This window comes from Ictidomys tridecemlineatus, chromosome 8 (assembly GCF_052094955.1).
Source record: "Ictidomys tridecemlineatus isolate mIctTri1 chromosome 8, mIctTri1.hap1, whole genome shotgun sequence".
Classification (NCBI taxonomy): domain Eukaryota; kingdom Metazoa; phylum Chordata; class Mammalia; order Rodentia; family Sciuridae; genus Ictidomys; species Ictidomys tridecemlineatus.
The window spans coordinates 15,555,721-15,699,899 of NC_135484.1; the positions used below are offsets into that span (position 1 = coordinate 15,555,721).

Below are 144,179 nucleotides of genomic sequence, written 5' to 3' on the forward strand. Positions count from 1 at the left end.
AGGCTATCTCCACCCCCCGCCAAATACAATATCACGAGGGAGAAGTGAAACAAACACATTTCAGTATTAAAAAGGACAACGCGTAACACAGAGATAATAGAGACTTTTAAAAATCCACCTTCCTTCCTTCCTTGTCCCTCCTGTGGTCCTTCCCCCCCCTCCCCCTCTCCCTCTCCCTCCCTCTCTCTCCCGGTTCTCCAAGAGAGCTAGAGCATTCTGAGGTAGCGACCTGAAGGTCAGGTGCTCCAGCTCTGCTTCTAGAAACATCAAATCATAGCCTGGCAGACCACGGGAGCAGCCAGCTTCACTGAAAACCCCTGTTCCCCACTGTGGCCGAGCAGAATCAGATGAATGATGGGCACAGCCCCAGGAGGAGGTAAAAGGAGAAGAAGCAGGGGCTTTGGGTGGTCATTGCTTTTAATAATCAAGTATCCGTGTAGGGTCTTCCTGCTCACAGAAGACTGGCAACAGAGGTGTGGCAAGGTGCTCTATGTGTATAAATGCTGTACGTGTGGTCCCCAACCTGTGATGGTTCTACCTGGGATTTTTCAATTTTTCAGCCTCACAATGGTGTGAAAGTGATAGGTATTTAGTAGAAATCAGACTTTGAATTTTGGATTTGGATCTTTCCCTGGGCAGCAGCAGCTGCAGCCATAGCCCCATCACCAGGGGAAACAAGCAAGACTCCACGAAGACTGTGCTGTCGGCAATTTGAGGGATATTTATGTTTGGTTTTCACATCCCGTCACGTCTTTAAAAGTTACAAGAGGTATTCAACACTTTTATCAGAAGATGGGCTTTGTGTTCGATGATTTTGTCCACCAAAGGCTAATGGACGCGTTCTGAACATTTTTAAGGTGAATTGGCCAATGATGGTGTTGGGTAGCGTGTATTGAATGCATTTTTGACTTATGACACTTCAGTTTACTATGGGCTTACAGGGACGTACCCCATCCCAAGCCAAGGAGCCTCTGGGTACATGCACGATCCTCCTGCTGGCATCCCATTTTATAGATAAAGGAAGCAAGGTGCGCACGCCAGGCTGCACTGGGAGCCACGCAGTGGTAGGGTGGTGGGTTGATGGGTTGGCTGGCACCAGGTATTTGCAACTGCTGGAGCATCCAAGCTAAATGAACACGCGTCTTACGCCTGCAGATGTTTACACTGTGCCAAAGCTTTTCTTGTTAATTGCTCCTATGAGACTTTCTACCCCGTGGGAGCATTGCCGCACATGTTTCTGAGTTTACAGATAAGAAGATCAGAGTCCAGACAGGTGAAACCACTTGCCTAGACACCAGGCTGGGTGCTGACAGACCCAAGTATTCTTTCCTCTCCATCAGCCTCCCATGGTCCACAGAAAAATCACAACAGAGACCATCTACACAAACCCCTGTTCCCTTGCGAGGCCTTGTTGTGAGCAAGACCTTTCCCTACAATATTTACATTGCATGAAGCACTCTGTGGGTGAAGGAAATACCCAGATCAATGTACCGGACTCACAGGTATGCAGCACGTGACCTTGGACCTGCCTCAATACATCCACATAACACAAGACGGAGCCGTACAACGTAATCGCCCGTGCTTCTCTATTGCAGGTAACTGCTCTACACGGTTCGACAGAGTTAGCTTTGCAGACAGACTGCCCGCCTTGAAGCTGAAGCTTTCTCATCCCCTGACCTCAGAACAGAACTGGTCTTCCAGTTCTGGGAGCTCCACACCCATGGACTCAACTAACTACGGAGCAGTAGAATTCATTTTGATAAAATTATACAAGCATGGAATATATCTTATTCTAATTGGGACCCGTCTTTGTGAGTGGTCACGATGGTGGGATTCACCTGGATGTTTTCATATGTATACACACAAAAATTATGTTAGATTTATTCTTCTGTCAATATTTTTTAAATTGTGTCTGTATTGAATTGCTGAGAGCCATAGCCAAGTAAGAATGACGCATGGCATTTTTGGTTGAAAGGTGACCCTGCTCAGGGATTAGGGTGGCTCCAGGTTTAGGGTGGATCCTGCTGGGAATAGGGCGTATCCTGCTGCCTCAGGCACCCGATCCTTGACTTCCCATGGAGTTCTCTGGGGTTCTGAGAGAATTGGTACGCAGAGCCCGGTGGAGAGAGTGTATTTTTCCCAGAACATGCGTGTAGAGGGCCGGTGAGAGTTCGGGAATAAAGAGTTGCTGTTTGAATCTACAAGGCTTTTGTGGTGGCTCGGTTATTTTGTGCCCAGCCAGACTGCGGCACTGAATATGTATAAATTTTTTCCTTGTCATATTCCCTAAACAATACTGAATAGCAAGCATTTTCAAAGCATTTAAATTGTATCAAGTATTGTAAGTACCTAGAAATGATTAAAATACAATATATGGTACACACTGGAATATTACTTAGCCTTAAACAAGACTGAAATTATGGTATTTGCCAGAAAAGGGATGGAGCTGAAAAATATAATGCTAAGTGAAATGAGCCAATCCCAAAGAACCAAAGGCAGAATGTTCTCTCTGATATGCAGATGCTAATTCACAATAAGGGTGGGGGGCTAAGGAAGAACAGAGATACTTTGAATTAGACAGAGGGAAGTGGAAGGATGGAAGAGGGTATAGGGGTAGGAAGAATAGTAGAATGAATTGAACATTATTACCCTATGTGCACATATGATTGCATGACTGGTGGAATTGTACACCATGCACAGCCAGAAGAATGAGAAGTTGTACTCTATTTATGTATGATGTGTCAAAATGCATTCTACTGTCATGTATAACTAATTAGAACAAATAAAACAAATACAATATATGGGGGGATGTATGTAGGTTATATGCAAATATTATGCCATTTTATACAAGAAACTTGAGCATATCTTCAGTTTGTTCTCCTTGGAGGCAGGTCCCAGAATGAATGCCCTGTGGATGCAGACGGATGAGTATATTTAATCTCTCCAAGCATCAGTGTCCTTATCTATATTAAGGGGAATATCTTTGGCCTCCTGGGGCAGGTGTAACTCTGAGGGTCTGTGGACAATGCAGCCAACTACACAGCAGCTGGCACAGGGCGCACTCAATAGGAGGGAGCCTGTCGTCTCTGCTTGTGTTTGCTGATGATTGACAGCTGCTTTAAGTGGTTGGGCTTGGAAAGCAATTCCTCACGAATTCTGTGGGTAGTCATCGTCGCTGGACAGGCAGAAAAGGCAGAGGCTGGAGGACAGTGCCAGGGGTTTTCCAAAATTAAAATAAAAAAGGCTCATTCTGGGCTATTCTGGACACAGCTGCTTTGTATCATTATGAAGAGAAAAGAACTTGTCCCCTTTGTCAGTGGGTCACCTAAGGAAGCCAAGCCCACCCAGCCCCCAGCTTCTTCAACATACCTGTATGGATCTACGTACCTGCTGCCCTTCTGAGGCCTGCCCAGTCCTTCCTGCTGGAGTTGGCTCGTGCTTTGTTCTGCCCTTTCACCGTCTGCACAGCTGCCTCTGTGAATCAGCAGGGCTGAGGGTGGGCCAGTCCTCTGGCTGCCCCTTCCCTCAGGTCCCACTGGAAACACGTCAAATGTACTACAGTCACAGCGGCCCAGACACACAGCCAGCCCTTGATGACCACCCTCAGCCTGGACGCACATGTAGTTCAGAGGCCCCAGCACAGAGCACATGGGTCAGGGGCATGGCTCCATAGCTTGGCAATCTTTGGCAAAGCTGCCCTATTTTTCAACTTTTGTTAACATTCAATCTGCTCCTGTAAGTTCTTTTTTTCTCTTCATCATTCCCCATGTTGATAGCACATAATGTTCTATTGCTGGGCATGGGTTGTTCCCATTTTTCTCTAATATAATAACAAGCCTTTTACATGTATATGTGCACAAGGATTAGGTACATTTTTAGAGGTAGAACTACTGGATCAAGGGGTATTTGCTTGTTATATTTTAATACTTAATTCCAAATTGCCTTCCAAAAATATGGTTCCAGTTTGCATACCTACTGCCCTGTCACTGGGCAGCTTGGCTGCTATTTGGAAATTCAGGCCGCTGCTGCTCGCACCGTCAGGCTCTAGAAGAGGAAGCAGAATGCATTTGGTCAGCAGCCTCACAACATCCAAACAACAGCCACAGTGGTTCTCTGCCCCCACCTTTAACTAGCCCTTCACAGCCCGCATGCCCAGACCCTTCCCCTCAATAAGGAATTTCATAAAGAACCATTGACTTACAACCCCCCAGGAGTATGTGCAGGTTTGGTTGAAGGAGAACAAACATTGACTATGGGACCTTCCACTCTAACATGGAAGGCCAGTGACATGCAAGGGACTCTCTGCGGCTGCTCAAACCTCCTCTGAGCAGGTGCTTGCCAACTCCACAAATCCAACGTGGATTTGCTGCTTATGTGTCCTTTTCTTTCCAAACCCATGGCGCTGTAGCTTGGCCTCAGGACCATAATTTAAAATGGGGTGGGGAGGATGGCGTGGTTTTAAAAACCTGAAGTGTGATACAGAGGCCAAGCTCATCCACTTCCTTGAGGAAGGCTTTTCTAAAGCCTTGAGTGGAAAAACAAGGAGACTTCCAAACTCGGGCGATGCGACATGCAGCTGAACAATTAGTCATAAAACATTCTTTCCAAACCAAAACAGACATTGGTGCTTACTTTCCCAGTGACCAATGAATAACCCCCAAGAACGTCCCTAAACTGACAACACAGAAAGAATTACATTCTCAGTATAAAGTGAGATTCAGAGGAAGGTGATGGGATTTGGGGGAGTTATGATCTTAAAGCCCCTTCATTTATGCTTGGTTTTCCCTGGATAATCATTGAGAGAACAGTATTTGAAATTTGTTGTTGGCAACAAAATGGGAATTTCAGCTATTACAGAGTTTCTGCCTTCAGGGTCTGAGGTTCATCAATGGTATGGCTCTGTAAGGTTCATTATGCGATTGAGTCATTCTTAATCTCAGGTGGTGGACAGCTGAGCAAATCCTTTGCCAGGGCAGTTTATTTCTAACATTGAACGTGTGACCTACTTTCTCTGTACAATGGCACTCAGAAGTACCTTTAGGGTTTCCTCCACATAAAAATCATGAATTAAGGAGTGGTGCTTTGGATTAAATGAGACTCATGATAAAATATAAGCAAAAAGAGCAATGAAGGGCTCGCCTCCTCCTAGCAGGTATAAAATATTTTGCAGAATTTTAATTCCCAGCTCAAATATAATGCAATAGCTTTGTTTCTTTGCAGTTATAAAACAACAAAAGAATGAACACAAGAGAAGTGTTTTGTCAAGGGACACAGCATCGTTCTTACCCTTTCAGTTCTCATTTTTTTCCAGGGACAAGATGACAAAGTGCAACTTCCTTGCATCCCTTGTTGTGTAATGAACACCAGTGCTCACTCATTTGCCTTAACTGGTCTGATAACCTAAACACAATGAGGATAATGGAAGGATCTGGGAGTGGGTTAGGGTGCTGGCTGTGGAGGCAGGCTGGAGGTGAATCTACACCAGGGGCCTGTGAGCACAGAGAACCCCAAGGCAGAAGGCATCATGGGAAGCAGAAAGGCAGGAGACACCTGGAACCCTCCTGAGCGGCCAGTGTGTGCTCCTGAGCCTGGGAGGGACCCAGGTGTTTTAGTCAGCTTTTTTGCTGCTGTGATTAAAAGACTGAATAAGAACAATTTTAGGGGAGGAAAAGTTAAATTGAGGGCACACGGATTCAGAGATCTCAGTTCATAGACAGCCAGCTCCATTCCTTGGGATTCGGGGTGAGGCAGAACATCATGGCGGAAGAGTGTGGAGAAAGAAGCAGTTCCCACGATGATTGGCAAGCAGAGAGAGAGACTCCTCTGGCCAGATACAAATATACACCCCAAAGGCACACTGCCAATGACCTACCTCCTCCAGCCACACCTACCCACCATTAGTCACCACTCAGTTAATCTCATCAGGGGTTAATTCACAACTGGGGGAGGGCTTCCATAACCCAATCATTTCTCCTCTAAACCTTGTTGCATTGTGTCACATGTGAGCTTTTTGGGGGATACTTCACCTCCAAACCACAACACCAGGCAAAGCTTCCCTGTGAAACAGGTGGTACTTCTTCCTTAGCCAGCATTAGGGGGAGATGTTGCCATCCTGGGAAGGAACTCAGCAGAGTGACCATCTGGGGAGGAGGCCTGCAGGAGAGTCCAGGAAATCCAACCAGGGTGGGGGCTGAGGTCGGGACAGGAGGTGTAGCTTGACACCAGCTATGCCCGGCACACCCAAGTGGGTGTGGCTGTGGTTCTTCACCTGTTCTAGGTATGGACATCCTGAGGATCCATTGTCAGCATGGGCCCTCTCCTCCTACTACATCCATGTCACTCTGACACTCTGTCACTCTTTCTGGCTCTCTGTCTTTGGCTCACGGTCTCAGTTGCTCTGTGTGGCTCTGCCTCCATCTGTCTCCCCCTCCCCCTCTGTAAATTCCATCTGACTACAGTGTTACCCACATGGTAGTAGAGGTTGTGAGGACCCCACAGGCCCACAGGAACTGTGGCTTTAGGAACTCCTAACATGAAGACACAGGGGGAGGGAGGCCCAGCTCTAAGAGGAACACAAATGTTTAAACAGAAATTAAGATTAAGGAAAAAGAAATTGTGCTAGGTTTTTTTTTTTTTTTTTTGATCCATTTGAGAGGTTTTCTTTGAATTCTTGCCCATTACCAATTAAGTGAAGAACCGATTTGCTAAGGTTTTGGTGCTGTATGTGGAGCAACAGTACAGGCTGACTCTACATATTATTACCATTTTGAGATTGCAGGACAAAGGGCAAGGTACTGCCCTAAGTGCTATAAAAAAAAACACTTTAAAAAGGACAAATAATCTGTCATTTCTCCATAAGTTTCCAACAGAGAGGTTTAAGTCAGTGATATTCCTTCAAAATATCAAATCAGCACCAAAGGAAAAATTTCCTGCTATTAACAATGGAAAACAAAATACAAATCACTTACCTTCAAGCCACTTGTGATCCAGAGGGTGGGTTGGGTTACACTTTATAGACCACTTAGTGACCTCACAGAACCAATCTGGTAGAACCAGATCTTTCCTGAGCTCAGTTTCTATTTTTGGTTTCAGTAATCACTGGGTGGACCATGACACTGCAAAACTGCTCCTAGAGTGGAGTTTGGGAACTTCAAAAGAGCAAGTGATGACATACTCTTCATATAGTTCAGACACATACATATTTATTAACTATGTATGTATTAACTACATATGACTAACTGTACGTATTAATGGGATTCAGTGTGGTATTTGCATCCATGTAAAAGAGTGTGTCATCAAATCTAACCACCATCCATGCCCTTCCCAATTCCTAGTAGAATCCGATTCTGCTTTTAGGTCAATATGTTTTAACATATGAGAGAGAAACATGTGGTGTGTGTTTTTCTGTGTCTAGCCTACTTCATTAACATAATGCCTTCCAGTTCCATATACTTTGCTACAAATTATAAGATTTCATTTTTCTTTATGGTTAAATAATATAATACTCCATTGTGTATGCATATCACATTTTCTTTAACTCTTCATCTGTTGATGAGCATCTAGGCTGATTCCATTTCTTAGCTATGGTGAACAGTGATACAATAAACATGGGTTTTTATGTGTTTCTTCATGTGGATTGCACTTCCTTTAGGTAGATTCCAAGAAATGGGATAGTTGGATCTTAGGATAGATCTATTTTTTGTTTTTTATTTTAAAGAGGAAGATTTGAGGCAAGAGCTCCTCTTGGCTTGTCTTCTCTACCTCACTGTAAAAGGTCCTTTTACTAGATTTCTCAGTCATTGTCTCTTGTCTATTGGTGTCTCTTTCCCTGGTAGTGTTTATTTTGTGTTGCTGACAAGGAGGGAGAAAGAAGGTGCCTTTGTGAAAGTAAATTTTGACCCCAGGCCAACTAGTTCTAGGCATGAAATCACTTTAAAGGAAAACATATGATGCTATGTAGTTGAAAATGACTAATCAAGCTAAGCAAGGTATCTACTAATTACAAGAATAATACACGTCATATTGAAAGAGACCTAGAAGACGGACCATTGTTAAGACTTGTTTAGGGTCTGAGATTTTACTGTACTATTAGCTCACAAGTTGGTGTGCCACAGTTCATAGATGCTGGCAAAAGACCCAAAACCCCTGGATCCAAAGGAAGGACAGTTTATTACTCTCAGAAAAAGCAGTAGTCAGAGTAACAGCACTTTTGAGTATCAATTTGTATGATTGTTTGTGTGTGTGTGTGTGTGTGTGTGTGGTACCAGGTATTAAACCCAGGTGTTTTTTATACACCCAACCATTTTTATTTTGAGACAGGGTCATTAAGTTGCCAAGGCTGTCCTTGAACTTGCAATCCTCTTGATTCAGTCTCCCAAGTAGCTGGAATTACAGAATGAATGGCCATTCTGAGCTTGGAGTCAATTTTTAATGTTAATTTCTTTGAAGTCCCAATTTCCATAAAGTGTTGCAAAGAAGTACAGATGACACCTGCACATGTAGTGAGCTTTTTCCTAGCAGATGATACTCTGAATTTAGGGAACCCAAATCTTTTATAATGGGAAATAAGATACCTACCCATTACTTTGATCTGGAGGGAAGCATTATTGCTAACTTCCAAGGCTATCTGCTGCACATACAAATATTCTTGAAAAGATGGTCTGATATAAAGCAGTCTGTGCTCAAAAAACATGCACAAGTATGGGGGGCCCATATAAAATTGTCTTCTAATAACTGCAATATGAAATTAAGAACTTTCATTTGAAGATGATCAAGCAATTCCCTTGAAATACAATCCCCCCACACATTCTTGCTAGGACCACTTACTTTTAAGAGTCCACCAGAGCAAGATGAGCCCAAAGAAGGCCACCCAATTAGTTTCATTTAACACCCACCAAGGAGCTCAAACATGAAGGGAACACATAGCAAAGACAAATGTGGCCTTACATGGTTGACCCAGTAGAATTAACAGAAAAGCAAGTGTCTAGGACCTAATTTGCAGATGTTCTAATATCAGTGCCCTTTTGAGAGGTCTGTCTGGTGTCGTGTAGTAGGGAATACAATACACACATATAGTAGGGAATACAATACGTTCTTGAAGAACCTTTGTCAGTCATCCCCAGGCAACTTACACCAGTCAACAAGTGAGGACTATTCAGTGTTCATGAAAGACCGAAACAGAATGCTTTAAAAAAAAAACAAAAAAACAAAACAAAAAAAACAACTCTTGTAGCATTATTTCTGAGTGGGGGCTGGAGGGAATTCCATGAAGCCTGGACAGCTCTTTCTCACTTGTAGGAGGCTGGGAGAAGGCATTCAGTTTTTTTCAAAGACAAGATACACACCATAAATTATTCTCCAAATCCCAAAGGAAACGAAGCTAGTTCTTAGTAATACCTCTCTAGGATCATCTGGGTTAAAATGAATTCAAGAGAAAACGGTGGGGAAAAATACAGGTATATCTGTCTGTATCCAATTTTAAAATGGCTTCCAGAGAGTTCCAGATGTGAGGTTTATTTTTTAGATGGACCACAGACAAAGACAGCACTTCCCACTGTGTCCTGTTAGGACATGCAGTACAATTAAAGGGTCCCGAGCCCAGTACCCTAGGACAGGAATCAAAGGAGGAAGGTGACAGGGAGGTAGGGCAGCCCTCCCAATGTGGCTGGATCCCAGGAAGCAGAGGGAATCCCCAGGTTCTTGAGGACTCAGACGTGAAAAGGGGGCTGTGACCCATGGCTGTGTGGCGGGTCCTTCTCTTGTTAAACAGCAGACGTGTTGAAAAGGGCTCATATTCCCAACTGCTGTGCCTTGTTAGAAAGACCCAGATATAGCCACAAGCTCATCTATTGTTGCTGAGCTGATTCTGCACAGCATGCAATACTTTATGGGGACTTTGGGTGACAAATAATAACCCAATATCAGTATGTTCCAGGAATTAAAAAGCACTTTACCCAGAGCTTCTCTGGCCCCAAAGTTGCCTTCTCAGGAAACAGATGGATGGATACTCCATTCTCAGCTACTGAGAACAAGTCCAGGGCCTTCACATCAGGGAAAAGGCCAAACCTGGACACAGGCCAGCAGCCCAGGGAAGGGGAGGGGCAGGGAGCCCCCTGTTCTCAGGAGTGAGGAAGAGCACTGCAGGTGTCCGGGGTCCTCCTTCATCCACAAAACCTTCACCCGCATCCACCAGCTCAGGGCCTGGCTTAATTTAGAGGCAATTCCTGGGTTTCACTCCTGTCAGTCAGAGAGTAGCTAGAGACAGAAAAGTCCAGTGGTTATGGGGCTTTGGAGTCAAATAGGCTTGGGTTTGAATCTCAGCTCTGGAACTGTGTGACCTCAGGCAAGCCAATAAACCTCTCTGAGTTTATTTTCTCATATGTAAATGAGAAGCCAATCTACCTCAGAAGACTAAGGTCAGGATTAAATGAGATAAGTCATGTAAGCACTTAGTGTTATGCTTTTATTATGATTGTTATAAATGGAAGCCACTCCATAAAGCTTAAACAGATTTCTCAATGTTCAAGTGAGCACTGATATAGAATTAGATACTTTTAGCCCATTTCCCCCAGTATGAGGAAGAACCAGTGTTTGACGTCATCACTGCCACCTTCTGTAGTAGTACAAATACGGAAGGCTGAGCTCAAACCAACACATCACATGACATAAGCATGCCTCTATGGTCCTAGAGATTCTGATTTCATTGGTCATTTTTTTTTCCTAAAGCTTTCCAGGTGATTCAGATGGAAATTCAGATCTAAGAACTATCACCCTAGCTAGGAAGGAAACTTCTTGAAGAACCTTTGTCACATTCATTCAATCAGCAAACATGCATTGGTCTCTTTGATGGTCCAAGCACAGGACCAGATGCTGGGTTAAGTACCAGTCCCAACCTCCAGGATGTCGGAGGCTGACAGAAGAGTCCTCAGGCGGGCAGGCAGAGTGGCACTGAGGTGCATGCTACGGGGGTGAGGCTGGAGCTGCGAGGAAGGGAATCCAGCTCTGTGAACACTGCTGCTGGGGAGGGTATTCTGGGCCAAGGCAACAGATCTTACAGAGCCTCAGAGGAGGAAAGACATGGAATATTCCAGAAATCACCAGGAATTCAGTGGGACTGGATATGGGCTAAGAAGTGGGAGAGGCAGGAGCCAGCGCCTCTGAAGGCAGACACCGGAGGTGAGGTTTGAGCGGGGAGCAGGATGATCATTCTGGCCGCTGGTGGAGAACAGCAGAGAGAGAGAGGGAAGGAAGGACGTGGAGAAGCCAGTGTAGAGGGCCGCCTGAGAGGTACTGGCAGAGGACAGACAGGTGAGTGGGGTGTGTGGGGAGGGTGGGGAGTGAGGGCAGGGGGTAGCTTGTAGCTGGGCCACTCTGGGTAGCAGTGAAGCTGGTGGCCTGAGCAAGTGAAGGGAGGAAGGTGGGGTGCATGGGGGCACCAGGGTCCATTCTTGCTTCACTGGAAGACCATAATCTGGGCTGTCAAGCTTGTAGAAACCCTGCAATTTTTTTATACCACCCATGGCATTATGACGATATTTGGAATATGTTTTTTCAATTTGAAATCTTCTTGAGGATTTTTCTGAGATGACAAAGGGAAGTTTTCATAAAATGAACAGGGTCTGGCCTAGGTGAGTGCTGGAGCAGAAGCCTGCCAGGCTAAGAGTGTGTCTGGGTCCTTTGTTTCCACCTCTGATCTGAAGAGGCCCCAGGAATAAGCTAGGATTACCTGCCTGCAAATACGACGGCTCGAAACTTAAAGCTAGACATATAGACAGTAGGTGCCCTCATCTGCAGAGAACCCGGCAAAGTGAATCACCATGTTAATAAATTCTGCAAGGCACGTGAGGTTTGTAAGCAGCTCCATTTATTTGAGTAAATAGCTTGTAAATAAATCATTGGTAAACATTACAAAATTAAATACATTTTCAAAAGCTTGCCAGTATACGTAGAATTCACAAACATTGATCTTTTTAAAAAATAAAATATGTTCAGAGCACCCTTGATATAAAATGCCTGGTCCCTGTCCTCAGACAGGGCTACCTGGAGACACCTTACAGTAGGTGGGGTTTCATGGGGAGGCCGCAGGGGCCTCCTGGAGGGAAGAGTTTCTACTGTCACCTTTTACCCCACCCACATCCCCTATGAATTATAATTCTACTCCAAGGAGCTGGTAAGCAACTGAAGGGGCGGGGCAGGTGCTCGGGTCTAGCTCCAGGCTTGAGATCCAGGTCATTCTTAGGGCCAGGAGTCTTCAAAGTCCTCGTCATGAGCCACTGAGTAAAGCCAAAAATGCAACTGTCTTGAGAGAAGGTGAGGCCCTGCTGTCTCCACACTCCCTCAGCACTTTCTTAACCCACCTCTGGTCTGATGTTACAAGGCACAGAGGGACCCAGAGTTCATTTCTAGGGACTTGGACAGCTCAATCTGCTAACTTCCTTTTGACCTGCTTTCCAGAAGAGGGAATGACACACAGTATTTGGTGGAAAGCAGAGAACTCATTGCTACACAGTGCTTCCTTTTTCCATTGCAAAACACCACTCTGACAGCGTGGGCATTTCTCTAGAAATCAGGTTAGTTCTTCAAATTAAGGGTTCATAAAACTTTAAACAACCACAAATGAGGCAATAAGCATATGACCTGGCAAAGCGTCCTGACCAATGAAATCATATAAAGTCCACAAATTAAGCCCTTGACCAACTCCACGTTTTCGTAGTGTAGCACATTAGAATAATGGATACACTAGATTCTTCCACTTTGGTGCAGAAAGTGAAGGTTGAAGGTCAACAGCACTCACATGAAGAATGCCCAGTGGCCTCTTGGAAATACATGTGCTGTGACCTCCCGTGAAAGGATGACCACAAGTTTGTCCCATCCATGTGAAATAAAACTCACATCTACATTTTAACTTAGTCGTGTGTAGATATATACAAGTACAGGAAAGTTGACATCTGAGTCACATGTACAACTTAAGAAAAAAACATTACCAAACTGGTTATAAGAAAGCCACCTTCCCTGCATAGTAAAGTACTAAACATCTGAGTCCTTGAAGAAACACTGCCTGTCCTGGCTCACCCTTGGAAGTTCCCCTGCTTTGAGGATCCTCAGTAGGGCTGCAGCCAAGAGTCATGATATCTTTGCTATTAAAATATTACACTAATGAAAACCTTTAAAACAACAAGAACAAAAATGAACACTCTTGAATAAATGTCTAATAGATTCCCTCCCCACACACCAAAAAAAAAAGTTGTTCATAAGGACAAATATTGTTTAATAAAAGTCTTCATGAAGTCCAGATCCCAGGACACTTTGTCTCTGAGACAGTTCTACCCTGTTCCAGAATTATATGCTCTTCTTCTGTGGAGGGCTGAGTTTCCTCATGCCTCTTATCCGGGAGAGCAGCTCTGTGATAAATTCCTAAAAGAGATCAAAGAAGTTCGCATGAGAGGTCGCACTATTAAAAAGTGTGTTTTAAAATCTGCTTAATGTAATTGATGTTAATCGCAGTTCATTTAGTTGATCAATTTGGTGTGAACTCTGTGTAGAACACAGCTATATTTTTAAACAAAGGAAGAGCACTTTAACTTCATGGAAGCATTCTTTCTCCCTCTCTGCTCTCTTCCAGGAGGAAGGCAGGCTGTGTCCACTCACTGATGCTACCTGGGGCCTCGGTAGCATGCGTGGTTTTGGTGTTCACCTCGACTTCACTGGGTGCGTATGCATCACCTGGGGTCTTGTAGCTTTTGATTGAATAGGTGCAGGTTGGTGAATCTGCATTTCTGACAAGCTCTCGAGTGATGCTGGCACTGCTGGGCCTAGGAACACCCTGAGAGCCACTGGTCTAGATCATAGGAAGAGTCCACTTTTTTGAATGCAAATCATAGGCAAACAAAAAAAAAATCACATTTTAGGGCTGGGGTTGTGGCTTAGCAGTAAAGCGTTTGTCTAGTGTGTGAGAGGCCCTGGATTCCATCCTCAGCACCACCTAGACATAAATAAATAAAATATAGGTATTGTGTCCAAATACAACTAAAAAATATTAGGAGGAGGAGACAACAACCATCCAGTAACTACACATACCTGAGATTAAAATTTACGGAACTCGTTATATGCAAAGCCTATTTTCTATTCTCTGATTTTTTTCTATTTTATTCTAATTTTATTTACAAAGGAATGCTAGATGAGCCACTAAGATGATTCCATAACCTACAAAGGGATCAGAGCCCAAAGAATGAAAAACCATCTAGAATGGTCCCACTTTGATATCAGGAGTCTGTTACTGTTGCCTCATGTTTTAAATAAGCTATTAAATAAGTCACAATGATTACCTCCTCTTCCTATTTTATATTTGTCAAAGACAGAGCTGACAGCCGGTGTCCGACTTTCTGATCAGCAAGTAACAGGTAGTGAACTGAGCTCACAGGGGCCACCACTGAGAAACCCTGTAGTCCCTCCAGGCGCTCCAGACCAGCTCTCAGCAATCTCCCTGCTCCAGTGCAGCCCGGTCCTGAGCCCCGAGACCAAATGAGCCCTGCACTGCTCTCCAGCTCCAAGCCCCCATAAATTTAAGTAGTTAACATTTGTCTGACACAGTTTGTTTTTAATAGTCTTTTTGCCATTATGAAAGTAATATGTGCTTTTTCTAAAAAATTTGGAAAATACAAATCAGCAATGATGTACTCCTTAGAATTAACCACTAGGAACAGGTTTTCCTCATGGATATTGTTTTTACTTAATTAAGATCATACTGTGTAACCACATCCTTTCTTCCCACTTAGTGTTATGTCAGAAGCTTTTCCCCACAACATTAAACAGGCTCTCTCAAGGTTAATGTTAGTGGCTATACAGTCTTTATTGTAGGGACGTGGTTCAGTCTGCTTAATTCTCCATCCCTGGAGCTCTGGATGGTTCCTGGCTTTTCATGAACAATGGTACAACTCACTTATGTGTGAGTCTTTGTCTGCAGGTGGACTTTCCCTTTGGAGAACTATCCTTTAATCCCCACCATCTCCAACCTTGAACAGACCAAAAAAAAAAAAAAAAAATATATATATATATATATATATATATATATATATATATATATATATATATGGTTATTTCAAATTTCTGAACACTGCCTATCTAATTTAAAGGATTTTCTTGGGTGAAATAATGTTATATTTCCCCATTTTATTTTTTATGATATGGAGTTACACTGGTGATGTATTCATATATGAACATAGGAAAGTTATGTCAGATTCATTCTACTGTCTTTCCTATTCCCATTCCTCTTCTTTCCCTTCATTCCCATTTGTCTAATCCAATGAACTCCTATTCTTCCTCTCCCTACCCTTCCTTGCTATGGGCCTGCATCCACGTATCGGAGAGAACATTTGGCCTTTGGTGTTGGGGGACTGTCTTACTTCACTTAGCATAATAGTCTCCAGTTCTATCCATTTACCAGCAAGTGCCACAATTTCATTTTTCCTTATGGCTGAGTAATATTCCATTGTGTAAATACACCACATTTTCTTTATCCATTCATCTCTTAAAGGGCACCTATGTTGATCCCATAGCTTGACTATTGTGATATTTTCCCATTTTTTTAATATTTATTTTTTAGGTTTTTTTTAAGTGGATACAATATCTTTATTTTTTATTTTTATTTTTATGTGGTGTTGAGGATTGAACCCAGTGCCCCACACATACCAGGCAAGCGTGCTACCACTTGAGCCACATCCCCAGCCCTATTTTTAATTTTCATTTTGAAAAGTTAAAGTCTTTCCTATTATTTCCTTTACTATGTGATTTAACCAACTGATATACAATATCCTGAGTATATAATTTCAATTTTTTTGCTTTTAAAATGTGTTCTGCAAATGACTACTGCAAAGAGTTTCAGTAGTTAACTATAATTTCCTTTCTTTCTTTGTTTTTTGGGTTTTTTTTTGAGTTTTTTTTAAAGCCAAGGTCAGAATCACAAACCCTGTTATTTGTTTTATTAGCAACTCTGGTAATTTTTTACACTATTTTAATAACATGCTTTTCATAAAGTAAACACTAAAATCACATAAGGAATAATGTATTCAAACTATAGACATTCTCTTCAAGACAAAAGTGATTTGGTAATTTAAATCAAATTCAAATTTTCTTAAAAATTTGTCATGATATGCATAAATCTCAGAGGTTAAAAAATTTAAATAAATGATAAGATCTGTCTTACGTTTATGATGTACTAATATTAATGGAAAAGTCTCATTTAAATTTTATATCAATTAATTATATGTCTATATCTTAATATACTGCATTGTGCATGATGTGCATATTTATACTGTTCATTAAATTTGCACTTCTTGGTATTCAGCTGAATGAGTTAAAAAATACAAGACCAATACTTAGTCTCCATATAGAAACGTGACAACACCCCCAGCAGACAAGGTTACAGATGGTTACAGATGATGCTGTTGGTTACAGATGATGCTCAAGGAAGATTCAAGGATCTGTAATCAAAAATGGTTCATATTACTTGGTTCATATCCCTCAAAAGCTCTCTCCATCACTGAAAAGCTGCAGGTGGCTTAGAGCACACTGATGGAAATCATGGGCAGGCTTGGTCCATGTTGGAGGTGGAACCAATGTGCCTTGCTGCTGGATGGAATACAGTGCAGTGGGGAAAGAGGACAGGAAAGACAGAAATGAAGGTGATTGTTCTTCAGCATTGGGATGGAAAGAGGGTGCAGTTTGCTGAAATTGGAGAGACAAAAGCAACAGGTTTACAGATTTGTGCTGAGATGACAAGAAGACAGGTAAATAGGACTCAGAGTCTCAGCCCATGGCCAAAACATAAATATGGACATCACCAGCATCCAAGTCAGTGGCTTTCAAGTTAAAAACAAACAAACAAACATACTACTTGTGATGCTTAGAGATTTCAAGACTGAAACAAGGGTTTCATGAAAAATTATAACTTTTCTTATTTTATTTTGGAAAAAAATACAGGTCAAGACCAGCTAATGAGTTGCCACCTAGAGATTGTAAACACACATTGATCAATTAAAATTCATTTTATTAGTCACACTAGCCACATACCAAGCATGTCATAGCCACAATAGCCACATTGGACAAGGCAGATATAGAATATTTCCATTATCACAGAAAATTCTATTGGCCAGCCCAGATGATGATGATGGTTTAAATAGCAGGGCTATGAGCAGCCTTGGAGATAAGTGTGAATGGAAAGGAAAAGAAGGCTGAAGATCAAGGCTCCAACTCCACCACCAGTTGTCACTCGTCACAGGGCCACAAGAAACAGCAGGCAAAAACAAAAAGAGTACTGTTAAGGCACAGGGAGAAGAAAATGTTTCTGGAAGGAAGAGGTGATCAACAGAGTCAAGTGCTGATAGAGGTCGGGTAAACCAAGGGCAGAGACAAAGTCACGGGCTTGGGCCAGAAAGGGGCCACTGTGTCCTGGAGACAGAGGTTTTACTAGAAAGGATGGAAAGGAGCTCCCACCACTAAATGTCTTAGTGACTTTTTCTTATAGACAGCTTTATTAAGGTATAAATGACATGCCATAAAGTCGAACACATTAAAGTGTAAAACCATCACAAGCAAGCTACCTGCATGATCAACCTAATGGAAAACCCCACTCTCTAGAAGTTTCTTCATATCCCTCTGCAGTCTTCCCTCTTTCCATCTCCAGGGCAACTCTGACTTGCTTTCTGTTACCATGCATTAGTTTTGGCAGCACAAAATGGTTTAAGACACCAAGCTACAAAAATTCAAATCGGGAACACACTATGGTGACTACATTAAGAAAACACAGCCCACCTCGCCCCAGCCCTCGGGGGGAGTTTGACAAGGAAGGCAGATGAGAAGTGTGGTGTGTGACCCTCAGCGAGACCCTGGTGCTCAGGTCGGGGTGTGAACGTTGCGTTGCGAGTAGTATTTTTATTTCTTCCCTGGAAGCCATGAGCGGACCCGGCCAAGCAAGTGATTCTCCCTGAGTGTCTGCCAGTTTCCCGGGCTGCAGGCACGGAGGCCACCATTGCTAGGAAGCCACTCCACCTCCTCATCCTGCCTGGTGGAGGGCCACAGTCCCTCCCGCATCTTCCCCATTGCGTTCCTGCCTTGGTCCTGCCCTTCTACAGCCTGAACAAGAGCCGACTACCAAATCAGCCACTTCAGAGCCACTTCAAGTGACAGTGTCACTTCCTCTCTCCAGGGGTTACAAATGAGTGTATTTGCTCTTCATATCATGAAGTGTTAGAAATGGACTTGAAAACATTCCTTTAGAAGCATTTCCCCAGCACCTACCCCCCATACATACACACACACACACACACACACACACACACACACACACACACCCACCACACAAGCTCATTCTAACTAGAAGTTAGGAAAAGGTATATTAGAGAAATAGAGCAATAAGATAGCATCAAATTGTCAAAATCTTTAATGTTTGAGAATACCAAGTTAAAAGGATGTTCTAAAATTCTGTGGGTGAGCCAGTGTAAATATTAAGAGCAACACCATTTCCTGGTATATTCCTTGGAGAAACTTGTACATGAGGCAACAGGTAAGTAATAATTATTTTATTGCGCCATCCTTTATAATAATATGAAACTGAGCATAGCCCAAGGGAGCATCAACAGAAGAATGGGAAACTATATGATAGTATATTAAAACAAAGAAATGCTATGCAGTAATGAAAAGTAAATGAACTCTACGACAGCCCCCTATGTTAACACAGATAAGCTTCCAACATCTAAAGCTGGGCAAAAATAAGCAAGCTGAAAAAGGACACTTATAAAATGTTATCTTCACTGTGACAAAAGCACACAAAATAATCCACATGCATATTTGTTTCTCCACTTGGTTGCAAGAGTCTTACTCACTTTGTTTTCCTAGCACACCACTTAATATGTAAGAGGTGCTCAGCAAAGGTTTGCCAAGTGAAGAATTATATAAACGGACAAATTAATTCACACCGCTGTGGCATGGTCGGAAAGAAAGGGGGAGGGGGAGCACTAGAATCTTTAATGTCCACTCAGTGATTGGGGGGGACATATAAATTAGGCCTCCACAAATATGAAGGCTGTGATTCTGTGTGTGTGTGTTTGTGTGTGTGTGTGTGTGTGTGTACATGGTACTGGGGACCAACTCAGGGCCTGCACACTGAGTTAGATTCTTAGTCTTTTTATTTTGAGATGTGTTCTCACAAAGTTGCACAGACTGGCCTCAAACTTGAGATCCTCCTGCCTCAACCCTCAGAGTCTCTGGGATTACAGGTGTGCGATGATGCCACACTGACTAAAGGTACTTCTTTTTTGGGGGGAGTAATAGGGATTGAACTTGGGGCCACTGGACCACTCAGCCGCATTCCCAGACCTATTTTGTATTTTATTTAGAGACAGGGTCTTGCTGAGTTGCTTAGCACCTTGCTTTTGCTGAGGCTGGCTTTGAACTCGAGATCCTCCTGCCTTGGCCTCACCAGTTGCTGGGATTACAGGCGTGACCACTGTGCCCAGCTAAAAAGTACTTCTCTTTAAGTACTGGTAAACCAACACAGCCAGGGAGTTAGGGAAAAGCTGAGAGAAGAGTGGAGCCTAGGTGTTCTTCACAATCTCTCTCTCTCTCTCTCTCTCTCTCTCTCTCTCTCTCTCTCTCTCTCTCTCACACACACACACACACACACACACACACACACACAAACACACACCCACACATTCACCCACACACACCACACCCACCCCCCCCCACACACACGTGTATCAAAGAAGCAATAGAAAGAAGAATAACATTTCCACGGAGTTTGAAAACGGACTCTCTGCAGCCTGATCTGTGAATCTTCTAAGAAAGAAGTCCAGACAGGCTCTGAGGGATCTGGCAGCAGCTGGGAGAACAGAAGGTCCTTTCTCGCTCTGAAGCCTCTGCTGTGAGGCTCTGTCACAGGGGCACGGCAGTGGCACACTCTACTCTGAACTCTCTTCCTTCAGATCCCTCCTGGTCTCTGTGGCTTTCAACATCCACGGCCCCCTCCCTGTCACGAGCCTGCTCCAGCCTGTGCCAGAGGAGGCAGATGGACACAGGATTTGTAATTATCACCAGAGCCAGGCCTCTGGGAGCCCTCCTGGTCATTCAAAGTAATCGGTTACACTCCCTGGTAAGAATCGGCTGCTCTAAAGAAGACAGACCATTGGAAAAGAGGAAATGAAGGAAACCACAATGTCACAAACCGCATTTGTGAAATTCTTTCAAACATTTTGAGCCATTTAAAAAGAAACAAGATAAACAGATATTATGCAATGTCCCTTTAAGTACAAGTATTTGCCAACAATATAACTTTTAAAAGAAATGCTCAGAATCTCTGACCAGGGAATGGTGTCACCAACCACAATAACTGTGCCAGGCAATAAGGGGAGTCAAGAAGAACTCCAGATGCTCAACCCACTTTTCCAGAAAATACCACTTACTCTTTACTTAGGGTTTGGTTACTCCTTAGAGAAACGTGTATATGAGGCAACAGGTCAATGATAATTATTTTCTTGCACCATCCTTCATAATTATATAGTGAGCATAGCCCAAGGGAGTATCAACGGGGGGGGGGAGAGAGAGAGAGAGAGAGAGAGAGAGAGAGAGAGAGAGAGAGAGAGAGAGAGAGGAGGAGCAGGGGAAGATTCCAAAGGAGGGGACCACATGGGTCTCAGGACCCACCTGTGTACCATCTCCTCTTTCTCCCCAGACCAGTCACTACCTTAAACTTGCATATTCCCAGAAGCCTCTGCCCTGCCCGCAGTCTCACTCCAACTTAGTGCAAATCTAGTCAACTTGAGTACAAATTCTAAGTAGCTGCCTTACACTTCTTCCAAAAAGTCTGACATTCAATAGCCGAGGTGGGAGTGTGCTGTTATGGTTTGGATATGAAATGCTCCCCAGAGGTTCATGTGTTGAAGGTGTGGTCCCCAGAGCAGCAACACTCAGAGGTGGGGCCTTTGGAAAGTGAATGGATCATAGAGGTTCTGGTCTCAACAGTGGATTAACCCACTGATGGTTCATAATTGAACAGGGAGGAGGTGGAAACTGTAGGACTTGGGGCCTAGTTAGAGGAAGCAGGTCACTCTAGTATACCCTGGAAGGGGATGTCTGGTCTCCAGCCCCTTCAACACTCTCTCCCTCCTATCCACCAAGAGGTGAGCAGCTCTGCTCCATCACATTCTCTCCGTGTGATATTCTGCCTCATCTTGTGCCCAGAAGCAACAGAGCCGGGTGATCCTGGATTCTTTTGAAACTATGAGCTAAAATAAGTCATTAATTCCTCTAATTTGATTTTATCAGGTATTTTGTCTAAAATTCTGACATACTTGGAAAGGTACGAATGGGATGGAAGCAGAGAAGAATTTCTAATCCACCAAAGTTTAGATGAGTGAAGAAAATTCCAGAAGGGTAGGATGTACCTCTTCAAAAAGATGAAGGTAACACCTGAAAACCATTCCAAATGGCAAAAGCTGTCACCCAAAGAACCAGAGAGGCACTGAAAAATCATGCTGTAAATTTTAGTCACCTTGGCCACTCAGGTCGCCCACGGGCCACAAAGTGAATCAGAACAGACGAACCCTGCTTTGGGCAGGTAAGGACTGTGCCATAGCAAGCTCCACCCGTGTCACTCACCCCTGAGACATTCAGTTTCCCCTCTTCTTGGGGGAGGAGAGGACGCCTCGTCTTTAGAGAGGCTCATTTGCTGACAGGGGACACCAGAACTGATTCTATTTTCTATTATCTGAAAAGAGGCTTATGATCCTGTTAGGATCATAATGTTACGGCCTCTGCCAACACCACTTCCTGAAGGCCTCGGCTACATGCTGGCTTTTCCTTCCCTCCTTTAACTTAACGCCACTGATACTATATTATCCATTTATTTTCCCGACTATCTGCCTGTAAAGATGAATTTGTTCTGCTGTGAGAGCAGTCCCATTACTCTATCTTAGACATGCAGTCCACCACTCTTATTTTTTACCTAAAATTCCAACCTTTAGTGGTGTGCCAGGGGTGGGGGGAGTCACCTGCAATCACCATTTTCAACCTGATGCTCTTAATTCTTTCCTTCCTTACTAACAGGTTTCTCAGAGTCTTTACATTTGCAATTCAGGCAACACAAAATAAAATTCCCCTAAGTAATCTTACCATAGAGAATAATTCATGGAGTAAATTCAGCAAAATTATAATCTCTCACTGAGTTATTACGAAGGAAACTAAGTCATTTCATCCAGATTCCCATTATCCATGAAAGAGAATATTACTTCCCATCACATCCAAGGAGGTTATCTGTGAAGCAACAAAGCATTTATTTGTGGTCCAACTTTGGAAGCACAGATTCCTGCAGAAACCAGAATGCACCCCATTAAGGAGGGATTCAGAGGGTGCTCTGAAAGAACGAGAGGAAGTTAAGTGGGTCACTCAGATGTTTATCACACAGGATTGGGGGATCGATTGACTTCCAGCTCATTGGCTGCATTTTTTCTAGGAAAGAGATTGTTTTATACAATCCTCAGGATGCTCCTTCTCAGCAAATAACTTTTCCTGTGGCATGTCAGTAAGTCCACAGAGGTCACCACAGCACAGGATAGAGTCTGGGTCACAAGATGGTGTCCCTGTTGTAAACGTTTTCTCACAACTTCAAATACCTGAATCTTGTCTAAAGAAAGGAAATGCATTTTCAAAGACTTTTGGATTTGGTTTGATCCTGTCTTTGTCAAAAATATAGAAAACTGAATATTATGTGTTAAATAATCTTTAATTCATGTTTTTTTTTCTGTCCAGATAAGTCTAAATATAGGGAGGGAGGGTAGATCTGTTTTTAATATAGGTATGACCTCTCTGAATTTAGTGTCAAAGAAAAGATCCTAAAATCATAATTGATCATTAGAAAATGTCATCCAGGTCCAGCTCCATATAAAATCTGTGCTTTGTCCACCACGTCTTTTAAAAATCGACATCATTAATTATTGGGGGCAGGGCCACCAAAAGCAAGACACATGTGGCTTTTCCCATAACAGTATGTTATCTTTCCTTATGTCACTGTTATTATCACCATCACCATAAGCAGGGTCATCCTGTGTCTAAAAAGCACGTGGTAAAGACCTTAGCCTTGTCAAAAGATAATCTGGTCTCTGCCCTCAGCTCCTGAGAAGTGAGCTTCAAACCCTTAGAACTTCTGCACTCTCCCCACCCCCCAAAAAGTTTGTTTCCCTGGGGGGATTGAGTCACACCAGATTGTCTAACAAGGTGACTGAGACTGGGTGCTTTGGGTCATGTTGTATTAGCTACAGCTGCGAAAAGCCTTGTGGGCAGTCAACCATGTTAATGTGACCAAACTCCAGACACCAGGGCTCAGAGCTTCCTGGTGGTTACTCTGCATGTACATAACTGCTGAGAAAATTAACTCTGTCATTCCATGGAGAGGAGACACCTGGGAGCCCCATTTGGGGGAATTTCCCTGACTTAAGCCTATGAGTCTCTTCCCTTGGCTGATTCTAATTTGTAACTTTTGACTGTAATCAACTGGGAATGTGATATTAACTAATCTCAATGAGTTCTGTGCGCTCCTCTAGTGAATTATCAAATCTGAGGTTGATCTTGGGAACCCTTAAACTTGCAATTGGTGTCAGAAGTGAGGATAGTCTTGTGAACTATTCCCTAACTTTGCAAAAAGTGTTGAATGAAGATCAGGAAATAAGTGAAGAGTGTTTTTCATGACTGCACGCCTAGGGTGAGCTTACTTAACAATTCCAGGTTGGCTTCCCTGATGAAGACAATCCTATTAGGTTTTATAAATATTCCTGAGTGAAGCTTGCGTTCTTCTCATGTGAACTCAGAGAAAGGCAATGGGAAGTAGACAGAGTAGAGGATTCAGACTGAAATGTGGATCCAAATCCCAGCTCCAGCATGCACTAGGCTTTTGATCTGAGCAGAAGAGACATGGGAAATGAAGAGTCCAAAAGAAAGTGTGTGAGCAACTGGCAGACCAGGCAAGCACTCAATTCTTTCTCTGTTCAGAAACATTGTTCTGAAGGTCACAACTGCCCCTTTAAAAAATATTCATATATTCATATGTTTACTGTGACACTTTTCACCAGTTTTTTTTTTAACCAGGGATATGCCAAAAATTATCTGAGGATTTTGGGAAGGGTGCCACCTTTTAAAAGGTGACATCTTTTTCACTCATTAATCTCTCACTCAAGCTCTTGTTCATCACCCCAGCCCCAAAGTGTAGTCTTTTTGGCAGAAGGCCAAGAAGGGGCCAGATGGAAAGGGTCTGCCTTGAGGGAGGGGTACCCCTGCCTATGGACACTCAGACCCATTAAACTGAGTAACGAGGCTGCTCCTCCAGCAACAGCAGGTCCCGACAACCACGTTCAGGCAAGCAATTGGGTTCCTGACTTAGAGAACCATTGAACGAGCTGAAAACCTGGCATTTGGGTCCTTTTATGCCTATCTTAATAGTCTTTGAATGTTTAAATTCTCATTGAAGGTACCTGTGGCTTTCTAAGCCGTGGTTTTAAATATGGATGTAGACAGTCACTTCCACGTCCTGGTCCTTAGATCAGAGACCCACAGATATTCCATGAACATTTGCTGAGCAAATGAATGAAGGGAATGTAGTGAACTTTCTGGTTTATGTGCTGGAAATAACACATTTAGATATTCTCACTCTCATTAGCTCAGTGAAGGACTACTTCCATATATACAAAAAATGAACAATAATTTTAAGAGACAGATTAGGATGCTAAATGAATAGCCAACTGATGTGAACAGGATGAGTTGACCATGGCAAAGTCCATCAGGGTAAAAGGCGGGTTTGCCTTCCTACTACCAACACAGGCAGAACAGAGTAGGCCTGTCTTTCAGAAAACACTGGTCAATTTCTATTTATAAACCAGGATCACCCATACCATAGCACGGCCATGACATTTCCATGACCTACCAGATCACTGGAACTTGAAATGCCTCTTGCCACCTACTCCCAGACTGAGTCATCCTAGTGAACTCTGGGTGCATAGTTCAAAAAATGAAATAAATGCACAGAAAGAAAAACCTTCAACTATAAACAGAGACTTTTTTTTTAAAAGTCCATTAATTGGCCTGACAACTCCACCAACAGATGATAAGACAGATGCCCTCCAGCCAAGAGCAAGCGTGCTTTCTGTTTGTCATCTTAGTACAAAGGAAGTACTCCTGTATGATCCCAAGAGTTGGAAAGTATGCAAGTAAAGAGTAAGAAACAGGCAAAGAAGTTTCTCCCTGGCTTGGCAGTAGATGCCCACCCCTGACCCCTAATTTGTACAATTAGGCTATCACTACATATTATTCAAATCCATGTAATATCCTCAATACAAAACTTCTTTTCTTCCACATCATATAGAAACATCCAAAATTGCATTTACTTAAGGGGAAAGTAATAAAACAAGTGTCCTTATTAATCAATCACTAACACCTTACTATGGTGACCACAATTATATTGCTGGGTTTTAATGTATCCAACTCAGAAAAAAATATTATACGTTAAGAGTCCACAGTTTGAACATGAATCAAATGGAAAAATAGATGACCTTCCTCTATTAGCCTGTGACCTCCACAGGAGAAAACCACAGACCCAAACTATATGACAGAAGGTGATGAATCAAACCAATATCACATCTAAGAAATTAGCAGATTCCTTAAAGTACAATCACCAAATTTAATAATTCAAGGATACCTTTTGGTGAATTGGGGCATTTTGTATCTTGAACATGTGGTAGAGACACATTACTTTAAACAGAATCAGGTTCAACTAACATGTTAAGGGCATACATGTTAGTTATGTTAGATACTTTCATATGTACCCTTACCAACTGTGTGACCTTGGGCAATTCTTCCATGCCCAACATTATTTAACTGATAGAAATTCTGTCCTTCTCATAGCTTTGACTTGAAGATTAAGTAAGACTTCCTCTTTCCCTTCAGGCACACAAGAAGCTTAGATACCACCACTCCATCCTACCAAGCTGAACAAACTCAAAAATCAACAATGTTTTTTAGATTCATAAGAGCAGTGAAGTCAGAAGGCACATAATGCTGTAGAGAGGCTGATAGGTGGATACAGAGAATCCCAGCTCACTGGAGCAGAAACCACAGGCAGCAACTTCTGTGGGAACCAGAGCCACGGTGGGAAACGTCAACTACAATTGAGAAATTGCTAGAATCAGAGTGGACAAATCTGAGGGATTAAAACTCCAAGGAGACTCAGTTATGAGGGATCCCCATATTTTGTGAGTTTACCTCTAAGATCTTTACATTGAACATCAGAGAAAAATTCCTTTGTGCTTCTGGCAGGAGAAGAAAAAAAAGAACAATATGAAATAAACCGGAGAATTTTATTCTTAACAAATACTGTACTTGGGAAAAACCAACCTGAACCTACCCTGCTGGATTTTATCAGAGCCTGACTTAGAGAAAGGGAAATACCAACTCCTGCTGGTTCTAGCCATCTGTCCCAACTAAAGGGAGTAGGGTGTATGGTGTAGGGAGAGATGAGAAGCACTTGTGAAGTTCACAGTCCAGGGACGCAGGTTCAATGAAGATTAGGTCTTAAGCACAGGACTACAGAATGTTTCCTTCCCCAAACCTTAACTCCACATTACTAAAGGACTATTTTCAGCAGTTCATTTTACCCGATTCATCCTGTCCAGATAGCAAGAAAAATTACAAAAGTAAAAGGCAAAAATCATTGTTCACAGAGAAAGAGCGATCATTACAACCAGACTCAGATATAGTGGGGATGTTGGAATTATCAACTTGGGAATCTAAAACAACTATGATTAGTGCTAAGGAATCCAATGAATAAAGGAGGCAGCTTGCAAAAACAGACAGCAATGCAAGCAGAGAAATGGGTGTTCTAAAACCAAAATGCAATTGCAAAGATCAAAAACAATGTAATAGAAATGAAAAATGCCCTTGATAGACTCAATAGTATTGTTTGGATGAAGCTGGAGAACAAGTCTAAGTTCGAGACTATCTCAATAGAAATGGGTGGAGAGATATACCATGTTTGTGGACAGGAAGACTCAATATTATCAAAATGTGAGCACTTCTCAGTTTGACCTATAGATTAATGCAATCTCAGTCAAAATAAACTAATTCCAAAGTGTATATGGAGAGGTAAAAGGTTCAGAATAACCAATACAATATTGGAAGAGAAGAATAAATTCAGAGAACTGACACTAGTTAACTTCAAGACTTGCTATAAAGCTACAGTAATCAAAACAGTGTGGAACTGATGAAAGAAAAAACAAATTGATCTATGGAACATAATAGGCCATAATAAAATCAATTGATTTTTTTTATGAAGGATCAAAAATATATACAAGAAAGCCACCCTCAACAAATAGTGCTGAGACAAGCAAATATCCACATGCATCATACATAGATCTAATTGTAAAAAGTAAGTCTATAAAACTCTTCAAAGATGTCACTGGAAAAAAATACAGATGGTCTACTCTTTGGCAATTGGTTTTAGATACATCAAAGACAAGATTGACAAGAAATGATAAGCTGGATTTAATCAAAATAAAATTTTTCTGCTCTATGAAATACATTGTCAAGAGAATAAAAAGAGAAGCTACAGACTGGGAGAAAATATTTGCACGAGATAAATGAGATAAAGAGCTGTTAGGCAAATATACAAAGGAAGTGTTTGGTGTGTGGTGCTGGAGATTGAATTCAGGGCCTTATACATGTTGGACTAGAGCCACACCACTGAGCCACACCCCCAGATTTTAATAATTCAATAATAAAAAATAACCTGGTTAAAAAAAGAACCAGAGACATTAACAGACACCCCACCTAAAAAGACATACAGTTGAAAAACATGTAAATAGATGCTCCAAATTATACATCAGGGAAATGCAATTTAAAGCAATGATATTTCATTCAATGATATTTTATTCTTATTTCAAGTTACATTCCTAACTTGAAAATGATAGGAAAATGGTACAATAATATCATAAGAGTCCGATGGTTTCTTACAAAACTAAACATACTCGTCCTATACAACACAGCAACCGAAATTCCTTGAGATTTACACAAAGGACATTAAAACACTGCTACAAAAACCTACATAAGAATGCTCATAGCAACTTTATTTATAATTGCCAATACTTGGAAGCAACCAAGATGTGCTTCAGTAGATGAATAAATAAACTATGATACATTCAGACAATGAAATATTTTTCAGCACTAAAAAAGAAAAATGTGCTAACAAGCAATGAAAAGACACGGAGCAAATTTAAATGCATATTATAAGGAAAATACACCAGTTTGGAAAGGCTATATGCTATATGATTCGAATATGGCACTTTGAAAAATGTAAAACTATGGAGAGAGTAAAAAGATCTGTAGTTATCCGAGGTGAGAGGAAAGGAAGGATGAACAGGCAGAGCACAGAATTTTTAGGGTAATGAGAATTGCTCTGATGGATACTGCAATGGTGGACATGTGTGTCATTATATGTTTGTTAAAACCCATTAAGAAAGCAAAACACCAAGAGTGAGCCCTGATGTGAACTATGCATTTTGGGTGATCATGATATGTCAGTGTGGGTTCATCAATAGTAACAAATGCACCACTCTGGTGGGAGATCTTGACAGTGGGGGTATGGAAGGGGTTGTACGGGTTGTGTATAGGAAATTTCTACCTTCTGGTCAAGTTCACCATGTACCTACAACTGCTCTAAAATGAAATCTACTAAAACATCTTTAAAGTTATGGATGATTGAGTAAATGTTTGAAACTTTCATGAAAAAAAAAAGATTAAATGAGTTAACATAAGATTAGATCAGTGCCTGGCATATTAAATGCTTAATAATTATAGTTCTTACTAAATAGTTCTTACTAAATAGCATATAGTTCTTACTAAATCCAACTGGTTTTAGATACATCAAAGACAAGATTGATGAAATCTCTGTTATGACTACCTCCATTTTACACATGAGGAAACTAGCTCAGAGAAGCTAAAAAAAAAAAATTGCTTATAGTCAGCTAGTACTGGCACTACTGTGAATCTCTTGACTCCAAGTTTGGTGTTTTTTCTACCACCTACCCTACTTCCACAATGAGACTATAAATAAATATATCTGAGTCAGCAAAGACATCTTGCTTACATTCCTAACTTGAAAGTGGTATACTAATTGTATGTAAAATAATTTTGATCAAATATCACACCTCCAGAGACAGCAGTTTTTAAGGATATCATCAATTGTTAAGAGTTTAGTTCAGATAGGACAAGGTCCTTTAAAGTCCTAAATCTCTCATTGAGTTAAGTAGTTTAAGAAGACTGCAGACAGACAAAGCACAAGATCAGGGGTCAGAAACTCGGGGTGGAGTCCTGGTTTGCTTGCTCACTGCTCTGGCATCCTGGATAAGTTACTCAAACCCTCTTCAGGTTAAGTGATCATTGTGAGTCCAAAATAAGATAAAGGAAGTTAGTGCAAAGTGAACTACAGAACTCTGGAAAAATAGAAGGTATTACTCTTATCTCACAGTCCAGATGTCAGAAAAACCTATTTCTTATGAACATTGCCTCAAAGCAAAACTGCCCCCTGACTTTCTGAAATGATCCTTTCATAAATAAACAAAATTAAATGAAATTTCTCAGCATTTCACAGCATTTCCATTCCTAGAAACCATGAGCTAAAAAAAGAACACAGAGATATTCACTTGGAAGCTCCAGCTTATTTTCATCCTTTCTTCTTTCAAAACTCTGAAGAATATTCAAATATTATATCCTTTCATCCTTAAGCCTCCACATCAAAACTAGCTGAGAAGATTTTTGTTCCAGCGGCAAACCCACCATCTTCCTTTAATTGCATGACTGTTAACCACTGTAAATATGTTGTTCCCTAGACACTGCAAAAACTGGGAGGTGGGGTGGGGAGGGAGAACAGGGCTCATTGAGAAACAGTGAGAAAACGGGGTGTCCACTGATGGCCAACTGTGGAGCCAATCAGAAGAGAAATCTGCAACTCCAAACCTTCTCACCTAAATAGACAAAAGGAACTTCTCCACCTGGGTGAGTACTGAAGTAAAAAGGATAAGCAAATGAGTAAACGCCATTTCTACATCCAGTCCAGGTGCCCTGAGCAGCAACCTCCCCACCCCCACATCACGTGGTTACTCTGCATAATCCATCACTGTCTTGTCTACAGCCCTACCTGTCTCGTCTAACTCACCACAAGAGTTTAAAACCACTCTCCAAATAACCAATTGTTGTAACTCATATTAACTCCCCAAATAACTGTAAGTAAAGTTCTATTCCAGATTGTATAGATGCTCCAGGAGAAAAGTGTGGAGGTAGGAAGATGGTAATGAAGTGTTTAAGCACAGAGAAAATATATTACATGTTTGACAAAAACACTGGAGCAATAAAATAGCAATAGGTACTAGACAAAATAAAAGACAAGGCGGTTATCAACTCCAAGAAAAACAAAGAGCTATATAAGAGAGGAGTCATGGTCATATGTTATTGTGGGCTCAGTAATGAAAAAATGTTTTTAAAATCGTAATATTATTACTCTCAACTACTAATTTAACAACATATTGTTATATAATTTTATTGTGGGATGGATGGAAAGAAATTGTGTGAAGAGTAAAAGTGCTATCATCTTTCCCCTTAAGTCAATAAACAAAGAAGAAACAGTAAATGCATGTTTAGGATAAAAGAGCAAATAACAGGGAAGCAAAGGTGTTATTATATTTATATGTGATATATATATATATATATATATATATATATATATATATATAAAACACATTTATACACATACACATAAATGTGTGTATAAATATATATGTGTATGTGTTATATATCCATTTTTTCAGAGTTCTGTAGTTCACTTTGCACTAATATTCTTTATAGGGATATAACATCCATTACAGGGATGGATGTGTGTATATGTGTATATATATATATATATATATATCTCCTATAAAGATGGAGCCAAGAAATGGAGAAATACTATTTTTTTCTTTATAAGCCTTATAATATTTTTTTGGTTTTCAAAAGTATGAATACGTATTACATTGACTAAAAGTATATATCTTAATAACTAAAATTTAAAATCTCTGTGACTACAAGATGTAATCAAAAGTGAAGGTTGTAGGAATACAACTCAAATAGGTAATTAGCCTCAAACCAAATAATCATAAACATCTTTATTGTTGAAATCTTACACACTCATAAAAATGTTTTCTTCTCTCTTTATAATATACCACTTCAAAAATCACAAGACTTACCACCAATTGCTTTGATGTTACAACAGATTCTAAAACATCTGATGAATCTTCCAATGCCTCTGATTTATCACAGGAATTAACCTAAAGTACTTCTTTTACTAATATTTTCAGATTAATCTCTACCATGTTCTTGCTTTTAGTAATCAGTCTACATTAAATACCTTAATTTATTCCAACTAATGACAATTGTTTTTTATACTAATATTTACATAGACTATAAATACCTAAACAAAGCATAACATTTTTCTCTCAGTAAAGGTAATTCTTTTGAAAAAACAGAATTAGCTTTAAGCTTTTAAAAAATATGTCTATAAACTGAAAGGATATATTCTCCAGTAATAAATCTAAAATTTTACAATGATTATATACCATTTCACAATTTTCTTTGAAGTCTGGCTTTTATCTAAAGCAAGCAACACACCCCATTCCATTAGCTTTAAGTCTTCCTGAACTAGACATTTTAAGCTTAGAAATAATGAAGTTGTACTGTGAAACATACGCATTCATAGATAATAACAGCCGATTAGCATTCATCTACTGTGATTTAGCATTAAAAACAGACAAATTGTTTTAATAAAAACCAATTCAAATATCACATTTAGGAAAAGTGATTTGTTTACCTCTGTTGGTTTGTAGCAGTCTACAAGAGCTTCCTAAAATTAAACACATGGAAAATCAGTTTTATTATTTTAAAATTCAATGCCACTTTTAAAATGCAATTAAAATCATTTTGTCTCTATACTATTATTTTCACAATGATAAATCAAGACCTCATATTGGTTATCCACAATCAAACTTTATTTCAACACCAGCTGGTCATTTGAACATATTAAAATATGCAAGGATGCACATACATGCATGCACACCTTTACTTTAGGAAGTTTTGAAATAGAAAAAGACAGGGTTTTAATGCTCTTATAGCATTGAAAACAAACCCAACCATTGACTAGACTATGAGCACCACTGAGGAGAAGGACTTACTTTAAAAAATCAGGGGGAAATGAAAGTGACCACCAGGTTCTAGTCTGCAGAGAGATGCATACTGACTCTGAAGCTCAACCCAGGATGGCCCTTAACAGGAAGTGAATGCCCCACTGCATTGTTCTTGCATTAACTGAACCAGAGGGATCCTCTAACCCACCTACCTGGTGCGTGTCCACCTTTCCTTTGGGCTGTATACTTTGTTAATATTAAACTGTATAAACTTGAAGTTGAGATCACCTGTGCAAGAGGATGGTGATCACAGTGGACCTGGAGAGGGAGCTTGGTCATAACTCAGCCACAGGTCAGCTTAGGACCCAATCTCCTCAGGTTCCATGTCTCAGCTGGGAATCAAGGTAGGGGAATGACAGCTGAGAAAGCCCCTTTCAAGTTCTTGGTTTTAAAACAACCTTTTAATGTCACTCTACTTCCTACAGAACTGGTATCTACCTTATCTTTTTTTTTAACTTTTATAACTAGAATGCTGTTGTCTTCCAACTAAATCTACCCACAAGAAATAATCATTACAACTGAGGCTGTCCACCACTTGAGGGACACTAGTAATTACTAATACATTAAACATATCAATGCATTAAAATGTGCCCTTTGATTTGCTTTATGACCATTCATCATTGGTGATAACCATTAACAGAAATTATCTGTGGACATTAAGAACAATGGCAGGTTAAAGGTTAATTAGTTTTAGAAACTTCCAAATGCAATTTTTAAATGATAGATTTGGCCTCCCGTGGGAAAGACTGCACCTATTTTATTGCTTTCCACTAGGGAAACAGACGTTGGCACCTTGATTAATTTGCTAGATTGCTGTCAGGTGAGATCTGTTAAAAGGTATCTTACTAAATAGAATTACGCCATAAGCAAACTAATCCAGAAATTAATGTCAAGCATGATACAATCCACCTCTGGGCTTGGACAGTCCCAGTTCCACTCAGTTCATCTCCCTCTTATATGCTCGTGGGTACCACTATCCTCCCTGGAAAATTATCTTTGGAGGTGAAACCAACCCTCTTCCAATAAAATGAAGCTGGAGAAAGTCACACCCAAAAGGTGATAGAGAGCAGACCACAGTCAAGAGCTGATTTATTATCAGAGATGCAGCTTATGAGGGTGAAGACCCAGCAGTGAAGACCCTGCGCTTCCCTCTCTGCAAAACGCCCCCACCCAAGCCCTGGTACCAATGCCCCCACGGGGCAGATTCAGCTCTGGCAAAGCCTTGGAGACCAAATGGATTCAAACCTCCGTGGCTAGAAGGTCTATATCTTGAGAGCTGCTCACCTGTAGTTTCAATGCTCTCTCTTCCTCACTGTCTGCATCAAGAAGGTCGTCGATGTCGATTTCCACATCTGGCATTTCTTCTTCCTGTGGGCAAAAACGAAGGCATTTTATTTATGGGAAAATGTATATTGTGCCAAATCAATTTAATTGAGTTAAATAAATGACTAGGTTATCTATGGAAAGGGGATGAGGGGTAAGAAGGGGAAGGAGATACATCAGGGAAGAGGAGGGGAATGGGAGAGGATAAGAAAGGGGAAGAGGGGATGGGGGAGGAGGGGAAAGAGAAAAGGGGGAAAGGAGGGAAGGGAGAAAACACAGAGGGACGGAGGAAGGGAGGGAGTCAAGAGCTTTAAGAGTCACAAAATAAAAAAGTGCTATTCAGAAATGACAATTTTCTACTTGCCAACACATCACACCTGTGTGTACAGTGGCTGGGCAGGCAGACCACAGACAGGGTGGGAAGAGTCGCAGTTCCCCACCCAGCATCTACCCCTCTCTGCCTATTCAGTCTTTATGTACCGACTCACATGTCCCTTCAGAGCTCGGGGTCTGGGAAAACCCCGAGACCCCGTGATGCCACCACAGGTTCTGGAGCATTAGCAATGCCCCAGCCATTTCTGATTTGAAGAGGATGAGTGATCCAACTGAGACCCAGGGAGACTCTGGGAAAGATGCTCTTCCTTCAAGAGCACACCCCCCAACACACACACACACACACACACACACACACACACTCTCTCTCTCTCTCTCTCTCTCTCTCTCTCTCTCTCTCTCTTGCTCTGAACTGTGCATGGGTTGAGGAAGCACATAGCCCTGGAAACCACGAAGAGAGGCTGGTTCAGGATGAGGCGGAATCCATGCTGGAAAAAGAAGGGAGAAACAACCCAAAAAAGCAGGTTCTGGATAAAATTACTAAGACATCAGGTCAAACCATGTCTGAGTAGGTGAACAAACCCTGCATGTGGCTTTAGCCAGTATGGGTTGAGCAACCAAAGACATCCAGTCCAGAAAAAAGGGCTTTAGAAAGGTGAAAGACTTGCTAACTTGGAATCTGAACTTATTTTTTCTCTTTATAATTTGTTCTAATTAGTTACACATGACAGTAAACTTCATTTTGACACATCATACATAAATGGAGTATAACTTCTCATTCTCTGGTTGTACACGATGTACGATCACACTGGTTGTGAAGTCAGACATGCACGTGGTATAATCATGATCGATTCATTCTACTGTCCTTCTGTTAATGGTTTGGATGTGGGGTGTCCCCTCAAAAGTTCACATGTGGAACAATCCAAGAAAGTTTGGAGGAGAATGATTGGATCATGGCCTTAACCTAATCAGAGAATTGAACCCTGATGGGATTTACAGAGTGCTAACTGGAGGCAGGTGGGGTGTGGCTGGAGGAAGTGGTTCATTGGGGGTATAGCTATGGGTTATGCATTTTGTATCTGGAGAATGGAGTGTGGGTCTCGGTCTCGGACTCTGTCTCTCTCTCTGTCTCTCTGACTCTCTCTCTCTCCCTCCCCCCCCCCATCTCCATAGGAGCTGCTTTCATTCGCCACACTCTTCCACCATGTTGTTCAGCCTCTCTTCAAGCCCTGAGGAATGGATCCAGCCTTCTCTGAAACCTTGAGCCCTCAAACTTTTGCTCCTCTACAGTTATGCTGGTCGGGTCATTTAGTCGCAGTGGTGAAAAAGCTAACTAAAACAATTCCCTACCTCCATACTCCCTCCCCTCCCTTCACTCCCCTCCGCTATTCCAAAATACCTCTATTAGAATCTGAACTTCTAACACAAGTAGACCTGGGCTCCTTGTCATCTCTTCTGTTACCTAAACCACCTCTATACCTCCCAGATCTTAAAATGTCAAAATAAAATAGCATGTAAGAGAGACCTGTAATTTTGCATTTCATCTTCTATGTGCAGTCACCTGCAGCCCAATTCCTCCCAGCCACCGGGATGGCGGAGCACTATCCTCAGGAGCTGGAGAGAAAGCTGCACACTAGGACACCTGGGAGGCCCCCCACCTGGCTTAGCTACTCTGTGTAAGCTATCTCATCTTGACTTCTGGGGCAAGGCTGACTTTCTGAACACTTCTTTTCTAGAAAAATGAACTTAGTACTCGACCTGTTGTATGCTTGGTTCCAGTTCAAAAACAAGGACCCAAGTACACTGGAGAAACAGGAATACGACCCCCTACCTCTAGTAACACTAGATTCCAAGGGCAGACCCTTAATGGGCAGGAAAATTCCAGAAACAATCCTTCATTTGAGCCACTAGTGACTTATCCCTGGTCCCATGGAGAATTTCTGTTTAGAGATTTTGTTCAGATATTAAGAATTAACCCACTTGGACACAGTATTGATTATGGATGTGAACATTTTAGATCTCACCTGCAAGGCTTTACCTGGTGGAAGGAAAGTTTTGTGTTTTCATATCTGCACTTAATGATAATTTACCTATTAGCAGAAACTGGTGATCTAGCAGTAGGAAGCTTCAATGTTTTGACAAAAGTCAGCCTGCAAGGTGACCTTTCTTTTGTTAGGACATGGATTCTGGGAGTCTGGCAGCTGGGTCAAACCAGTTGTGACTCTGGGGCACATTATTCTGTATATAAATGATAATTAATGAATATAAATGATATATTAAATGCCAACTACCTTTGATGCATGGATTAAATTAGTTAATTGATATCAAGCCATCAGAATAGTACCTGACACATAGATAAGACAACCAGAGCACTGGTGATTAATTTCTAAGGTATTATAAGACATGCAATCCATGAAAACTGAACCTTAAGTAGAGGGGCAATTCTAGCATCCTTAGTCTTATTAGGGTTAAAAAAAATCTCAAAAAACAAAAACAAGAGATGAAAAAAATATATCTTGGAAAATTCTAACGACCTCAGAACTGGGAACAACTGCTTCTTGCTAGAAAGTAGCTATAAGAATAAATTTAAAACACAATCACCCGGTTTCCCAGGATGTCAAGGTGAGGGGTATGATTCTGACTTTGAGAATCGCTGAGGGTACCTTCCTTGTCCTGGGAACTTCATCTGTAGGAGCCAATGAACACAGGCATCCCTGGCCTCTGAATGGATGCTGCTGGGCTGCTGTGACTTTTCCGTCCTTCCCTGGATCCAGCCATCTCACACTCGCATCCAGCCAGTCAACCTCTCAGACTAATACAAAGCAGCTGTTTCCAATGAGATGTCATGTTTAACCTCTCCTCAGGGAGAGGAAAGTGGGTACCAGTGTGCCTCCATCAGGGAAGAGGATGCTGGAAGGATCTCAGAACACCGGAAACCCACCCAGGACACCCGGTATTACTTTGCTCTACAGGTGCCAGCCTCCTTGGTCACCACCACTGGCCCTCCACCATGTTGCTGTTCTCTTGTCCAGGTGTTCTTGGGTCCAGCCATCTAATTTTGTGTATATTTGGAATCATGTTTGAAAGGAACACTGGTAGGAGAAGAGGAGGAACTTTTAGGAGGACCTCAAATAGAGAGCAGTCCATACAGCTTGAAAGTACAGCTTGATCAAAGCAGCAGAGCTTTCAAAGGTTGGCCAGAATTTCCAGGGAAAGGACCACTGGGGACACAAACACCAACAAAGAAACTCACTAGATCACAGAAGAACTGACAACCCAGAAACAGGAACACAGATCGCTGGTGGCAGGCCCCAGCACAGATGAATCACCCTCAGAACAGCCCAGTCCAGTGGAGGGCAAAGGCCATCATGAATCAGACCCTGAAGAAGAGCTGAGCCAATGCTGCATTTGTGTTTTGGAAAGTGCAGCTCAAGATGAATTCAGTTACGTCCATGATGCCAGGTAGCTTTAGTTACTACCATACAAGGCCAGAACGGCCCAGCCGGTCTCAGCCAACTCCATTCAAGAAAAGCCAAACAAAATAGATGAATCGGCAAGTCCCAATCTGTGTGACAGTCTACAGAGCCTCCTCCTACCTTTTCCTGCTCTTCCCCTCAACCAGTCCCTTGGTTCCGTATTTATATTCTGTAGACACAAAGCATACATTATGTCATGGCTTAATGAAATCAAGCAAAGGAAGCTGGATGTAAAACCTGTTGAAGGGACTGCAGCCAAGAGGAGCTTGGTGTCTACTGTTCTTAAAGGGAGTGAAGGAATAGTACGTTTCCAATGCTCTCCTCAGCACAGCCACACGGTTCCTGCAAACTTTACTGACACACTTTTGATGACACTTGGTCAAATGGCTTTCACTGTGAGTCAGCCAGATGTCCCTTCATTAGGACTGCACAGGGCTCTCTGTTAGGTACTGTGTTTGACCTATCTCCCCCACCCTGGAGATCTGGGCTGTCCCTATGGCAACCGCATGTGGTACTTAAACTTAAATCCATAACAATGATGACTTCCATTCTCACTCACACCAGCCACATGCACCAAACAGCTACTGCACTAAAAAGCACAGACTTAGAACACTTTTTGTCATCATAGAAGGTTCCATGGGACAGCGCTGGCCTGCAGTCCACTAGCTCTCTGGCCTAGAATTAGGAAGCAAAGCCCCTTTTCCCTCTCTAAAGGGCCTGACAGAAGTCGAGGAACCTGGTATCTCAAGGTCACTCCTACCACCCAAGGGCGTGTGGCTGGTAAACCCTGGGCAAGCTGAAGCAAGCAGAGTGCTCATGGAGTAATCATGCTCATTAGGCATCGACACTTTCCACCCATCTGTGAGTCTCTCCTTTCCCAATCAGATTCTTCAGGCCTGGGAGGAGAAGGAGCTCAGCGTGCTTGCCAGGAGCACAGAGCAGGGTGTTCCCGCTGCTGGAGAGTCTGCATTCAGGGAGAGTCTCCTCAGCCCTGTGTTCCAAGTATTAATGCTGGAGCAGTAGGACGGAAAGACCCCAGTGACAGGCCAAACCCTTACAAGGGAGTGAAGACACCCACAGCCACCCACCTCAGTGTACCAGGGTTTGGTTGCATGTGGATATTTGCCTCACATTAAAGATGTCTCCCCAAACAGTGGCTGTGGTGACAAGAAGCGAAAGTCAGGGGCCCTCCTGGCGACACTGATGAATCCCCATTGAGAAGCAGCGGCAGAGGGGCGGCCTGCGCAAGCTGGAGTGTGGGCTGTGGGCACCAGCGCCTGGGAGCACACTGGCTGGCGTGGGCTGGAAGCCTGGTAAGCCAGAGCTGAGGTGAACCAGCGGGGGCCCCACCCTGACTGGTGAGTGGTGAGGGAAGTGAGGGCAGATCCTGACAGAGATTGAAGGGAAGTTCAGACTGGGCTAACCAAAACCACTGGCACTTTCTGAGTCCTAGTGAGCATAGATTTGAACCCACAGCATGCTGGTACTTTTCCAGAACCTGATTAGCAAAATATGAACCATAGCATTGACCCAAGAGCAATATAAATCCCTAAACTTACACATTCAAGTGGCAACCCCTATAAGGTCCCTTATGTGAGAACTCTCTCTTCTTCTCACTCGAATAAATTCTACTCTTTTACACTCACTCTTCCTGGTCTGTGAATTTCATTGTCCAAATTCAGGAGATAAGAACCTGGAAAGAAGAAATGGGCAGTCTGAGCTGCTGGGGTCCGCGGTGACCCTGGAGGACACAGCCTGCCATTGAGAGCTGTGAGGACGCTCAGAGCTGGGGCCGGCAGGCTGTGATCAGCTGCTAACACTAGAACGGGTTTTCCCTGCGGCAAAAGCCCGTAACTTACGCAGACCCCATTTGGCAGCAGAGGTGGAGAGGCAAGTTTCACCTCAACTCCATCCTCACTGCAACACGAGGCCTGTGATCATCTCCCTCATCCATCTGGTCCTGCCTCCCTGGAGAACCCGCTCTGCCCCAGGCATCGGGTGTGAGACACCGTGAGGCCCTGGGCCTGGGGTTCAGGCAGTAGAAGCACAAACTCCAATAAATAAAATAACAAACAATGGCACCAGAAGCCACTGAGCTTTAGTGATTCAGGGAGAGACTAGACTTCCACCTGGGGCAGGCAGGGAGGTTTCAGGGGAGAAGCGGGGAGGTGGGTCAGCTTGTGGAATGACAGACTTAGAGGGGGAGGGAGCATATACACAAGAGGCAAATGGTGCTCAGGCAGCCAAAATACAAGGTTTATTCTGAGTATTGAGTATAGAAAGGTCCACAAGCCAATATTAACGTATGGAGTCCAGACAGATGACACGAATGGGCCACCTGGGGGTGATATAAGGAGTGGTGGAGAGTGTGGCACGCTGGAGGAACATGGCCCAAGGAAAGGCAGTGGGGAACACTTCACTCCCACCTTCTGTTGCCTTTTGGGGATGTGTGCTCAGTACTGCCAGATTTTCCAAGCTCTCAGGGAAGGCCCGAAATAGATATTTTTAGTATAAAAAAAAAATCTCCATTTTTAAAAACTGGCTAACAATTCCTTAAAAGATTGTGTAGGACAAACAAAATGCATCAGCTTACAGGCTGCCAGTTTCCCCTCATCCTGTAGGGATTGTAGTCACTGAGCTCCGGAAGGAAAGGACAGAGCAAAGAGCTGGCCTTGACACAGGCCCAAGGTGAGAGGCAGAGGGGGCCGAGATGCAGCCACCAGGCCACAGCACGAGCCATGAAAAGAATGAGCAGAAGATTTTAAAACAGCAATAAACAGGGAGGGAAAAACAGGTGCAAAGTGGGGATAACCTGGATGTTGGATGAAGAGAAGGAAAAAGTAAAGAGAAGATGCAGGTTCTGAGCCTGAGAGGTGTTGGAGAAAATGGCAATGACAAGGACACGGGACCTGGTGGACATTCACAAGCCAACCAACAGTTCAGAAGTCAGCCACTTCCAGCCCCACCCCAACTCCTAGGCAGAAGCAGGGTGCCCACGCTGCCCTGCACAGGGACACACTGCAGCGCTGAGTGCCAGGTGCACAGCCTGGGCAGGCAGAGCAGATCAGGCCCCGGAGCTGAGGCAGAGTCCCCAACACAGCTGGCCTGCAGTGGAGACGCACATCTGCACACACACCACCATACATGACTCCTGCCATACCTTGCACATGCTCACACACACACACACACACACACACACTTCCAACTAACCAGAAGATCAACACTGAGCCCTGGCAGGTGTCATGTGAGCTTTTACAAAATGAAACACTCAGCCCGGTCTCGCGGTGAGCGGTGGGCAGGACTACTCAGGCTAAAACTCAGCTTGAAAATGGGTCATGTCTTTCAAGCCCCATCAACACAGCTTAACAGCAGTTCTCAACAGTGGTCTCAAACTAGGGATGGTAGAGCACCGTGGGATTCCACCGCTGTGCAAGGTGGCAGCTGGCAAAGGGGCAGCAGGAGGAGGTGACGATGGGGAGTGGCATGCACCGGCTCCTATGGCCTGTCCAAATATTCTCCAAGAATAGCCAAAGCCTCTGCTGGCTCACCTTTCTCTACGCCTTCCAGGAGAAAGCAGGCAGAGGAAGCCTGAAATAAGAACTGAACCCTTATATGAGCTCACTATGATAATATTGACACTTGGTGTTTCATTTTAATGACAATTCCAAAAAATTCCTGTACACAAACATATTCTCAGAATCCTACGACCAACTCCGGCTGGGCCCACTATGTGTCTACACATTCACATGAAGCAGAATTATGTCAGTTGTCATGAGCTAATGAGAAAAAGGCCACAGGGCAGATTTAATATATAAATTGAATATATATAAGTGACTCATTCACACCATCGAAGCCAGAAGTTGTCCTTCAAAAGACACTGAGCTGCAAGCAATCTGTACTTAATCCCTGTTACAAAAGGAATAAAGTCAGCTATCACAGTAAATTAATGGTGTGCATTTCAGTCTCATGGATTGTATTTTGCATTTAATTTGCAATCCTGATGTGATTTTATAGTTGGAAGAACCATAAACATAGGTTTATACCTGGCTTTAAGTGATACATATTCAAATAATATTATAGAATTAAACATAGAAACCAGCCCTGGAATCTGCAATAAATCATCTCCACTTAAAAAGAGGCCGAACCTACTTATGGCACATCATGGCAGAATATCAGAACATCAGGGGTGGAGGCAAGATCATGGAAGCTCTCAGGAGAAAAGCGGGTCACACACAGAAGGATAGAATTCAGGACAGAATTGAGCCCCAAGGCTTCCCAGCAGCAACATTAAGTGCTCAAAGCCAGGAACAATGTCTTAGTCTGTCTTCTGTTGCTATGACAAATTGTATGAGGCTGAATGGTTTGTAAAGAAAAGAGGTGTATTTAGCTCACAGTTCTGAAGGTATAAGAGCATGGCACCAGCAGGCCCTGGTAAGGATCCTATTGAGGGCTCATTGTGATGGCATCCCATGGTGAGATGTGTGTGAGAGGTCTCATTGCAAGATAGAAAGCAAGAGGCCAGGGAGGGATCAGGCTCCCTCTTTTGTAGCAAGTTGTTCTCTCAGGAACAGATCCACTCCTGTGAGACCCAACCCACTTTGCAAGCCTGATATTAATCTGTTCATGAGGGTGGAACCCCAGTGACATAATTATTTTCCACCCCTTAAAGGTTCTACCACCTCAACAGGGACACGCTGGGGACCCAGCTGCCAGCTCATAAACCTTGAGGGATAAGCCACACCCAATCCATAGCAAGCAATGATTCCAGAATCCTAAAGAGAAATGGTTTCCAGCCCTGATGTCTACTTCCTCCTGAACTGTCAATCAAAAGAATGAAAATGGCCAAATTTTGTGTTGTGTACACGTGTGCATAAATCATAATGAATCCCACTATTATGTAGAACTAAATGCACCAATTTACAAAGGTAAGTAGAAAAACCATAGACATTTTGGCACACTGGGTCTTCTGTCTTCATATTTTATCTCCAATTTTGGGAAGAAGCACTCCAGCAAAACAAAGAAACCAAGGCACTCACCTGGACTGTGGCTCATGAGGAACAGAGGGTGCTTAATGAAATCAAGACTGAGGCTTGGAGAGCCAGCAGCTAAACAGGAGGGGTGTGGAGGAGCCTGATGTGGGCACAGAGGCCAGCGCCTGGCGGGCACACATCTGCACAGGCAGCCCAGCCACCTGGAGCCCAGGGCAGGAAGACCAAACAGAACTAACCTGGGTGAACAAGTGTACACTGTCTCAGTTTGAAGCCACGTGACCAGTACTTCCCTAATACATGCTTGTTTTAAAATTAAATAACCCACAATGGCTGAAACTTGCTCTGAGCCAAAGAGCAAAATCCCCCAACTCCTCCTTTGAAAATATCAGAACAACTCAACTGAACTTGACTCTGTAGTAAAGCAAAAGGATGTTTTCAATAATATTCCAGGAATTGCAGTTCTTGCTACTCAGGAGACAGGTCTTGGTCCACCTTCTTCCCCTGCACCCCACAGCTCGGGGTCACTGCCAGAGCATTTGAGGCATACACCAGTGACCACTGCAGCAGAAAGGAGAAGCAGCATGGGCACATGCCATCCATCACCTGGTGCAGAACGCCTCCCTTCCCTCCTGCCCGAGACACAGTAGGACACAGTGAGCAAGAGCAGGCTTATTGTTCAAACACACTGGAACGTGTTCTAAGTTTCTGAGGGTTCACAGGCTTTATTTAGCACTTCCAGTATTATTAACCAATGCCCTGTGACACACCCGCATGTCACCTGTGGTCTCAAATGGCTCATGAGGCCACTTCGTTGTGGGGTAGAGGGACCCCAGAGAGTCCACCTGAACAAAGCACAGCATGAGTGCCAACTGACCAAACCTCACTCTTCCCTTCTCTGCCCAGGTGGCCCTGCCTTCCAGCAGAGGTGAGGCCCCTCCAGTCAGGGCCAGGTAGGGTGTGCCCCGAGCATAGGGTATGGAGAGAGCCAGGCCCAGGTGTCTGCCATCTCCAACCTGTGTGAGCTGGGGTGAGCTCTCCTGTTCATCTAAAGCTCAGGGCTGGATGAGGAGCTGGCATGACCCTGCCCAGTCACACAGTGCAAATGTAACACTTGCCAATATGACCCTAGCAGGTACCAAGTTGAATGGGCACCTCTGATTAGCTGATTCTTCTTATAAAACAATAAATAAAGGGGATTTGGGTTGTGGCTCAGTGGCAGAGCATTTGTCTCACACATGTAAGACAATGGTTTCCATCCTCACTGCCACATTAAAATAAATAAACAAAATAAAGATATTGTGTCCATGTATAATTAAATTTTTTTAAATAAAATAAAGGAAGATAATGAATGTCAACACAAGTGTCTCTACCAGAGAATCTTTCACTGCTGATGTCTGAAAATTGCAAGTGAAGACCTAAGACATTTCCAACTTATTCAAAACCACAGGATTAAAAGGAAAAAAATGAGCGAGAGAAGAAAATGTAAGCAAAAATCCCCAGGTGCAGAGCTTTCTGGAAACAATAACACTTGTCTTTGCCTAGGAACACTAAATGTGCACAGCTGGTCGTCATTAACAATGCCAAAGTAACAAGGACATCAGGAAGTTGTTCCATATAAGGTCTTTGAGAATAAGTTTTAGCTAAGACAGTTTGGCAAGGACAATGAGAGCATCCAGTGGCTCTGGACACAGGGGACAGAAGGCCACCATCCTCATGCCCACTGTGCCTGCCCTCAGGACCCCAGCTCTCCACGGCAGCACTTACATGGGAATACCCAAGGGACACAGGCAGCTCAGGGACACAGATATCAAGACACACATCCTGAAAAGACAGCACCCTCCCCCTCACTCAGGAGGCGTTGGGCAGCTCATGAAAATGGACAAAGACAAGCCACCAGTAGCTTAAACTGGTGTCAGGCCACAGTCAATGGAAAAGAACATGGGAGAAATAAAGACATGTTCCAAACCAAGGGCTGGTGTCACCCAAGGAGAGAATGAGGCAGCGACAACCTTTCCTGTCCCTGGGAAGGCACATCTCCTGCACTGGAAGCTCTGTCCTGCTTCCCAGTGATTTAGGGACGGGCCTGAACTGAAAGAAGATGACCCCTAACCACTTCTTAGTGAAAGTACATAAGGGCAGGCCAGGATTCTCTTAGGCTAGGAACCCTCAAATGACCCCACTGTCACACTAAGACAATGGAAAGAAACCTGTTACAGCCCACTCCTTAGAGAAGATGGCTTCTTATTCTACCAAACCTAGGCCACAAGGGTGCCAGGGCCAATATATGCTCTGATCCTGGTGGTCCTGGCACCAAGCATGATCCCCTCTTTCTCCTCCCTCCCATGTGGTATGAGGGAGCTAAAGAAAAGCACTTTCCAGCAATTCCTCATGCTCATGCAGAACAGCCCAAGGCTGTGGAACACAGAGAACTAAGCCATCCAACGGCGCTTCTGCAGTGTTGGGTTTCCTAACACCAAACACTAAATCCAGTGATTGGCAGGTGCGTAGAGGAGTTAAGACCGAGAAGATTATGGGGGAAAGCCATTTGGAGGAGACTGAAAGGAAACTGAACCCCATCCAGAGGCTCCAGGTGGCAAGGAGACACCCTGCACTTTCCAGTTTTAAATGACTATTGTCAAAATGAACTTTCAAGCTGCAAAAAGCCACAGAGGAACCTTAAATGCAAATCTGGAACGGCTCCTCTGTCTGGTGGCAACTACAAGACCTTCTGGAAAGGGCAAGGCTGTGGAAGTCATCAAAAGACCATCACGGTGGTTGCCAGGGGCTGGTGGGGCAGAGGAGCATGGGATGTATGCTGGGAGATCTTGTAGGGAGACGCTAGTCATCATACACCTGTGAAAACCAGAGGGTAACACACACACAAAACTCAGAGAATGTGTAAGACCAATGGTGGACCCGAGGGAAACCTTACACCTCAACTGATAATATGGGTCAAGATTGGCTCCTCCACGCAACAAGTGCCCCTAATGCAAGGTGTTCAGAAAAGGGGACACTGGAGGGGCGTGGAGTGGGAATGAGTAGATGAGAATTCTCTGTACTTCCTGCTCTATGTTTCTAAACTTAAAACATCTAAAAAATCAAGTTTGTTAATTGGAAAAAAAAACAAACATGACTTCAGGGACGGTGACAGCACATGGGAACAGGGGATGCCAATTCCGCTGGGCAGCTTGTTATAATATCTGGATGTGTCAAAGGTCTCAGGCGATTCGGACAGTGACATTCAGCCAAGAAGCTGACCTAGCCCTCCTCACCATGTTCAGCTGTCCCTTCAAACCAGAGCAAGTTGTGGGAGGTGCCGTGGGGCACTGCATTAGTGAGGAAGGAGTCGCTGAGCCACCCAGAGTCTGCTCTTCCAAAAGGGGGACCCCACTCCATGCTGAGAGGAGTCAGGGTCACAGCCAGCAAGACAAGAGCCTGGCCAAACCTCAGAACAGAGGGGGTTTTGAAGGAGGCAGACAAGGCCAAGTCAGGAGAGCACGGAGCAGGGAGGCGGGCTCCATCTGAGAAGAGCTGCCAGGGTCAGGCTCTGCTCTTCTGTGCCCGTGTGGCAGTCGGGCCTAGGGAGGGACAGAGGGAGGATCGCAGACTTCACGCTGGCAAGCCTTAGGCTGTTCTGCATGAGCATGAGGAACTGATGGAAAGTTCCTCTCTTTACCGCCCTCACACCACATGGCAGGGAGAGAAAAGGGACTCATGCTTGGTGCCAGGACCACCAGACTCAGAGTACGGGGCCCTGGCCCTTTAGTCCACTGCCTTGGGTGAAATTCCATTGTTAAAGTGAGAGGGTGGCACCTGGATGTGAAATGAGCAGATGGAGGGGCACGCTCATTGTAAATAACTGGCATGGCCATTTCAAGGTCACAAGCGTGCCCTACTCAGGCAGTGGTATGTGGAGGCCTAGGTGGGGGCTGTGTCATGGGATAGTAAGGAGTGGCACTGAATGGAAAGGAGCCTTCTGCCTTCTGCCATGTGAGCATGCATCACATCAGACGTGCGACTCTTCATAGCACCCCGACCCCTTCCACCATCTGACCAAGACCATCAGTTCCGAATCTCAGTGTCCCCAAGCCTGTGCTTTTTACCACCTCCCCTATCCCCAGGCTGAAGACAAACCACCCCGTGCCTAAGCTACTGCAGGGACCTCCTGACGAGCTCCTGTGCGTCCACTCCCATTCCTCCTCCAACCCCATTTTCACTCTGTAACCAAAGTAGCACCTTCAAGAACACAAATCTGTCATTCTGCTGAGAACATTTGGATGGCCTCCCAGTGCTCCTAAGACCAAAATTCTAACCCTCCTGTGCAAGGCCTAGGGTGTTGGGTTTCTGGGCTCCATTCCATTCAGTGCCACTCCTTCCTATCCCATGACACAGCCCCCACCTAGGCCTCCACATACCATGCGGCAGGCAGGGGAAAGAGGGGCTCATGCTTGGCACAAGGGTGGAATGCTGTTCTCGTTATCCACCTCAGCTATCACGTCCTACGGCAAAACGTCCCTGGTCATCCTGGTGACAAGGTCAGCCTCCCACCCCTTGAAGCTTGCTCTGTAGCACTGTGTCCCTCATTGCACTTACTGCGTGGATACAATTTGACATTGTCCTGTCCCCTCTCTGTACTGTTAGCCCACAGAGCAGCGCTCTGCACGGTGCCAGGCACACAGCCAGCCCTTGGTAGCCATTTTTTGAATGAAAGGACAAGCAGCTCCCTGAGGTGGACATTGCCATCATCTCTACTCATAGACAGGAGGTCTGAAAGTGTTGTCCTCTGGGGCTGGCAGCTTGGTTTCACACCTAGACAACCTGACCCCAAAACGGATAGCCCCGGCGGCTCGTGCCATGCCCATTCAGGGCGCAGCGCAGCGCAGCTGAGGAAAAGCATCCTCCTCTCTGACTTCAGGGACCTTCGAAGCAGCAAGAGGAAACAGCAGAGCCTTTCCAGCAGGGCAGCCTGCAGCCCGAGAGGCCTCCCGGCCACGCTGCGGCTCCAGCCCCCGTGTGTGGGAAGTGGGGAGACACCCTCAGACACCTAGAACCCGGGCCTCCATGGAGACCTGGAGGATGACAACCCTTTTGAGACCTTCAAGGTTCCACAGCCCCTTGTAAGACCTGGGAGAAGCGCGAGTGAGGAAGAGCTGATCCTCTCTGCAACATGAGAACCCGCGGCTGAAGGCCCAGGCTTAGCCTGTTACGAATACAGCAGAGGTGGCGGCTCTGGATGTTGTTGTGCTCTGGGCCTGTCACCGGGGAGGCCACATCTGCACCTGAGAGGAGTGTCCAAAGGGAAGGGCAGCCAGAGGCTGGGCTGAGAGACGAGTCAGAGGGTGACCCCACTACCTCGGCTCAGAGAGGAAAGGGAGCACTCCCTGAGTGCCACCGGGGCCTGGGGAGGCTGACTTAGTGAGAAGAGTGACCCTCAACCTGCAGACTTGGTGACAGCCTTCAGTGAAGATTATCGGGAAGGAAGAGGCAACGGCCCCATAGAGGCAAGTAACGAAGGCCCTGGCCCCACAGGGGTAGCCATGACAACTGCCAGCCTCTGGGGGACAGAGAGTTAATTTAAGATCTCAGGATCTTAAATTAGATACTTAATGTCAAATACCTTAGAAACTTAATTGGTTTTTAATTGTTTATCTGTAGTAATATTTATTTACATGCTTGTTTCTTTGTTTGTTTTGGTTCTCCTATAAAAGTACTCAACAGGTATTTACCATGCGGCTGAAAGTTTGAAATTGACCTCAAGATAATTGTACAGTGTACCTGGCGGACTAAATAAATCAGCCCAAAAGAAATCAAAGTGTGGAAAATCTCAAGTCAAAGATAAAAGAGGTGAAAATGAGCCACTTGAAAAATATCTTCCCGGAGCACATCTGTCTTTGTCCATTTGTGCCGTTATAATGCAATACCACAGACTAATTGATAAAGAGCTTGTTCTCACGATTCTGGAGGCTGAGAAGTCCAAGGCACTAAGGTGCTAGCAGGTTCAGCATCTGGTGAGGGCACCATCACACTGCCAAGGTGGCCCCCTGTGACGGTGCCCACCCCAGGGGAGGAGTGATGCACGCTCACATGGCAGAAGGCAGAAGGGAAAGCAGGCCCAACACTGCACACTGCACGAAGCCCCTTTTATAAGAGCCTTGATCCCTTTCATGATGGAGGAGCCCCCGTGGCCCAAGCTCCTCTTAAAAATCCATCTCTTAATCATATTTCATTGGCCATGCAGTCTCAACACCTGAATTTTAGAGAAATACATGGGAACCATACCAACACCTCAGCAGAGAGTCTATAGTGCTCTTTTTCAAGTCATTGCTCATGGAAAACCTGCCTCAGAATCCCCCTGTGAATGTTTAGAAATGCAGATTCCTGGGAACCCATCTCAAAGTCAATGAAACCTAAGATCTGAGGCAACCAGGAGAGGCCACTATCAAGATCCACCGGCATTAGCATTTGAGAATGAGATGCTTTTAGTTCCTTTTAAATAAGAGAAACCATTCCATTGCAGATGATAACAAGGGAAAAAAAAGAGGGAAAGCCACCACTCCTGAATGGTCACTGATCTCCATGCCCCTTTTAGAGGAAATACTCATTTGCGCTACGCCAGTCTGCTCACTTCAGGCTGGGCACCGCGTAGGTGCTGGGGATTCAAAGATCAGCAAGATGCAAGACCCATGCCTACAGTTTGTGCAGGGTGGGGGCAAAAACACACTGCAAGCAAAGAGAGAGGCAGATGGCGGCTGCCTGAGGAAACCCTGCCCCTTGGCCAGGAAGCGAAGCTCAGTAGTGTGAGGGTCAGCAGGGCTGCCTGGTCTCCATGAGGGACATGCCACTCTGCCACTGCTAGTCTTGGCTTCTCCCGAGACCCTCTGTGAACAGATGGCATTGCTGAGGCCCCCTTGGTGTTTCTCAGCCCCCGTTGGCACCTCCATTTGGAAAATGAGTCAAGAAAAGCATCTTCCACAATTTTTGCAACCACGTAGGCCTTCACCCCAGCGCGAGGCAGGCTGGGTGAAGTGCTGGCAAGAGGCTGTTCCAGCCGGGGGCCCACCGCTCACACCCACACCCAGCAGGGTGCTCTCCTCTCCTCTCCATGGGCAGGGATCACCTGACAACCACGCAGCCAGGGCAGGGGCATACAGGGTCAGGCCTCCTGGTCCTCCTCCTCCCTGACTGTGGCAGGTGGGGGACAGCTGTCACACCAGACTGCCTCCACACTGGAAACACAAGCATCTTCTTTCACCCTGCTTCAGCCACCTGCATGCCCACCACCAGGCATCCTCTGACGGTATGGAAATCAGCAATTCTCCAGCCTCGAACTCAGCCCATCAGCTTGTAGGCCTGATTCACGGACCCCAGGCAGGCAGTGAACATTCAGTTCAAATCACGTAAGACAGGGCCCCCTGGAGACAGCAGTTTGGGGCCATCTTCTGGGAGTGACTGTTGGAGGTTTAACTTCTAGACACCCAACAGAAGCTGGAAAGTCAGGCTGCTCCTGTGCGCTGGGCCTGTGGCAGGTAGTCTAGACTCATCAGGCTGAGGCTGAGCCTCTCACACAGGGCTCCTCACCAGCTCTTTCCTCCCCCACAGACTACTTTACCTTCCACCTCTCCAAGACAGAGGAAGACAAGGGCAGCTGACAATCCTGTGACCCTTCCACAGCCCTCCAGGCATCCCCTGAGGTTGCATATCAGGTAGCTGAAGGGGTGAAGCAAGCGGCAGCAGGTCAAGCCTAAGTAGGTGAAGGGCAGAAGGTGAAGTCTATGGGGTAAGTGGGAGCATGAGGCCCTTCTTCAACACTGGGACACGCTCGTCTTTCTTCCACAGGTGCTGCAGGAACTGATGAGACACCTTTGCAGCTTCGACTACAGGCAACCAACCAACAATCACACTCCAATAATTTCAGAAACCACATTTTGTCCTTTGGACTCAGTCACAAAGTGAGTTTCGACTACAGAGGCAGCGAGTTTTCATCTCCCCCACATCTGCTCCTTTTGCTACCCAAACAGACACCCCAAGCAGACATGAGCAAAGGCAGATGGAAAGAGAGAAAGGGATGCCATGCTTTAATTTTAATAAACCAATGGACTCTGCGTTTATTTTACAAAGGAAAAAATGGTGGTAAAACTTAGGGGACAAAGTCTATGCTGATCTATGTTTTGATTCAGAGAAAGAGGGGGTTACATGGTGAAATCTTTCCCTGGAGCTTTGTTTATTTTTCTCCTGGGCAGGGAACACTTTGGATTGATGACAAGTTCAAAACAACCTTGCTGATTAAAAAAAAAAAAAGGCTTGAAATAAAAATTAGATCCAAAAATCTGATGCTCTGCTGCTCCCACTCCTGCCAAATACTGACACAAATGAAAGGAGAAAACAAATGTCCCACGTCTGGTGGGTGCTCCATAATGATCTGAGGAGTGACTGACTGATTTACTTTGAGTCCCATGGCTCTTCACACTAGCGAGCTTGCTCCATTGACTCAAAGCAAGCAGTGCTCAAGATTTATGGCCGCCCAGTTGCTCCCAATGACCATAAATCCTTGCTCGCTTCAAGGCTGTTCCAGGCGGCCCAGCTAGTAAATGAACGGGCGTAACCAGGGTCTACTGTCATGAGTCCTTCTAAGGAGAGTGTGCGTTTTTGCTTAGAAAGGGGAGGGGTCAATGAGGACCACAGTTCTCCCTGTCACAGGAAAGGAGTACCCTAGTTCTGTACTCTCTGAGACACGTTCGTCAGCCTATAGAGAGAGTGGCCAGGCTGAAGAGCCTTGGATCTTTGATCCTTAGGTCCTTCCTGAGGACTCCCAGAGGCCATTCACCATCGGGAGATGGGGTGAAGGCCATTCAGGATGATCACTGCCCATGACCATGACCATGACCTGACACTATGTCAACACCAGGAATTTCTGGTCCTATAGTCTCCACAGCTCTGTGGTCATTTGCATGTTCAAACGCATCTTAAATGGGTCTGGTGTTCCAATTTGGGGGGATGAGAAAGTTCTGGGGATAGATGATGGGGATGGTTGCACTAAAATGCGAATGTGCTGAGCACATATTTTAAACGATATGAATACTTAAAAATGGCTAACATGGTGGCTATGGTGTGCACACGTGTGATCCCTGTGACTCCCGAGCATTGCAAGATGGAGGCCAGCCTCTACAACTTAGCAAGATCCTATCTCAAAATAAAAAAATAAAAGAGGTAGTAGGATTGTAGCTCAGTGGCAAAGCAACCCTGGGTGCAATCCCCACTATACAAGCATACACACAAAAAGACTAAAACAGTACATTTTATGTTATGTGTATTTTAGAATAATAAAAATAAAAACAAAACTACAAGATATGTGAAAATTGTCTCAATCAGCAATAAGAACAATCTTCAAGGGCAGGGACTGTTTCATCTAATTTTGAAACTCTCACACCTAGCACAGTAGCCAGGCCCCTCTCTAGCATAATTTTTGTTCTGATTAAAAAGAAAATAAAGCTCTCTCTCTCTCAAGTAAGATGCTTAGGCCTGAAAATTCCATTGAACATCTTTTCTGGAATGTTCAAGTTAAGAAAGAGAGGTACCCATAGAATTACATGGGTACTTCACTTCTTCTAGAAATTGGCCCAGAATTGGAGACAAGCTGATCACACAGTTGATAAAAGGGGCGGGGAGAAGGGAATAACTAGTAACCAATCTAAATATGTAAGTAAAGAAAGTATAATAGGAAAGTGGAAATACATTGTTTTTCTCACTCCTGGCTTTTTAATGGACTCACCCAGACAGAGAGACTTCAGGATTAACTGTCATATTTATGAGCTGGCTCCATCTGACCTTTAAAATGTGTCAATAACTGTATCCAACATGTGTATATTAAAGAAGCAGACTTCCTCTGCACTCTCTGAGATGCTAGACAAATAGCAAACATCCACCACAAGGGCAATTCAAATAAACAAGACAGAAGCTTTAACTATGTAACAAATTTTAAGAGCCTCTTACTTTTACAGCAGGCCAAGGAGGCATTTTATCAGGTCCATGAAGGACAGAGTTGCTGGTGCCAAAGACAAGAGGAAGATAGCAGGAGGCCAAGGTGGTAGGGAAAATTGTAAAATATTTTAAATGAAACACTATTTCATCATTGTAAAGGGACATTTTAAAAACATCCTAGATGATAACTGTTTGGTTAGTAAACAATCAAAGAGTTATTCCTTTAATTAATGGAAAAGAACAACTTATAATTGACCCACAAATCATAGCAGAACTTAATTTGGTTCTCTCCACTAAATTACACACACCACTTGAAGCCCATCTTGCTTACAGTGTCATTTTGAATGCACTCTCCAGAGAGAAACAGGAGTTTGCTCTACGAAGAGAATTCTTGGCTCAATCTGTTTCCAAGTCCTCAAAATGGTTTTGAATTAGTTGAATAGTCATTTCTATGGGGGATGTAATAGAAAAGGGAGATGGGTTTTGAGATAAAAAAAAAAAAAAGCCCTCATTAGGCATTCGGTAATGTCTCCTGAAGAAACAGATGCGAGCCAGGGGCAGGAGGCTGCTCTGGAGCAGTGAAAGGAAATGGGGAAGGAGGTGTTGCCAGGAACAGCTGTTCAAAATCCAGAGGGAGGGCCTGGCAAGGACATCCCAGATGTTGTGAGCGCCGCTGCCCCAGATGCACATCTCTCTCATCCTCTCTCCCGAGCCCTCCTGACAGCACGTGAGTCCTTCTAACCTTTTCACCTCCTATCTCTTGACCTTGATTCTCTGCATTCTTCATCTTCCTATCCTCCCACCTGTACCTGAAAATCCTTTTGAAAATGTAGACTTTGTTAAGACAGCTTCTCCAATTCTAATAAAACAAGGGTATTTTTTTCTTTCTTTTTTGTTTTCTTACTTTTCCAAATAGCTCGGCATTTGGAGACCACTGACATAGCCAGCCTTCTGCCCGGAACAGTCATCTCTGAGACTTCCCCACGTTCTGAGACACTTTTCCTTTGTAAACACGGATGCTTGGGTCCACTCTCTGGAGATGAGGATAAAAGCCTGGAGTACCTCTTAAGACTCCTGGACCATTCCTATCAGCAGCAGCTTTGGGGACACTAGACCTGGTACCTCTGAACTGCTTCTTTCTGTGAATCACAGCCTCGCCCATATCTGCCAGGGGAAGGCTATAGAAATGGTTTTTGCTTTGTAACCAAACAAGAGCTTAAGATGAAAACTGAAAAAGAGAGGGAGAGAGAGGGAGAGAGAGAGGGAGGGAGGGAGAGAGGGGGAGAGAGAGGAAGAGGGAGAGAGAGAGAGAGAGAGAGAGAGAGAGAGAGAGAGAGAGAGAGAGAGCTGATCACTCAGAATATTCTAGAGTCAATCTCCCTTCAAGCAGCTGACGACCAGTATACAACTGTGCTCTGGTTGTTCATCCTCAAGTACAGTAAAGTCATCTGGCCAGGACTAGGAGATGAGGAATATCTGCTTGAACTGCCAGCAGCAGGTCAAGTCCACAAATCTGCAGCAGCCAAACCTCTACTATGGAATTTCTATGCTTTGTGAGGACCCCCAGAGGCCATCCAATAGCACCCTTCTAGGGAGATTCTGTACTTCAAGAAGACTTGGAAACAAACAAAACCAAGGTGTTCATTCCCCACGCTGAGTCTGAAGGCTCCAGTCTCCGGGTACCTGGTCATCTCTGCATGTGGTCTTCCCCAGCCCTCTACGCCTCAAAGCTCAACTCAGAGACCTCCCTGGTGCCTAAGTCCATTTCTTTCCTGAAGAGTCAACAGGGTAATGTTTCTTTCAGTGTCTCACCTTTCTGTGTCAATAATTATACACAATGTGGATGAGTACTCAAACAAGCAACTCCCCTCTATATCAGTGAGATGCTAAAAAGGTCAAACAAGCATCAACAAGTAGTTCAAATAAACGAAACAGGGTCTATGACCTGAAATAATGATTCTGAAGTAGGGATCATGCAGTCATCTTTGCTCTCCACTGTGAACTCTCAGAGCATTATACATGGCTGGTTTACTTTTGCGTCTCTCTCAATTCTGAGCACTGTTCTTTGTACACAGTGAATAAATAAGCATTTGGGGGTTACACTCATTCCTCAGACATTAACCGTGCGCCCATAATGTGCCATCAAGTGCTCTAGGGCTAGGAATAAAGACCAAAATAGACATGATCCTTGCCCACCTGATATTCAGATATGCAAACTCTCCTATGAGGATAAGTGCTACAGGGAAAAGGAAAGCAGGAAAGGGACACGGGCAGTGTAGAGGGGGGACAATTTCAAAATCAACTGATCCTAGAAGGGTCACTGGAAGTTGACCTATGAGAAAAGCCCTAGGGAGAGAGCTACATACAAATCTAGCAAGCTGCAAAGCCCTTAGAAGGAACATTTTTGCATGTTCCAGAAAAGAGGGGAACAATGTGGCGGGGGCAGGGGGTAGGGGTGGGCAGAGAGAGCAAAGGGGAAAGAGTAGAATATCAAAGAGGTAACAGGCAGGAGGGGTGGGGACTTGGATTGCACCGGCTGCACAGATCAGCATGAAGACAGTATGTAAGGGGACTGACATCAATAGGATGGCTGTGGTATCTGTGTCGAGATTAGAGTAAAGGGTAGGGAGGAGAGAGGAAGCAGAGGCAGCAGGTAGAAGGTACAAGATTATTCAAGCAAGAGAAGTTGCAAAGGGCCTGGGGTAGAGGAGGTCAGATTTGGTGTGTGTTTTCAAGGCAGAGTGAATGGGATTTGCCTACCATGGGATAGATAAGGGGAAAGAGAGGGTGGTCTGCCTTGCGCAACTGCTAGACAGAGTCACCATTCTTGCAATGGGCAGGAAAAGTGGCTAAGAGCTGCTAAGGGAGGGACAGGGATCAGGCTCAGGAGCTCGACCTTGAACATAAGCAGGTTGAGCTTCCTGCTGAAATGAAGACTTCAACGATACAGCAGATGCAACAGAATGAAGTTTGGTGGAGGGGTCCAGGCTAGAGAGATAAATGTGGGATTCACCTGTATACAGATGTCCCTGTAGGTCACATGACTAACTAAGAACTCCAGAAGACAATATGGAAAGATCAGATAAGAAGGCTCAGGCCTCCTGTGTGTGACATCGGGAAGCTGTGGGAGAACCAGCAAAAGGATTGGGAAGAGTCTGGAAGAGTCCGGTGCCTGGGAAACCAGATGAAACAGCACATTTCTTAGGAAGAAGCGTGATCAGCCACCAAACCCTGCAATGAGATGCAGACTGAGGATGAGGGGATATTAGGTTGAGCAACCTGGAAGTGACCAATTCCCTAACAAGAACAGCTTTGGTATCATGTTGAGGTAAAACCCAGAGCCGGTTCAAGACACAAAGGACCACAGAAAACTTTCTCAAGAAGTTTTGTTTTGAAGAAGAGGAAAGAGAGTGCTAACTAGGGAGAAGGATCAAGAAAATATTTTTCTTGATCCATCAGTCTTCATGAATTTAAAGTGAACCATGGCCAAATAGTAAAAATGGATGAGTATATGGACATATCTTTTGGAAGAGATGAACAAACCAAAACCTGCAGACAAAAGAAAATTTGGCTCAGTCTCTTTTCCCCTCCAAACAAGTAACAGCAGTGTTGGGGATGTTAGGCAATGGAACATGTTGAAATGGAATCTTGTTTTTAGTAGACCACACATGATCTTGTGCACTCCTGACACTCAATTAAATATCTGCTCCCAGAGGAACATTTTTTCAAAAGCAACGCCAAGCAGTAATGATAATTAAAGTAGGACTAATGATTTAAGAGCACAGAATTTAGAGTCGCAAGATCAGGACTAGCTGTGTGTCTAACTTCTCTGCATCTCAGCTTCCTCATCCAGAAAATGGGAATATCTAACAACAGTAACAACAGTACCTGCACACTGTGCTGATTCAAAGATTAAACAATATGTTCTTTGCTTGACACTATGCTTGTCTTATAACCAGTGTGACTTTTTCTTTCTTTTTTTTTTATTGGTTGTTCACAACATTACAAAGCTCTTGACATATCATATTTCATACATTAGATTGAAGTGGGTTATGAACTCCCAATTTTACCCCAAATACAGATTGCAGAACCACGTCGGTTACACATCCACAATTTTACAATTTTTAATTTTTTTGTTACTGGGGATTGAATCTCAGACGTGGTGGGGCTTAATCACTAAGCTACATCCCAGTCCTTCTAATTTTTTATTTTGTGACAGGGACTTGCTAAGTGCTGAGGGCCTCATAAACTGCTGAGGCTGGCCCCAAACTTGCAATCTCCCTGCCTTGGCCCCCTAGTCACTGGGATTATAGGTATGTCCCACCATGCCTAAATGCTCATTGGGTAGTTTCTGAGAGTTTCTGGCCTCTGTCCAGAACACTCCTTAACAATGATTTGTACCCTCTAAGGAGCAGTAAAGTCTTCAAGACTATCATGTTCATTGATTAACAATAAAAGGCAAATTCCTAAACCATAAGTCTGTGGCTTAGAGTCTACATGTTTATTTTCTTTGGAAACGTGTATGAGATGTAAACTATCACAAAACACTGTCCTGGGTCTTGTCACAAAGTGCAAAACTGAATAAGGCAGACCCTTGTTTTCAGAATAAAAAGAGCCAAGCACTATGTGATAACTTTTACAAATGAGTTTGATTACTTCTCACATCAACTCTAGTAGTGGCTACTATTGCTACACATGAAGAAGACTTACAGACATGATGTGATTTGCCCTGGGTCACCAGCTTGAAGGGGTGTGACCAAAACCATTATGTTCTTCCTGCAAATGGGAGTCAAGTCTCAGCTAAGAGTCTGGAAGGCTGTCCTGGACTTCACCTTCCTGTAGATTCCCGGGTATTCTGTGTTTGTAGAGGGTGGGGTGGGGGTTGTTACAACCCAGGTCAGATCTGTGCTATTCCATTCAAAAGAACAGAAGGAAGGAGCAGAAGATGCTGATTTCTTGCTAGAACTAGCCACGGTCGGTCAGGATTCCCAAGCATGGCAGTTGGCCTCAAGGTATCTACAGTTTGCAAACTTCATCCAGAGGCATGCTGAAGAACAAGGCATTTTGTGTCAGTCTGAGGAGAGGTTTGAAGAGTTCCAAATGGGGGTGGCCCTAAAATACAAGGTCAAAAAATGTTCCTGCTGAAAGAAAAGCTAAAATAATCACTACTGAAATGATGAGATTCACCATCACCAGAAATTCCTCCAATAGGAAAGATGGTTTGATTATGCATTGCACATGAGAGAAGAATATATTCCAACCATCCACCAGGAGATCAGAATGTTTCCAAACCCAGCCAAGGATGCCCAACTGTTTCCTCATCCAATCAAGAGACCAGAGTCACCTGAAATCCCTTAACAGTCACCATGAAGAATGGGACCAGCATGTAAATTAAGTCACCAAAGACCACTGAAATCTGCTCTACTGCAAGTGACTTCTCTCTCTGAAGTAGTACTGTGTCAACAGAAAGAAATAATAAAGAAATGCATGAAGTGGGGTGGGGTAGTACCAAAGGCTCAATGTGCATCACTGTCACCTGGCACTTCTGAAGAAAAGGGGTTGCACTTACCCTCAAGGATTGACCTCGGGGACATACAGGAAAAAAGAACTTTTAAGACATAAATGAGTGAACATGGGTTAATTAAAATGTCCCATAAGAAGGTAACCCCTTTGTTCTGTCCCCCACCAGACAACCTTCTGAGTTTCCATCTCAATTTCCAAGTGGACCTGCCCTCCAGGCCAGTGTGCCCTGAGCAAACAGCCACTGCCTGCAGAGCACCTGCATCCACCTGTCACTCCCTGTCCCTGTGGCCAATGTGACCACCTTTCACTCTCCTGCGAGGCCACCCAGCTCTGTCCTGACCTGCAGAACTGCCCATTTCAGGCTATTCTCCACAGGGCAGCAGGGTCTTTTTAGTATTCGAATCTGCCTGTGATCACTTAAGAACAAAATTTATGGTTTTAGAATGTGTAGCAAAAACGTGTCTGGCCATTTAATTAAGCTATTAGCAAAAGAAGAAAGATTCAAATACAAAGATTATCCCACCGAAAACCAACAAACCCAGAAGTAGATTAATCTGCTTAAATTAGGAACTCTCAAGGCCTTCAGCACATAAACACAAAGTTCAATTTTGAAAAAAAAATTGATAACAAACAATAGCAATCACCTAATGAAATAAGAAACCATCATAAGAAACAGATCTTTCTCATAAGTGATGAAAACTGATAGAACATATCATTTCACTCCTTTTTTTTAATTGTTGAACTTTCTGTGTGAGTGGAAAATATTGAAAAGAATCACCTTTAAATGTGTTATGGTTATTTAGCATAAAATACACCTTTAGGGTTAATATCAATACTGCAGAAAGGAATCAGCTGTGGGAATATAAATCATCCAAAAAGTAAAGCACAGAAAAAGTAAAAAACGAACAAATATGATTTACAATATTCAAACCAGACCACCTCACTCCCTGTGTTGATGGTTCATTTGGACTTCCTCCCGGGGCCCACAAGGTTTTCATGGTTGATGACCCCATCAACTTCCCCAGCTTCATCTCATGTAGTGAAGCTCAGCCAATGTCCATAAGATAATTAACTGAAAGGTTTTTCCTGTAAAGCACTCCCCCTTTGAGGCCTAGCTCTGGATCATGCAGAACATTTGCTGTTCGGGAGTAGAATTGTACCCTCCAAAATAGATGGGAAATGGCTCCTGAAGGCTTTAAAGACCTTCTCAAAAAAGCAAAGCCTTTGTTAAGCTTCCTGTAATATCTTCTCCCCTTGACTCCATAAAGTAACTAGTTAAGATGAGGGTGGAGTGGGCAAGAACAATCCCCTGGGGGAGTGCAACCAACAATGAGGGAGCCCTCTGCCTATCAGCAGAGTCCCCTTCTGGTCACAGCAGCCACTGGGGCTACACCCAAATATTCTGGTGGCCTCCTTCCTGGCACAGGGTAGGTCAGTGCTCTGAAGTTAGGCTCCAAGGGTTGTGTCCTTTGCTTTGGCCAATGAACTCCAAGGCAGAAGCAATGTGAGCACTGCCTGCTGGGAACCCTAGGAGCAGCTGGGTGCTTTGCATGACCATTGTGAAACTGGTCAGAATGAAAATGAGGTTACTTATGTCAAACCCTAGTAAAACAGAGTCAGGAGGCCTTGAGGGGAAGTTCCTCATGCACACTTTGCCCGATATCAGGAACTTGTGCAGGAGATCCCATCAAACATCCGCATACAGGAAGCCAGACCCTTGCACAAAGGTCACCTCTACAGGGATATCTGCTCAGGAATTGCCTATTGAACCCCGGACTGGTACCACCCTTGTTACTAATCCTTGTAGCCCAGCACAATTGTTTCAAAACAATTTATATAATCCTCCTCATTTTACCTTTGTAAACCCATCTTCCTTTCGCACCCCAGATCTGCCTATAACCAATCCATCACAGCGACATACCCTACATATGCAAATTCCCAGCTCGTTCCTGAATAAATTCAGTTTCCTTCACCTTGCTCTCTCTTTGAGTCTAGATGGAGCGCCACCAGCTTGGGTCGCTGAGTGGCAGTGGAGGCAGATCCCACACCAGCCAGCACGAGCTGCTCAGCATGAGTGAGAAAAGCAACTTGGTTGTTAAGCCACTAAAACTTGGGGTGGCTCTGGACTGTGACACAATCTAGCCTATGCTAACTGACACACTGAGTGGACTTGTCACTGACAGGATTAGCAATGATCACTGGGTTCTCACTGCAGACGAGGAAGCTGCAGAACCATTGTGCAGTTGTAGCCGTCACAATGCAAAGCCCTGAGTCCCACGCCCAGCAGCAGGGTTGGTCAGGCAACCCCAGAACCTCCCAATCAATAATTATTTATTGATGCACTGTTTGCCAGATGTTGGGCTAGAAGCCAGGGGCATCAGAGGACTATGCTGGACATTCTGTGGTTAGAGTGTGGAGGGTCCATAGCAAGATGAGCAAAGTTGGCCAGGGTAAATTAGAGGCAGCAGGGTCTCAGGAGGAGCTGCTGTGTGTGTGTGGAGACCCCACACATACGGTTGGAGCTGACAGCATTACCCCCTCATCCTCACAGCCATCCTGTAAGACAGGCAGCCTCAGTGAGATAAGGAAAGGGAAATCAAAAGAAGTTGAACACGTGCCCAAAGCAACCCAGCCAAGCTGAAAAGCACGGACTCAGGAACACTACAGCAGAAACTGGGTATGACTAAGGTTAATCTGGAATCAAGAAAGACCCTGCTGTGCTTTGGACAGGCCCAAGCTTGGCCCTCAGTAAGGTCTTGTAGGAAGTGATTGATCCTTTTAAGCAGTGGTGCTGGGTGCAGGTAATTAGGTCATGGGAACACGGCCCTCAGAAGGGGTTGACGGTTTTCCTGAGATCCCAGTTAGTTCCCACGGAGTGAGTTGTTATAAAAACTGAGTCAGTCCCCTGAATCTCTGGCTTCCTATCATTCCATGCGATCTCTTCTCTCTTCACCTCGTGTTCCTGCCACCGTGATATCATCCACTACCATATGGCCCTCACCAGAGGCTGAGCACATGCAGCCACCCAATCTTGGCCTTTCATCCTCTGAAACTAAGTTAAATAAACCTATTTCCCCTGTCACATACCCTGTCACAAATTATGACATAGGCAAGAGTCTACAACAGATGCTATTTTGGGCTAAGAAGAGATCCTGGCTGCAACCACCGGCACGAAGGGTATGGAAGGGGAATTCGTTGATCCCACCCTCAATGGATGTAGAAAGACTAGGCCCAATGGTCAAGAATATCTCAGCCAGGCTGTGTGGCTACCCAGGTGTGCCCAGTTTGCTCCAAGACATAAAACCAATCACTTGTTAACTCATTCACAGATTGGGGGAGGGGGGCACCTACTATGTGCAAGGTACTGTCTTACACCCTGGGATGCAACCGTAAACAAACTGATGGAGAGGCTGCTCCCAAGGGGCCTTTACCTGGTGCAGAAAAAAGACATAAACTGGGGGTGAGGGCCCAGAGGGGGCAAAACACAGGTCACTTATCCTCACCTCTGGCTCAAAGTACACTCTCCCCCAAACATGACTAATGGCAAAACCCATCATGTGGCCACAAAAAGATGGGGTAGGGAGAAGGCAAAGGGATTGGCAGCTCAGGGACATCAGGCTTGCCTGGAAGCAGGGCAGGAGACAGCCCTCTACTGCATTTAAGAACCACCTCAGGTGCTGGGTTGTGGCTCAGCGGTAAAAGCATTCACCCAGCATTTTCGAGGCCCTGGGTTTGATCCTCAGCACCACATAAGAGTGAATAAAATAAAGGTATTGTGTTCAACTACAACTAAAAAAATAAAAGGACCACCTCAGCCCAAAGACATGATCGGCCATTGCTGAATCCTCCATGTTCACATTATGTGCTACCCAGAATGCCTGCCCAGCAGGTACACGAGGACAAATGGCCATTCCCACCAATGAGTTACTAAGCTGTCCACATATTAACTTCGAGGTGACATCTGACCTGCTCCAGTTAGCTCACCAGGTGTTCATATCTAACTAATCCTTCTTCAAAAGCCAAAAGAGTCACTTAAATGTCTTCAAAAGGGACAACTCAAAGCTTGGGAAATGTACGAACTATCAAAAAGTAAGCATCACACCCTAGCAAGTCACTGCTGTTTTTCTTAGATGCTGAAAATAAATATGCTTATAAATGTGCCACCACAAGATTATGCATATATCACTGAAACTTTTCTGGGGCACTTACTTACTTTAAGAGATATCACAGTTTGGTGACTCAGATAGAACCCACATTCAGAGATAAGCAGTAGATTCATCATAACTCTCCATGAACCACGACATTTGAAAGACTTTTTCTCAACACTAAATTTCCCTGAATTTCTAAGAGAACATACATTTATTTTTTATTATACTTCTTTTCCATAGTGGTAGAGAGATTAAGATGTATTTATAAATTCAACTTTAACAACTCATTTTCTTTTAATCCAGTGCTAACTGTACTACAGAAAGTTCAAGTAAAGTTCAAGGCTAACATCAGCCAGAATTACTTGCTAATAGTCCAAGATAACTCATTAAAATAAAAAAAAAATCACTCCCTTTCAAGTGCAAAAAATCTAATGCACCATGGTAATCATGAAATGATAATCTGCAACCTTGTGGAACATTTGTGTTTTAAATGAGTACTTATGGATTTCTATCATTCGTGGTGCTTACTTAGTGACAGGCACCTTACATATATTATCTCACGGAGTCCTCAGAATGACACTCTAAAATGGGTTCATGCCTTTATTATCCTCATTTTATAGTTGAGCAAAAAGGATGCTATGAACTAAATGCCTGCATCCTCCAAAACTCATACTGAAGCCATAATGCCCAACATAACACGATGCTATCTGGAGGAAGGGTTTTGGGGAGGTAATTAGGTCATGAGGGTGGAGCCCATGTGAACGGGGTTAGTGCCTTATAAGAGAAGGAAAGAGACGATCTCACTCCATCATGTGAGGACACAATGAGAAGACAGCCATCTGCAAATGAGGAAGCAGGTCCTCACAAGGCACAAACCTACTGGCACCTTGGTATGGACTTTTGGGCTCCCAGAACCATAAGAAATAAATGAATACTACTTAAGCTATCCAGTCTGTAGTATCTTGTTATTCATTGCCTGGGCAGATAAAAACAGAGAGGTTGAATAATTTACTCCAAGATATCTGGACACAGCAGGTCCAGATGTACAGTATGCCCTTAGATATTATGCTATCCAAAATTGTTACGTTGCTGACCATAAGCTGAAGATCTACATGTACACACAACAATTTGATGAAGATGCCTGAATTTAGTCAAATGATAAGACTAGGTTTTAAGTTTCTTTAATATCTTTGACACCCAAGCTAGTTAACTATGTAGCCAATTTGACACCCAGCATTTCCAGAAAAAACTCATTCTTATTCCACCCCTGAATCCTATTTCCCACTTCAACTGGCAACTGCTATGGAAGAAGAAGGAGAAAATAAACATACTGCAAACCATTTACTGCAGAAAGCAATTCTATTTCAAGTCAAATTAGAGAAGCAATGAAAAGGAAAGTCTGTCACAGCCCCGAATCACAAATAAATCAAGCCACAGTTAATGAAAGATTTTAACAAAGATACACGAAAGGTTTGCTCTGTTTGTCAGAAAGATGGCTCACACAGACCCCAAATGAACCTAGCTCAGCTCTCCAGCAAGGGACAAGCAGCAAAGGGACAAACCATCGTACTGTGCTTGGAAACAAGGCTAGACTCACAAGTGACATGTTTCCTAATTAAGACATAAGATGCACACACGCACACACACACACACACACACACACACACACACACACACACACACGGAGCCATGTTTTGATTGTAGAAGTGGATCACCTGGGGGACAAGAAATACAGTAAAAGGCCAGGCACAGGAGCACATGCCTGTACTCCCAGCAGCTCGGGAGGCTGAGGCAGGAGCTCAAGTTCAAAGCCAGCCTCAGCAACTTAGTGAGGCCCTAAGCAACTCAGTGAGACCCTGTCTCTAAATAAAATACAAAAGGGGGCTGGGGATGTGGCTCAGTAGTTAAGCACACCCGGGGGTTCAATCCCCAGTACCAAAAAAAAAAGAAATATCGTAAAAGTGGAGATCTGGAACTAACAGTTAAATATGTTTTTCTACATTACTAAAATGTCTTCTCTAAAGCCAATCTGAATTCAAAAGTAGAAAGGAAGGGGGAAATACCCACCAGGGCCCCACTTCCTGAAAAGCGTTTATGACTAATTATAACGTCCAGTGTGGAGCCAGAGCAGGCAATCCCTTCAATTACACACCTTCACACACCTCAAGTGGTCAGCTACTGCCCTTCCAAAGAAAGAGCTGCCAAATTTCACTCCTCAAAAAATATATCAGCCAGCTATTAAATGTAAATGTGAACTTTAGTCCCTAAGGGAGGAACTAGTGTCTCTTGCTCTCCCCTAGCAAACCTCAACTTTGACATTCTGTCCCTATTTTGGATGCACCAGTCAAGTGAACAAGGACACTGATGCATTTTTCTAGTGATGCAGACTCACATCCAGGGTCCTTCCTAGAACCCCTGATCTAGTCCTTGTTGGGCATTAAAAGTACAGCACTCCAAACAGCTCAGCAGACTGCTTCCTTCATTTTGTAGGTGCAGCTGAGGCTCAGACAGGGAGGTTTAGGTATTTGCTCACTGTTACACAGCTAGAGGCCAAGACTTGTGCCAATGTGTGCTATTCTGTCTCAATTGCAATAATCACTGGCACTCAGTGACCACTTCTATCTACTAGATACTGTGCTAAAGTCCTCATGACGTGAATCATGTCAGCTAAGTCACAGCTTCCCTTTTATTACCACCCCCCAAACCACACACCAAGTTTATAGATGAGGGAACCAACGAACAAAGAGGCTGAGAGACTTCAGCAAGGTCACACTGTCATATTGTGTGACTTAAGTTGGGACTTAGGCCCTGGTCTTTCTTACATATTATGCTTGTGTATTATTCTTCAGTTTTGCCACAGCCACACTTTGATGAAAAAGTTGTTCCATCTTACACTGGCTATCACCAATGTTTTTTAATAGCCCTGGAAACCAATGGCAGAGATTTCGCACAAGACAGAAAGTTGGGAATCGAGATCCTGGTGAAGGGCAAATCTGCCGTTAGTTTCCTTTTCAGAAGACCCTGTGGCCAGGTCAAGGGATGAGATGCCATCTGGCTCTCTGACGTGGGCCATCCTCTGCGGCCCTCACTGGAGGGTGCAGGCTCCGCAGGCAGGCCCTTCCCTCCCCACAGGTTCTCATCCAGGACCAGTAGACGCCACAGGCCTCCCTTCTTTCTGGGAGAAAGTAGGTTGTGGGGCATCTGGTCAAGTAGACCCAAGCTTTGAAAAGTACTTCTCTGCTCCCAGTGGGTGACAGCCTTAACCCCCACAGCACAGCTGCCTGGCTCCGCCTTCACAGCACACTCACCTTGGTGCCTGCTCACTCAGGGGCTCACCCAGGGGGTTCACCCATGCGCCTCCTTCCCTTTCCTATGGATGAAGAAATTTGTCACCTGGGAGATTTGAAAATTTGAATGTTGGAGAGTCACCTAGATGCTTCCTGGTCAGGTACCATTCCAGGAAAGCCCAATCAATCAATCAATCAATCAATCAATCTCTCCCCCTCTGTCTTTCTCTCCCCTACATCATCACTGCTATTCAGAGTAATGACTAAACAGTGGCCTAGAGACCCTGTTAGTGTTTTGAGACAGTGTTTTGTATCCTTTGACAACTCTGAAAGCTAAGGCTGATTTTATTCCTAATGATCCCACAAAAATCTCAGCATAGCAGCTGGGAGATAGCAGACATCCCTCTGCTGAGACTCACAGTAGGTCTGCAAGCCAGCTGTGTCAACTTTGCCCAGGTGAAAGAACTGAGCTCTGGGTTTGGCAGAGCAGCACAACCAATCCTTCCCTGCACCACCTTCTCCCCTTTGGTCTCTCCCCAGAGACTCTCCTCAGTCGGCCCACACAGGCAGCTTCCACTGTCCCCGCTGTCCCTTGAGGGGCCCCTCTGCCTGCACTTGTCCAGCCTCCAACACAAGCCAGACCAGCTGGACCTGCATCTAGACCTCCCTCCACAGCTCCCCAGGGAGGCCCAGGAAACGTGGCAGTGGGCTCAAGTGACCAGTGACCACAGGATGCAGATTTACCAGGAGGATGCAAATGGCAAGAGCGAGCCTCTGTACAACAACCCACAGTGTCTGGGGGAGTACGGGGGCCAGAGGCTGCATCTGGAACCAGGGGACACTCACACAGGCCCCCTAAGAAACTGCAGTCCTATACATCTGAGAAAAGGACATCTGAGAAAAGCCCTTTCACAGGCAAGGGAAGACACTAGCCAACGAGAAACTGGACAGTATACTACCATGAACAGGGCAAATGGCACCTTAATGAGGAAAAACAGATGAAACAAACCAAGTTTGTTTAAACGACCCAGAGTCATTTAAAAAGATGGCACCTTGGTGATGAGTCTGTCCCTGGCCTACTGGTTGAGAGAGTCATTGTTATAGATTTGGTCCCTGGGGTTCAGTTACAGGTCCAATTAATCCAGTTAAAATAACTCCCCCACCCAATTTCTACCTCTCCATCACAGGGTGCCAGGACAAACTGGATTCCAAGAAGCACACAGAATTGGAAATCTGGGGGCGGCAAGGAGGGACAGGTGCTCATGTATGTGCACCCCACACATTGTGTAGGCCCAACCCTGCTGGGCAGAGAAAGATGGGAAGGGCAGGCAAGGCATGGCTAACAATGACATCAACATGTCCTCACAGAAGCTCCAGGGCCCCCAAGGCCAGTCCTAGGACTCTGCACACACACCCCTGCTTGTTCCCTGTGTGTTGACAGATAGGTTCCAGGCCTCGGGCACACTCTGAAGAATTTCCACTTATCTACCAAAATAGTTCTCTTCCCAATATAGACCTGGCCCTGATGCTCACTCCATGAAGCAAGACCCATATACGGGCCCAAACTATCACTTCCGTTCTTCCTCTTTTCCCCAGACCCTTTCACACAAGCAGCCACTGCAGGTAGAGAAGCAGTGTGGCTCAGTTCCTGTGGAATCCCGAGTGCATCTCTCCTGTCACACGGATGTGCAGTTAGGAGGACCCGGGCCTTTCTGCTGACTGCGAAGATGGCTGAGCCATGCTTGGAGGGCTGCTCAGAGTCGAGATCATCCACACAGCTGCCCAGCAGGGCATCCTTGAGAGAGAGGGTCAGGTTTGCAGGCTGGGAAACATGGACATGAGGATTTCTGGTAAAAGGGAGGCAGCAAACAGAACATGGGTCAGGAGCACAGGAAACAGGAGGAGAGAGAGTGAAGGCCAAGTCAGAACACAGGGGAAGGTGGGTTCACTCATTCATACAGAACTGGCTTTTCCTAGTGGCCTCTCATCCTACTTTCCTGAGTGGCCTCTCTGTAGCAAACCCACCTCCTCATCTCAACATCCTCACACAACAGGATTCTCCTATTGAAGACACTCCTTCAAGTCCTCTGCCAAACTCAGGCCCATGTGGCAAAGGCAGGGCCCTGCCCCTACTCAGACCTCACTCCCGAGGGCTTAAAGAAAATCCCTACCTCTGTGAGTTGCCAGGGATTTGCTGGAACGTGGACTGTTTGAAGATGATGAGAAAACTCCACTGGACCCAGAAACACCAAGTACTTATCTACCCAAATATCAGTAGAAAGATGCAGAACATTAATTAGGCTAAAAAATTCCTTCCGATAAACTGAGGACAGTCTCGCATTTCTTAAGCCCCGAACTTAGGTGGTATTTTGGATGAGACAGCATAGATGGAAACAGGATGCTGTTCTTGTGGTGCTAAGACAGTCAATCAAGGGGAAAGTTCAGCTTAATCGGAAGGATATTAAAGCCATGATGCAGGAAATGAGGCAAGGGGCAGCTTCCAAGGAAGCCAGACACTCTGCACCATGGCATCCTGTCCAGAGTTTTGTTTTTAGAAGCCATTCCAAGCTAGAGAGCTCAAGGAGGCCATGGGCACCCTTGTGGAAAGGGAGGAGCCTGGCCAGTACGGTGTGTCAAGGGTGCCAACCCACACTCCCTCACCTCGTGGTGCCAACAAGGTCCCTCCCTTTCACCCCAATCCTAAGAACCCAGAACCCCTAAGAAACAGGTAATTAAGGAAATCACCCCACAGGACAGGGAGTCTTAGGAACACAAGACCATGCCAGGCCAGGGTTCTCAATAGCCCCTGTGGAGTTTTGAACCCTTCTTGGGTAGAGTAGCTTATAACTAAGGAATGGCAGGTGTAGAGAGCCTACCACCAGAGAATCTCAGAAATCCTGGGCGTGCTGTAACAAATAGGGCTGCCCAGCTACACAGGACTTTGAAACACCACAGGTATGCTGCGTCGGCAGTTTAAACTGCATGTTCCAAAACAGACCAGGAAATGCATCCTGGTTTTATTTTAACTGATTCTGCTGAGGAAAACATCAGCCCTAAATCCAGCACAGTCAAAAGCCATGGGTTAGCCGAGCGTGGTGGTCCACACCTGTAATCCCAGCAGCTCAAGAGGCAAAGGCAGGAGGATCACAAGTTCAAAGCCAGCCTCAGCAAAAGCAAGGGACTAAGCAACTCAGTGAGACCCTGTCTCTAAATAAAATAGAAAATAGGGCTGGGGATGTGGCTTAGTGGTCAAGTGCCCTGAGTTTGATCCCCAGTCGCCCCCCCACCCCGACCTCCCAAGAAAAAGCCATGTGCTATGTACCCAATACCACCCAGGTAGGTGCTGTGAAACAATCACTCATTGGCTCAGGGAAAACAGACAAAGCAAGACCTTCTGGAGGTTACCGACCTCCCACACGTGGGCTGACCAGGCCACCACTGGGGAAATGTAAAACTTTCTTGCATTTAGAAAGGAGTCCTCAGGAGCTTGCTAGTACTTTTTATTGATGAAAGAATATTTTGCAAAGGAAATGACTAGCCAGTCATAAGAAGCAAGGAGTTCAATATGTATAAAGGCTCACACTATTAAAAAGACTCACTTTCCCAAACATGTATTCGACATATCAAAGCTTTGTATCCTCAGTACACAACCCCTGTGACTTTCCAAAAACAAACAAACAAAAAGGCACATTCTAGGTCCTTCTGAAACCTCTGTGGGCAAAGACCCCACCAAGGAAGATCAGAAGACAAAGCCCATAGTGGAAACTTCGGCTCTATCACCAACTCAGCAGCTCTCAGAAAGTTACTGAACCTCCATCTTCAAAATGAGGCTAGTCACACAGAAGTCAGAGGACAAGTTCCGAGACTCAGTGGATTCCTGAAATGGCCGATAGTCCCAAACCCTACATATTTTGTGTTTTTTCCTTTGTGCCTCTTCATCTTTAACACAGGGCACCAGAGTTCATCTTTCCATGTTTCTGCCTGGTGCCTCCTTTGCATCACCACTCTTCTGCTTCGGAGTCATTATTAAGTAAAACAAGGGTTCCCTGAAAATAGTACTGTACTGTGACAGTCAACCCGATAATCATGACAGCTACAAAGTGACTAACAATATGGCTCAATGGGTAACAGGTAGCAAATACAGTATGGATATGCTGTACAAGGGACGATTCACCTTTCAGGTGGGACAGAGCAAGATTTCATGACACTTCTCAGAAAGACACACACTTTACACTGTCTGAGTTATTTCTGGGATTTTCCATTTACTATTTTTGGACCGCAATTGACCGCAGGTAACTCAAACTGTGGGAGGTGAAACCAAGGGTAGGGAGGATTTCTGTAGCCTCCACTTCACAGGTGGATGACATAAGTTGACACAGAAAGGCCTTGCAGAACAGAGCCCCACACATCACAAATGCTGAGCTATTAGTGTTATTGTTGTTTCAGGTTTTATTATTTGCTCAACAGAGAGTAAATGTCATTACAACAACTTAATCCATGCTGAAACCAGTGTTTCAAAAAGAATAAAACCAAAAAAGAAACATTCTTGTCACCACGTATTGTCAAATGGTCTTCCAGGGAATCGTACGTATTTAAAACATATATCCTGAACAAGGAATATTTGCCAGGCTTTGGGAGGACATACTATATTATTAAACAAAGTTCCTACTCTGTAAGGACTTACAGTCAAATTGAGAAGATCAGCGACACAGACGTAAGAAGCTGCACCACAGGCCGCAGACAGCAAGTGCCAGCCCAATGGACTGTGGCATTTCTTAATAAATACTATCATTTCTTTATAAATATTAAAATAGTAAGTGTTCTCAGCACAAAACAGTAGGTCTGTAAGGTGATGGACGTTGCTAGTTACCTTAATTGCATCATTTTACACCATTTGTAGATAGATGAAAGCATCCCATTGTACACTGTGAATACATATAATTTCTATTTGTCCATTATGCATTAAGGAAGCTGTGGTGGGAAGAGAAGTTCTAAATAAGCAAACTAATTCCAGTCTATTATGAAAGAACCGTGGCAATGGAGTGTGAATTCAGAAAACAGGCAGGATTCTGAGAGAAAGGAAGATTTGAGGAAAGGGGTTCTGGAAATGGTGTGAGTGGATATTATGAGACTATTTCAAATTTGCAACGAGATACTGGGGTGCTGAGAGCGGGAGGTCTGAGGTCAGAAATACTCCAATCCTTAACCTCCTGCTAGTTGGCGACTGTGAGCCAGTTACTATCCCTCCCTCAGGTCCCCAGCTGCTGTCCCTCATGGGTACTAAAGACTAAAAGAGACAAAATACATGAGGAGCTCATGCTAAGAACAGGGCATGTTAGGAACTGAGCAGTGTCAAGGAGATCCACCTTCTGCAGAAGAGGGCTGGAGTCCAGAGTGGTGCAGGATGCAGTTGGAAGTTCGTTCAGGGATAGTTTGAGCCACCTGAGAAGAGCTCTTCTGTGCAGGTTCACCGTGCGCTCTGGGAAGCTCACAGTGGGAGAATCTGGAGACAGGAGCCCAGAGACAATGTGCAGGAGTGTACATGTGGGTGGTAAGGGGCTGGGCCCAGGCACTAGGCATACTAGACAAGAAGGGTGGGAACAAGGGACCAGACTAGGAGGTTCAAAGGTGAGCAGAACATGGGAGGAAGATACACAAAACCCACGAAATGCAATGTGCTGTCTGGAAGTCTGAATAAAGACTACAGCTTAGCTGCACTGGGCCACTGCTGATTTCTCAGTTTGGACAAATGTACAAAGTTATAGAAAATGTTAACATTAGAGGAAGCTGGGCAAAGTGCACATAGGGAAATTATGCACCACCTTTGCAAATTTTCTTAAAATCTGAAATTATTTCAAAGCACAAAACCCTGCAATCTTTTTGTGTGATCCATGAAGCAAGCCCCACCAGCTTGGAATCCAGGTGATGAGTTGACTGATGGGCATACAAAGCTACACGGCAGAGCTTGACTGTGAGCCTGACCTTGTAACCTGCATGCAGCGGGCCATGGGACTAATCCCTCCAGTTAAATCTGGCCTCAGGGATGTGGAGCGGCTGACTGTCCTCTCAGGTTACTGGGCTTACGTTCTGTTCTTTGTCACAAGCTATCTCCCCACCCAATAAGACACCCCACACACTCTGCTTCCTGGTACAGCAACTGCCCACCAGGAGCGGGGTCAGATAGCATTTTCAAAGAACTTTATCTTCAGGAGAAGAAGCTTCTATTTTAAGGCCCATAATAAACCAAAGCTTCATTAAAGAGTGTGTGAGAGTGTGTGTGTGTGTGTGTGTGTGTATACTATGAGTCTGACCTTGTAACCTGCATGTGTGTGTGTGTGTATGTATGTATGTATGTATATATATATATGCGCATGACATCAGTTCTCAAGAGTCTAAATGAAGAATAATCACCCACCTAGTGAGCAGCAGAACTGCAGTCTGGACTTGGCCCTGCTTGTTGGGTGTGCTTCTAGGGTACCCCAGCGCCTCACACAGCAGGCTATGAAGGGTCTAGAAACACATGGCATGCAAAAATGCAGCTCTATAGAGGAACTTCATCTTGTCACAAAAGTACCAAAACCTAGAGCTAAAGAGATCTAATATAAAGCTGCCTGGTCCCATCAGCCCCAGGGAATCAAATATTTCCTATGTATAATAACTTGAACCCTTAGTCCTTTAATAAATAAATAAATGTGTTACATATATTATATATACTTTATATATATACAATATAATCATGTATACATATAGATTAGTTAGCATATATATGTTATAATATATGTTAAACAACATATATAATGAATGCCTTTATAGATGGTTGTTGAATGAACAAAATAAATTCTTCACAGGAGAAGAAGAGAGAAATCCTGACCACCTACCACCTAAGAAGCATGAATAAACCATGGTTGATATTACTTAATTAAATTAATCCCTATGTAAATACATCTTGTTCTACATAATGAAATTGGGAATATGGTTGTTTTCATGAGAATAAAATTAGAGAGGAACAAGAGGAAGGAATTAAATTCCAGCCTTGGTTCTTGGCCCGAAGAAGGTCCCCTAACTTTCAAATGCATACGTCAATCATGAATTCTGAGTGGGGACATGCGAAATCTGAGCAGCGGTAGCCTGGGAGATCCTTTTACCAGACTGTGGATGGAATCTGTGTGTCAGCCAGAAAGGTCAGAAGCGACCATTGCAAGGGTCTCTTAAGCTCTGAGCTCCTAGGATTCTCTTACAGAGTTTAGATTGTTGAGCTCAAATAAAATCACAAAGCCTCCCTCAGCTATCGGATATTACACATGTGTGGTGGTATGCAGGGGCTGAGAAATGGTGTGTGGTGGAGGCAAATATTAAATTTTTAGAAAGTTTACAATTTGACAGTTAAACGCGGTCATCAGAGAATCTATTGGGCAGTGAAGCTATCCTGTACAATACCATAATGGTGGATACATGTCACTATACATTTGTCCAAAGCCACATTTGTACAATGCCAAGAGTAAACCCTAATGTAAAATATGAAGTGTGGGTGATAACAGTTTATCAATATAGGTTCATTGATTATAACAAATGTACTGTTCTGTGGTGGGTTGGGGTATTGCTAGTGGGGGAGCATGGGGGGGTAGAAGGTGAGTGGGAAATTTACCTTCCCTTCAACTTTCCTGTGTATCTAAAACTGCTCGAAAAAGAAAATGTTTTAAAAATTTAAATGTACTTTAAAAAAATATGCTAAATAAAAGTGAACTATATAGCAATAAACTTCCTTGCAGAAAAAGACATCATACTTACACACCAAATTCAAATTCCCTATCATGAAAAAAAAATTCCTTTCCATGACCTCCAAGGCTCTGTCTTTCTAACCTCTCATTTCACTAGAACATAAAACCCATGGGAAGGAAATTGACTTTTTTGTCTCATTTTGCTCACTTTGGTGTCACAGGAGCTTCAAAAGGTATCCAGCACATGGCAAAAGTGCAAAGAATATTTGTTGAATTCAGTTCTCGTCACCCATATTTTTTCCTTCTCAGGTGGCAGATTATATTTCCAAGATTGGCTTCAACACTATTTCCCATTCCACTTCCCTTTCCCACTGCCAGGGACTCCACCTTCCTCCCATCAGAAGGTGAGCTGCAATGTCTCCTTTCCTTGAATTGTGGACGGAGCTGGACTAGAACCTAAGGGACGCCACGTGACCTCCAAGGCCAAGTTATTGTAAATGATACGACAAATTCTCCCTGATTTTATTTAAATGTTCACTTAGAACCCAGTCACTTACTGCAATGAAACTGAAGTAGCACATAGAAAAGCCTATAGGTTGACTGGCACAGTGGCCACAGCCCCAAGTTCCCTGAGCATGTGAGTGAGGCCTCTGGACAGTGGACATTCCAGCCTCAGTTGGTCACCTGGCTGATTCCTCATGAGTCACCCCCTACTGAATGCTACCCAAAACGCACACTTGTACACAGAATGTTTTGCCACTAGGATTTGAGAATGTCTGATAATGTAGAATTAGCAATTTATAACTTAAAAAGGAATTCTACTTTCAATTTCTTCCTAAACAGGTTTTTGCACTTTTGCTTTTCGTCTACCTAGAATTTTCTCCACTCGGAACACACTTGTCCTGTGCCCTCAGCATAGGCAGGAGTCTGGTCACAGGACATCTTCTCTGTTAGGGATGGTTTACTGTGGCTAACAGTAACACTTTCTCCATTTTACCACACGATCGCTGACCCAAGTTAACAGTATTCAAAAGTATTCCATGTATCCTAACCTTGCACCAAGGACAGTTTAGTAGTAAATGGTTGTTAGTAATAATGGCACAATTTTTAAAAAATCTTCACATAATGGTCACACCCCACTTTGTTTGTAAAAAAAAAAAATGGAATAAAATCTGGTGGAATATAGTTCTTAACAGCTGTTACAGAACCAAATAGGGCTTTTTGCTTCCATATGTGGAGAAGTCCAAGGGAGTTGGATATTGGCATTTGTTCAACAGTTCAAAGATGCCACAGATGAACCTTTTTAGTTGTTTTTGTTTTTAACTGTCCTGTCTCCTTCTACTTACATATCAGGAAGTCAGGGCAAAGACTAAAGTTCCCATGTCAACAGAATCAGCTACCATTAAATTTTTATGCAGAAGCTCCATAAAATGAATTCCATTTTCATCTCATTGGTCCAAATGTGTCACAATATCACCCTTAACTACCATGGAAGATTATGTCGTTTGAAAAGAGCATAAAGTCTTATTAATGATTTTATGTTGATTGCATGTTAAAATGGTAATGCTTGGACATATTGAGTTAAATAAGGTGTAATACTAAAAATGTGAACATTAAACCACATAAACATACAAGTCAATCAATTATATTTAAAAACAAAGTTGTAAAGTACTCCAAAACCCATCACTTTCTAATTATTTTGTTCCATTTGACCACGATCTGGGATATTGAGGTTACTCTGATCCATCGTGTCTGTGTGGAGGAAATATCTGCTCCCCAGCCACATTCAGCAGCTTCACAGCGGGAGCCTGAAATCAACCCTGGAGAGAGCTCTTACATGAGGAGATCTGTACAAGCTGTGAATCGGGGGCCTTTTGTGAGAGCCAGTGGTTAAACATTTACCCGCAACCCGCTGACGGCATGTGAACTTCAAAGACAAGGAAAAATGGGAAACTATATTGTGTTGGGGAAGGGCAGGAGCCAAGTGGAGGGGCAGAGAGAAAGTGAAAGGGAGAAGAAAAGCTGTAGGGGAGACAGCCATGTGGGGAGGGGATGAAGGAGAGAGAAGAGAGCCATCAGGGACAGAGGAAGGAGGGAAAGGAAGGGAGACAAAGGAAACGGGAAGAATGATGTTATTTATTTAGTACCTGAGGCAAAGAGTGGTCCCACAAAAGAAAAGCATTTCATGTACCCAACATGGAAACTCTATCTCTGAGAATCTCTACAAATGGGTTAGAAGAGACCCACGAGGTTGGGGTGTCCTTAATGACTTGACCCCATGATCAGGCACCCACTGTGCCGCCTGGCAGGGAGACCCTGCCACACAGGGAGCTCTTTATATAAAATGGCTCCAGTCTCCTGAGCTTTTTATAGATTCTGTCTCCTCCCTTGCTGACAGGCTGTCAGCTGTCACTTCGAGATGTTCTCCCAGGGCTTACATCTAGGAGCCTTGTGCTTCCAAACCCCAGCGAACTGAGAAACCAGAAAACCAGGCTTGTTAGGATCTGTCTAAAGAAATCGTAAACAAGCTCTAAGTGACCGCCCACAGCTCCGTCCAATAAATAAGGAGCCCAGCTCTAGGATCCCACTGCGTCCCCAAAGTTCCTCCTGCTTCCTTTCAGGTTCTCCATCTGTGCCAGATAACTGAGGATACAGAATTAGTGGCTTCGGGGATAGGTGAGGTTTCCCTAGCTACATAAAATATTCAATGGAAAGAAACTAAAAATTAAAGAAAACTGAGATGACATTGACTAAATAAGAAAGAGAATCCAAGTCCTGTCAAGCAGGTCATAGTCCATAGCATCCGACACCCTGTTCCCTTAGTAATCTATCTCCTTTTCCAGGGGCAGACCCAGCTCCACGGCATCCTTTCCCGTGTCCACAAAAGGCTCTGGAGCTGCCGACACTGGCAACCAGCAACAGGCAGAGGGAGGCGAGAAGTGCTGGTGGAGGCGACCCCCACTTCCAACAATGGAGGCCTGGGGATGGCACCAGCCAGGGCCTCTGCCCACTCCCTGCCACTCCTAGTTCACAGTCCTCTAAGGAGCAAGGAGCAGAGAGGCCCTATGACACGAAGCAGGCCCTGGAAGAACCCAGCAAGATGGCAGCCACAGGAGCAGCCTCCTTGCCCCTTGCCCCAGATAGTTCACCAGGAGCAAGAGCAGCACTTTCCATCCAATCTGCAGGAAGGAAACGCTGGCATATCCCATGTCCATGCTAACTGCCCACAAATGCTCCTCCCTCCACCCCCCTCTCAACTTTGTCAAGGGTCTGGCATTAAGTGAGAAGATTATTAAGCTGCTTAATGAATTTGCTATATGAAATACCATACTTTTAAAAATAAATCTCTTTTCTTTTGCAGGGTGTTTGTCTTAAAATACTTTGATAGCAACATAAAAGCTCTAATTACTAGGCTCGTTGCCTATTTACCCAGACTATCATACACACAAAAAAAAAATTTTAAATAACTATAATAGAACAAAGCTATCCCAGAAATAAAACTCCCAAAATTCTCCCTGTGCTGAGTGTTTAATTTATAAAGGAAGAAATAACAAATATTCTAAAATTAAAAATAGAAACTCAAGAAAGAATTTCACTATTTCAGTTCTACCTTTAGCTTGGCACATAGGAGACCCATAATACATATTTATCAGGTGACTAGACAGTTAAATAAATACAGTGCAACCAACTGGATATTCTGGTCTTCCCTAGGACTTTGGCCAGCAGGACAGGTCCAAAACCATATTTGGACCTGTTGAAGAAATAAAATTAACTAACCAAGTAAATTGTTCTCAAAATGAAATCTGAGTATCTTTTCTGAACCTAGTCCTCTGGCAAAGGGCTCATATGCTACAGGTAATTTCAGACCTATCAACCAGCTGATATCTATGGACCATCTACAGAACCCGGGCCAGGGCGCCACAGAGAAGGAGTCTACTGGGCAAGACAGGAAGGCCCCACTCAGCATGGAAACCCACTCACTGGAATCAAACTGGACACACACATGAAAGGTCTCATGCCTCAGTTCAGACTGCTCTAACAAGTACTATTGACCAGGGGGCTTAAACAAGAGAATGTATATCTGACCAGCAGCAGAGTGCAAGATCAAGGTGCCAGCAGATCCCATGTTGGTGAGGCCGGCTTCCTGGTTCTTAGGGTGCCCACTTGTATCCTCATATGGCAGAGAACCCAGAGGGAGGAGACTTTCTGTGTCTTTTATAAAGACACTGATGCCACTCATGAGTGCTCCATCCTCATGACCTAAGCATCTTCCCAAGGTCCCATCCTAGCACCATCACACTGGGAGTGATGATTCAAACACATGAATTTGAGGGAGACACAAACATTTGGTATCCCCCAGATGCATACATTGAATAGCATCCATAGCACTATGTGACTACAGTGAACGGGAGAGGGTGGTCTTTTCAATGAAAGGTGCTGGATAAACTGAATAGCCAAGTGGGAAAAATGAACTTTAATCCATAGCATGCCTCTAATCCCAGCCACCTGGGAGACTAAGGCAGGGGGACCCCAAGTTCAAGGCCAGCCTGGGCAACTTAGGGAGACTCTGCTTCAAAATAAAAATAGTTGGGAATGTAGCTGAGTGGTAGAGCACCCCTGGGTTCAATCCCTAGTATGGGGGTGGAAGGAACATAGGAGAAAATTGTCATGACCTTGGAGAAGACAAGGGTTTTTTAAACAAGGTACAAAATGAGTCAACCACCTATACAGGAAAGATGGACAATATTCAGATTAAGAACTTCTGATCACCAAAAAACACCATTAAGAGAGTGAAAGAGGCAATTCACAAAGCAGAAGAAAATACCGACAGCACATGTTTCTGACAAAGGATTTGTACCCAGGTGTACAAGGATCAGTCCAGGATATAGGTCAGACAACCAAACTGAAAATTGCTTTGCTCTTTCTTTCCCTTTCCCTTTCTTTTTTTTTTTTTTTTTTTTTCTCCTTTTCGTGGGCACTTCAAAAAGAGGATACTCAAAGGGCCAAAACACACACAAAGGGGCTGAGCTCCAAGGTAGAAAAAAATCCCTGTGAGCAGGTGGAAGGGGCCAGGCCCCTAGTGAAGGACAGGGGTGACCTGACCTCCCGTCTAACTTTCCTTCTGTCCAGGGATGGGGACACCATCCTTACCAAAGATAGTCTTTTTACCCCCTCTCCAAAATGAAAAGGTCTTAACTTCCCAAATTGGCACAATTGCTTATGCTGAAAATGTAAAGAAGTGAATGTGAACAAATGCTGGCTTCTTTTTTCCCATTGTTTCTTACAATTTTTAAAAGTGTGAATGCCAGCCTTCCTCAGAAGGAGAAAATGCAAGACTCCATAGGAGCTGCTGTCAACACTGGAAAGCCCAGTGCAGGACAGGACCTACCCCCCCCCCGCAACCACCCCAGGGCCCCTCCACAACTCATGAAATTTCTCTGCCACAGTAAGCACGCAGCAGGCCTTGAAGAGGTGCAGAGGTCGGGCAGAGCCCTTGTGGTCAGACGGAGGCCCTCACAGAGGAGTGGGTCAGTGACGGAGGGAGTGGGCTTCTCCCGACAAGGACTAACTAGGTCTGGCTGCTTAACTTCGGAGACAAGACTGAGCTGTTTGGGGGGCTATGGCTGCAGAAGTTGGGAGTTTGGCCCAGTTCTTTGCCTCCGTCCTGGGCAGGCTCATTTGCTCTTCCACCAAGTCAGGACACAGCACAAAGGCTCTTTCAAGGTGCCAGCACCTGGTCTTGGATGTCCCAACCTCCAGAACTGTGAGCCAAATAAACTTCTATTGCTTAGAAAGTACCCAGTCCGCACGGTATCTGTCACAGTAGCACAAAAAAAGACCTAAAACATGTCCTACTCTTACCCATGACTGTAAGAAGAGTGGGATATTCATGCCCACCTCTTTCTAAAAATAACTTCAAGGTTCTTCTCTTATAAAAGAAATGCATGTTTATTGCATACACCATAAATAAAATAAAAATATCCATAATGACACTAAAAAAGCACTGTTAATATTTATTATGAATTATCCCTTATCTTTTCTGGGTACACATAAAAGATACCCTAGGAAAAAAAAAAGATTTTTACCCAGAATGTATGTTTTCCATTGTTATTTACTTAACTCAAATATGATATATAGATGGTGTTGCAAGAAGGTAATTCTCTTGAAGCAAACCAAGATTTTTTTTTTCATTCTGAGGCTCTGATTAGATTATCTTATATTCCTAAAACATGGTATGTAACCAACATTTGAAATGAAGGCAGAAACTCTGCCCAAAAATTTAGAAAAAAAAAAAAAAAACATGGGCCTCCACCCCCTTTCTGGTTGTAGAACACACCTTTAATTTGAATATATGTATTAACAAGGTAGAATTAATTTTGATAAAAGAATACTAGTTATCACTAATATTGCTTTCAGAAATATCCTGGGCTTATCTTGGAGTGATTTTCAATACTATTAATTCTTAGACCATCTCCGAGAGGCCTAGATCATTTAAAGGGGGAAATTAAAGGTGGCTAAGGACAGCACAGGACAACTATTCTAGGAAGAGAAGTGGATGGGGGTAGGTGGCCACTCCATTCTTCTGGGCAGACCCAATTCCCCCAAGGAAATGGGAGGGACAATCTTAGAAGGTAATGACCTCTCACTGGGTATAAAGAACTGTTGTGGTAACCAAGAGGAACCTCTGAAACCAGACCAACCATTCATACCTCCCATGAGAAACCACACATAGGAACTTTCCAGTTGTGATTTTGTAAAGCGGGCCAGAGGGAGGAGGATACAGCCCTGTTTCTGGAGAGGGAGCTGATTCCTGCCTTCTGCCCCTGGACTCCAGGTGGGGGCATTAGCCTTATTCAGAATGACCAGCATGACAATTTCAATTCCACTATATCAAATGTTTTATCTGGTATCTCTTGTCTCGAGCTTTTCCCTCCTTTGCAGCTTATAGTAAGGTGTCAGGGATAAACTAGCTCCTCATTTTCTTCTTCTTTAGAGTTGCTAGGTAATTCAACTTCGGGATGGTTCACTCGTTGGCTATAGCCCACCATCCATCCCCTCAAATTTAACAGGGGACCCCTCAGACCTTTGAGCCATGGCCAGCAGCTAAATGTGTTCTGAGTCTCAGGGTAGAGTAGATGATGGCTTATTTATCTAAATGCAGACAGGTGTTAATTAGTTAAGCATATATCCATCTAATCTCGTATAAGATTACTAAATGGTGAACCTTCTGGTGTTTGATGAAGAAATGGAAAATTTTAGCTTAACAAAAGGCACTTGTCTTCCAGAGACAGTCCGTGGTTTTTTTTTTTTTTTTTTTTTTTTTAGTTTTAATATTTGGAGGGTGTTTTCATTATAGCAAGCATAATCATGTTTTAGCACCAAATCAATGAGTCATTTGCTTTCGACTTGTTGGGGAGCTGCCACACCCCACTGCACACATGAGAAAAGCCAGTTGACTAATGTATTGGGAGAGTCTGAGCTCCCAAGAACGAGGCAGAGAAGCAGCCATGTTTGCCGATCTGAAAACTCAACACCTTCCCTCCTTAGCCTGAAACAGATTTGAGTCTATTAGAATTAGTAGAAATGACTGAAGTAGTTCTGGCAGCTGCACTACCAACACGTAAAATAAAAGAGAAAGAGATTAACAGATCATCAACCACTGTGCTGAGGGCTGGAGCAAAAGCCTCTGTTAGCATAATCCAAACAAGTTGTTCAGGGGTTTTCACAACATATTTACTTGTTTCATGTCAAAAGTAATATCTGCTCTTTTTAAATACACACACCCCGTATCTCGTGATTTTTTTTTAAGTGACCTTCTAAGGTCTGGGGGTATAGCTCAGTGGTAGAGAGCGTGCTTAGCATGCACAAGACACTGGGTTCCACCTGCCACATCACAGAAAAATAACAGAGCATCTTTTAACCTCAAAAGAGATCGAACATGGAGCCAATTCCACCTAAATGGATAGCTAGAGAACATAAGGACTCCTTACTAACCGCTTGTGCAACTTGGCAATCAAAGAAATAAACAACCCACTCATTGAGATGTATACTTGAAAGCTAATGGATCTGAATTTTTTCTAAAGAAATGGTTGCAATGGTTTGTCTAAGAAAGAACAAAATCCTGTAAATGGTTCAACTAAGATGAAGCATATTGGAAAATGTATCAAATTAATTATAAAAGACTTGCCCAGAGGATGGGTCAAACATGCTCAAATACATGGAACTGATCAGGGCCTAAGGTGAGATTGGTGCTCACAGTTTGGGGGGACGGCTTCCCGTCTCCTGCTCTTGTCTCTGGCAGTTTAAACCCAGGCATGTTAGGCAAAGTTCCTCTGAGCTTCCGTTTTCTCATTTGAAAATGGGATAACTAGTTAGTTACATCACCAAGCTTTTGTGGGGGTTGAATGGGATTATCTGATGGTGCTTCACGATTCTATCATTCTACAAAATAAACAAATATTATAAAGAGTCATAAATTTTGCTTTCCACTTCCTTCCAGGACTGCCCACGAGAAATCTCAATTTCTTTTTGTTAACTAGAACATGACATTCCGGTGAAAATTAATTTGCTTAATATGGATATATTCAGACTGATTTGTAATTTCACCTTTTTAAATTTTATCCCTTAAAACTGCTGTGGTTTTCCCTCTCTGGTATTCATTTTCTATCTCAACTCAAACCTCCCCAAGTTAAAATAAACACCACCATTAGCTCATTAGGAGCTGCCAAGACAAAGAACAAATAATGAGAACAGAGAACCAATGTTATTAGTTATACGCCTAAAATTGTTATGTCAGATATGCCAGCTCCTCCTAAAGGTTAACCCAATTAAAGGCAAAAGAAATAAAAAGCAGACAAGGTGACTCTAAGCAACTACACTCTTAGGTTTCAAATTTAACCCAAAAGCTGACAGTTAGGGGGAAGGGAAAAAGCAAGTTCTGAAAATGAATCTGATCCTTGCCTTCCTGGTCCCTACTCGAGTCCCATCACAAGAGAGATCACCTCCAGTGAAGCGTGACGTCACTCCCACCCCAGCCAGGAGTCAGCCATGCCAGTTAGACTGTCCTACCGAGAAGCAGTCTCACTCTGGCCTCAGGTTTGCCTGGAAGGGGAAAGACATTTCTGTTTCTTCTTCTCCCAATATCACCCTCCCTTTAATAAGATTCCCTTTCTGCAATACACAGCCAGTTGTATCACAGAGTCTCTGAAGGTTAGAGCTGTAAAGCCCCAAGCCTCCCCCCCCCCATTTTTTTTTCATATGAGGAAAGAAAACCTGAATATAAAGTACTACGGTGATGCTGACTTGCCAAGGCCACCCAGGGGTAAACAGCAGCCAGGTGAGAGCAGAACTGAGCAGGCCAGGGCCCCTCCCGAAGGATCTGATTTCACAGATGCCAACAGCGCTCTCGAAGCCCACAAATAATAATCCTGCCTTGGCTTACTCGCTGCTGAACTTCAGCAGGGGAGATCGCTTTCTCTTACTTAAGCCCTCACTCTTTTCGTTAAAGTGAAAGATAATTAAATCGGTTTTAGTCCCTTCCTTTAAAATGTCAACTCATTTGTCACATCCTCTCCTGGAAACAGGCTTTGAGTTAAGGAAGTGCATGCACGGCTATCACACTCAAATGCACATGCAAAGACACACAAGTGGCCACAGGACACAGTTTCCCCTCAAAGTCTTTCCGAAAAGAAAGGCTCTATTTGGATCATTTTTTTTCCTCAATCATAAAATGATGCTTTAGAAACTCGTCTACACTCTGGTCTCTTCCTTTTTCCAAGCTTTTACTCAGTGGAACAGATTTCCAAAATGCCAGTGCTGACTAGGAAAAACCTGGTGAGGATTTATTGGCCTGAACTGTCCACAGAGGCAGGAACCTGGGCTTTTTCATTCCTTGTTCTATGGAGACTTGTGCGAACCTGTCACTCTGAATCTTATCTGCGGATGGAAAAGCACTCAGCTCTTCTTAGTACAAGCAGCACTTCCACTCCCAGAGAAATGAATGATTCCTTGCAATAAAACAGTGTTCTTGTGCATGCTGAAAACTGAAAATTACAGAGAAGAATGGCAGTAGCCTGTGATTGCTTCCTTTGAAGACTCGTATCACCCCTGCATCTGGGCTTTATATCATGACAACTTCCTTTTAACTCCCAGGTTCAAAGGACTGTATTGTTATAATTCATAACCACGACAAAGGACTGTTAACTTCAAGTCGACAATGAAAGAGCGGTTTCGAGGCAGGCAGGGCCAAATTACATTAGTGCACTTAATGTGGGGTGTGTATTTCTGGAATGCGCAGTGAACTGCCCTAAAGGACCAGTTTCTGTCTTACTCACTCCACAGTCAGATACGGGACAGTCTTGGTCGGCTTGGGCTGCTATGACAGAATTCTCAGACCAAGCGGAAACAGCATTTGTTTCTCACAGTACCAGAGGCTAAACCCAAGATTAGGGTGTGGGTGTGGCTGGGTTCTGGGTGAGGGCCCTCCTCTGGGCTGGATGGGGCTGCCTTCTTGCCATGTCCTCCCGTGGGAGGGAGAGTGCTCTAGTCCCTTCGTCTCCTTATAAGGGCACTAAGCCCCTGTTGATGACAGGGTCTCTCCTCTTAGCACCTCCTCTGGCACTAATCACCTCCCCAAAGCCTCACCTCCCAATACTGTCACAGTGGGGGTTATTTCAACCTATGAATTTTGAGGCAACATAGTCCACAGCAGGGACACCCAAGAGCAGTCAGAAGCCTAAGAGTCACCCCGGGGCTATAAAGAGGTGAGATTCTGCCTCCAGGAAGTGCATCGAGGTGGGAGATGGGATTGCAGAAAGGGGTCCTAGAAAGGCGGGTCAGCCAGCCTGCAGGGGGGCAGAGCGGAGGGGCTTCCTGGAGGAGACACCAGCCAGTGGCAGCCTGAAACCCAGGCAGGAGGCAGGTGCTGAGGTGGAGGATGGGGAAGATGATTCTGGCCGAGGAGTGCCTGCTGACGCACGCTGGTGTCTGAATTGAGAGCTGAGGAGGCAGGCGGGGGATGAGCACAGGTGACTCTAGAGAAGACCCCTGATCCCTGGCAGTAAGCTAAGGTGCTCATGCTCTGCCTAAAGGCTGGGAGAGCAAGCTCCTACCTGGATCTTAGGAAGTTCTCGGGCAGCAGCGTGGGGTGGTGGCTACGCTGAACACCGCAGCAAGGCTAAGCTGGAGGCTGGGCCCAGGAGGCCCACCCAGCCTCCCACCAGGGCCTGCAGCTCAAGCCCTCTGTGCCTCAGCTTCGTCACCTGGTCTGCAGAGTTGCCATGAGGAAGGATGAGAGCTCTTGGAGGACAGAGCACGCTCTAAGAACTGAACACTGTAGCTGTCCGAAGCCAGAGCGGCATCGTGGCCAAGTGACTTTGGCGTCACTGTGACCTTAGACCAGGACAAGCAACAACCTCTCTGATCTCAGTCTCTTTAGCTATAAAATAAGAGAATACCACTCACTTCACAGAGTTATCTCCAGGATGGATGGCAAGAGAGGAAATGTGCGGCCCTCACCTGGGAGCTGAATTAGCAGCAGAAGCCGTAGCAGTAGCAGCAGTAGTAGAGGGTACTAGTAGTACTCGTAACCTGAAGGAAACTAGACTCAAGTGGCCATTCCTATAATACCAGTGAGAAATGACGAGGTGCTAGACTAAAGCAGCGATCGGGAGAAGTCAAGAAATTAGTTTCCAAGAATAGAAATTCATTGGATTAGACAAAAGGAATGATGGAGGGGAGGAGATGGGAAATAGGAAAGACAGTAGAGTGATCAGACAGAACCTTCCTGTGTTCACATAGGAATACATGACCAGGGTAGCTCCACATCATGTACGACCACAAGAATGGGAAGGTACACTCCGTGTATGTGTGATATGTCAAAATACACTCTACGGCCATGTATGCCTAAAAAGAACAAATAAAATTTTTCAAAAGAAATTAGTTTCTAGAGCTCTAAGGACAAGCATCAACAGGACTTCATGAGCGTTGGTGTGACCGGCAGGGAGGGCAAGAGATAAGGATGCCACATGATATTTTACTGGGACAGCAGCTCTGCCCTGCATGGAGGGAGTAAGGAAGAGGAGCAGGTGTGCAGAGGAAGGTATCAAACTCCTCTCACACCATTGACCCCAGGTTCCCCTGGCACCCAGGGAGTTGTCCATTTCTAAGAACTCTGCATACGCCTGGCACTCGGAAAACAGATCGAGGACAAAAACGCAGATTTGGAAGTTGTCAGCAGGTGGACGGCAACTGACTGGGAATATACTCACCACCCAGGGAGAGCGGGAGGGAGCGAAGGAAGCGGAGAAGACAGTGAGCTGGGGGCCCAGCGACCAGCCCAGGAAAGAAAACCCAGAAAGGGGGTCAGGGCTGGGAGAGTAAAAGAATGAGACCTGGAGACAGGCTTAGGAAGGAATGTGGGCAGCTCACTAGGTGGAAGGTCAAGTCAGAGAAGGACCCAAGGAAACTCACAGGGTTGAGAGACAAGAAGGTTCTGGGGTAGCCATGGGGGGAGCCGGCATCAGATCATGGTCGACAGAGGAGGTGTGTGTCTTGGGTGGGGACAGAGCTTCTAGAAAAATGGACAGTCGGGAAGGAGCAGGGCAAGGTGGCAGCAGGGCCGTGAGACAGAGGGAGGGAAGCCATTCCTGTGTACAGCGGGTGGTGATCCAAGGGGCTGGTGGAAATAGAAGATGACCAGAGGGCAGAGAAGAGCGTGGTCATGGAAGGAAGTGCCTGGAGGACCGCAGGGCAGGCCTGGACAGGAAGAGGCTGCCAGGACACCAGCTGGGAGAAGGGGCCATAACCAAAGGTGCCTTGAAAAGACAGGTGAAGGTTGAAAGAGTAGAGTGCAGGACCCAAAAGATAAATGGATAAGGAAAAGGTGGCATCTATACACAATGGGATATTACTCAGCCATAAAGAAGAAGAAAACCATGGTATTTGCCAGTAAAGGGATGGAAGTGGAGACTATCATGCTAAGTGAAATAAGCCAGTCCCAAAACACCAAAGGCTGAATGTTCTCTCTGATATGTGGGTGCTAACCCACAATAACGGGGAAGAATAGAAGTTCATTGTATTAGACAAAGGGAAATGAAGGGAAGAGAAGGGAAATGGGCATAGAAAAGACAGTAAAATAAATCAGACATAACTTTCCTATGTTCACATATGAATACACAACCAGTGCAACTCCACATCATGTACAACCACAAAAATGGAATCCTAATTAGAATAATTTCTACTCCATATATATATATATATATATATATATATATATACACTGTGTTTTATATATATATAATGTATATACATAATTATATATATTTATAATCAATTTAAAAAGAGACAAGAAGAAACTACAAAATAAAATCACATGGACAAAGCACAGCTAGAAACACAATTCAGACCACATTCCTCCCACCAGGTAGGAAGAGAAGACTTCATGGAGGAGAGCTAGAGGGCAGGAAAGGCTGTGTCCAGGCTGGGAGGAAGACAGAACACACCAGACGTGCACATGCAGCTGAGATGGCAGGCAGAGCATGTGTGTGCCTGCTGGAGCCTCAGAGCAAGGAAAAGAGCAGTCAGCGACTCAGGAAAGAAACAGTGAAATTTCCAAAGGCATTTTCTCAATCTAAATTTAAAAGCAAATGGCTACCATTACCACCTTTAAGTCCATGTTTGGGGCAAGTAAATCAATGAAAGTAAGTATATTTTCCAGCAATGCTGAAATAAAACAGTAATGGTGCAAGAGTATGGTGTGGGTTCTAGCAACAAAAGAATACATTGATTTTTTTCACCTCTCTGATTAAGAAACACCGACTGGAATGATGGGAAGGAAGCAGGAATGGGAGGAGGAAAGACAGTGGAATGAATCAGACAGAACTTTCCTATGTTCATAATATGATTACACGACTAGTGAAACCCCACATCATGTACAACCCCAAGAATGGGAAGTTATACTCCATGTATGTATAATATGTCAAAATATATTCTACTGTCATATGTATCTAAAAAGAAAAAAATTAAAATTTAAAGAAACACCACCAACTAATTTCAATATAAAACATCAATGACTTTGAAAACATCTTGTGAAAATTCCTCTTTCATTCATTCAAACAAATCCTTCAAGATTGAAGAACTACACACTAGGAGGGATATATATGATGACAGTTAAAATGGCTCCTGCCTTCAAATTCTTAAATCCACCAAAACATTTAGGATGAGAAAGGCTCAAGGAAAGGAGGGAATGATTTCAAGTATATTTGCCAAGTTCAAGTTCAAGCACACAGTGACACCTCTGACTACAAAGTACCCACACATCACTTTCCTAAAAGTCTAGCACCCAATCTATGTGAATCTCTTGTCCTTTCCCTGCCCCCTGCTCCCACTCTCCCTTCCCCACATCACAGAGAATATCCAACAGCTAGTCGCCAGTTATGGCCCCAATAACACCCCCAAGTCTACACCCACTGTGTTCCGGGTACTGTACTTGGTGTTTTCTATCCAGTCCTCATCACAAGATGATACCCTTAAACACATGAGAAAAGGGGGTCTCCAATGGGTTGAGAAAACTGCCTGACCTCACACGCTCAGGTTGATCTAGCATGCAGCATGAACTCCTACCCCACTGCCCGACACTAACATCCCCTGCCCGTTGCTGCAAGGGGAATTAAAAGTGCAGTTTTCTTCCTTTGCAATTTAGACTTCTTTTATCCACTGATCCTTTACGTTTAAGATACTCCTTAGTTCTTCATAGGTTGAGGTTATGGAGACCTTTTCCTCAAGCAGTTTTATTGAAAAGTCTGTTCCCAAATACTAAATCAGTGGGGATGCACCAAATAATCTACAAGCTGAGTTCTAAGCAGCAGTTTTACCTCCCAGCAGACATGCTAACAAAGCAGCAAAGCAGGCTGATCTGATGCTGTAGAGTGGGAAACTGCACACAAAGGAGGGACTTGAACTTAAAATGAGAGGCCTCATCCAGGCAGAAGAACAAACCCAGTGACACTGGTGTCCCTGAGGGCACTACCCACCATATCAGAAGTTACCATAGCAGCAATGGGGGGACAGGCAATTAGGGGTGCACAGAGGGGCCAGCTCTCATTTCCTGGCCACGCCCCTGCTCTGCCACAACTCATCTGATGGCCCTGGTTATGATAACTTCACTGCCCTTTGCCTTAGTTTCCACATCCACAAAAGGGTGGCATAAGAGGTTGTTAGTAGGATAACATGAACCTTGCATATGCAGAGAAAGTATCCATCAATGTCAGCCAAATCTATCACTTATGAATATTTCCATTTCTCAAATAACATTTTTTAAAATTTTTCTTTGCTATGTTTCTTTTTTATTTATTTATTTTAATTAGGTATATATGACAACAAAATGCATTTTGATTCACTGTACACAACTGCAGCACAACTTTTCATTTCTCTGGTTGTACATGATGCAGCGTCACACCCTATGTGCAGTCTTACATGTACCTAGGATAACGATATCCATCTCATCCCACCATCTTTCCTGTCCCCATGCCCCCTGCCCACTCTCTCTCCCCTTTGCCCAAAGTTCCTCCATTTTTCCCATGCCTCCCCCTTCCCCATTATGGATCAGCATCCACTTCTCAGAGAGAAATTCTGCCTTTGGTTTTTTGGGATTGGCTAATTTAGCATGATATTCTCCAACTCCATCCATTTACCTGCAAATGCCAGGATTTTATTCTCTTTTATCATTGAGTAATATTCCATTGTGAATATATACTATCGTTTCTTTATCCATTCATCTATTGAAGGACACCTAGGTCGGTTCCACAGTTTAGCTATTGTGAATTGGGCTGCTATGAACATTGATGTGGCTGCATTACTACAGGATGCTGATTTTAAGTCCTTTGGGTATAGACCAAGGAGTGGGACAGCTGGGTCAAATGGTGGTTCCATTTCAAGTTTTCTAAGGAATCTCCATACTGCTTTCCAGATTGATTGCACTAATTTACAGTCCCACCAGCAATGTATGAGTGTGCCTTTCCCACCATATCCATATCCCCATATCCTCCCATATCCTCACCAACATTTACTGTTGTCTGTATTCTTGATAACTGCCATTCTGACTGGTGTGAAATCAGTAGTTTTGATTTGCATTTCTCTAATTACTAGAGATGTTGAACTTTTTTCATATACTTGTTGATCAATTGTATGTTTTCTTCTGAGAAGTATCTGTTCAGCTCCTTAGCCCATTTACTGATTGGGTTGTTTGGTTTTTTGGTGTTAATGTTTTTGAGTTCTTTATATATCCTGGAGATTATTTTGATGTGTGTGTGTGTGTGTGTGGCAAAAATTTGTTCCCCAAATGTAGGCTCTCTGTTCACCTCATTGATTGTTTTCAAGTAAGATTTTTTTAAATTGCAGGTCACAACTCACAACTGTGTTAGGAAATCAATTGGGGGTCTCAACCAGCACTTACAGAAAATAAAACAGAAGAGAAATTTGCATTTTTTTATATATATATAGGGGGATTTTTGTAGAATGATGCATTTAAACATTAACAAAATCATGGTTTAGATGACTCATAATTTTTCTTTAGTACATGGAGTAAGATTAACTGGTGCCTAGTGAAACTCTTTTTCTATATATCTATGTGTCTGTGTATGCATCTGGCAGCAAGCTACCGGGTATTTCTTTCTGTGTCACCATTGAAAACTCAAAAAACACTCTTTTATAGGATTAGGATTTTAGAGTCAAGAAGATGAAAAAAATGTAATAAGCTAGAGGCCCCTTTTAAAAAGGCAGATGCCTGAAGCAAAAGGAAGACCCCAAATGGACAGTCAGAATAGCACAGCAATTACCCCAGCACACAGATTGTTCATGGCTAGGCAGCTACTGGCATTTCAATAATTTGAGCTTAGCAACTTACTTTCTTTTCCAAAGCAGACCAAACTGCAAAACTGGAAGTACAGATGTTATCTTGACTGAAAAAAAAAATCGATGACTTATCCAGTAATTCATCTTGCAACACTTGTCAGAGTAGACAGTATGCCAGATTTCAAATGCTCTTAAAAACAGTCAGGGTTTGGAAGAAATATGAAAATGTCTTAAAATAGACATCCTTACATATGGGTGTAGATTTAACCTAACAGTTCCATTACAACCAAATTCCTAACTAAAAAAAAAATTAACTCTCTGTACAAGCTTTCCCACAAGAAGATGAAATGAAAAAGAACTATAAACACATAGCTAATCATTTTAGAATTTAATAAAAAATCCATCTATGTATGCAAACTGTATGATTCCTTTCCATGAATGCTGTCGGACAATGTAGCCCTCAGACTGGGTAGGAGGGGCCACATCCCTGGGCTCTACTCCTGCCACACCCTACCTTCCTGGAGATATCCAAGGACTAAGTAGACCCACCTATCTGAAACCTGATTTTAAGCTGAACTTCAGGTCCCCAGAATTTTCTCATGTAATACCAAACAGCTTCCAGGGTATGCAGGGTGTCCTACTAGAACTGGGGTAAGCCAGAGGCATGCATGGTCAAGGGTGGCCAAAAATGCATACAAAGATTGGACATGCAAATGGACACAAAGGCCTCACCAGGGGGGGGGACTGTACCAGAGTGGGAACCAAAAGGGAACACACCCAGGCCAGGGGTTGATTGCCTCAACTGCATTCCTGCTCAGAGCTCGGGGAAGTGCAAGAAATCAAAATTCAAACCTAGCCTTCTAGGACATTCTGAAGATTACAAGTGTCAAGGTAGGGGAATAGAACAGATTTATATAAATATCTATGAGCTTTTTTCATTAAGGTTTAAGTATTGGGAAACATGCTATGTGGATTTCCTTGTGCTCATGCAAAGAACCCTGTAAAGTTATAGGCTGGCCTGGCAGGTGTGGGTGGCTCAGAGTCACAATGCCTGGCTTCCTACTCCTCACCCCCATTCCATTTCCCAGCTAGGTGAGCTTTGGAAAGCTTCTCAGCCTCACTCAAATCTCAGTTTCCTCATTTGTAAAGCACTGTTAGTAAAAGCACCCTCATCAAAGGGGTTGCTGTGAAGACCAAATAAATTGGTGCATATGAAGGGCCTAGAACAGTACCCGATACTTCAGTACTCAACAAATACTGTTTATTGCATTTTTCTCCAAATAAAACTGATTGCCCACTATAAACTTCTAGGCAAAATCACAGTCAGGTCTGTGTACTTCTTTCCCATTTCTTTCTAATTTTAAATATCTGGCTTTATGCCACTCTAAAAGAAAATGATTTTCTATCCTGAAAAGTCATCTAATTGCTATCCTGTCTGATACCAAAGTTCTGAACTTAACATCTATTTACCCTCTACCTCAACTCAGCAGTTAACTCAGGCCTTGGCTATAGTGAAGTTTGAAATCAGGCAATTTGGCCTTCTGTGTCAATTTCATGCAATAAACATTTTTAAATATTATCAGTTTTAAATATAAGAAGGCTACTTCCTAATTTTCATAGTCAAGAGGATTCAGAGCTATAAGTCAAGGTAGGTCCTTTTAGATCCAAAAACCAGAGGCTGAAATGCTTGCAATCAGCACAGAAAGGCAATCAGAGAAGAGAACCTAGAGCTAAAAATAGAGTCCCACCGGTGGAGAAATAGATGGGAAGTCATAATCCTTGATTTGGCTACTTTTTAGTCCACAGTGTTTCTTTATTATCAAATGAAGGTCTGCCACCATCATAGTAATGAGAAATGACCAACTAGCCTTCTCAATGATATTTATCCCTTTGTCCTTTAATGACTGCACAAACAATTTGCAAAGAAATACTTGCCACATTTTAATGACATACACAGCATCTTGTATTGTAGTACTATAAAAGCCTCTCTTTCAAATATTAAGCTGTTTGCTACAAATTGAAGCTCTAAAACCTGAGAAGAAAAGTATAAGGAAAAGATTCAAGGTCATATTTACTCTTTAAAATGCTTACCTCACCAATATGGTCAATACAAAGTACATTTAGCCCCCATCCCCCCCAATAATAAATAATAAAATATATAGTTTGTCAACCTACATAGTAAGTAGAACTCTTTCTAGTTTCCCAAACTACATCTATTGAAACATTGTTAATTTTAACAATAGTTTTTTTTTATTATTAACTCAAACCTCCTTAAATCTACTCCAAACCCAAAATGGAGTATAAAGACAGTAGGAAGTAAATGAAAATTAGATTCTACAGAAGCAAAACTGAGCACATCTATTTGTCCAATTGGAATTCCACCTAAATCAAACATAGTTTCTTTAAAGAGTTCCACCAACTTCCAATAAAAAAAAAAATCCCATGAACACTTCTTAATTTGGCCAGTTTTTATTTAGGCAATTAAATTGGCTTTTTGTAAGAGCTGGGATGGAGAAACAATATATTTTTACGAGCTCATTATACAGTCAAGCTTCATTATATCATAATCATTCATCAGTAGTCAGCAATGAGAATGCTGTTTCTTTGTGCAATAAGAATGTGAAAGAAAATATGTATTTGCAATAGGCCATAAACCCTGTGAAATACAGAATGCCCCCAAATCAGTCGTAAAGCCAGGGAGTTCATCTGGCTTTCATTTTTGCTGAAGAGTGTAACAGTTTTATGGACACAAATCTAGCTTTAACTTAGAAGCCATATCCTTAATTATTAATCCCCTTCATGCTTCCACCTTTCCAAACTCCACTCCTGTAAGAGAGGTAGAATGCTTCATCACTGTTGTTAAAGGACTCTCTTGGGAGATCATTTGGCTTCCGTCATTTTTCTAGCATATGTTTGTTACCATTTATTTTAAATATTTCTCCCCGTATCAAAAGTGTACGTCAGACCCGTGGATAACCTTAGCTCCTGAACTGTGGGCAGCCACAATGTGATGTGGAGGGAAGCTGAGCGCCCCAACTGGCAGATCCTGGGCATCCCGCACACCACCCGTTTAGGCACTTTACGAGGTGGGCCCAAGGGTCTCCTTCTGCGCCCATCTGTGGGAATGAATAACTGAGCTTGAATAGCCCCAAAGAAGCTTCTTCAACAAAGGCCAACGTGTGCAGCTTTGGAAATACAAGAACCAATGATGGGGAAACGCATAGGGTCTGGCTGGAAAAGGGAAAGCATTCATCTCATGGTTTTGATATCTGAGATCCCCAGAATCTTTCCTCTCTGTTACCCAGCTTAAGATTTCTTCCCTGTTCTCTCTCCATCAAAATCTGGGCTGCCCAGCTCCGGGTAGTGGGTGCTGTTCTCTCCTGCTGCGGTTTCCCCAACCACTGCTTAGGCACAGCTGGGATGAGTCTCTCCGAGCCCCACTTCGTGTAGCTACTGTTGTAGCCCAGAAGCATCCGGATCTCGGAGAAAGACAAAAAAAAAAATCGCTTCCCAAGACCCAGCACAGAGACCTCCTCTACCGCCCCGCGCCATCAAGGGAGCCCGCAGGCTCTCCAGGCACCCAGCAGCTAAACTCGGCAGCGGCGTCCCAGCCGCAGCGTCCCGGCGCCAGAGGGCACCCGGGGGAGAGAGATCGCGCAGCTCCTGGGTCCCAGCGCTCAGTGCCCGGGAGCCAGGACTGCGCGCACCTGGGAGCTGGAGCCGAAGGGAATTCCTGCGCAAGCACACAGGAGCCAGCGAGGTCCCAAACCTCCCGTCCCCTCGCCCAGGTACCTCGCAACCGTACAGCTGACCCAGCTGCTCCACGATCCACTCCTCCAGCACCAGCCGCTTCCGAAGCTCCTTTCTGTCGTATTTCACTGTCACTTTTCCTTGCTGGTGGCGCCGCTGCTGCTGCTGCTGCTGCTGCTGCTGCTGCTGAACCTGCCCGGCAGTGGCTGCCGTGGCCACCGGCGCTGACTCCTCCCGGGAGGAGCCCGAGCTGCCGCTGGCACCGCCGCGGGGGCTCTGGAAGAAAACCCGCGCCCCACCGCCACCGGCCCCGCCGGCGGCCGCCTCGCTGCTGCCCGTCACCACCGACATTTCCTCGCGCGCCGGAGTCCGAGTGCGGCCCGGAGGAGGGGCGGGCGGAGCCCCCGGCGCCGCTACCACCGTCAGTCGGGCAACCTCATGCGAGGGGCTCGCCCGCACCTGCTCCGCGCGCAGCGCAGCGCACGCCCGGCTCCTCGGGGAGGGCGGGAGGAGCGGCGGGAGGAGCGGCGGCGCGAGCGAGGAGGCGGGCGGGAGGGCGGGGACCGCAGCCTTAAAGACACGGCCGCCGACCCTCTGGGTCCAGTCGCTGGAGGTGGGGTCTGGCGCCCGCCGGGGGAGAGGGCCCCAGGCGTGGGAGTCGCCCGCGGGGGCGGGGATTTGTGAGCGTGGACACCGCGATCCGCGGTGTGCGGGCTGCGGAGGGCCCTGGCGCGGGTCTGGGTGGCAGCGGTGCAGAGCTCTCTCGAATTGGAGACGGAAATTGCCCTTCTCCCGCTGTCCCGAAGCTCACCAGACCCGTCACCTCCCGCGGCCTTTGGCCCAGGCTGGCCGGGCAGGGGCCCACCACTGAAGGGACAGGGAAGGTTCTGCTCGCCGCTGTGATTCCTCCGAGGGCGGAGTGTACCCCCCCCCTCGGCCCCACCCAGAGACTCCAAACACGCATTCCTATTCAGGCCACGACGGATGCCGCTTCCTCTCTGGGATTGTGAGAAAAATTGATGAGGCGATGTTTGTGCAATCAGACAATTACCGCGCCTGAGCAATTATTTCCAGACCAGTTCTTCTTTCCTTACCAAGCATCTGCTTAACCATAGGCAGGGCACTACGATAACTTTACATCTAAAGGGCCAGAAGGCTTGATCAGCGCTGGGGTGGAGGGGCTAGGGACATCCAGACACTAAGAATTTCTCTAAGAGAGTCGTCGGTTGGGGCTTGCTGGGCTCACAGATTTTTAGTATTGCAATCCCTACTCAGCCAGCTTTCCTCTCTCTCAATGCCTTTCCAAACAACCTCTTTTTACCCAGGAAAACAGATGCATTGACTAACTCTATTTGAAAAACATCATGCAACTGAATAGAATTACGAATGAATGAGCTTATTATAAGGTTTAGTGCAAGGATGTGGGGAGGGAAGTTATAAACCAAAAACTGCACTCGCATGTGTGTAAAATTACAGGGAGACACACTCACATATTTCTGCTGTGCATAACAATCCATTTCTGTTTCTGCAACTGAAAGAAACCACAAAGATGTTCCAATACAAGTGAATAGAGTGAGTAGCTTTTATGAATCAAGAAAAGTTGGTAAGGGTTACTTGTAGCTATTCAAAGAAGTTTCCGTGAGGTAAAAGAGGCAACCGCATTACATGGAACACTGTCTATGGTGGAAACCATTGGGTGTGGGATTCTAGATTGACAGCTGGAAACGACACCAGAAATAAAAATAACTAGCTGGTGGGACTCTGATGTACAGAGTTGCTCTACTCAGATTCATGATCACCTTTGTTCCCTCAGTTTGGAACAAACAACAGTTTGAGCAAGAGACCAAATAGGGATTTTCCCAATGTTCCATGACTGCAGTACATCATAAGGACACATCAGGCCTTGAAGAGTGATAGGGAAGGATCTAAATGTGAAGTATTAGAGGGTCAAGGCTAAAAGATCAGATCTCCACCCCCCAAAGAGACCAGCTGTCCTGTAGAAGATGAGGTTTTGTGCCAATCTATCAGAGACAAGGGACAGGAATTACCATAATTGGCCCATAGAGACAGATGATCATTCTCCATATCACCCACCCCCATCTGCCTTGTAGGGTAAGTCATCCTCAATGCTGAACCCATAGGCAAGAGGGGGAGCACTACCATAAAATGGAATTCTGTCCACAAGGAGGAAAAAGAGGGAGAGCAGCAATCCACAGGGGTGTCTCCCACATAGAGGAAGCTTGTCTCCAGACATCGGGCACCTTGCCAAGTTCCCTAGCACCAGCTTTAACCAACCCACTAACCAAGAGAATTTAAATCAAAACAAAAACAGCTACAATTTTAATTAATAAGAAGAAACTACGTGAAATCTCTGCCCTGTTCCGGAGCTGAGATTTCTGGTAATAATTGTAACTGTGATCCTGCAGTATGGCAAAGAGTGGGAAATTCCAACTCCTTAGTCTGAGTCTTTGGACAATGAAGTCAGTCATTTAAGAATAACTTCAAAGAATTTATGGAAATTCACAAAGTTCTTTCTGAGGAAAATTCTTGTGCCCATTTTTTTTTCCTCACAGCATAGGATGCTTTTTCCTCTGTGCTTAAAACTCAGCTTTTGTTTTGTTTACAACTTCAATAATGACAGATACTAAAAGACATAGTTGTAGGCATCTGAACTTGTAGAAAGTTGTGAGTAGTCAGTTTCTTTCCATGGGCATATTGGCCTTCAAAGGCCCGAATAAGTCACCTTGACTAACAACTTGAGGTTGAGCTAACATGGAAAGCTCCTTTTTCTATAAATCTTCTTGCTCCACCCAGGACATAACTTATACTGGAAGTGAACTGGATGTCCCTGTCCCCCAAACACACACACACATGCTTTATTTCATGTTTGAAAAAGTAAAACTCAGTATTCAGATTTTGACAGAAAGTAGAAATAAATAATGCTTTTGCAGATTTCCAAAATGGAAGACAAAATATTTGGGGGTGGGGGGTGGGGGGAAGAAACTATGCCCAGGCTAGGGACTCTTTTACCTGGATGACTGAGGTGTAGCTCACTGGTAAAGCATTTGCCCAGCAAGCCCAAGGCTCCTGTTTCTTTTACCAGCACCATAAGAAAATAAAAATTAAGAATATAATATAATAAGTTGAGCACAACCAACCACATTGCACATCTACCACACTCACACACACACAACACACACACACACTTGTTGAATGCAAGTTTTGTTTTAAATCTGGCTAATGAAAACAATGAATAGTTTTTAGTGAATGGAAGGGTCTGGAGATTTTTAAGAATTAAAAGGGAAGTACTTTTACCCTAAGGCAGTTACTCCCTCCTGTGAAATGCCTACCTAAGGAAGCATCACCTGTTCATCATAACTTTGCATTTTCCTAACTTGGCCATTTGTTTTCCTCATTCCTTAATTTTTAGAAAGGTTTTTTTTTGGGGGGGGGGATTATATAGAGACTTTTATCTCTGAATACGATCTTTGTGTCCAAAAGCTATTAGATAAGATGACTTATACAGGGATTCCAGAGCTTTCCTCAGATCCCCCCCCCACAAAACCCCAGGGAAATAATTAAATACTGTACAAATGTTTATACTCAGATGCAAATTTTCTTACTCCTTAAAGACTAGATGTCACAATAATTATGCAACACCTGGTAATCTACCTTGAATATGGTATAATTACCACCCAAGGCCCCAAACCTGAACATAATATTCCAGTCTTGAGTAATGATGCCTAGATTCAGATTCTCTCAGAAGTTTGGTAAAACAAAAAGACCAAAAGAAAGCTGATTTTAAGTTTGATCATCACCATAAACATGGAAGAAATTAAGTCTGTCCTTTGGGATTTTACCAGTTACCCAGAGAATTTTGTTTTCAGAATGTCTCATTGTTCTTGATGGATCAATGTTGTTTACAGGGTATGGATGTGATTTTTGGAAAAGCTACTGTTTCATCCTTTTTTGTTCCTTCTCATTTCTGCCTCCTCCTGGACCTTTGGTTCTATGATTTGGAATCATAATTTAAAAATAGATTTCTCTACTTACTCGCATAAATAAGAACAGCCTTTGTCACGAGGCTAAATTCTGTCTCAGCAATTAACAAAAATTCTTCTCTGGTGTTCAGACGTGATGAAAAGTAGGGAAAGAATTCACAGCTTCATCTCATCCCCTTTAACCAAGACGGAATACCCCTGCCCATTCCAGGAACCCTAGCTTGTAGGATATTTTGTCTCTTCCTATAAAACTAGGTTCAAGTTTGTTCCTAGTGGACCAATTATCCCCCTTCTAGCCAAGGTCCTCTTGCTGTCCCCACTTTCCCTGCAAAACATTTGGGAAGGGTTGTCCCTACCCCCACATCTCTGTCTTCCACTTTGGGCCCTTCACAATCCGGCTGCCATCTCTAGACCCGAGGTGCCTCCCCAAGGTCACCAGCCCGCTCTGTGTTGCTCAAGTCCATGAGCATGCTCACGTTTCAGCACTTAGGAAACTCGACCTCCAGTCACAGCTGACAATCTTGAACTTCTATCCCTGCAAAATGCTCTCCTCTCTTGGCTTTTGATGTCAGGCCCCTCCTGGTTCTCATCTGCTGCTTGTTTGCAGGACTGTCCTGTTTCTGTGAGTGGCTTCTCCCACACCCCTGTCTCACAGTGACAGTGAATGTAAGTTTTGTTTTTTAATCTGGCTCATGAAAACAATGAATCGTTTTTAGTAAATGGAAGGGTCTGGAGATTTTCAAGAGGTCGGTGTTTCCCAGCTCTGCTCACGAACCCATTCCTTGCTCTTTGGCAGGCATCTGCTATTTATGTCAACCTGTACAACAAACAGAGAATCTCCAAAGATAACAAGTGCATCCTGGAGTAGCAGCACAGTGTCCCAAGAACACATGTGGGAATATCAAAGAGATTTGAGATAAGGGGAAATTTTAAAGGTGAGACCAGAAGAATTGCGCAAAGATGTTTTGCAACCACACTCTTGGCTACAGGAATCAATAACAAGAGTGGCGTCAGTCCCGGGTTGGACATGGAGATACTGGGAAGATGTCCTTGCAGAAGTACTTTTTGGACTAAGTTGTGATGGCCTTTGTGTGAGGTTGTCATTTTTGCCTCTGAAGCTGTGACTTCCCTTGTCTGTGTCTGCCACAGGTTCCCAAAATCAAGATTTGAGCAGATCTCAGGCTCCAGCTTCCCATCCACAGCACACCACGTTCAGTACCAAGTAAGGAGTGTTCCAGCCCAGTGATTGTCACATTTATTTAAATCACAAAGCACAATAATAAATACACTTTAGGTGCACTGGCACACACCCGTAATCCCAGTAACACAGGAGGCTGAAGCACAAGGATCACAAGTGAACAAGTATACTGAGGTGGTTCCCAGGATAGTTCCAGATCCCAACTGCCTGGATTGAACCGGGTCCCAAATAGGAAACTCCTCTGTCTACTTCTGCCTGTGCCTACAACCGCTCCTCCTTCACATTCCCCTGGTTCCAGGGTAGTCCCTTGTTAGGGTCCGTAAACAAGTCAAGATGGCGCCTGGCACTTTGCCAGAGGGAGTGGTTTGAGAAGTAACGCCAATGAGCCACTAAGACGATAGAGATTCCTTAATGACTGACTGCTGTGTCTAGATTATGTCAATTAAGGTAAGCTGTGTGTAATCATTAAGATGATGAGGATTCCTTATTGGTTGTCTGCTGTATCTAGTTTATGTTAATTAAGATAAGCTGAGTGTAATTAGTTAAGTGTATATACCTCTGCTGTACTGCAATAAAGCGGCTCCCGCTGTATCAATCTTCACAAGTTCCTTGTCACTCACCCCCAGGTTATTTTGCCCAGCCAGACTTCGGCAGTCCCTCTCTCCCCTACAAGACCAGCCACCTAGATACTGTGTGACCTTGTTAAGTTATTCAACCTCTCTGTGCACTCTCAATACTGCTTGTTTCACCAGTTGTTGTTAAGATGTTGTTACCTGGAGAAAGCAGCCAAAACAGCACTTGCTATTGTCTGTGAAAGGACCATAAACAATGGGACATTCCAGTAATGTCCCACTTTGGCCACAGCATATCCTGACTTTAGAGATGGGAAAACATCTCCACATGGGGCCCTGTTCCAACTCTGTACATAGAAAATTCAATTATTTCTTCCTCCCATTGATGAGTCCCCGTAAATGGAGGGTAATCATGCATCTCCAATGGTCTCTCAATTGGCACCTGCACGTGGATGATTTGAAGATACCTCAAACTTAAAGCAACTCAAAAGGATGTCGCTGTTGCTAGTACCTGTGTTCCTTAAAATTCACATGTTAAAACATTTCCCGTGCAATGACATTAAGAGGTGAGCACTTTAGGAAGTGATCCAGTCCTGAGGGTGGGGTCCACATGAATGGAATAGGATACTCATAAAAGAAGTCTGAAGGAGCTAACTCCCTTTTGCCTTTGTGCCCCTTCTGCCATGGGAGGATACAGCAAGAAAGTCCTCACCAGACTCAGAATGCCAGAGCCTTCAGCTTGGACTACCCAGTCTCCAGAACTGTGGAGGAAAAAAAAAAATCTCCATACCTTATAACTTACCTGATCTTGGGTATTCCATTATGGCAACACAAATAGACTGAAGACCCATCTTCCACAGCTGAACATGTTTCACTCCTGTATTCCTTTGGCCAGAAATGTTTAATATCATTTATTTTCTTGCCCGGTCTGGAAAACAGAATCATCCACCTCTCTTACCAGTAAGCACATTCTAATGATTCCATGTTTTCTGGATTCCATGTCTTTCCCCTCTCTCCTGGATTTCTCCTTTGGTCTCCCAATTTGTGTGCAGATCCTTCAGTACTGATTGCCCTCCTTCCATTATCTCTATTGCTCCTTCAGAGAGATTGCTAAATGCAAATGTGATCGTGCCATGCTGGCTGAAATGAGGCTTAGAACACTTCTATTTTCCCCTTTCCCTTCAGGCTGCAGTAGAAAACCTCTTGGCCTGGGACACAGGCTCATCTTGAGCTGACCCTCACTTTCTGCTCTGTTCACAAGCTCCCCACCCCCACCCACTCACTCTGCCCAATACCCTATCCAACCTGGGGCTCCCAAATAGGAAACTCCTTCTGTCTACTTCTGCCTGTGCCTACAACCGCTCCTACTCCACATTCCCTGGTTCCAGGGTTGTCCCTCTCTCCCCTACAGGACCAGCTCGGGTGTCACCTCCCTGGCAAAGCTCTTCCTGACTTCCCTAATCTTAGCAAAATGTCACTTTTGCACTAGCTCATGGCCACCATCCTTGTTTCTATCACACCATCCATGAAACCTTTGCATGAAGTCTCTGATGGATGTCACCTCCCCAGAGGGACCTTTTCTCTGCACACTCTCTCCCTTGTCCTTTATATTTCTCTTCATTGTGATGGCTTGAAAATTACACATGTATTGGTTCATTGCCTTACTCTTCCACCAAAATGCAAATTCACAACAACAGGGACATTGGTGTTCACCTCCATGCATCCACTTCTTAGAACCAGTGAGACAAACAGTAGCACTGTCCAACTCACTGATGACAGAAAGGGTTTGTTGGGTCATCTGTCCCTCCCAGTACATTGCAAGCTCCTGAAGACAAGGACATAGCTAAATGTGTGTGTACTGTCAGGACCAAGAATGGTGCTTAGCACGTGGTTGGTGTCCCAGATTAGTGAATGAGAAGGCTACTCCACTTCCAGCTGTGCAGATTATTTTTCTCGATTCCTTGATGCAAATATCTAAAAGTGTAGGTTTTAGATATTCGTATCTTTCGTCCCTCATCAGCATAGGCCCAGTTGGGTACTGTTAGTTTTACATCCTAGGAAGTCACAATTGTCCCTCTAGAGAGACATTCCTGTGGGTTTATTATGTTTCCATAATGAACAAAGGAACAACTGTCACTCACTTCTTCCAAGGTCCTACCCATGAGTGGAATCCCTGGTCACCTTTTCCTCCACCTCCACCTCAGCTTTTCATACCTTGCTGGTTCAAGCCACCATTGTGAGACCGTGGCTGAGGAAGCAGGTGTAACACCAAGTTGTAATTCCAGTTCTAATCCTACCTGGCTGTGCCAGCAGCACATCACACTCCCCCACCCCAGTGGTTGTTTTCCCATCTGCAAAGTAGGATGATTCTGAGGGTCACCCCCTGAGGCCATCTATTGGGAGGACCAATTTCATTTTCCCCAAGTTCATTGCAGAGCAATGTGTGGTCCTGCCATGCGCAACTAATACGGAGCTTGTGCCACGCGACTCATTATGTGAGTCTGACACTCCGAGGGTCGGAACCCTGTTCTATGAGACCCATTCATACCACTGGTCTTGTGACATGGTCAAATTACCTGGAAACTTTCTAAACATCTGTTCTCCTTTTCCGTTCTCCATTTCTGTGCTTACCTCACCATGGACCAACAGCAAACAGCTCACCAGCGGGCACTGGTTCAGAAACTACACCCCGAAAAGCACTGTGCCTTATAAAGGTCTCATTTTGTAATTATGAATGGCCTGTAAACTTTAATAACTATAATAATAGAAATAATAATTGGGCATTCTTGATAGAATGAGAGACTGATTTTAATTTCCTCTTCTGGAAATTTTTCATTAAAATGCAGATGATCCTAGTGACCTGGAAAGATGTGACCCTTCTATCTGAAGCCACACAGTCTTTGCCTTGTTCTCTTACCACATGTACCATGGAGGATGGTGCAAGAATCCTTGTTTGAGAAATCAACTTCCCGGTTCTATAGGGGTCTCTATGGCTGTTGGAATCCTTGCATGCTTCTGAATGCAACAGCAGGCCCCACCCCACAGGCAAGTGGCTGAGTATCTGTGAAGGGCCTCTTATTCCCAGTGTCAATCATCTGGTCAACTGAGAGCTCCTTCTAGTAGCCAGAACTCCAAAAGACCTGCTGATGGAATGGGAGAAGCCATTTTACTGTGACCTTGTGATTAGAGTCAGAGGAGATTTCTAGATCTCACTACACTTGTGTGTTTCCACCATCAGCAAAGGACCAATATGCAGGGTAGACAGGTCCTAAGCTAATCCTATCTATAAACAGATGACCCTGGCTTATAATAGTTTAGGTCTAATAATACCCAAAGCTAACCATCACGAACACCCATTAAATTTCAGGCATTTTATTATAAAATGCTATCTCAATAAAATTTTCCCACAACCTTGCAAAGTTCCCACAACCATGCCCTTCCCATAACCTCTTAGTCCATTTCCTGTTACTGTAACAAAACACCTAAGACTGGGTAATTTATAAAGAATAGAAAGTTATTTGGCTCACAGTTCTGGAGGTTGGGAAGTACAAGAGCATGGCTCCAATATCTGCTCAGCATCTAATGGGGGCCTTCTTACTGAATGACAATGTGGCAGAAGCATCACACGGCTAGACAGGTCAAGCTACCAGAGAGAGGTTGCTTTCATAACAAAGCTATTTCTGTAGTCACCCATAAATATGTGAATCCATGAGTGGAGTAATCCAATTATGAGAGTAGAGAGAGACCTCATGACCAATCACTTCCCAAAGGTTCCACTTCTCAACACTTCTGTATTGGGGACCAGGTTTCTAACACATAAAATTGGATACACATTCAAATGATAGCAATAATCTTCTTGCAAGGTTGATGATTATGTTCTTCAGAAAGATAAAGAAATCAAGTTACTAGGTCTGTAAGGCAAGGCTGTGTGTTTGAGCTCTCAAGGTTATGGGTGTGCAGCACCCCTTCTTCCCATCCCAGCTTGCCTTGGTGGAGCCTGGGACCCATGGGAGAGCATCAGGTCAGCCTCACCTCAGAAAGACTACTGCTCAAGTTCCAAATTTGAAGTAGCCAAGTTCTGTTTTGATAAATGAAGGGATTTTTTTCTTTGTCTTTCTCTGCTTTTGAGAATTGAGATCTTCTAGAATCAATTGGTAATTATATTGTGGTATCTGCTAGATTCCATCTCCACATTCCCTGACACATGGGATGCTGGGCACACCCCAGACCCTCCAACACAAAGTCAAGCCTGGCTCTGGTGTTGTTAAAAAGTTTCCACGTGATTCCATTATGCAACCAGGACTGAAGACCAGTGTCCCAGATCATTTAGAGACAATGTTGTGGGTGAAAATTGTATTATTGTATTATTCTTCAAACATTGCTCTTTCTTCTTGGTCTGCCTTTATGCTTTTGCACTCTTAAATGCTCTCTCCTCCTCCTCCTTGTTTTTTTTGCTCCACAAAAACCTCAGAGTTAACACTGTCATCATCATAATTATCATCATCTCCCCCATAATTTTTCGTCAAATATGCCCATGTCTATAGAAATACGCTATTCAGTTGCCATGTGAATCCCATTGTACAGTTTGAAATTGGTAGAGCAATTTTTCCAACAGTTTTGAAATATGGAGAGCAGATCTTTATGAACATACAAAAACATTTAGACTAAGTAGGAGTATGGTCTGTCAGAACCTTGGGTAGAGAAGTTGTGTTGATCCTAGGAATCATAATATGTTGAAAAAGTGGAGAGTGGCATTTCTTTCTAGTTTTCATGTCTAAGATAACAGGAAAATCACATGCAGACAGTTTGAAAAACAGACCAAATTATTACATGGTAGAATGTTGCAGTCTAAAAAATGGACTGAACAGTAAGTGTGCTAGTATATTCAGAGCAGACAGCAAAGCAATAAGTTGTAGAATAAGTAATAAATGATATTAACCTCCTCTGACCTCACTGCCCAACCCATGGAAAGAGAAAATTATAAAATATTCCACAGATGCCCTTGGGCTCTCTGAGCCCCTGTGAACTTAGAAAGAGGTTTTACACTAAAATCCCAGAAAGGCAGCAGAGCATAAGGAATGACGATGAGCCTCAAGGTACTTCCAAAACTGTCACTGTATATATCACAGAACTACAATAGTGGCCACAGCCGTCATTTCAGAAAATAAAACTTCTAGTAAATTCATGATGCCAGTGAGCCAAGAAATGGGCAGTCTTTCTGGAAAACATTTGGGATTTGATTTACACATGGCACTGCATCCTCAGTGTTGTCCTTTAAAATCAGTCCTGCAGGGCGAGGACCTGGCCAGACCCCACACATGGGGAGGTTAAGCCGGGCCATTTGTGGTTGCTGATTCTGGAATGCAGCTGTGGGTGGGTTCTGGGCCCAGAGCCCCGCTGTGAATGGGTGGACTGTGTCCCTCCTTCTAACTTCCAGGCCACCACCTCCCTGGGTCTGTGTTCCAGGTACCCTGCCTCCACCACTGTCCTTCCAGCAGTTCCCCAGGACCGCTGCCACATCCCCCCTACCGCTTCCTCCTCCCACTGCCTATGTTCTTTCTGATCCTCCAGGAACAAAGTGGCAGCTGCCAATTGGGATAAACCCCTGTGTGGCGATGACAAAAGCAAAGAGCCCGTGCTGGGTTGAGAAGTGCCCCCAAACCCACCTGCCCTTCCTGGAACATCCCAATGTGACTTCATTTGGAACTGGGACCACTACAGGTAGACTCAGGATGGGTCATGCCAACCTGACTGGTGTCCTTATAAGATGAGGAGGAAGACATCGAGAAGGGATACACAGAATGTCCTGTGATGGTAAAGAGACTGGGGTGATGTGTCTTCCAGTAAGGGACGTCTCAGATTGCCCATGATTGCCAGGAACCACCAGACACTGGAAAAGACAAGACCAGAGTCTTCACAGAGCCATGGCCCTGCCAATGTCTTGATTTTGAATGTCTGGGCTCCTAAACAGAATGGACTTCTGCTCTTTTAGGCCACTGCATGCAAGGGACATTATTACCCCAACCCTGAGAACTAGCACAGAGCCTTCCAAGGCAAACATGTCCCCGGCTGCTATAACTTCCTATAGAATTGGAGCAGAAAATAAGCCTCATCTCCAGTGACAACTCACATTGCTGCACAGAGTCACTTGGTTCTCTGTATGGAGAAGGGCTCAAGGAATCTCGCCCTTGGGCATTAGTGTTGTCTGCCATGGACCCAGGAAAGAGAATGTCAGCCTTGTGCCCATTCCGCCTCCTACAGCCCAAGCCTCAGCACCCACGGAAGCTGGGTGGCTTCCATAGTCACCTGCCCGCCTGTCATGTCAGTGTTTCTCATTTTTTACTTTATGGGAGAAAAAAAAGGAAATGGACACAAAGTAGCACACTTAGAATCAGGAATAATCTTTTTCAAATGCTATTGGTCTAAAAGTCTAATCCTTTTTACTTTTCCATTTTATTGGTGCATTATAATTATACATATCAGGGGGATTCATTGTTATGCATTCATATAAGCACACAACACAATTGGTTAATTTCACACCCCCACTCCAGTACCTCCCTTAGTACCCCTCCTTACCCTCCAATCCCCCCTCCTCCTGATTAAAAGTCTAGTCTTTTTTTTTTTTTTTGAAAGTAGAATAATTAATTCTTTTACAAACACAGCGAATGTCAGTTGATTTCTTAACTGATGGAAACTGGCCCCAGGACCTAATACGTGGTAGGCCAAAGAACATTAGGGAAGAGTCAAGATAGGAAGGACCAGGCTATTAAAACTTGGAAGATTTAAAATATAACGTCAAAGTGGTTTTAGAAAATTTGTGGGGCTGGATAAAAGGGTTTTCACCAACAGGGCTGATTATGAATTCTCAGAAGAAAAACAGAATGGATTTGGCTTATTGTATTAGCTTAGCATTCCCAGTACTTAGCATAGTATTTGGCAAGCAGTTAGTTCTAATGAATAAATTGAAGACAACATAGGCTAATTTTTAAAAATAACAGATATTTAAATACCAAAAGCAATTTGAACCAAAAAAAAAAAATACATACATCCTCTCTATAAGCTGTAACTATTCCATACTATTTCTACTCAGTTTATTTAAGAACACTGACAGTTACTTCAATGTTCTTAAAATCAGTATCCAAGGAGAATATTAATACTGCTACTGTAAAAATACTAGCAACAGTCACATAACTGTCTCTAAATGCCGACCACTGTCATGGAGCTTGATTTACATCTCCTGTTTATCCTCACCACTCATCACCTTGGAGAGAGGAATGGCTGAGAGGGCAAGTCACTTGCCCACATCAATGGGCTCAAGGGGCAGGACTAGCCAGGAAGCCCCATCCCATGCAGCAAAGGTTTACTAAGTGCAAGCACTGTGACTGGCCATCACACTGAGGAAGGGGAACTGGGAGTCTCTGCAGAGGGGTTTCCTCCTGGTCGCAACCTACTGATACTCCTCCAGACCTTCAATGCTGAACTTCCACAGATTTATCTTCATTAATCTGATTTTTAGACTCAGCAAGCTCTCCCTTACCTCTTTCTCTCTCCCCGACTCAGGCAGGTACATAGCAAACTTTAGAGTCACACCATGAACAGGGTATGAATTGTGGTGTGATAGGAAGAACCCAGGGTCCAGGATCATCTTCCTCGGGGGGGGGGGGGGGAGGGAGTGTTTGCAGTAAATTAATTGAGCTTGTTTTAAAAGCTGAACTGTTTGTCTGCTCCAATAGCTTCTTTTCAGCCGTTGCTTTTCCCCTGGGCGTGGTTAGAATGGCCAGAATTGCCATGAAATGTTAAAACAGACAAGCAAGAGGACAGCCATGATGCTTCCATTTGCAGAATCCAGACCTATGACTTTCTTTTGTCAAACCTCCTGGAGGTTTTAGTAAAATTTCTGAGTGTACATGAGAAATTAGAATGGAATCTGGGGAGTTCTGCTAATGGGGAATTCCTTCTAATTTCTCATGTACACTCAGAAATTTTACTAAAACCTCCAGGAGGTTTGACAAAAGAAAGTCATAGGTCTGGATTCTGCAAATGGAAGCATCATGGCTGTCTCTTGCTTGTCTGTTTTAACATTTCATGCAATTCTGGCCATTCTAACCACGCCCAGGGGAAAAGCAACGGCTGAAAAGAAGCTATTGGAGCAGACAAACAGTTCAGCTTTTAAAACAAGCTCAATTAATTTACTGCAAACACTCCCTCCCCCCCCCCCCCCGAGGAAGATGATCCTGGACCCTGGGTTCTTCCTATCACACCACAATTCATACCCTGTTCATGGTGTGACTCTAAAGTTTGCTATGTACCTGCCTGAGTCGGGGAGAGAGAAGAGGTAAGGGAGAGCTTGCTGAGTCTAAAAATCAGATTAATGAAGATAAATCTGTGGAAGTTCAGCATTGAAGGTCTGGAGGAGTATCAGTAGGTTGCGACCAGGAGGAAACCCTCTGCAGAGACTCCCAGTTCCCCTTCCTCAGTGTGATGGCCAGTCACAGTGCTTGCACTTAGTAAACCTTGCATGGGTGGGATTTCCTGGGCCAGGCAGGAAACGGAAAGCATCCCTTCCACTCACATTTTCTTGGGTTTGACTCAGTCACATGAGCCATTCCTTAGGGCAGAGGGACCTGGGAAATACAGCTCAGGTTCAGCTATGTGCCCAGGGAGAATAGGCAAACCAAAGTTTTGATGCACCCTTGCCAGTGTGTGCCCCATAATGATCTATGAGTTTACGAATAAACCCTGAATCTTATTCCCCACTTTCAATAAAGTAATATTTCATTCTGAACCACACAGGCTGCAAAAGACCTTTTTACTTAACAATTTAAAGTTCTGTTTTTAGGGCTTTTCTCAACAAATGAAAAACTGATAGGTAAACATCTACTGCAGTAAGCTTTATTAAGCCTGGAGGCAGATCTGAATCTGGGTTCTGTCACTTTGTAGCTGGTTGATCTGAGTGAGATGCTGATTGTTTTACTTCATCTCTTCATATGTGAAACAGGTGAGAGAGTAGTGTATATCTCACAGAGATGTCATAGGACCAAATAAGATCATGCCATAGACTGTATTTCAGAGTGATTAACATGGGCCTGGTGCAGAATAAGCTCTGGAAACAGGAATCAAAGCACATTTCACTGTGACCCCAAATAACCACAGAGATCACGTTCCACAGTAAAGCATAGGACCCACAAAGAGTAGAAGGTAGAAGTCAGGCCACTCAAGAGGAGGAGTTGGGAGTGGGGTGCTGCTGCTGAGAGTGCAGCTCATCCAGCCCCAGGACACACAGGCTGCAGGGCCTGACTTTAAATCCATGAGGGTGGTTCCAACCAGGGAACTTGGTGGGCTAGCGTCTGACTCAGACCTAGAAACCAGACAGAACCTGGCTGGCTGGCTGCAGTGCTGGAAGAGAAAAAAGAGGCAACTGCAGGGGACAGGCCACCCTCCTTGAGTCTGTCAAAAAAGCCTGAGTGTTCCCTGGAACCCACTGTGGAGCCCCAGTGAGAACCAGGGGAGACCAGGGGAATAGGGGACAAAGGGGGTCATGGATCCTGATCAAAGGGACCTTGCAGAGGGGTCAAGATAAAACAGCAAATGAGTCCTTCCAGAAGACACAGGGTGTGGAGAGGTGACTCTCAAGATGCAGTACTGACATCTCACCCATGTTAAGTTGCTGCAAGTGAGAGATGGAGGGATGTGCACTTTGACTGGGCAAGGGGGTCCTTCCACCAACCCACAACCTGCCAAGCCCAGAAAGGTGCATTTCTTTTTTTTTAATTTACTCATTTGTACATCAAAGGCTTACTCACTGAGCACCTGTTCCTGCCAAGCATGCGTCCAAGAACTTGGAAGCCATCAGAAAACAAAACAGATTTCTCTTTTGTACAGATTATGTATTAGTGGATGAATAGTGAGCAGAACAAATAGGTAAACTATATAAAGTATGTTAGAAAGTGATGAGTTCTAGGGAGAATAGACACCCTGTTAACATGAACAGGGGTAGGGCTGTCATTTTAATCATGAAAGTCAACTTTCCTGCCTCTCTGATCTGCTTTTCCTGCCTAAAACTCCAAACCCTGGAGGACTCAATGCCTGAGGTAGTTGATTTAGAGGAGCCTCTGTTAGGTTTTTATCACTGTAACAAAATACCTGAGGCAGTTAACTTTAGGAAGAGACAAAGTTTATTTATTTACATTTTAGAAGTTCAAAAATCAATCCAATATTAGGTGATACCATTGGTTTAGCCTATGGGGAGAATGGTAAATGGTGGCAATCATGGCAGAAGCATGCTTGTTTGGAAGACCTTAAATCACCAAAAAAGAAACCAATGAGAGAAATCGGAGACTTATATTTCCCTCTAAGACACACCCCAAAAGTCCTAAGTACCTCTTTCTAGACCTCACCTCGCAAAACACCTCCCAACAGTGTCACCCTGTTCAATCACAATGGACTCATGGGGTACTCTCAGACCACACCCAAACCATAGCATGGCTCAGGAGGCCCTGGGTGAAGGAAGAGGTAAAATCCATCCCACAATTTCTGCTATACCAATTTCCTGGAAAAGCCCTGGTAACTCCTAGACTGTTCAAGTCAGAGTTGCCAGAGGGAAGGAGCTTTAGAAAAGATTCAAGTTTTCATATTACACTGACTTGAGCATATTAAATGGTGAGACTGCTCAACTAAAATTGATCAGAAAACTCCTAAAAGCGATCATAAAACCTCCTAGTGCTCGTCCCTAGAGCAGGGGACAGGCCTAGGACCACAGAGTAATTTAAGGAACCACAAAAGGCAAAAATCACACTGTTAATTATTACATACAGGCCAGGATTTGTGCATGTTGCAATGCACACACCCTCACTAATGACAGGTAAGTGGAATACTCAGAACCCTATAGAATCACCCCTTAGTACTTTGCATTATATAATGCAGTATACCTTTTAAAATATATCTATGAGGTAAAAATTTTGGAAGCTTAAAATGAAAACTGGATATCTAAAAAATAGGCTTCCTCTATCATTTGAAAATATCTAAATGAACACATGTAAAAAGAACTATATTTACCCAAAATTAAAATAATGCTTTTAGGAATACCTCCATACCGGTCTCCTAGGACTGTTGTAACAAACAACCACAACTGCATGGCTTAAAACAGAGAGATGTACCCTTTCACAGTGCTGAAGCCTGGAAGTCCTAATCAAGGAATCTACAAAGCCAACACCCTCTGAAACTTTTGTGAAGGATCCATTTCAGTGTTGGTCACTTCTTTGTTTCTGTGACCAAAATACCTAACAACCACAACACAGTGGAGGAAAGATTTACTTTGGCTCAGGGTTTCAGGATATTAAGTCCATGGTCAGCTGGTTCCATGGCAGAAGCATCAGGGCTGGAGAACATGAAAAGCATGGCAGAGGAAAGCTGCTGAGCTGTGGTGGCCAGGAAGCAGAGAAAAAGAGAGAGGAGAGGGAGAGGGAGAGAAGCAAGCCAGGGACATGATATAGTCTCCAAGGATATGTCCTCAGTGATCTACTTACTGCAGTCATATCCCAAATTTACCACCCAGGAGTTCATTCAAATGATTAACCCATCAAATGGATTAATCCACTGATGAGATTGCAGCCCTCATTATGCCATCCTTTCCTGAAAGCCCACCTCTGAACTTTGCTGAGCCAGGGACCACGCTTTCAGCAGATAGTTCTGGGGAATGTCCCAAATCCAAACCATTACACTTCCTTAGCTCTGCTTCCTTTCTGGTGGTAGTCCTCAATTCTTGATATCCCTTAACTGCTAGCTATTGCACCTCAATTTCTGACTCTCTTGTCATATATCAGTCTCCCCATGCCAGTAAGTGTGTCTTCTCCTCTTCTTATAAGGACATCTATTATTCTGGATTAAGGATCTACCTTACTCTAATATGATCTCATATCTTAACTAATTACATCTGCAATGACTATTTAAAATCATATTTTGAGGCACTAGGCATTAGGACCTCAAGTATCTTTTGAGGGATCCAATTTAATCCAAAATAACCTAGTAATAACCCATAACAATCAACAACAAACTACGGACCTTTCTAAAATGTTTATGGTAGCTTACCATATAATCATCACAACTATATTAACATATATTCATAAGAGTTCTGTGCATTCTGATCTCACACCAAAGACAGTTTAGAAATAAATTATTTTAAAGCAATTGGCATGATTTGCTAAAATATTCATATAATGGTCACACCCTACTTTTTGGCAGAAAAAAATTGGCATAAAATCTGTGACAATTATGCATCGAAATGTACTTTTTCTCTAGGATACTACAAGAAAAGAAAAATCTAGGCCAATATCCTTGATGAACATAGATGCAGAAAATCCTCAAAAAATATTATTGAACCAGATTCAACACCATATTAAAAGGATCATCCACTATGATCAAGTGGGATTATCCCAGGGATGCAAAATTATTTCTATACATTCTTGTGATATACCACTACATATCTAGTAATGAGATATACCACACACCTTAGTTGATTTTCTCATCAGGGGCTGCGGTTGTGGCTCAGCAGTGGAGCGCTCACCTAGCACGTGTGAGGCGCTGGGTTCAAGCCTCAGCACCACATCAAAATAAATAAATAAATAAAGGTAATGTGCTCAACTAGAACTAAAAAAAATTTAAAAAGAGAAGTATGTCATCAGGACACTACTGAAATACAGACAATATTTAGAAACTATTTTGAAAATCTATACTCAAATGAAATAGATAATCTTGAAGATAACGACATTGTTCTAGAGACGTATGACCTATCCAATTGAATTAGGAGGACATAGAAAATTTGAACAGATCAATTTCAAGCAATGAAATTGAAGATTCCATCAGAAAAGCCCAGGATCAGATGGATTCTCAGCCAAGTTGTAACCAGACCTTAAAGGAAGAAGGTGTTAGCACCACTATTCCTCAAATTATTCCACGAAATAGAAAACTCATTCTATGATATTATATCACGCTGATACCAAAACCAAACAAAACCACATCAAGGAAAGAAAATTTTCAATATCCCTGATGAACATAGATGCCAAAATTCTTAATAAAATACTGGCAAATTGCATACAAATACATATTTTAAAAAATAGTGCCCCATGATCTCATCCCAGGGATGCAAGGTTAATTTAACATACAGAAATCAATAAACATAATTCACCACATCAATAGACTTTCAGACAAGAATCACATAACTACCTCAATAGATGCAGAAAAGGCATTTGACAAAATAAAGTACCCCTTCATGTTCAAAACACTAGAAAAACTAGGGATGGTAAGAATATACCTCAACATTGTAAAAGCTATCTATGCTAAGCCCAAAGCCGACATCATTATAAAAGCAGAAAAATTGAAATCATTCCCCCTAAAAACTGGAACAAGACAGGGATGCCCGCTTTTACCACTTCTATTCAACATAGTCCTTGAAATTCTAGCCAAAGCAATTAGACATAAAAAGAGAAATTAAAGGGATACAAATAGAAAAAGAAGAACTCAAACTATCCCTATTGGCTGATGACATGATTCTATATTTAGACAATCCAAAAAACTCCACCAGAAAATTTCTAAACTCATAAATGAATTCAGCAAAGTAGCAGAAAATAACATTGACAGCCATAAATTAATTGCATTCCTATTCATCAGTGATGAATCAACTAAAAGAGAAGTAAGAAAAACTATCCCATTTGCAATAGCCTCAGGAAAAAAAAAGAAATATTTGGGAATTAATCTACAAAAGAGGTAAAAGTCCTGTGCAATGAAAACTACAGAACATTGAAAAAAATGAAGAAGACCTTAGAAGATGGAAAGATCTCCCATGCTCTTCAATAGGGAGAATTAATATTGTCAAAATGATCATACTAACAAAAAGCACTATATAGATTTAATGCAATTCCTATTAAAATTCTAATGATGTTTTTAACAGAAAAAGCAGTCATGAAATGCATTTGGAAAAATAAGAGGTCCAGAATAGCCAAAGTGATCCTTATTGAGAAAAGTGAAGCAGGAGGCATTACAATACCATACCTTAAGTTATACCATAGAGCTATAGTCATGAAAACAGGATGGTATTGGCACAAAAACAGACATGAATACCAATGGTACAGAATAGAAGACACAGAGACAAACTCACATATATACAGATATCTCATAGTAGACAAAGGCACCATAAACATACATGGGGGGAAAGGTAGCCTCTTCAACAAATGGTGCTGGGAGTACTGGAAATCCATATGTCGTAGAATAAGATTGAATCCTTATCTCTCACTCTGCACAAAATTCAACACAAAATGGATTGAGAACCTAGGCATTAGGCCAGAGACCCTATGCCTCCTAGGAACAAAAGTAGACTGGAGTCTCCATCATGTTGGCTTAGGAACTGAATTCCTCAACAAGGCTCCTAAAGCACAAGAAGTAAAATCAAGAATCGATAAATGGAATGGATTCAAACTTAAAAAGCTTCTTCACAGCAAAGGAAACAATCAAGAATGTGAAAAGAATGGGAGAAAACTTTGCCACCTGCACCTCAGATAGAGCATTAATCTCCAGGATATACAAAGAGCTCAAAAAACCTTAATACAGAAAAAAAAATAACCAATCAATAAATGGGCAAAGGAACTGAACCGGCACTTCAAAGAAAAAGAAATATTAGTGATTAACAAATATATGAAAAAAATGTTCAACAACTCTAGCAGTTGGAGAAATGCAAATTAAAATTACAGTGAGATTTCACCTCTCTTCAGTTGAAATGGCAATTATCAAGAATACAAGTAACAATAAATGTTGGCAGGGATGTGGGGGGAAATGTTTGCTCATACATTGCTGGTGCAACCACTATGGAAAGCAGTATGGAGATTCCTCAGAACACTTGGAATGGAACCATCATTTGGCCCAGTTATTCCACCCTTCAGTTTATACCCAAAGGACTGAAAATCAACATATGACAGTGACCCAGTCACAGCAATGTTTGTAGCATATAAATTCACAATAGTTAAGATGTATAACCAAACTAGATGCCCTTCAACAGAGGAATGGATAAAGAAAATGTGGTATATATAATGAAATATCACTCAGTCATAATGAAGAATGAAATGATGGCATTTTCCAGGAAATGGATGGAACTGGAGACTCTCATACTAAGTGAAATAAGCCAATCCCCCCAAACCAGACTGAATTTTCTCTCTGATATGTGGATATTACCACACAACAGAGAGGGGGTTGGGTAGGAGAATAGAAGTTCATTGGATTAGACAAAGGGGAATGAAGGGATGGAAGATGGCATGGGAATAGGAAAGTCAGTGGAATACATCTGACATAACTTTCCTGTGTTCATGTATGAATACACAACCAGCAAAACTCCATATCATATACGGCCACAAGAATGAGATTATAAATAATAAGTTATAATCCATGTATGTATAATATGTCAAAATACTCTCCATTGTCATATATATTTTAAAAGAAGGAAAAAATGTGTGAGATCACCAGCTTATAAAGATCACCAACTTTATTTTGTTTCATAAATTAGAGGTTTCAGTCCATGTATGGCTGACACCATGGCTCTGGGTTTATTGTATAGCAATACAATATGGTGAAAACATGTGGCAGAACAAAACCACTCAAATCAGGGCTAGTAGCTGAAAAACAGAGACTAGGAGCCTACAGTCTCCTTGAGGACTGTCCCCAGTGACCCAAAGACCTCCCAGTAGTGCCCACTTCAAAGTTTCCACCAAATCTCCTAGCACCAAGTTGGAGACTGATCCTTTAACACATAGGCCTCTGGGGGGACATTCAAAGTCTAAACTATAGCCCTACATTAACAGAATGAAGGACAAAACCCATATGATTATCTCAACAGATGCATGAAAAACATTTGACAAAATTCAATATCCTTTCCTGATTAAAATTCTCAACAAATCAGTTACAAAGGCAATGTACCTCACTACAATAAAGGCCACATATTACGAGCCCACACTTAACATTATGTGTTATGATTTGGATATTAAGTGTCCCCCAATGGCTCACATATGTGATAATAAAAGAAGGTTCAGAGCAAAAATGATTGGGTTGTAACAGAGTCTTAACCCAATCAGTGCGTTAATCACCTCACAGGATTAACTGAGTGGTAACTGAAGTGTAAGTGTGGCTGGAGGAAGTAGGAATTGAGGCATAGTTTTGGGGTGTATATTCGTATCTGGCAAGTAGAGACTTCTCTCTCTGCTGCCTGATTGCCATGTGAGCTGCTTCCCTCTGCCACACTCGTCTGCCATGATGTTCTGCCTCACCTCAAACCCCAAGGAGTGGAGTCAGCTATCTATGGAGTAAGGCCTCTGAAACCATGAGCCCCTAAATAAACCTTTCCTCCTTTACAGTCGTTCTGGACAGGTCTTTTAGTCACAGCAGTGAAAAAGCTGACTAAAACATGATGGCAAATAGCAAAGAGTTGAAAGCTTTTCCTCTAAGTTCAGCAAGACAAGATGACCTCTCTCATTACTTCTACTCAACATAGTGTTTGATGTATAAGAGTAAATAGACAAAAGAGAAAAATATAAATTAAAATTGTTCCTTTCTGCAGATGACATGATCTTATGTATGGTTATCCCCCAAACACTCCATCAAAAAAACTATTAGAAATAATACATTAGTTCAGTAAAGTTGCAGGTTATAAAGTCAACATATAAAATATAGGTAGCATTTCTATGTACTAACAGAAAGCTATGGGAAAAAAATCAAGAAAACAATCCCATTTACAACAGAATTTTAAAAAGCATCTGGGAGTCAACTTAAGAAAGAAGGTAAAAGACTAATATGCTGAAAACTATAAAGTATTAACTGAAGAAAATGAAGAAAATTCAAATAAATGGAAAGATATCCCATATTCATGGACTAGAAAAATTTAAATTATTAACATCTCTATATTACACAAGATAGTCTACAGATTCAATATAATACCTATCAAAATTTCAATGACATTTTTCACAGGAATGGAAGAAAACAATCCCCAAATTCTTATGGAGCCACAAAATGGATTAAAGGCTTAAACCTAAGACCCCAAACTCTAAAACTACAAGCAGAAAACACAGGGGGAAATCTTGACAGTAGTCTTGACAATAAAGTTTTAGATATGACTCCAAAGCACAGGTTACAAATGCAAAAGTGGACAAATGGGATTGCATCAGATGAAAGAGGTTCTGTGCAGTGAAGGAAAGGATCTACAGAGTAAGAGACCAGCTGCAAAAATGGGAGAAAATATTTGCAAACTCTACATCTAAAAAGGGACTAATAACTAAAATATATCAGGAACTCAATAATAAGATCATTTAAAAGGGGGCAAAGCACCTTACATAGACATTTCTCAAAAGAGGGCACACAACTGGCCCACAGGCATGTGAAAAAAATGCCGAACTTCAGGGAAATGTAAATTCAAACCACAACAGGATATTACCTTACACCTGTCAGGTGGTCATTAGCAAAAAGACAAAAGGTTAGTTTGGCAAGGATATGGAAAAAAGGGAATCACTTATTGGTAGAAATGTAAATTAGTACAGCCATTATGGAAAACAGCAGTGAGGTTCCTCAAAAACATTAAAACTAGAACTACTATCTGAGCCAGCAATCCAGGTATAGATCCAAAGGAAACAAAATCAGTAAGTCAAAAAGATAGCAACACATCCATGTCCATTGCAGCACTGTTGACAATAGCCAAGATAAGGAACCAATCTAAGTGTCCATCAACAGATGAACTGATAAGAAAAGGTGATAGGGAATGTATATATGATGCAATACTATTCAGCCTTAAAATGAAGGAAATTCTGTCCTGCATTTGTGACAACATTGATGAGGCTAGAGAATATTATGTTCTGTGAAATAAACCAATCACAGAAAGACAAATACTGCCTGATCTCCCTTTGAGGTGGAATAGAAAAAAGTCAAATTCAGAACCAGAGAGTGGAAACGTGGTTACCAAGGCCTCAATGTGGGGGAGTTTGGAGAGATGTTGGTCAAACTCAAAATTTCAGTACTAGAAAAGAAATAAGTTCAAGGTATCTATGTGACTATAGTTAATAACAGTATACTATATACTTAAAAATCATCAAGAGTAGATTTTAAAGGATCTCACCACAAAAAAATAAAGAGATAGTACATGTTAATTAGTTTGATTTAGTCATTCCACAATGTATACCTATTTCAAATAATTGTTGGATAAACCATAAATATAGAGAATTTTTTATCAATTAAAAAGTATTTTTAAAAATCATTTTAATTACTACAAAAACCACATGATTTGGAAATTTTTTACAAAGAGGCCAATATAGTATAGTTGCAAAAATATTATTATCTTTTTAGTCCCCAAAGCATTTGGTCGAGTGCCCAATGTGGTTGCCAGATATTTCTACTGTATTTCTCTGGAAGGAAACTAGTAACCTCGAGCCGACTCTCCTGAGGCATCCACAGCATCTGCTGGGACAAAGAAGCCACAAGGAGCTGCAGCTTCCTAGCACTGCTGTTCCACCCGAAATCTGCAAAAAAGTTTCTGAGAGCGGAGGAAGCATTCACTTCCCTCTGTGTGTGACAGCGGTCAACAGTGAGTGTGCAGACTCGTTCCCTAGCAGCGCCAGCATGCATTGACTGGATTCTCCACTTTCACTGATTACACGTGGGATGACTCTCTGCACAGGACTTCAGAGGTGCAGGGTTCCAGCAACACTTTAAGTGTCTAAAGCACCCAAATCTCAAAACTACCTCCTTGGGACCTTGGGATGGTAGGGTCCTGCTTTGCTTAAGCTCTGCCAGGACTGGTGACATCACATGGGGAGGACACTTGTTGGAAAATGATCAGTCATTTCAGGAGAGCATCAGCAGAGCCTGAGTCTGCCATTACTGCATGGGCCGGCTGCTGGTGAGACAAGCCCCGAGTTCCTCTCTCCTGCTCAGCTCTCAGTTGTGCTTGACCTCCAAGGAACTTCCTGAGCCATGCAGCTCTGAGCTGGTAGGAGTGTTGACATGGCTTCATTGTGAAACCATGTTTACGCAGGTGTGCGTTTGTCACTTTCTTTTGATTCCAGGCTCGAGGGCACTGAGCAGAGAATCTTGGCTCTGGCTTCCTTCAAGTTTGTGCCAAGGACCAGTTAGCCATTAGCCCGGTGGCTCCTCACGTCTACCAACAATGCCTTCTCCAATCTGGAGACCTCAGAGCCCACGCATGTTCAGTACAGGGGCATCTTCACTCCCACCAAGACCTCTTCAGGTCCCAGGTTCTCAGGTTTCCAGGGTAAATCCAGATTTTTATGTAAAATCTCCTAATTTTAAAATGCTGACAACTAAATTTAAAAACTTTAAAGAAAGCAGAAGATGTCTTTGGGTCCTGTTTAGTTCTGAGCTGCAGTTTGACAACTTTGTCTTATCTGAGGATTCCTCTGTGGTCTGGATATGGTTTGATTGTATCCACTAAGCCCTTCAAGTGTGGAAATTTAGTCCCTATTGTGAAATATGAAGAGGGTAGATACATAATCTGACTATGATGTTTACAGACGAGGCTGATAATTAGATAAGGTCCTCAGAGTGGAGCCCCCATGATTGACTCCCTGTCCCTTGCCATGTGATCCACTTTGCTACCTTGAGACTGCTGGCAAGAAGGCCATCACCAGATGTGGGCCTTTTCCCTTTGACTTGAAATGTGAGCCAAAATAAACCTCTATTCTTTTAATTACCTAGCCTCAGGCATTTTATTACAGTAACAGAAAGCAGATTAATACTGTTCCCTCTATAATATCTACATGTCTCCAAGTATCATTCCCACCAGCTTGCCCATGAAAATATGTCCACAAGGGTGGGGAAATTTTTCCTCTACCTTTTCAGGGTTTGTAGCTGGTTTAAAAAAAATATATATATATATTTACAGGAGAAAACATACAAATTTTATTTACAAGTACATGGGAGTCCCCACAAGAAAAATGAAGCCCCCAAATGAGGAAGCCTAAGTTCTTAATACTAGCTTGAACACAGAGCAGCAATCGTAGGAAAGTAGCTAAATATGTGGGGGAGACTAAAGGAAGATACGAGGTATTTTAACAAGGTCTGTTTGTGTAGATTTCTCTATCTCAATTTCTCTGGCAAGAAGAATATTTCTTCTTCCTGAAGAAGATCCCTTTTTAACAGGAAATTTGTTGCCTGCTTTTGAAAAGAAGAAGGAAGGTCAAAGAGCCCTTCTTTTTCCAGTGTCTTCAAATAGGGGCCGATATTTGAGTGGCCCACTGTGAACTCCCCCACCCTCCCTCAGGGGTGTACTTCCACCCCAATAGGCTCCAGAAAGGTGTGAGCACTACCCACCTCCATGGAGCCATCTTAGGATGTATGTGTGCCCCTCAACAGCAGAGGAGGCCTGGGGGACATGGTCTCTGTTTACCAGGCCAGGGTCAGAGGTGACAGGGGAAGCATGGAGAGTCTTCACAAGGTGGACGGCATGCAGGCCTTGAATAAAGACAAGGGAGCAGGGGCCAGGGGTGAGGAAGGATGGCCAGTGGGACCATGATATTGAGAAGAGGGGATGAGAGATCCAGGAAAGAACGTGCCAGGAGCAAGCCCTCAAAGGAGAGAGACTCTTAGTCCATTTTCTGTTGCTAGAACAAAATACTTGAGGGGGATACCATAAAGAAAAGATATTGATTTAGTTTACCCTTAAAGAGGTTGGAAGTCCAACATTGGGCTGCCCACCTTGGTTCAGCCTGCAGGGCCCTCTTAGCTATACCACAGCATGGAACCTGGTTTTATGGTGGGAGCATGCCCAGGAGTAAGAGAGCAGCCACGTGGTGACACAGGAAGCCAGAGGCCCTCGAGGGCCAGGATTGCTCTTTTTAAAACCATTTGCTCTCGAGGAACTCACTCACTCCATTAGACCAACATGAGCCCTTCCAGTGACCTAATTACCTTGCTCCAGGCCCCACCTCTTTTAGGTCCCAGCACCTCTCAACAGCACCATACTGGGGACAGGTTTTCAGCACATGAACCTTTGTGGGAGCAAACTATATCCAAACCCACAGCAGAGACCAATAAGGACAAGTCCACACCTCACAGTTTTCCCCAAGGCTGACCCTTGGTGTCCAGGCCTCCTCAGAGAAACGGTCAGAATACTGGCCTTCGGGCCCCTCCTGCAGAACACTGTTCCCTTCAAGACATCCCCAGTGGAGCAGAGGGTCCCTCGTGGTTATGATTTAGAGTCCGTGGGCTGAGCAGCCCTGCTGTTTCTCTAGACCTTGAACCACCAAGGTCCCCACTCTGGAAGCCCCATCAGCTTTCAGCCTGCAGGCCTGGCCTCCTGTGAACCCCTGAGAGGAGCAAACACTTGCAGAGTTTGTTCATACCTCTCATTGTGGGTTTCTATTTAATGAATTCCACGTTCCCAGGAAGTGCCCTCTGTAGTTTCAACACGACAATAGCTCTTGTTGAATTGGGGGTGGGGGGGGGCAGCTTTGTAAAGCACCTGATTGACACCATGAATAGGAACAGGCAGTCAGACATTCCTTCCCAGACCACACTGTTTCCTGGAGCCAGTCTGCCTGGGTCAGTTCTGGGGGTGGGGTTCAGGGCAGAGCCAGAGAAGAGAACGGGTGACCTTGCCCCCAGACCCAAGGTGGCATTCTTTCTTCCCTAGACCTTAAGACTAGGACACCAAGTCAGAGAAGCCAACACCAGGCAGTGTTGACTATAATCTTCAGAGGATCTGAGCATCCAAGAAGACACAAAAGGGCCAGAGCCCTCCTGCTGTCCCTTAGATCCTGGGCTCAGATATGCTATCAGGATTTCTCCAGATCACCTAAGGCCATTTTCAAAGGTCACTTTGCCACATTTACCTGTTCAAACAAAATGAGCACCAGTGAAACTCTCAATGATTTGTATTTACAGTGATAGATATTGTATGTATCTTTATTACTGGAATTTCAAAAAATATCTTTTTCAAAAATCTATCTGCGCAATATGGAGCCAACTGAAAACTCGGCAACTATGGTATCTGTGGATTTAATCAAAGTAGATTAGATAGATTTTCTTGCCCAAATAATACAGTTTGGTTTTGAGAACTGAATGCATTAACCATGTAGATTTTAACTCATTTTCTCTAAATTGTATAGATTTATGGCAAATATTTTCCTTAGAGATGACTTACGTTCTTAAACGTTTTCTAAGAAAGAAGTGTGATGTGTACATATTTAAAAAAAAAATTGATCCTTACATGTTTTTTATGCATGGTTTCTAGACTCCCTGCCTACAAAACAATGCCTATAAAGCAAATTAACTAAGGTAGCTCTAAATGCACTATTTGGAACTGAAAAAGAGCAATTTTACTAAATTTGTACGATTATGCCAGTACATAACATTATAAAGAGGGGAGGGAGAGGGGAGGAGAAATTTAATGATACGGCTTGAATCTAGAAATGTCTCCCAGGAAGCTCATGTTTTAGAATCATGGTCCTCAATACAGCAAGGTTCAGAGGTAGAGCTTTTAGGCAAGATGGGAGCTGTGATCTCATCAGTGGGTTAATCCATCTGATGGATTAATAATTTGAATGGTAACTGTGGACAGGTGGGCATGGTTGGAGAAAGTATGTCACTGAGGACTTGGGCTTATGTTTTGTCCTTGACTCTTTGCATGTCTGTCTGTCTCTTCTCCCTTCCTCCCTCCCTCGCTCCCTCTTTCCCGCTCTCCCCTCCCTTCCATGAGCCGAGCAGCTTTCCTCTGCCTCGAGGTTCCACCATTACTCAGGCCCAGAGCAATGGCATCAGACGACCATGGACTGAACCTCTGAAACAAATTCTTCCTCCTCTAAGTTGTTCTTATCAGGTGTTTTGGCCACAGTGAGGAAAAGCTAACTAATACCAGGTGGATGTGTCCAAGAGACGCTCAGCTATGTCACATCTGAGCCTCCCCCTCTTCCCACCAGTTAGCTCTGCCGCAGAGGCCGTGTCATGGGGTTGTCAGTGTCTGGGGCCAGTCTGTTTTATTGCAGAAGTGACTGGCACACACTCTCCCACCGTGCAATGCAGATTCACTGATTCAACTCTTTGTTTCAGGCACCAGGTTCTGATACTTCAGGGTTCCTAAAAGGTGTGGTCTCCTCTGTGATTTTCTCAGCACATCATCTCTCCTCCAGAGATTGATGAAGAAAATACATCATGGAGTTCTTCAAGGTCACATCATCCAGGTATGATGGCAGATGTAAGAAGCAGGAGGTTGGTGGGGGCCTCTGAGTCCTGGTGGAGTTCTGGTATACCTATGCTGTTGTCCTGGAGAGTAACTGAGAAGAGGGAGCAAAAGGAATCTTGAGATGAAGCAGGTGAGGGGACCAGGTTCATTCTAGGGACCCAGGTACAACTAAAGCAAGAAATCGGAGGAACTGCCTATGCTCAGCATGTGACTGAATCATGGAGATTTTTACTTCTACCATAGAGTCCTACTCTCCATATTGTCAAACATTGGTGGAACCAAAAGAGAAAACTATGAATAATAACTAATAAAAACAAACTGTATGTGCCATATATATTCTTCTTGCTGCACAGAAAATAGCTCCAAAACTTAAAGATTTAAAACAAATATAAACAATTATCATCTCACACAGATTCTGTAGGTTAGGAATTTAGGAGCAGCTTGGTTGGGTTAATTCATCTCTAGGTTTCTGTGAATTATAGTCAGGACCATGGAACCTGGACAAGTCAGTTGGGGCCGTGATCATCTGAGGGCTTGATCAGGGCTGGAGGATCGACTTCCAGGATGGTTCACTCGCAGGACTGCCAACTTGGTGCTGGCTGTTGGCCGCCTCGTGGACCTCTCCAGGTCCTTACAACCCAAGGCTGACTTTCCCCAGAACATGGTCCAACAGAGCCAGCTGGAAGCCACAGTGATCCTATAATCTAACCCTAGAATAAGTCACACTCCATCATCTCTTTGACATGCGATGTCTCTCCAGAGTTCCTGCATCAGGGCAGGAATATTCAAAGGCGAAACACAGGACTGTCAGAGCTGTAACTTAATTGGCTATCCTAGTTTGAATGGACTAATTGGGTGGCAACGTAGGCGGGTGGGGTGTGGCTGGAGGAGGCGGGTCACTGGGGCCATGTCCTGGAAGGGTTTGTCTTCCCTGTGGCCCCTCCCCCTCTCTCTCTGCTTCCTGGCTGCCATGAATGGAGCAGCACTCCTCGGCCACATTTTTCCATCACGATGTTCTGCCTCACCCCAGGCCCAGCTGGAGTCGGCCAACAATGGACTGGATCTCTGAAACTGGGAGCCAAATAAACTTTGCCTCCCCCAAGCTGCTCTTGTGGTGTATTATGGTCAGTGACAAAAAGCTGCTAACATGCTTCTGCAATGTCCTCCCATTTACATGGGATCAGTCCTGCTATTTAGTGTGGGAGGGGACAGCTCAAAAGCAGGATACCAGGAGGCAAGGCTCTTGAAGGACGGACAACACACTCCTCTATGAGGACACTATCGGCACAATGTACATTCTTAGGAGAAATGACCAACTGAAATCCTTAGAATCTTCAAATCCTTCTTTGAAGCAGAAATACTTGTGGCAGAAGTAACTGCATCCCAGTTTCCTCTCACTGTCTCCCATTCCTACCACTAAAGCTCATGATATGCTCAAAGATGAGACTTTCAGGGAAAAGAGAAGCAGGGACACTTATCTTGCTCTTTTCTTTTGACTCACTAGACATATATTACCACACGTTTGAAAGGATCACCAAGATAAAAGACTGCTCTTAATCAATAAATCAAAGCTAAGAGATAATTGAAATTCAGTGAAACTCAGTTCTAATATAAAGACCAAAGGGGCAATTTGCTAACATGACCCAGATGAAGAATGATGACATCAAACTCAGAAAAGTGAAAGCAGATAGAGGGATGAAGAAAAACCAATATAACCAAGTCACATGTGACTGGGAACTGTAACCCATGGGGACTGAAGTGAGAAGGGCTAACATTCTAATCTGTCAAGAAGCGAGCTTTCAAGGAAACTTTTCTTTTAATTAATTGCAGCAAACTTATAACACAGAGATTGTGTGAAATGCACTGTGTTTTGTTAGCTGCAGAGGAAACCTTCAGACCAAATAGTAGGGTCCCAGTGCTCAAGGAGCTTGTACTTAAAGAGCAAGAAATATACACCTCCACAGGTAAGTGAAACAAAAGTGCCCACTCAGAAGGACAGCAAGAGGTTATGGGCATGCTGGATGAGGATGACCCCAGGGAAGCCTTCCTCTAAGAGGTGGAAATTGAGTGGGGCATTGCAGGACATACAGAATGTTAGTAGAAAGGGCCAAGGTGGGGGGAAGCACAGAAATATAACAACCATAAAGGACGAACTTCAGCAGTGAGACTGGTTGGCAAATGCAAGCTTTTTTTGGAGAATGGACACCATCTAGACTCTAACTAGACTGAGAGAAGTGAGCAGAGGTAGAAGGTTGTTCTAGATGGAAGAGGCTGAGAGAGTGCCTTGGAATTAGAAACTGCCAATGTTCAAATCTCAGCTGCCATGGTCCAGCTGTGTGAACGTGAGCATGTTATTTAACTCTCTGAGCCTCAATGCCTTCATCTGAAAAAGGAGATGACAAAAGTACCTCATCAGACTCTGATATTAAATGATTTCATATGTCAATGCTCCTGGTCTCACATCAGAATTATGTCCCAATAAATCCATGTACATTGAAAATACCATTAAGTTGAAAGTGCACTGAACACACCTGGCCTACAGAACTTCTGGCTTAGCAACGCAGCACACTGTAGGTGCTGGTGGTCCATCATTGTGATTGTGTGGCCGACTGGGAGCTGAGCAGCCCAGTATCACAAAGGAGCATCATACCACATATTTATAGCCTAGGAAAAGATCAAAATTCAGAATGCGAAGTGTGGTTTCTACCCAGAAGCTGCATCAGCTTCACACCACTGTAAGGTTGAAAAATTGTAACACTAGATCAGTACCTGGAACACTGCTCCATTATAACGCCATCATCATCATCATCATCACCATTTGTTCAGGGAAATAACAATGGCAGGTCTGCAAATGGAAAGCAAAGATTGATCTGTAGAATGCTTCAAAATTACAACAGAAAGGACCAGTGGTCAGTTAGTGGGAAGAGTCCAGATACATGGCTAAGTTTATTCCCAGGAAAACTAAGAGGATAGAAATTATATGATGAAAATTGTATCATATAAACAAAGTTAGTTAAAGGAAGAAATTGCACCCCAATCCCAGGCTTCATACAATGTTGGACCATTTCTCACTATGAGGCACAGCCAACCCTGAATGGTGGCAGTCTTTGGGTCACTCAGTCTCTCAGGGACAAGGCTGATGGGACCTCTCTGGCCCAGATGTTAGGACTCTGGAACAATAGCCTATGGTGGGGAATACGATCACTGGAGGGCTTCAGATAAGATTTCAAATGTATTTATTAGCCCATAAGCATTTCTTGTCACTTCTATGTACAGACCACTGGGGCATCTCCCCTCCTAACTGCAGGTGGACAGGGCTTTCAGAGGGAGTCACAGTGCAATCCAGTAGGCAGTAAACACCTCTGCTACGGAATAAACCAGTGAGACAGGGAAGTCAGACACATTTGATTACAGATGTTGTATTAGTATATGAGGGATGCTGTAACAAACACCACAGACAGGACAACTTAAACAACTTATTTTCTCCTAGTTCTGGAAGTAGGAAGTCCTAGATCAATATATTTGCAGGTTTGATTTCTCCTGAGGCCTCTCTTTGGTTTCTTGCTAAACCCTTACATGGTCTCCCCTGTGCAGGCATGCATACCTAATATCTCCCTTTGTGTCCAAATTTCTCTTCTTATGAGGACACCAGTCAGATTGGTCTCATTCTAGTTTAATCCACCTATACCCTGACATATACAATCTTCTGAGGTACTGAGTGTTAGGCCTTCAACATATGAATTTGGAAGCAGGGACTCAATTCAGCCTATTAGGATGTGTTGCATTTGACCTAGCTAAAGGAGTCATCTAACATTTATAAATCATCATGTCTCTTAAATGCTGCAATGTTTTACCAAAAGTCTAATTAGTCCAGCCAACCTGAGCAATAGTGATCATAAATGTTATTTCTGTTCAGTTTTTGCAGAACCAACAAATTAAATTTTCAAAACATGATATATAAGGAAAAATTTCTCTTACAGAAACAAGTCTGATGTGTGTAAGATGCAAATGTTAACAAGAATCCAACTCATTCCGAGCTGTGATATAAGAAATGGATTAAACCTGACATTCGTTAAGGAAATTGAGGCTACAGTGCTGGTCCTAATTAAAATAAAATTAATCTCAATGTCATACAGTAAACACTGACAGGAGGCAGCACACTCATGACTATTTTCATGCAGTTTTCATTAACCCACAATTAGAATCACTATCGCAGCTCTATATGCTGTCAACATTTGGAAGAACAATTTAAAATTCAATCATGCAAAATACGCAAAAGAAAAAAGAAAACAGATATAATCAAATTCCCTCTTTGTTCGTGTGCTTTAGCATCCCCCCACCCCAAAATATAGCTAGTAACTAAAATTACAAGAAAGGATGCCTCATGAACTTTCAGCAAAACTCCCTCCAATTAGGTAAAATATTTTCTCACAGTAATGCTTTAAGAAAAGCAGACAAACAAATATGTAAGACACATTATGAGTTATAGTTCTAAAACACAAAATGAAGTCAGGCCCTGTCTTAGTTTTTTTCCCCCACAATGGATTCTCAAGACTATGGTTAAACTTCCAATATCCTCTCCTCTAGAGGACCCAGTGCAGGTCCTTTAGCCTCATATTTGTGGTCCATGGGTATAAGTAGCCTCCCCATGTTGGAAGGAATGTAGTTGACATGCTTCACATCTCTCTCAGAGATTGTCACAAGGTGGGATGTAGCTAGTCCATTAGAACTCCTAATACTACATTAGGGAATAGTGTGCTTGTTACAGAAATCAGGGATATTCTGGGTCAGTAGCTTTCAAGACTTCAAACACTATAGTCTCCCTTACCCATGGCTTTGTTTTCTATGGTTTCATTTACCCATAGTCTACTGTGATCCAAAAATATTAAGAAATTTTAGAAGTAAATGATACATAAGTTTTAAAGTGGGTGCTCTTCTGAGCTGCAGGAGAAAAGTGTTGTCCCTCTCCATCTAGCCCTTGAGATGAGAATCATACCTTTGTCCAGTGTATCCACTCTATGTATATTACCCTCCTGTATTCATCTAATAGCTATCTCAATTATCAAGTTGATTATTGCAGTATCTCAGTGCAAATGTTCAAGTAACCCCTTATATTACATAATAGTGGCCCCAAAGTACAAGCATAGTGATACAAAAAGGCACAAGGGCATAAAACTAGGAAGGACAAATTTGCTGTTGCAGCACTATAGGGCATATAGGAAAAAACATCCTACATATAGAGTTCAATACTATCCACTGTTTCCAAAAGTCTTGAAACACATTCATGGCAGATAAGGGGGTCTACTACACTTTCCACTAATCACTCAATTCAATTGTTCCCCCTATTCCTTTCCCCAAAGAGTTTGACCACAATCATCTCGTTCCCCACCCCACACACTGTTTTTTTTTCTTAGTACAGGGGATTGAACCGAGGGGCGCTTAACCACTAGGCCACATCCTCAGCCTTTTAAAATATTTTCTTTAGAGACAGGATCTCTCTGAGTTGCTTAGGGCCTTACTATGTTGCTGAGGCTGGCTTTGAACTTGCGATCCTCCTGCCTCAGCCTCCCAAGTCCCTGGGATTACAGGCATGTGCCACAACGTCTGGCTGTCTTGTTTTCTCTTAACCAGCAAGTAAGACATAAAATTAGGGCCAGGCTAAGAGCCAGGAAGTCCCTGCTGAACATGCCTGTCTTCTTGGTGGGCACCTTGTTGTGGTATTTGTGGAGGTTTCTGTGTCAGAGACCCAAAACCACGCCCTGCTCCCCAACCACCTCCAAACTCATGAATACAGTCATGGCTGCTGCGTGTCATAAACAGTTGCCTATGGAGAATCGAGAACAGTATGGAGGGTCCAAGAACCCACTTTCTGGAAGGTGAAGGTGGATAAATCACCATACGAAGAAGGAACAGGGGCTGGGGTTGAGCTCCGTGGTAGAGCACTCACCTAGCATGCATAAGGCACTGGGTTTGATCCTCAGTACCACATAAAAATAAAAAATAAAGATATTGTGTCCACCTAAAGTGAAAAAAATAAGGATTAAAAAAAAGGAACAGAATGATATCACACTGATTTTTGGCAACTCTTATAAAAACCTCCAGTCCCGCCTAGATGATGTCTTTAGCTCGTTAATTGAGAATCACCAGACCAAGTGACTTCTCACATTGTGCCCTCCTCTCTGGACAGTCAGGGAAGCCTTCCCAGAGGCTTGGCAGACGTCAAGACTGAAGGCAGAAGAGGTTAGGATCCACCCAGTTTCCTGGCCCTGTGGGGTCCATACAAAAGACTGAGGGGCATAAAGGGAAGACTTGATTTCTTCCTTTCTTTGACCAGTCGTACCAAAAGCCAGCCATTTCCACAACATTCCTCCAGCCATTTCCACAACATTCCTGGAAATAGGATCCAGGGGGCCAGATATTTGGAGGCAGTGGTCAAAGTCCACCTGTCAGACCCCCACCTCTGGTCCTTTGGGAAAGAAGCAGATAATGAAGAAACCCCAGGAACAAGGGACACAAGTCACTGACCTGCTGTGGGCTGGACCTGACCTGTCTGGGGAAGCACAGAGAGGACTTTGGGGCAGAGGGACCCTCGGCAGCACCCTTTGGTGGACAGAAAGTAGGTGTCACATTATTGCACACCTACCCTGTGTTAGGGAAGGCACCACTGAGCAAGACAGGCCCTTCCTGCCCTTCGTGGATCTTTCCACCTTGTGAGATCCCACGTTCTGCTGGCAGGAGTTCCAAGAAGACACACGCCTGTGGGTAAACCTACAGATTATTTCTGCTTCTCCCTCGGCCTTCCGCCTCGGCCTTCCGCCTACTGGCCACAAACAAGTAAGCCTCGGCTGAGGCCACTGATCCTGCCCATGTAGGGGTGTGACTCGGTCCATGGGGAAATCTGGTTTGGAGCCTGGTGATCTCACCTGTGGGAGCAACTCAGCTGCCTAGGTGAGCCCTCACCTGTCTCCACTCTTGAAGATATCACCTGGGCCAGAGAGGACCCTGCCATCCTGCTTCTGACTTCAGTAGAAAGCTAAGGATAATCTACCACTCTCCTTAACCCTTAAATCAGTCACTTTCAGACTTTTTAATCCTGACCTACAAAGCAATATACTTTACTTCTGTTAAAGAAACTTCTTATGAAAGTAATTATGAACACATTTCAAAGTTATTTTTTATTATTTTGTTGTTGTTGTTGTTTGGTACCAGGGATTGAACCCAGGAGTGCTTAACCACTGAGCCAAATCCCTATCCCTTTTTTATATTTTATTTGGAGATAGGATCCTGATGAGTGGCTTAAGGCCTTGCTAAGTTGCTAAGACTGGTTTGAATTTGCAATCCTCCTGCCTCAACCTCCCAAACACTGGGATTACAGGCATGCATCACGCCCAGCTCCAAGTTATTTTCATAAACTTACTGCAAAGAAAAAAAATTCTTCTGTCCATTTCAAGGATTTATTTGTGGTAAGCACATTCACAGAAAAATAAGATGCTTACTATTAGATGAACTACTAGGTAAAAAGTATATGCTTGGGTAAAGGTCACTAGATTCTTGACTGATACTGAGCTGACCATCAACTGGGTAGGTTACCTACCAGTTTCCTTGAGCAAATCTTAATACCTTTAAAGTGTATCAGAAAATTGTTTAAATATTTTCTCTGGAATGCTGACTTCTTTCCAGAAGGAGATATTGAATTACAACACACTAAGGTTTCTATCCCAGAAAAAAATTGGGAACAATTTTCCCTTTATTACTACAATTGGAAACCATTTTATATCATTGAAACAGAAATCATAAGAAATAATACTTACCCAAATCCAAAAGAGTTTGGTTCTTTCTCTTGTTTTCTATTTCTAAAAAAAAAAAAAAGTTTTATTTAGAACACACTGATGGTCCCAATCTACAGTATGAAACCTGCTATAAGCTATTCTGTTTGTGTGCCAAAGGTCAAAGTAATGCCAGAGACTTGCTTTAAAAAGTTGCAATTTATTTATCAGAGTAATGCCACTTGAAATGACTGTTATGTTTGAAGCTTCACATTATTTGTCAGGGTCAAAATATTTTCTGTGAAACACATCTGAAAGTATGTAATAGAAACCAATACTTAAAGGTAAGAAATTTCATGCTAGCTTTCTTTATAATAGCCAAACCACAAACAGCCCAAATGTCCATTGATGGGAGAATGGTCAGTACAAGCAGAAGAACTGTGATGGACTCAAACAAAGGAACACTAGCCATCGTGTTTTAAAGACCAACTGGGAGGATTCTTGCAGTCATGATGAAAACAAAAGCAGCCAGAAATAAACACAAACATGCTATATGATTCCAGTTACATAACGTGAAAGAACAGGAAAACCAAACTGATGGTGAGAGAAATCAGGAGAGTGGTTTCCTCTGGAGGAAAGAACTTCAAAGGACCGGGCAAAGCCTTCTGGGTGTGGAAGCATTGATTTTTGTTGGTTTTCAGTTTTAATGCACTAGATTTTTAAAAATTAGAAACTACATATTTACAAGATTTTTGTTCTGTTTTGTTTGGGTACCTGGGATTGAGCCCAGGGATGCTTAACTAGGAGCCACATTGCCAGTGCTTTGTATTTTATTTAGAGAAAGGGTCTCACTAAGTTGCTGAGGCTGGCTTTGAACTTGAGATCCTCCTGCTTCAGGCTCCTGAGCTGCTGGGATTACAGGTGTGCACCATCACCCAGAAGGCAGGATGTTTTGAATATAAACTGTGAAGTGATTGCATCCAGCTGACTGATAATTCCATAACCTCACTTGCTTATCATGTTTGTGGCGAGAGCATTTCAGATCTGATCTCTTAATTTTCAAGCATATAATACATTATTATTAACTATAGTCAGCAGGCTGTACAATAAATTTCAAGAACTTAGTCCTCTGACTTAGATTTTATACCTAACATCTCCTGCATGCTCCTCCCTGAATCCCCTAATAACTACCATTCTACTCTCTGTTTCTATAGATCCAACTCTTTCGAATGTCACATATAAGTGAAATCATGCAGTATTTATCTTTGTTTCTGCAGGGTTTTTTTTCCACTTAGCATAATGTTCTCCATATTTAACATGTTGTTGTAAATGAGAGGATTTTTTAAATTGAGTGTACTCTATCATCTATCCACACACATACACATCTCACATTTTCTTCCTCCTTTTGTCTGTTGTTGGGCACGTAGGTTGATTCCTTATCTTGGCTATTATGAACAGTGCTGCAAAAACATGAGAGTATGGTTGTCTCCTCCACATACTGCCTTTATTTCCTTTGGATGTATACCCAATAGTAGAATTGCTGGATCATATGGAATTCTATTTTTAATCCTTTGAGGAACCTCCAAAATGTTTTCCATAATGGCTGTACTAATTTGCATCCCACTGACAATATATAAGAGTTCCCTCTTTCCACATTCTTGTTAATACTTCTCACCTTTGGTCTTTATGACAACAGCCATTCTAATATGTGTGAAGTGATATTTCCTTGTGGTTTTGATTTGCAGTCCTCTGATGACTAGATATCAAGCAGTTTCTCATTCATTTGTTGTCTATTTGTATGTCTTCTTTTGAGAAAAACAAATACCATTTCGATGTTTTGCCTACTGTTTAATAGGCTTTTTGCTGCTGTTTTGAATTCTTTAGGCATTTTTGGATATTAATCCCTTATCAGATACATGGTTTGCAAATACTTTCCTCCATCTCATAGGGTTTCTTTTCATTTTGTTGATTGTTTTCTTTTCCAGAAAAAACAAAACAAAACAAAACAAAAAAACTTTTTACTTGGATACAATCCCATTTGCCTCTTTTGTACTTTTACTTTTCTTGCCTATGCTTTGGGGGACATATCCAAAAAATCTTTGCCAGTACCAATGTCAGGAAGATGTTTCTCTGTTTCCTTTTAGTAGTTTCAGAGTTTCAAGTCTTGCATTTAGCTCTTGAATCAACGTTGAGTTGATGTTGTACATGGTATGGGATAAGGGTCTGACTTTATTTGTCTGCATGTGGGATCCAACCTTCCCAACACCGTTCATTACAGAGACTCCTTTCCCTGGTGAGTGTTCTGGCATCCTTGTTGAGTAAAGGTTGTGGGATTAAATGTGTGGATTTGTTTCTAGGTCCTCTTTTGGTTTCCCTTGGTCTGTCTATATGTCTGTTTTTATGCCCTTACCATGCTGTTACGATTTAGATGTAGTGTCCCTTGAAAGCTCACATGTGAGACAATGCAAGAAGATTTGGAGGAAAAATGATTGGGTTATAGCTTTAGCCTAATCAGTGAGTTAATCCCTGACAGGATTAACTAAGTGGTAGGGTGTGATTGGAGGAGGTGGGAATTGGAGCGAGGCTTTGGTGTATAAATTTATTTATATATTTATGGCAAGTAGAGTCCCCCCGCACCCCCGATTCTTGATCACCATGATGTGAACTGCTTCCCTCCACCACCCTTTCCTGCCATGATGTTCAGCCTCACCTAGAGCCCTGAGGAATGGAGCCTGTGAGCCCTCAAATAAACTCTTCCTCCTCTATAATTGTGTTGGTCAGGTCCTTTAGTCCCAGTAGTGAAAAAAACTAACTAAAACATATGCTGTATGTTACTATCAATTTGTAGTAGACGTTAAGATCAGGTAATGCAATGCCTTGAGTTATCCTTTTTGCTCAAGATTGCTTTGGGTATTTCGTATGAATTTTAGAAATTGTCAATATTTCTGTTAAAAGCAACATTAGAATTTTGACAGGGACTGCATCCAATCTGTAGATTTCTTTAGGTACTGGGGACATTTTAATACTAATCCTTCTCATCCATGAACAGTAGGTATTTTTTTCATTTATTTGTGTCTCCTTCAATTTCTTTCATCACTTCCTTGATTACATTTATTTCCAAGTATACTTTAGTATCATTTTAAATGGGGTTGTTTTCTCAAGGTCAGGGGTAAAGTTGGCTATCACTGCTTAGAAACGCTACTGACTTTTGTATGATAATTTTATGTCCTGCAACTTTATTAAATTTGTATATAAGTTCTAATGGGCTTGGGGTTGAAATCGTGAAAGTATCCTGTAAATAAGATCATGTCATCAGCAAACAGAGAAAATTTAACTTCTTTCTTGGAACATTGATTTTAATTTGTATACCAGTTACATGTTGATAAACGTAGGAAAATATTGTACTTTTCAATGTTGTTGTATCTCAAAAAATGAATATTATTTATAGATACACACCTTAAATGCAACTGTTTATAAGTGAGTTTGAGATCAACTCTTCCCTTTCTTTGGTAAGTCTCACCTTTCATAATGCTAAGCACCTCTGCAGGATGCTTTTGCACATGGTTCCATCGCTTGAGTGTTTGTGGGTTGTTACTACTGTCACTTTTACTCACAATTACTCAGGTGATGCAAAGAGTTAGACATCATTATTCTGATCTTCTACATGGACAAATCAAGGCTCAACAAGTTTAAGAGACATTCAGAGTTCCTCAGCTGATCAATGGCTAAGTCAGGACTAGCGGTCACATCTCCTAAGTCCAAATCACATGATTCTTTCATAAGTCACCTGCCACCCTTTACCCAATAAAGACTTCAAGGAAAGAGTCTCATTGTGATCTCCCTCTGACTCAGCCTGGATGCCTCCTTAGAGAAGTTCCTGATGGTGGCAACTGCCTAGTCATGACCACAGCTGCCATGGAGATGTCACACCTGCCAGCAGGGTGCCTCCTCTCCGTCTTCACAGTTGGCTTATTCCTCTCAGCCATCTTGTGAAGAATGATATTTATCTGCCTTTCACATTTGTAAAAACTGAGACTGGGAAAGGTTAGATAACTTGCCCAAGGTCACACAGCAAGTAAACAAGATGCCTGGGGCCATTCAGACCCAGGTCAGCCTGTGTTTAATCAGAATGTGTCTGCTTCCCCCTCCAAGTTTTAACTGAAAGCTTGTAGTGCATGCAGCCCTGTGCCCTCCCAGACCTGTGTGCTGAGTCCCAGTCCTTCAGCCTGTAGTCCTCACTGCCACCTTGTCACATCTGCAGGGTCCAGATCCTAGAAAGGAAATTCCATGTGATGCACCACACAGATGTTGATGGGGTTAGGAGGAACAGAGAACATTAGCGGTCAGGGTTCTTGTCAATGTTTAATTAACTTAGGCCAGTTTGTTTGTGCAAAACTAAAGTAAAATACCCCCTTGTTCTAACATAGTGATGTATGTGTTAGGAATTAAAACTACACTTCAGAACTGGGTGTCATGAAGTAGGATTTTTTAATTTGCAAGTCAGCTCTCATTTCCCCTCCCCCTGTGGTAGACCAGTTCCAGGCTGGAGTCTCTCCAGCTCTCTGTGATGTGCTGGTGAAAAAGAGAAGGTTCTCCATAGGCTGTAGCTGGCTCAGCACCCACCTCTCAGCCCTGATGTTCACCTGCTGAACACCACAATCTCAGCACTGGACGAGGCCATTCTGTGACTACAACGTAGCCAGACGGAAACAAGACTACTTCATAGTCATGTGTTAAAGAAATATAAAAGCATTGCTTAAGCAAAAGTGACCCACATCTCATGGCTAATAAGAATGGCCACTGCTTTTTTACAAATCATAGTTCTCATCCTATCTCTCCTTTTTGCCATCGAGATAAGAATTGCCAAGATATACAGTGGTAGAATTTCCCCATTCCTGACAGCACCCAAGGCAAAGAAAAACTAGCCTTCCTCCAACCCTCTCCAAAAGCACCGAACATAAGCTCAAGTCTTATAAATCCTCTCACACCCTCCTACTGAGACTTCCCAGCGTTTCCCATGTGGTAAGCCTCCAAAGTATTGTTACATTATTTAGAACTCTTCATAGAAATTCCCAGAAGTCTGGTGGCATCTGGCCATAAGCATTGAAAGGAAGAAAATATAGCTCGTTTTATAGTAAGGGAGTGTGTTCTTTCTCACTACAAGGAGTGAAGGCCCAATCTGTTCAATGACAAGTGTGTTCCTGGTGTCCTTTGCCTAAAAAGTAATGTCATCAGTTACCCAGCTTCCACTTCCAATGTCATGGGGAAGAATTCTGAATTTAGAAGATGAGATGAAATTTCATACTGAAATATATTTCCTTCTTTAAAGACTAAGAATCCCAGGCAATATAAAACAATGTCAAATTATCAATAAAAAGGCAGGTACCTTTGCCTGTGCCCACAGTTTCTAACATGCACACACTTCAGCAGGCCCTACTTTAGCTCTTATACTATTAAGCGCCCAAGATGAAGGTCAAAGGGGCTAATGAGGAGTGTCCATGTCCCCTAAGAGCCTGACTCAACAGATGGAAGGAAGGAAAACGTAATCCCCTCACTGATTCAGACAGAGGACCATAGGGAACCAGATAGATAGGGATCCTGCTTGCGGAAGGCTTACATTCTCCTGAGAGGAGACAGCACACAGAAAGTAAGAATGAACCAGAAAGGAGAATGACACCAGAGGATAGTGAGGGAAGGGCTCAGAAAAGGTTGGTTTTGAATGCTGAGGCATTATCAAAGGAAGATGAGCTGTGGGTTTCATTTTTTCCCCCTATTAAGCATATATGCTGACCAGATGCCACGAGACTTCGGGGAATTTCTATGAAGGATTCTGGATAATATGGCAGTACTTTCAGAAGCTTACCAGATGGCTAGCGGTTGGAGTTGGCTGCTGACTGGGAGCTCAGCTGATGCCATCAGGCCATCGGCAGGGGACTCAGGCTGCACAATATTTGGACCACAGTTTTAAACATAGGTGTTGCCTCACCCCTCCTCAAATGAGTATAGGATGATGACATGCTGAACTGCCATGAAGGTACAGATATTCAGTTTCTAACAATTCTTTATGTACTACAATACTACTTGGAAAAAAAAATAAGATAGCCTGGCTACGGTGATCTGGGATTGTACTTTCCACAAATTTGCTCAAAATCACTTTACCTTTTTGAGCATCCACAGTGTAGAGGGTCAATGTGACCGAGGAAGCAAACTGCCTCCCCAAGAACAGTGGCTATCTGTGCATGATGAAGGCATGCATGCTGCCAGGCAATTCCATAAAGCATATATATAAACGCTCCTTGATGGGGGTCTGTTCAGCCTCCAAATAATAAAGCAGAAAAAGGTGATCTAGGGCTATCAGCACTCAGAGCGATTCGCTACTGTGAAGCTGTCCATAGGGTCAGAAGAATTCCTCACTTACCCTCACACAGAGTTGCCTGGCAATGTCCTTGACCTTCACAAATTCTCACTCACCCTTAGCCCTTCCTTACCAACACCTGTTCTGTAGCCCAGGTGTTAGTCTGCATTCTGTTACTAGTAAACATGGTCCCTGGTGTTAGTCAGCATTCTGTTACTATTAAAAATCCCTGAGATAAAGCAACTTAAAAAGAAGAAAGGTTTAAGATGTCCCCATTGGTTTTGGGCTGGTGACAAGGCAGCTCATCATGGCAGGGAGCGTATGGGGGAATAAAGCTGCTCACCTCATGGAAGCCAACAAGCAACCGAGCAAGAGCAGAAGAGATCAAGGTCCCACAATTCCCCTTTGAGGACATGTTCCCATGACCCATGGTCTCCCCTAGGCCCTACCTCTTAAAGTCTCCACCGACTCCCAGCAGCACTGTGCTGGGGACAGGCCTTTAACACACAGGCCTTTGGGGAGACATTCCAGACCCAAACCAGAGCCCTGGTTTCACTGCTGGTTACACAGACACAGTTCATCCTTTTAAATGAGCAGGAGGAAAGGGGCTTTTGTGATTCCACTTGCCCTAGAGCATTCCCCACATCTGGCACACCTCTCCTACCCACTATCTGCCAGAAACCAGAGGTTTCCAATGACTCCCATTGACCTGAAAACACAGGAATTCCAGAGCCTCCACCTCTGGGCCCTGAGCTGCATTCCAGCACAGTTATTACCCATTCCACACCAGGACTTCCTTTCTACTGGCTTTTCCCCTGTACGGAGCCTGCTCTCTCTGATTCTGTGCCTCTGCCCTCACTGTTCTCCCACCCGGGATGGACAGCTTCCCACCAGGAATCCCACCTACCATTCTGTATCCATGGTTCTCATGCTTCCTTCTCCCCAACTGAGCGGGACCCTGCATTCTCTGAGCCCCATCATCCTTGCTCTGGACTTCTACGTCCCATTTCCCACCTTCCACCCACATGACATAAGCCAGACCAAGAGCGAACTGCGCAGTCCCGGGGCTGGCGGGGCACTAGATCAGCAGTGTTAAATGAAGACATCACACATAATAAGGCCTGTGGCATTGGAGTGATGGTTCTGTGCTCACCTTTTGTTGCTTCTTATTTTTCCTCCTTCCTCACTTTGTTTTGCTTATTTATTGATTGTTCCCTGCATTGTGAAATGAAAGAGCCCCCATTCTCAAAGTTCCACTTTTAAAGTCAACCTGTTCCAAGAATCCGGATTATTCTTCTTTCCCTTTTTTGATTCTTTCCAAATAAAGCAACAGTCATTGACTAGCACAGATAAAAACACTAGATCCCAGGAGGAGATGGGATTTTACCAGGACTAGGTCAAGACACAGAAGACTTTCATGGAAGTTTACAAACATGTTAAAAACCACGGTAAGATTCATTTCAACTGTGAGAGGGTCTTTCTACGGCTCAATGTCAGGATCCTTTCTGAGACTCCATGGAACTCCCAAGCTTTTCCTCCATCAGTTCTGGATCCATGCCTCAACGGCTTCCTCCTGACATAGTGGCCCCCCTCTCTGCCCTCAGAGCTCTTCTCTCCTCTGTCTCCCTACAGTCTAATCAACCAAATCCCTGATTCTCCATTTCATCTTTCTGCCACCCAGGGGGTGAGTATACCGAACCTCTTCTTTGTAAGTGTCTCCACAACATGAAACACTCACAGGTTAAGCAAACACACATTTATAGAGATTCCAAAAGTTCTTACAGTCGCGGTTCCTAGAAGACCTGGAGGACTTGGCTCTCTGCTTACACTGACCTTGAGTTTGAGGCCTCCTTCTCCCCCACCCTCTGCCCATCCATGCCCCTCTTCCCATGACAATAACAGAACAAATGTGACCCTCTTGCCAAGTGGGTGATCCTTTATGCATTTCTACCGAAGGAACAAATAATGAACAGTAAACTCAGGACGGTCACATGCAGGACTTGGATTAACCTCACGCAACTGTCCCACAGAACAGGGACATGGCCTTTCTTCTCTAGGAAGCTTTTAAGCTGGTAGAATTTCATCTGTCTGGAATAATTAGATGTGTCTGCTCAGAGCCAGGGAAATAAACGGGCCAGTTGCTCAGAGTCTCCCGGTCTGCAGCAGCCACCGTTCTTGGTGACAGTGTTCCTTTGTTTATTTGAATGATCGTTCCTCCTAGCCCAAGGAAGTGCCTTCTTCATCACTCATCTGTCATAACATGCGTCACAGCAGTCGAGCACATCCCAACAGAAACACCTTTAAGAGGCCGTGACTCACCCAGGGGTGGGATCCCTGGCAGAGGGATGCAGGCGCCGCCGGTTACTGAGGAAACCAGAAGGCATCTGAGATGCAGCAGCTTCCTGACTCTGAAATGTGGATTACAGGCTCAACTGACTGCCCCACTGAAAGAAGAGAGGAGCTCTGTCCCTAGAAAGTCAGTTTTCTCCTTATGAACGAATGTGTAGCTGCTACTCTAAAGATGCCAATTGCTCTTCCAGGTGAACAATGTATTTACAGAGGCCAAAAGGTTTCTATAGTGTAACAGTTAAGGGCGAACTGACTTTGGGATCAGAAAGCCTTGGCTTAACTTTGGTTCCCACACTACAAATTACCTTGTTCCAGTTATTAACTTGTATATGTTTAATAATAATCCAAATCATAAATAAGAATAAAACTGCATCTGCCTCACAGCCTCGTCACAGGGCTGGCACGAGAGGGATTTTGTAAAGTGCTTAGCACAGCTTGCTGCAGAATCAGAGGTAGATAAATTCTGGCTAGCAGTATGATCAGGATTGTTATGATGGCTTCTTAGTCGTGTACACGATGCTCATGGGGGCTGGGGGGAGGGAGTCTTCTATCTAGACTATACAGAGAAACAGTAATGAAATAAGAAACACGAAATGACCACGCTGGCCATAATCAGGTCACTAGTGTCTCAGTCCACATGCTCCACAGCTGGACTCGTTGGGACTAGATCTGTTGCATGGTGGCCAGAGAAAGGTGTAGAGAGTAGTCCCAAACCTCTTTAAGGCATTAATTCTCAAGTTTTAAAACAGTAGACATTCCTAATCAAATGCCACACCTAAGAGACATGCACTAGATCAGACTGTAAAGTCTCAACCAGCACAAAGTTTTACCCTTACCCCCTGAGACGCCATGGAGGCTCAGCTGATGTAGATGTCTCCTTTGCCAAGGTAAATAAGAAACTTGGCTTTATTTTATTAAAAATACAAACCAACCAACTAAACGTAAAATCAAGGAACATGAACAGGGGAATGGCCTTGACACTGGAGCAGCTCCCTCCCTGTTCCTGATCCAGGGGAGTCAGCTAGTCCCAGAGCCCTGACATACTGTCTGTGGGTCTTGGGAAGAATCATCCACTTTCCACATCATTTCAACAGTTCGACTGAAAAGCACGTGGGCAGTTTGAAATGGAGACTGGAAACTGGTTGGCTTCCAAAGAAAATTACCATAAATTGGAAACCTGAATATGGCCATTCATTCTCTGAACTTGGGGTATGAATGGATCTTTAATTAGGGCCAGAGAAAAAGATTGTGCTGTCTCAAATAGGATGGCAAAAAAAAAGGAAGCCCTTCCTTAGTAGGAACCATGGCCAAGACATGGACCCCCGGTGTCAGCCTAGCTCCTGGCACATGGTGGGTGATCGACAATGAAGAAGAAATGGATGAGCATAATACTAGGGACAAAAGATTTAGGTCTGAATCTCTGTTCCTCCATTTCCTGACAGCACAAGCCTAGGAAAATCCTCTCCAAATTCCTTATTCCCCCTACAGTAGACTAAAAATACTACACATCTCAACATCACTGTGAGTCTTGCATAAGCTGATTCCAATGAAAATGATTTTCAAGCCACCACAAGAGTTTGTGGAAGAAAGTGAGAAGGGAAATTACCATTCCCTTAGTACCTGCTATTTGCTCAGCAGACAGACACTTTTCATGTTACCCTGTGTGACAGAACACAATGTGGGTTATTATTAAGAATTAATGGGCTGGGGTTGTGGCTTAGTGGTGGAGTGCTTGCCTAGCATGTGTGATTCACTGGTTTCAATTCTCAGAATCACATATAAACAAATTAACTAAATAAAGGTCCATAAAATAATTCATTAATGACTTTGTTGATTGGATTATTATATGAGAGGATTCGGCTGCTTCCTCCAAAGCCTTCACCACTTCACTGGTGGCTTCTGGACTTGTGCTGCTCAAAACCAGCCTCGGTCTCCCTAGTAGGAAGGAGCAGCATCCTCAAGATGAGCAGCTGGGTATGGGTGCTGCCTGCATGAAGGATACCCCTGAACATCAGGAGCAGAGGAACAGCCCAGCTATCTGCCTCGCCAACCAACCCAACTTAGGAACTGTATCACCGTTTAACATAAACACTGAGTACTATGGATTCAGAATAGCCTAGATTTTTGAGGGTATAATGGCACATAATAGATTTTTCCCCTAAATTTCTTGAGCATAATGGCACATAGTAATGAACAGGTCAAGTTAACTGTTGACAAACTATCTGTTAATTGTTGATGGATAATGAACCTGAAAGTGGACAAGCAAGAAGACATGTCAGAGAGAGAGAGAACTTCTATGAAGATCTATTTGGCCTCTTCCTCATCTCATTGCTCCTGCTCTTCCTTTTCAACCCATTTTTAGAAGGTGATAAGAGGATAAACCAACATCATTAGCCTGGTCTCCCCTCTCCTTCCCCTTCCTGACATCTACCCCTGATGAATGGCGCTCCCTTGGTCCATGAATTTAGATTTCTAAACTTATTCAAGAAAGGACAAACACATGTGTACCAGCATTGTCATGAGAACTGAACTAGGCAATAAACTGTGAAGCAATGACTCCCATCTACTAAGACTTTCTGCATACCAGACGCTATGCTAGGCATTTTAAATGTATTTAGGACCCCTTCAAATACAAGGTTTGTTTTTTTTTCTAATCTCTATCGTCTAGATGAGATCCAAAGAAGGTAACTCATTAAAGTTCACAAAGGTACATTAAATAGTAGGCCCAGGGTTAAAATCAAATCTGTCTGACTCCGAATCTGTGTTTTGTTTTGGGGGTTTGTTTTATTTTGCTTTGTTTGATTTGATTTGGTTTTAGTTTTGGTACCTGGGATTGAGTCCAGAGGTGCTTTAACACTGAGCTGCATCCCAAATCCATTGTTATTTTTTATTTTAAGACAGAATCTCACCAAATTACTCAGGGTCTTGCTGAGTTGCTGAGGCTGGCTTTGAACTTGCCATCCTCCTGCCTCAGCCTCCAAACAGCTGGGATTAGAGGTGTGCTCCACCATGCCTGGCTCAAATCTGTGTTCTTAACCAATACTTCACTTCTGTAGCCCACCTACTATCATCTGAATGTCCCCCCAAACTCATGTGTTGAAACTTAATCCCCACTGTGGTGGTATTAAGAGGTAGGCCTTTGGGGAAGTAATTAACTAATGAGGGCTTCATCTACCTTCATAAATGGATGAGTGCTTCATTAAAGGAATAGAGGAGACCAATTTAGGCTCTTGCACATCTGATTTCCATGAAGATTTCCTTGTATATCTAATTTCCATGAAGCCTAGACTGGACAAGATTTGATAGACACTCCAACTCTGGCCACTTTGGGGGAAGTAGAAGAATAAATGATGGGCTTACGGGATCTGAGAGGCCCCATTTAAATCTGGATTCCTACCGGCTGCATCACTTGGGTTTTTAGTTACAAACCTGTCTTTAAAGGGCCTATTGAAAAGGAGCCTATATAGATCAAATGGGAGGGCCAAAGGTCCTGGCTTGCAAACAGTAAGGTTGCAAGGCAGGTTCTGCTTAGGAAGCCAGGCTGACCTCACTGGGCGCTCACCTCCACATGGCCACCTTGAGCATCCCAGACTCTTCCCTACCTAGTATCACTCCTCCCAGCCAGCATCTCAGGGGGACAGACACATCTAGTCCTCAGGCTCAAGCCTTAACCTGTTACCTCACTGCCAGGAAGTTGGGAGAGAGAAAATCTGCCTAGAGGCTCCCCTCATTCCATTGCAGAGTTTGAGGGAGCACTGTGCTCCACATACTAGTGAATATGCACCCCATCTCCACCCTTCCTTCCCCTTCCTGCTGCCCACCACTGACTCTTATGTCGCACTCTTAGTCTGCACAGCCCCTGCAGACAGCTCAGCCCTCCCTGGCCTCTGAGCAGCACCAGCTGGCTGGCAGAGCTTCCCCCTCTTTGCTACAGTGGCCACTTGCTTCCCTGTGGCCACAGGTTGTATGCCTTCACAAAGTCCCTGAACTGTTCTAAATCACTAGTCAACAACAACAAAAAATGTTACTAGCAGAAATTTAATAATGGAAAGGAAGCAAATCCATGCAAGAAATATTCTGGGAATTTACTTCAGAAGCTGTAAGAATAGCAGAGAATGCATGACATTGGACATGGAACCATGTGGATTTAATCCAATCTGTAAAATAAACTAGTGTGTCCTTGTACATGTCAGGTCGCCTTCCCCGGCCTGATTCTTCACTTAAGAAATGGAGCAAATAATGTTTACTGAGCAACCTGTGACACAAGACAAGGTATAAACAGTCAAAGGCTGCCATGGAAGGAGCCTCACAAACATACTCTGGCTTTGAGAAGACTGAGGGCTGGGAGTGCCAGGTAAGAACAGCCACATAGAAGGCATCTATGCTCCCCTCGCTGCTCAGCCCAAAGGCAGATCCAATTTAGGCTTCTTGGCCGCAGACCCCAGCATGCCTGGTGAACCCATCCCTCCTCCAAACAACCTGCAGGCCTGTGCAGAACCCCTCTCCTTTCAACCACACTTGCTGTCTCCACGCAGCTATCTAAAGTTCATCTCATGCTTTTAAAGTTCTCTCCCATTGGGATGCCTTTTCCTTTTGCTCTAGATGCAACTGTTTCACACCAGATCCCACTGTGAATAGTTACCATAGCTAACACTCCCTAAGATAACTTGCCCCTTGTCCTACAGGATGACTTATACATCCTCACCAGTCACACACACACACACACACACACACACACACACACACACACACACACGGAGGGGTTGTCTTGCAATGAGAGAGAATTCCTGTTCTCCCCACTTCGCCAGGCTGGAGCAGAGTGACCATGTTTACAGAAGGAGAAGGGCACAGAAATAAGCTTTTCAACATGCTAAGCACCATGGCTGGTTTCTTTTGGAAGCTGGAAAGTAATCTAATAAAAACGCATGACAGCTCAAATTCGACATGGAAAAGCTATGGGGGAAACAAGGTAGCTGTTCCTAAACACATACTGCAACAAAGTAAAATACTGTTTCTCCTTTCCTTTTAAGATACTTCAGGCC

General features: G+C 43.6%; 1 protein-coding gene across 1 annotated transcript; it reads right to left on the minus strand.

Moving 5' to 3' along the window:
* Positions 1 to 11,841: 11,841 nt before the first annotated feature.
* Ppp1r14c (protein phosphatase 1 regulatory inhibitor subunit 14C) lies at positions 11,842 to 94,560 on the minus strand. Its single transcript, XM_005321456.4, has 4 exons — positions 93,721 to 94,560; positions 33,585 to 33,668; positions 31,928 to 31,960; positions 11,842 to 13,413 (listed from the first exon to the last, which is right to left on the minus strand). Exons 1-4 carry the CDS (start codon positions 94,027 to 94,029, stop codon positions 13,339 to 13,341), a joined length of 501 nt encoding a protein of 166 aa, XP_005321513.2. The 5' UTR covers positions 94,030 to 94,560; the 3' UTR covers positions 11,842 to 13,338.
* Between the last annotated feature and the right edge of the window lie 49,619 nt (positions 94,561 to 144,179).

Coding starts and splice junctions, on each gene's coding strand:
- Ppp1r14c (XM_005321456.4), bottom strand. CDS start 94,029: ATGTCGGTGGTGACGGGCAGCAGCGAGGCGGCCGCCGGCGGGGCCGGT. Junction 33,669..93,720: donor GTCAGCTGTACGGTTGCGAG/GTACCTGGGCGA, acceptor TTTTGCCCACAG/GAAGAAGAAATGCCAGATGT. Junction 31,961..33,584: donor AGAGAGCATTGAAACTACAG/GTGAGCAGCTCT, acceptor GTTTAATTTTAG/GAAGCTCTTGTAGACTGCTA.